Raw genomic sequence first — 144179 nt, forward strand, 5'->3', positions numbered from 1 at the left:
AAAACTAGTTCCACCAACCCTGCTTGCTGTGCTGTTACTGTTCCCCGGGTCACATCAGGTCCCACATGGACACACTGTTGCAGAGAAGACATGTCCGGTCAGTGCCCATGCTGTGCAGGATGTTGCATTTCCTGCCAGCCAGCCGGGTCCCAGGGCACACAGGAATTCCCCTCCTGCATGGAGTTAAAGGAGGAAGCCGGTGTTCTAGAATCAATCATGTGCTCACCTCTTCCTAACCTCGACATGATGCGCTATTGCTGTGTCCAGCCCAGCAGAGCCCAACTTCTGCCCCAGACACACCACGCCATTGTGAGTCTCATAGTGAGAGCAGATGGCACAGGCTGAGACACTGCAGCAGAGCTCACTGTCTGACTCTCTGAAGAACAGACAGGCTAGAGATCCACGCGGTGCCAGGCCAGCAGCTCTTCTTTGTGCATTGTTCTGACAGCTGTAAAGAGATTCAGGTTAGTCAGATATTAATGTAATAATCTCCTGCTGCTGACATTTAGAATGTTTGTTAGGGAAATTATTAGGGGGCTCCAGCAGGGCATAGGGCTTTGCAAATGGGCACACTAGAGTTGTCTGTCTGTGCTGAAAATGCGCTACGTTTTGTCGAAAAAAGCAATTTTGCTGATTTATTAGTAGTGCAAAGTGTTTAACATCCTTGCTTGACAGTGACACTAGTCGAAGCATCACCCTTTTTTTTTTCTCAGCACAGTTAGACTTGCTAAGTCAGATAAATCATGTGATTATTGTTCCTTCCCGCTGGAGAGAGGTCAGCGTTTTCTCTACTGGCAGTTTTCAACCCCACCATTAAGTAGCGTAGAAGGTTATTATGCCACCTTCAAAAAAGCATATCGTATTGTACTGTATTGTATGTGGATAGCTCAGTGAGTTGCAGTTTTTGTCACAGAGATCCCTTTGTTACTGTAGCATCCTGCTACAAAGAACCACAGCCACAGGTTCTTATCTTTCAGAGCTTTATTTCTATACCACTTGTCTCAACCCTGTCCCTACTCTAACTGCCCTCATCCTGTCCTGACTCCTCCTCTTCACCTCAGCCCACCTAGCTCCGCCCACCCCAGCTACTAGACTGTCAACTATATTACATCTCCCCCTTTCTTAACAAAATGAGATTAATGTCTTCAGTGTTCGCAATTCTTCAATCCACCACACGGGTCGGTGGACAGCCTGTTCTTCAAGCCTCAGTAGTGTCGAATCAGTGGTGGGCTTGGTTTTGATCAATCTTTCCGTTGTCTTAATCAGGGCATTATTGACCACTTTGCGTGTGAACTGTTTACTCTTACACTCCGCAGTCATCATGTTTCCTTCCTGTGGTGTAACTGCTGTTGGTTCAGATGCTCGGTCTCTTTCATGAGTGGATAATGTTCTGGTCCTCTTCTGAGCACCCGCATCTACTTTAACTTCCTTTTGTCTTGTCCGGTCAAGGGCAACACTGTCCTCCAATTCAGGGTCATGTATACCAGACAGTACGGTACTATCTGACGAGACTGTCTTGGTTTGGTTTGATAACTCATTCGCGGCCTCGGGTTGTCTGGCGAACTCGTGGGCTATCTGTGCATAGGCATGTCTCTCTCTCATCCGATGATGATCTCTCTCTACTGACACGTCCAGCTTTCCTTGCGGAGTGACTGGCTGGTCCCTTCCCATCCGGTGACTAAGGTCCACTGTCTCTGTTTTCCTTTTGTAGGTCCTTTGAGTCAGCCTCGCGGATCCCTTCAGGGGTGACGGTGTCTGATCTATGTCCGGATATACTTGTGACTGACACGACAGGTTGAAAATTGCAAAAACCACAGTTGATGGACAGAATGTAGAACACTGTCATACATTCACCCCAGTACAAGGATCTGGGCCTAAATCCATTGTTTTATTGCACTTCACACCACCCTGGGTTAGACACTGGCTATATGCAAATCAGCTCTGACCCTGTGCCTCATGGGAACAGTCCAGTCCGAACTACCAAGCCATGTCTTTCCCAGACCGGAATCAAGCATCCAAGGACCGGTTTCTGGCTATCAGCCTTCATCAGCCTGGATAGCTTGACTCCAGTGGTGTGGAGAGCCTGGGACTCACGTCTGAGTATACCCAGCACACTCGGGGTGAAAATTGCAAAAACCACAGTTGATGGACAGAATGTAGAACAATGTCATACATTCACCCCAGTACAAGGATCTGGGCCTAAATCCATCGTTTTTTTGCACTTCACACCACCCTGGGTTAGACACTGGCTATATGCAAATCAGCTCAGACCCTGTGCCTCTTGGGAACAGTCCAGTCCGAACTACCAAGCCATGTCTTTCCCAGACCGGAATCAAGCATCCAAGGACCGGTTTCTGGCTATCAGCCTTCATCAGCCTGGATAGCTTGACTCCAGTGGTGTGGAGAGCCTGGGACTCACGTCTGAGTATACCCAGCACACTCGGGGTGAAAATTGCAAAAACCACAGTTGATGGACAGAATGTAGAACAATGTCATACATTCACCCCAGTACAAGGATCTGGGCCTAAATCCATCGTTTTTTTGCACTTCACACCACCCTGGGTTAGACACTGGCTATATGCAAATCAGCTCTGACCCTGTGCCTCATGGGAACAGTCCAGTCCGAACTACCAAGCCATGTCTTTCCCAGACCGGAATCAAGCATCCAAGGACCGGTTTCTGGCTATCAGCCTTCATCAGCCTGGATAGCTTGACTCCAGTGGTGTGGAGAGCCTGGGACTCACGTCTGAGTATACCCAGCACACTTGGGGTGAAAATTGCAAAAACCACAGTTGATGGACAGAATGTAGAACAATGTCATACATTCACCCCAGTACAAGGATCTGGGCCTAAATCCATCGTTTTTTTGCACTTCACATCACCCTGGGTTAGACACTGGCTATATGCAAATCAGCTCAGACCCTGTGCCTCTTGGGAACAGTCCAGTCCGAACTACCAAGCCATGTCTTTCCCAGACCGGAATCAAGCATCCAAGGACCGGTTTCTGGCTATCAGCCTTCATCAGCCTGGATAGCTTGACTCCAGTGGTGTGGAGAGCCTGGGACTCACGTCTGAGTATACCCAGCACACTCGGGGTGAAAATTGCAAAAACCACAGTTGATGGACAGAATGTAGAACAATGTCATACATTCACCCCAGTACAAGGATCTGGGCCTAAATCCATCGTTTTTTTGCACTTCACACCACCCTGGGTTAGACACTGGCTATATGCAAATCAGCTCTGACCCTGTGCCTCATGGGAACAGTCCAGTCCGAACTACCAAGCCATGTCTTTCCCAGACCGAAATCAAGCATCCAAGGACCGGTTTCTGGCTATTAGCCTTCATCAGCCTGGATAGCTTGACTCCAGTGGTGTGGAGAGCCTGGGACTCACGTCTGAGTTTACCCAGCACACTCGGGGTGAAAATTGCAAAAACCACAGTTGATGGACAGAATGTAGAACAATGTCATACATTCACCCCAGTACAAGGATCTGGGCCTAAATCTATCGTTTTTTTGCACTTCACACCACCCTGGGTTAGACACTGGCTATATGCAAATCAGCTCTGACCCTGTGCCTCATGGGAACAGTCCAGTCCGAACTACCAAGCCATGTCTTTCCCAGACCGGAATCAAGCATCCAAGGACCGGTTTCTGGCTATCAGCCTTCATCAGCCTGGATAGCTTGACTCCAGTGGTGTGGAGAGCCTGGGACTCACGTCTGAGTATACCCAGCACACTCGGGTGAAAATTGCAAAAACCACAGTTGATGGACAGAATGTAGAACAATGTCATACATTCACCCCAGTACAAGGATCTGGGCCTAAATCCATCGTGATTTTGCATTTCACACCACCCTGGGTTAGACACTGGCTATATGCAAATCAGCTCTGACCCCGTGCCTCATGGTAACAGTCCAGTCCGAACTACCAAGCCATGTCTTTCCCAGACCGGAATCAAGCATCCAAGGACCGGTTTCTGGCTATCAGCCTTCATCAGCCTGGATAGCTTGACTCCAGTGGTGTGGAGAGCCTGGGACTCACGTCTGAGTATACCCAGCACACTCGGGGTGAAAATTGCAAAAACCACAGTTGATGGACAGAATGTAGAACAATGTCATACATTCACCCCAGTACAAGGATCTGGGCCTAAATCCATCGTTTTTTTGCACTTCACACCACCCTGGGTTAGACACTGGCTATATGCAAATCAGCTCTGACCCTGTGCCTCATGGGAACAGTCCAGTCCGAACTACCAAGCCATGTCTTTCCCAGACCGGAATCAAGCATCCAAGGACCGGTTTCTGGCTATCAGCCTGGATAGCTTGACTCCAGTAGTGTGGAGAGCCTGGGACTCACGTCTGAGTATACCCAGCACACTCGGGGTGAAAATTGCAAAAACCACAGTTGATGGACAGAATGTAGAACAATGTCAAACATTCACCCCAGTACAAGGATCTGGGCCTAAATCCATCGTTTTTTTGCACTTCACACCACCCTGGGTTAGACACTGGCTATATGCAAATCAGCTCTGACCCTGTGCCTCATGGGAACAGTCCAGTCCGCACTACCAAGCCATGTCTGTCCCAGACCGGAATCAAGCATCCAAGGACCGGTTTCTGGCTATCAGCCTTCATCAGCCTGGATAGCTTGACTCCAGTGGTGTGGAGAGCCTGGGACTCACGTCTGAGTATACCCAGCACACTCAGGGTGAAAATTGCAAAAACCACAGTTGATGGACAGAATGTAGAACAATGTCATACATTCACCCCAGTACAAGGATCTGGGCCTAAATCCATCGTGTTTTTGCACTTCACACCACCCTGGGTTAGACACTGGCTATATGCAAATCAGCTCTGACCCTGTGCCTCATGGGAACAGTCCAGTCCGAACTACCAAGCCATGTCTTTCCCAGACCGGAATCAAGCATCCAAGGACCGGTTTCTGGCTATCAGCCTTCATCAGCCTGGATAGCTTGACTCCAGTGGTGGGGAGAGCCTGGGACTCACGTTTGAGTATACCCAGCACACTCGGGGTGAAAATTGCAAAAACCACAGTTGATGGACAGAATGTAGAACAATGTCATACATTCACCCCAGTACAAGGATCTGGGCCTAAATCCATCGTTTTTTGCACTTCACATCACCCTGGGTTAGACACTGGCTATATGCAAATCAGCTCTGACCCTGTGCATCATGGGAACAGTCCAGTCCGAACTACCAAGCCATGTCTTTCCCAGACCGGAATCAAGCATCCAAGGACCGGTTTCTGGCTATCAGCCTGGATAGCTTGACTCCAGTAGTGTGGAGAGCCTGGGACTCACGTCTGAGTATACCCAGCACACTCGGGGTGAAAATTGCAAAAACCACAGTTGATGGACAGAATGTAGAACAATGTCATACATTCACCCCAGTACAAGGATCTGGGCCTAAATCCATTGTGTTTTTGCACTTCACACCACCCTGGGTTAGACACTGGCTATATGCAAATCAGCTCTGACCCTGTGCCTCATGGGAATAGTCCAGTCCGAACTACCAAGCCATGTCTTTCCCAGACCGGAATCAAGCATCCAAGGACCGGTTTCTGGCTATCAGCCTTCATCAGCCTGCATAGCTTGACTCCAGTGGTGTGGAGAGCCTGGGACTCACGTCTGAGTATACCCAGCACACTCAGGGTGAAAATTGCAAAAACCACAGTTGATGGACAGAATGTAGAACAATGTCATACATTCACCCCAGTACAAGGATCTGGGCCTAAATCCATCGTGTTTTTGCACTTCACACCACCCTGGGTTAGACACTGGCTATATGCAAATCAGCTCTGACCCTGTGCCTCATGGGAACAGTCCAGTCCGAACTACCAAGCCATGTCTTTCCCAGACCGGAATCAAGCATCCAAGGACCGGTTTCTGGCTATCAGCCTTCATCAGCCTGGATAGCTTGACTCCAGTGGTGTGGAGATCCTGGGACTCACGTCTGAGTATACCCAGCACATTCGGGGTGAAAATTGCAAAAACCACAGTTGATTGACAGAATGTAGAACAATGTCGTACATTCACCCCAGTACAAGGATCTGGGCCTAAATCCATCGTTTTTTTGCACTTCACACCACCCTGGGTTAGACACTGGCTATATGCAAATCAGCTCTGACCCTGTGCCTCATGGGAACAGTCCAGTCCGAACTACCAAGCCATGTCTTTCCCAGACCGTAATCAAGCATTCAAGGACCGGTTTCTGGCTATTAGCCTTCATCAGCCTGGATAGCTTGATTCCAGTGGTGTGGAGAGCCTGGGACTCACGTCTGAGTATACCCAGCACACTCGGGGTGAAAATTGCAAAAACCACAGTTGATGGACAGAATGTAGAACAATGTCATACACTCACCCCAGTACAAGGATCTGGGCCTAAATCCAACGTTTTTTTGCACTTCACACCACCCTGGGTTAGACACTGGCTATATGCAAATCAGCTCTGACCCTGTGCCTCATGGGAACAGTCCAGTCTGAACTACCAAGCCATGTCTTTCCCAGACCGGATCAAGCATCCAAGGACTGGTTTCTTGCTATCAGCCTTCATCAGCCTGGATAGCTTGACTCCAGTGGTGGGGAGAGCCTAGGACTCACGTCTGAGTATACCCAACACTCTCGGGGTAAAAATTGCAAAAACCACAGTTGATGGACAGAATGTAGAACAATGTCATACATTCACCCCAGTACAAGTATCTGGGCCTAAATCCATCGTTTTTTTGCACTTCACACCACCCTGGGTTAGATACTGGCTATATGCAAATCAGCTCTGACCCTGTGCCTCATGGGAACAGTCCAGTCCGAACTACCAAGCCATGTCTTTCCCAGACCGGAATCAAGCATCCAAGGACCGGTTTCTGGCTATCAGCCTTCATCAGCCTGGATAGCTTGACTCCAGTGGTGTGGAGAGCCTGGGACTCACGTCTGAGTATACCCAGCACACTCGGGGTGAAAATTGCAAAAACCACAGTTGATGGACAGAATGTAGAACAATGTCATTGTGCCGCTTTTGGCCGCCATAAGTGTGGCAGGGTATGCTCAGACGTGAGTCCCTTGCTCACTTTGCCACTGGATTCAAGCAAGCCGGGCTGAAGACGGCTGGAGTGCCAGAAACCAGTCCTCGGAAGCTTGTTTCCGGTCCAGGGAAGATATGGCTAGGCAGTTCGGGCTGGACTGTTCCCATGAGGCACAGGGTCAGACTGATTTGCATATGGCCATGTCTGTACTGGGGTGGCAGAGTGGGCTAAAGAACGGTGATGGATTAAATCCAGATCTTTTGACTGGGTGTGAGTGTTTGATTGATTCAGATGCTCTGTCCATCACCACCCCCTTTTGTACTGACATGACAGGTTGTCTTGTGGCGTGACTGAGTATTCAGAGACCTTAGTGTGTGACATGTTGCTCTTGACGGGAAGGATGTCCTTTGGTTTCATGGTGCGTTCGGGTGGTTGACGCCATGGCTGTGTTCGGGACCATGACTCAGTCGACTCACGGGATTGAACAGATGTGCTCTCTGGGTCAGAGAAGTCTCTTGTCGACTTCCAGGATCGGACAGACGCGCTCTCTGAACCAGAGGAGTTCCTGGCCATAGACGTGCTTTCTGGGTCAAAGAAGTCTTTTGTCGACTTCCAGGATCGGACGGACGCGCTCTCTGAATCAGAGGAGTTCCTGGCCATACTCCTTTTAAAGCGTTCCTTTGAGAGTGTATCGAGTAATGGATGTCTGAAATGAGTAGGCCGTGACACGTTGTTCTTTGACTCAGGGTTGTCTTTAAGACGCTTCTCCGGGCGCCTTCGTCGACTTGTCTTTGGCGTTGTTTCATTTGAGAAGTTGTTCAACAACCACGTGCTTGTTCTTTGTGTTTGATCTTGAGGTTTTCCATCTTTGCCTTTCTCACATGTCAACGACTTCTTCTCAGTTTCTTCGTTGTCCCAGGTGCCATTGATGCGTTGGTCTTTTCCTGTTCGTTGTTGGGGAGGGTCAGTTCGTCTTATGCGACCTATTTCTTCTTCCCACTTATTTGGTGCTCGGACACCCATGATATGGGTGTGATGTGTTTTCCTGCTGGATGTTCCTTCAGACTCATCTTCACAACTTGGCGAAGAATGTTCCTGCGCCAACTTCCAGTTTTGACCATTTTGATTTCTTCTTCTATAGTTTGTCTTCCTTACTCTCTTGTTGTGCAGGTTGCCTTCTTGTCCAGGAGTGCGATCTGTCCCACTTGACGCTCCCTCCTCGTCAGACTTTGAATGACACCTTGAGGGTGACGAACTCCTTGAGGTTGTCCTTTGACTGATTGACTCGGAGTGCTCCTTTTCACTTTGTCTCTCTCGTTGTCTTTTCACTGGTCTGCCTTCCCTCTCTTTCCTTTTTGTTTTGTGCATTTTCCGAGTTTCATCCGTCCAGGCATCTTGATCTGTTGCCTTCAGGGGCAGGTCCTTTGATCTGTCTCTTGCCTTGACGTGTATTCCAATTTCAGCCTTCCTAATGATTTCTTCTAATGACCAATTTCCTCGCAGGATCTTGAGCTTTGTGTCGGGGTTTGCGCAGCCTTCAATTATCCGGAGTCGAACTGCGTCCTCATTCGTAAAGGTGTTAAAGTGGCAGCCTTGTACCAGGTTTTGCAACCGAATGATGAAAGTTGGCAATGGTTCGCCTGGTTCCTGCCGAGCTGTGTTGAAAGCGATGCGCTCATGATCCACTTCCGCTTGTGCGGAGAGACGGGCACATAGCTTCTCTTGGAGTCTTTCATAGATTTCTGTGTCTTCTTTGGAAAATGTTTTGATTGGGCATCGGCCCTCAGGACCCACCAAATGGAGGAGCAGCATTAAACGTTTCCTCTCTCTTTGTTCACCATGGGCGTCCAGGAAGTCACCCAATGTTGCCAGCCATTGGTTCCGTTTGAGACACAGACTCCAGGTGACCGTCTGCACCCCTGGGCGTGTTACTTCAATGCAGGGATTGAACCGTTGTGCTATTTCTTCCCCCGCCATGAGAGGAGGATTCTGATGGATTATATTTGCAGGGCACGGGCTGTTCACTCGTCTTCTCGTCTTCTTAGCTGATCCTCTTTAGTCAAAACCTTCGGTCTGGTCATGTGCTGGGACGTTGATAGTCTTTGCAATCATCACAGTATGTGCCAGTGAATCACTTAGATTTTGTGCGTTCCGAAGTGTCCACCACCCAGCAGCACTGTGCTAGACACAAGGTTCCTTTTCTTTCGAGTCGCATGCTAGTGGCAGGTGGTTACCACCTTTTCCGCGGTGATGCTGGGCACGTTTGACATCTTTGTTCGTTCGGGCGTTCCCTGTGCACTGGCGCAGGTCCTCCACTCACTTCAGTGAGTGTTGTGCTTATTTCTGGGACTGTCTTTCGCAGTCTTGCCCTCTTCTGAACTTCGTGCGGTTCTGTCCAGCAGCTCCTCTCTTTTACGCTCTTCAGTGTGTGTTCACCATCACCTTTACCCGTTGTTTGCGTCTGCTTGTGCTTGTTTTCTTATTATACCCCTTGCATTTGCTCGTGATTATTGATGTCCACTTGTCGTTTTTTACCTGGCTCTTGCATGCATCTGTGCTCGTTTCTTTTCCTCACTTGCATTGGCCAATGTTTGTTGCATCACCTTTGTAGGTGCTCGTGCTGGTTTGCGGTTTCTCGCCAATGTTTGTTTATTGGCTCTTGACAGTGCTTGTTTCTTTCTATTAGCCAATGCTTGTTTATTTGCTCTTATCAATGCTTGTTCGGTTTTCGCCAATGCTTGTTTGGTCTTCGCCAATGCTTGTTTGGTCCTCGCCAGTGCTTGTTTCTATTGCCAATGCTTGTTTATTTGCCAATGCTTGTTTACTTGCCAATGCTTGTTTATTTGCCAATGCTTGTTTATTTTCTGGTGCCAATGCTTGTTTCTTTGCCCAGTGCCTGACTTCAAAATGGCTGCCTTCACACTACACAGGGATGTCCTTCCCAAATGCCTGACTTCAAAATGGCCGCCACCAGTCATCCACGAGGCTTGCTCTCCTCAATCACAACTCTTCACCAGGCACTTTCCAGGGACAGCACTCACCAGGATTCGCTTTCCTCTGCTTGCCACGGCCACCAGGTGAGGTTGGGGTGGGCTCCCACCTTACGCTGCACTCTTCGCGCGCTTCGGCACCGACACCATGCCAAATCTCACGCATCGGGTGTGAGGTTTTCTCGATCGCGGGCATTCGAGCCCCGGTTCTCAGGCGCTCAGTCGCGCTCTTCAGCCGGTCCTTCAGGGACGGATTCTCCCACCGCTGGGCACTTCTTCCTGTTCTCTGGGGGCACAGCAGGGTCGGAGTGGGCTCCCGACTCCTGTCTTTATGAGGGTCACTCACCCCACACGCTTCCGGCGTGATTCGCGTTTTGAGCACGAAGGACTCTTCTTTGGCTCCGAGCGTTTCAGCGCTCTTCTCGGCCCCTCTTCTCGGCTCCCTCACAGTCTGCAGAGGGGCAGGGTCGCCTGCTGTTAGCCTCTTCAGTTTAGGCGGCAGCTCAGTCGTATTCGACAGCTCGATCTCGACAGCTGCCCGGGACAGGGTGCTTTCACGAGGTGCTGTGGGTTGTGGGTTTTGCTCATCCCACTCTTGTCGCCAGTTGTAGCATCCTGCTACAAAGAACCACAGACACAGGTTCTTATCTTTCAGAGCTTTATTTCTATACCACTTGTCTCAACCCTGTCCCTACTCTAACTGCCCTCATCCTGTCCTGACTCCTCCTCTTCCCCTCAGCCCACCTAGCTCCGCCCACCCCAGCTACTAGACTGTCAACTATATTACAGTTACATATGGTTTGGCCGCACCTAAAGCTGAGGTTGCGGTGGAGGGTGCTGATTTTTCTAGAAATTAAATAATAGCCTCAAAATTACCTGCTGCAGAGTTTGACTTACTTGTTGCTCAAATGAGTGTGATTTCTGATATTTGTTTATTTCCATTGACCTAATTAGTGTTACACATCTAGTTCTTGCCAGACTCTTGTAAATCCACTGAGTCTATGAAAAGGTCACACATAAGCATTCTAAAACATTAGCAGCTATACTCAAATGGGTGTAATTTCTGATATTTATATGATTCCCTCTTCTTCATTGCATATTTTTGCTAGCAAGAAAGTGTCACTCAGGTTTTGAATTTGCAGCAGTGCGCGCTCCCTGTGTTTTATTGTAGCAGTACTCAAGGTGAGTTTTGCAGACAAAAGGGAGAATTTACTTGACTTTTCATCTGCATTGAGGCTCGGGGTTGAACGCCACTGTGCTCTAATGCAGTCACGTGTTCCAGGAAAGGCGGAAACGTTACAACAGCTGGCTCCGCCCACAAACAAGGAATTGAAACTGAAGGCATTCCAACGGCTGACGTGTTTGATCTATCAATAGCAACCAACCGGTCAAGATGTCGATGACATGCTGAACCAATAAACTGCGGTGCAGTTAAACGTCATAGTTGCTGAAACACATCCACAGTATGCTGGCGCGGTTTTCAAAGAGCAGCTGTGCTTGTCAGCCTCTCTCCTCTCACAGTCTGAGGAAGGTTCGCGCCCTGCTCATCTCCGCCTCAACACAGCTCTGATATCAGAACGTATCAAGGTAACGATTACTGATTTATCTGGCAGAGTCAAAGCTGCTACAAAATTACAAATTCCCTTCTTAAAACAAAATATTAAATCCGACGGTGGACAGATCTCGGAAAGCCGCCTAAACTGTACTCCAGTCGGTCCTATTCTAAGACGTGCTGGGGCAGAAAGGGAATGTATGAGGCCCCGCTAATATAACTTAAAATGACGCCAGATTCCATTAATTGACGATTGTTGAGCGACTTTACAGGAGGCAACCATAGCGAGATGTCCGTGTCTCTTTGAGTAAGATTTGGATGGTCAATGTGTGCTTCGGTGTGACTTTCCATTGCCTTATGTATGATACTTTGAGTGACACTTTATCACCAGTAAAAACAAAGCTGTGAAATCTATGAAAACGAGATAACAGACATTGGTAAATGCATTACCTTTGTTATAATAATACGCTGCTTTTTTGATGTTTGTTGTAAGTTAGGTTTGTGCCTCTTGGGGGAGCAGGCGGAGGAGTCACTGGGAGGTAGTCGACAAGGAGCTGATACCTATTCTAAGGGGTTAACAACACGAGCGGGGTGCATGTCTGAACCTCCGGCGCTGCCAGGAGGGTATGCGTTATTTTTTTTATAACCAAATTTATTGATTTTATAAGAAACCAACAAAGAATAAAAATGCCAGCTGTTCGTACATTTGGCCGTGCAAGGCAAATAGAAGGGGACATAACACCCGCATAAAGGAACTGATAGACAAGGCAGAAATAAAAACAGTGTTGCACCCAATCCAAACCTCGAGTATCCATTGAAGTGTATTAGTCTTCCACCTAGGGTGACCAGATTCTCAAAACAAAAAACGGGGACAGGTCATAGACATAGAAGTAGGATGACGGTTTGCAGTAAACATCGACATAAAAGTAGGATTATTTGACAGCTCTCATAGACATAGAAAAGGGACAACAATGACAGCTCCCTCCACAAACCGAGATGAAGCATTACAGACAACAAATCTGAGGTCTTTTATTGGCACCCCTCTTCTTTACACAGCAGCATTAGTACTTCTTACTATATTTACACGTTTAAGGACTACAGCATATATCTGCCAAAAATCAATAAAACATCAGAGGCTAGCAAATGCCAGAGCAAAGAGAGCATGCGTGCACATGCTCAACTGGAACAATGAAAAACAGGGACATTTCTGTGTTTACCTGGGACACTGGTTGAAAACGGGGACATTTGAGTCACTTGGAGAAAAGTGTCGGGACACGGGGACACTTCTCCAAAAACAGGGACCGTCCTGGGAAAACTGGGACGTCTGGTCACCCTACTTCCACCACCCCAATCCATTTGCCTCACATTCTACGGAAATTTTTCGGGCAGCCTCTTGCCTCATACAGGGGTCGCTCCTGGGCGGCGCACCAGTCCACCCCTCTACGCCAGCGCGTCATGGTGGGGGCAGCTGAGGTTAGCCGCAGTAACTCTTTTGGCCACCATCAGTGCCGTGTTGAGAGAGTTTTTCAGCTCTGGAACCATCCAGCCCCTCAGTGATACCTATCAAAACATTCATTAGGTTAAGAGGAACCTCCCAGCCTAGAACCTCAGTGAGTTCCCCAGTTACTGACTCCCAGTATCATGTAATAGCGGAGCAACGCCACACCATGTGATAAAAGTCAGATTTTAGATGGCTGCAGCAGGGGTATGATGCATCAGGTCGGAGCCCAGCGCGATGGAGACGCAGCGGCGCAAGATAGGCATTGTGAAGCCTTGCTGAGGCTGTGACTGTTTTGGGAGCCATCAATGCGTCCCTCCAATTGGCGTCCTCCAAAGACCCAAGCCAACCCTCCGATCTGTCCCTGGGGTGTGATTGTGTGTTAGGGGTGTTATTGAAAAGAGAACAATAGATACAGGAGATTCCCCCTTCCCAGGGCTCGAGTCGGGGTACCACGCGGGTGGACGGCGTTTCCCCACTTACTTTACTGGGAGCTCGATAACTATAAATTGCAACTGAGTGCAAGCCACCTTTCGTGGCGTCACTTCCTGTCGTGACGTCTGCGTCCTCCCACTTCTTTTTTTAGGACTTGTGCCCTGCCCCTTCCCTAGATTACCGGTCATGGTCTTAGTTTCGGGCGGGCTACACTCAGGTAGGGAGGTGCCATCTGAAATGTGAGAGTGGAGGGCATGTCGTATTTGCAAGTATCGGTAGAACTGGGAGGCGCAAAGGGAGAAACGGAGAAACGAGTTTGCACGAGTTTCCAGTGAGTGTGATGTAAAGCTCCCCAGGCCAAAAGCACACCACGGGTGACCTTGGGTAGAGTTTGGGTGATGAACCCCCCAGAGTGGGCATCACTGGTGCAGACCACGTATGCCCGGACCCTTTAGAAGTAACACTATTTTACTTCAGAGAAAGTGTGGGTGCATAAAGCCCTTACTGCAGCAGGCTCCATGTAGAGAGGTAGTCCCCAGACTGTAAAAATATGCTTGTCTGCCATACCCAGGACAAAGGGCGGAAATTCCACGGAGTGGGCATTGCAGTATCAGCGACCATAGGCACTGCACCCGCTGAGAGCATAAAGCTGCTAAAAATACTGCTATCTGTCACTGCAAATTAGTACATTTTAGTTTCTGTCCTCTAGCCTTTACCCATGTTCTGATTTAGACAATAATAATCCCCCCACACTGTGAAAAGCCGTTACTAGCTGAGGCACTTCATTACAACAGTTTCCACCTACTCCACAAACATTTCTGAAGCGCACACAATTAACAGAGAAGAGTCGGCCACATGTATTTGTTCACACAAATGCTGTATGAAAGCAGCTACTTGATGAAAAACTGCCACAAAAAATGTACTCAGAAGTTTCAAAAATATTAATACACTTGAACATGTCGAAATTTTTTTTTTTTTTTGCAAGCTGTAAATGGTCCCTTATTTTCCCACATGCAGCCATAAATTATGCTGATTTAGTGCTGGAGCTATTCTGAACACATTTTGAATTGTGCAGGCAAAGCACTGGCGGAGACTACAGGTCTACAATCTGCTGTGAGAATTCTGAGCGCAGGACATAACAAGTGGGGCGGCCATTGTGAGAATGGCATTTATTAGGGATGGTTTGTGACGTGAGCTGGTTAAAATAAAGACAAACTAAATGAACAGCACTGGTTTAGAGCTTGTCTAGGATTAAACAGAAATGCCTGATATGAGAAGCACACAAGGAACAGGAAATATTATGCTACAGCCAATAGAAAAGGAGCAAAAGTAAGTGGTAAGCACAGAATTAATGGAAAGCAAGGGGGCGGGATTTAAACCCCTTTTAAGATTTATTTTAAATACTATAAATTTCACAAATGCTGTGCAGGCAAAACCTAAAAAAGCGCCCTTTTTTGTTGCACAAAGATGTTCTACTGTCTGCATTGAAATAGCTGCACCACCCCTAAAGTGCATTCATGCAGCTTTTGAAGTAAAACAGTCAGGGGAGTAGAATTTAATAAAGTATCTACTTGTCCATGGGGCACGTTGTCCTGTAACAAAATCCTCTTATCTCTTTGGTGCCATTTTGGGCTGCAACAAATCATGGCAGCAATCTCTTTATATAAGAGCTCTGATCTGTCCGCTCTGATTGTGCTAGGGCTTATACAATAGCAGTGTTTGAATACTTGCAATCCCCTTATGTTGTCACGTTTCCGCAGATCTACATAATGGGGCTGAAGGTAGTGGTAAGCAATAGTTCCAGGGTTAGAATGCCCATTTTCTTCTGTGCAAACCTACTATCTTGCATGTTTTAAGGGGTTTCAACAAATCTTCTCTAATCCTTTCCCATACTGAGAAATGTTTGAAATTTACTCCTGACAATGGCAGACCTAAACCTTCTTCCAGAGTTGGAAAAAAGTGGTTGGAGGGAAAGTGAACTTGCAAACACTCAGATATTCGTATGAGCAAATCTAAAAACAAAGATTTGCTCATGCTATAATGCAGTACACTAATATTTTCCAGGAATACAATTTCTTATCTTGCTTCTGTAAATTCTTGGGAATTCACCAAAGTCGTATAGCTGCACTTAATGCAAGGACATATACCATGGGTGCACTTTTGAGACTTTCTTTAATAACTGAGCCCCTACTTTGGTCTGGTGTTGACCATGACCTTTTACGTTTATTAAAATTTTCTCTCTCTCTCTGTATCGGCTGGCTTCACTGTGAGTGAACGCATTCTGCTTTTTCACAAGGAGCATATCGGCACACAAAGTAGTTTTGTTCAGTGCCTGTAGCTACTGTGGCAGTGTGTGCTTTTTGAGACCAAACCTTTTTTTTTGCTTTTGTCAAAGTTTGTTATAATGGCGAGGGCCGTGCAGCACCCACACCAATAAGGTTTTACAAAAACCATGCCAAAACAAGTCACACATTTACAAAACTGAAAAGCTGACCACCAATTTCAGACCTAATGGCTTTACCAATGCTGGTTTATTTTTGTTTCCCATAATTCTATTGAAACTGGTTACACTGATCTTCAATTATGAATATTTTTGGGAAATGCTAGCATGCATCAACACATGTTACTAAATGACGCTGCAAAGAAATGGTGCCTGAAATTTTACAGTAATTTAGTGAAATGTTTTTTTCCTGCTTTAATTTTTTTATAAACATTTTATTTTGAAAGCAAAGAATTATCAATCTTGCTTTCAAGCTCCTTCAAATATTTGCATCAACTCAGAGAGAATTCTGGGAGCATTATACATAGGCTCATATTGCTAACCTTTGAAAACGTGTGTAGACCTTTTTAAACTGGAACCACTTTCAGTAGTGCAGCCAGAACTTACAATATTTACTTCGAGCGCTCACCCTAACAATAAAGGCTTTCAATTAATGAACCTTAAATACAAATTTGAACAGCATTAACATATGGACAAAAAGATTACCTTAACTGCAGACAGTGCCCTTCTGTGATCCATAATGTGCTACTGCAAACTGGCAGCCAGAGGGTTTGTGCTGCAGGGGGTTTGGTCTACTTGTCCCAAGGACAAAATACACATTAAAACTTGTTGCACTTAACCCCAAACAATATGTACTGGGCGTCAGGCTATAGGAATCCCTGAAAACATGATTGTACCGTACGTTAAGTATGTGGTGCTGACACAAGAGGGAGGCTGGAGGTGTGGGGTCTGCCTCATGGTAGCTGCAGGCTGCCGTGCACTGCAAGCCTGCATCTGTGACTGCCACACAGTGGCGTAGCTTGGCCAGTAAGGCTGGGTTGATGGGGGGGATTCCGATTCACAACATTCGTGCTGAGACATTTCGTTAAAACTAGTGGTTGAAGTGGCACTGCCCATACCTTTTTAAATTTAAGGAAAACAGTTCCCCTACTTTCTGTTAAAAGATACCTGTCCCGGGACAGTTATTTTCGAGAGCTGCGATGCCTCGGGTGCAGTGCAAGGCAGGGAGTCTCCTGTGCTGTGAAACTGAAGCTGGCAGACAGCTTGACAAGCCCTCTTGCCAGGGAGTTTGCTTACATGAAAGACATGTAAATGTGCACAAAGGATGAATCTGCAAATATAAAGGGAGCGCTGTTTTGCTCAGGCAACACCATTGATCCCTTCTGGAGATTTGCCATTCCAGGGTTAGGTGGAAGGGGACTATGGGCTTGCTTGTTGGGACAGGGAGGATCTCCAGTCCTGTGTCCGTTCTTGTTACATTGGAAACATCAGGCTTTAGCATGTCAAAGTTTTTTTCCATATACCCACCAATGGGCTGAGAAGAGTTCTTGGGCCCACCCCCTCAACAGGATTTTAGGGGCATTTAGAAGACTCTTAGTTTCTCTCTTTGGGCTTTTCCCCCTCTTTGCCTTGGGGAGGCTTTGTAACCCCTTTCTTTTGGTCACACCCAGTGGTTGTCTTGGTCATCCTTATCTTGACCCAGTAGTCCGCCGCAGTCCGAATTCTTGGGGGAAAATTGGACCTAGGTCTACCAGATACTGATGCAAATTTTTGTTGATTAAGTTACTCAAATGTGTTCCTTCATAAACAAAATATGAAGTCCCATATAATCCTTCACTTTAGACCTATAAAAGTTCTAAGTACGCCCCTCCCCTAACTCCAGTGAGTTTTTATTGTTTAAAAAAAAAATAGTACATGAACTTAATTCAATGCCCTAACGAATTTTAGAAATTTGGAAAATAGTCAATTCAAAAAATGAGTTGTACTAAAGTAAATTTTTCGATTCTTGTTGTGTGATCAGGTGTTGACTAAGTTAGTCCAAAAATGTCAACGTCTTAGATCTCACTGCTGAGCCACCAATGTAGGAAACTGGCACTGTATATGCTACATCAATGTAAGATCTAGTGTGCATAGAGTCCAGGGGATTGTCAGAGATGTAGCAGAGGCTAAATTAGATAATCACTAACCGCTCTTTGTGGTAGTGTGGTCAAGCAGTTTGGCTTATCAGGAGGATGTGTTAATCATCTATTGTATTCACTCAATCAAGGCTGATGGCAAACACTCGGAGACAGAATCCAGACCAATTAGGTAAATATAAACAAATGCATACTTAAATGTTATGTCTAGAACCAAGCAAGACTTGCCACATGTATGTTAGATATGCTTTCAAATGGAAAACTTTACTACTCGGGGTGATGAGCCTAGATATCACACCTTGGGTCTTACAAAACAGGTAAGTATGACTGTTTTTAGATCAAAGAAAGTCAGTTCAATATTTTTGGACAACAAGCGTAACATTTGTTTCTATGGCGAAAACGAGTGTTAATGGTTTACAGGTAAGTAAATGACCAGCAAGTATGGCTTTTGGGTTGTAGGACCAAGGTTCCTCCAGGTTCAGTTAGGTACTCGATTCTCACCACCAGCGGCACTAAGGCAGCCAGGTGCAGAGTGCAGGGAACCAATGTTAGCCAGGGGGGCTGTCAGTTAGGGGCTGCTTATGAGCCGGCACTCTGATCTGGGAGCTAAGCTCCTGGTCTAGGATCAGCATTGCAGGGGCTAAAAATCAGCACAGGAGCTGCACCATGGCCAGATGCAGAGGGCCAAGGCTACGCCTGGAGCCCCGTGATTTGTAATGGAGATCTCCTGTTCAAAGAAAATGCTGCAGACCTGGGCAAAGAGGATTCCTGAAGGCGTAGGAGAGATAAGTTAGGTTCCTGGGTGATGCCTGGACACCAGTAGGTATGTGAAAGAAGAACAAGGGAACCCTGTAAGTTAGAAGGGACCAGGTGTAGCAATATATTATTAGAGACCCCGGTCCCTATCATGGAAAATATAAACTATAACCACAAAGCTGCAATCAGTATTGGTGTGTTATTGTCCAAATGGAACGTATTGTATTTATTTATATATTCAATAAATGTTAGAATTGGGGGGTCTCTAGTTGACAGAGGTAGGTACCTTTGTCCAAATAGGGACCCTTGCTTCTTGTCAGGGTAAGGGGCTACACTTCTAAAATAACCCCTGCTTACCCCCTTGGTACTTTGTCATGAGCAGACGGGCTTATCGCAGAGGCAGTGTGTAAAGCATTTGTGAACACATACAGTAATGCAGTAAAAACACTACAAATGGACACCACACCAGTTTAGAAAAATAAGCAATCTTTACTAGACTTAACACAAGACCAAACAACAAAAACCCACAATACTGTAATGAAAAATAAGACTTTAAAATGGTAGAAATAGCTTAGTTTAATGTAAATGGTAAATGCAACACTTTACTCTCAAAGTACCTTAGATGCGTCACGTAAAACAAGCAAAAGGGTCGCAGGGAAGTTGATGCACCGTTCCTTACACTCAGAGGTGTGGATGTGTTGGTTCCTTACTGCTGCGCAGGGGAGTGGCGGCTCGCTTCCTTACTGTGTGCGGAGTTGATGCGTAGTTTCTTACTGCGGCCCGGTGATGATGCAACAAGATGGCGCCGCAATGCGACGATCCGGTGCGATGCGGCAAACTTGCGTCCTTGATGTGATCCAACAACATTGGGTGTGATGCATGCACGCCCGATGGCCATGCAGCGAACTCCGTGACAGGCCCTGCGACACGTTTCTCAAGTGATGCGATGGTGACCTCTGCGGCGACACGATTCTCTGGTGATGCAACACACTTCGTCCGTGATGCGACGGAGAACAGCTGCGGCGGCGGCGGCACGCTTCTTCGGCGATGTGATGGCAACTGTGGCGCCAGCGACACGCTTCTCCTCGTTGCGTCACTCTTCCAGTTTCCAGCGACACGCAGTCTTCTCAGAGGGCCCAAACGGTAGGCCACTCCCTGCAGGTAGAATTCCCAGCAAGGGAATTCAGGGGAGCTGGTGGTGAAGTCTTGTATCTCTGAGACTTCAGGCAGGAGGCAAGCATACTTCAAGCCCTTGTAAATTCTTCTTCAAGATTATGAAAAGTTCACAAGTCCTTTTCTCCTTTCCTTGGCAATGAATTAACCAACAGCAGGCCAACCCCAGAAATAGCAAAACAGCACAGGGACAGTCTCCTCCTTCAGCTTCCTTGGTTCTTCTCCTTGGTAAAGGTGTGTCTTGATTTCCAGAAGTGATCTAATGTTCTGGGGTCTGGGCCCTAATATTTATGCCAGTAAATCCTTTGTCCTCTGAAGGCAAAGGGTGCCTGTGCCCAGCCAAAACCAATGCTGTGGAGCTTTCTGGCAGGAGGTGGAGACAGCATTGTTGAAAGCAGACTGGCCCAGGTAGCTGAAAGGAAATCTCCTCCCCCCTACTCTCTATTCTATGAGGGCTCAGGTCAGTGAAAGGAAATCTCATCCCCCCACTCTCTATTCAATGCAGGCCCTATTCAGCCCAGCCCTAACCCATCAGACTGCTGGAGCCAAGGCCCTCTCCAGGCCCCTGTCACTCACAAACCAGACATACACAAACCTAGCAGAGGCATGCTGGATGGTTAGGCAAGAAAATACCTACTTTCTAAAAGTGGCATTTTCAAACACAGAATGTAAAAATCACCCTCTCTTAAAGATGTATTTTAAGTTCAGGCATAGTAAACTTTAATCTCTACCTTGTTCCCTGGGTCAGTTAGAATTATTAGAGGTTCTAATCAAACTGCCAATTCTGGCCTATGGGAACAGGTAGCCTTGCAATAGTGAAAAACTAAATTGGCTGTAATTCACTATCGGGACATGCCACACACACCAGGGCATGTCCTACCTTTCTTATACAATGCACCCTGCCCTTGGGGGTACCTTGGGCCTACCTTAAGGGTGACTAACATGTAGAAAACAGAAGGGTTAGGGACTGGCAAGTGTGTGCACTTGCCAAGTCGACATGGCAACCCCAGGCTGCATACAGGCTCTGCAATGGCAGGCCTGAGCCACATTTTGCAAGCTGATTCTGTGGGTGACACAACCCGTGCTGCAAGCCCACCAGCAGCATTTGATGTACAGGCCCGGGACACACATGGTGCACTGTACTAGGGTCTAACAAGTAAATCAAATAAGCCAATCATGATGTCACTAATTTATTACAACAATTTACAATAGGGAGCCCTTGCACTTTGGCACTGAATAGCTTTGGCAAAGTGCCCAAAGCATCTAGAATAGCAGAAACATAGCAACACAGGAGGCAACAGCAAAACAAGCATTTACAATGCAATGGTCTCGGCATTATTAAAGGTAAAGCTATTGGCATTGCTCATGATTTTTAGTTTTTTTAAAATCCTAAATAAATAGCATTGTCATTTACATTGCCAATAGCTTAATCGTTAAATAAATGGCATTGTCATTTACAATGCCAATAGCTTAATCGCTCGCATATGCATGACCTATTGCATTTACACCCACACAGAGCCACACATACACGCACATACAGAGCCACCCACACAGAGTCATTCACATAGAGCCACCCACACACACAGAGCCACCTACACAGAGCCACCCTCACACAGACAGAGCTACCCACACATAGAGCCACCTACAAAAAAAGCTATCCACACAGAGCCCCACACATACAGACTGGCTTGTTAGTAGAAAGTAGGGATGCCCTTTCATCAAACGAAAAAAGGGCGTGAGAGGAGTCTCATTTGTGATTAACCGATATGAGCGGGCCCATGCTACCTTTTGTCCCAACTTGGGGCCGCTCACCACCAACCAGATGTCTCACACACACCACTGAATTCCAACAGTGCTCTTCGTGATTTACAATGCACCTTATAAACTTGCTGGGTAAAATATTCCTGTAAGTAACACCCTCAAAATTAAACACAGGTCAGAAGTGCAGACCGGGCTACTGAAGTATGCAGGAATTGGTGCTAGTATAACAAAAAAAGAAATAGACACCCACAAATAAAAATGCACTTGGTGCCAGACCGTCTGACGACATGTTTGGAAGTTCGATTTAAAAATAAATAAATACAAAAATGGTTTGTGCAGGCAGGAGTGCATACAAAATGTTCCATCTCGCCAAACACAAAGAAAACAGAGCAGACATTTGTCAGAAATCTGAAACACACTTGAGCATGGGTGAAGTGCTCAGAAATGGTAAAGGAGCTAGGAGTGACATCGGTCACAGAAAAATGTAATGATAAAACAGGAAGGGAGCATACTGAAAATCCTGGTGCAACCCTCAGCTCAGTGTCCAAGGGGAATACTACTTGTCCTAGCAACCACCTTTTAATTGACACAATGTACCACACACAGAAACACAAGCGCATGGGTTATGCAAGTTTGATTTGATTGGTTTGATTTTATCTTTAAACGTAGAGGCAAGAAGCTGCGATCTCAGAGCGGAAGTGGCGAGCAAGATGGTGATGGGTGATATCAAGATTACAGTCACGATAGAAAGAACATCTTGTACTCCACAACAGTTGTAAGCACAAGTTGTTAAGAGTTAATATATATTGGTCGAGGACGTTTCGATCCCCAACACCGGTTATGGGATCATCATCAGGACAAGTAAATCTGAATGCCTGAGAGGATGCCTAAATAAGGCAGGGAATTGGGGTAGGAGAAGGAAGAGAATGCCAGTGGGGGTAAGGAAGGGAATGGGGAGAAGAGGAGAAAAAAAGAACAGTTAGGGAAGGACGAAAGAGTATGCCAATAATTAAATAATTGCTAAATGAGTTAAGGGTAAAGAAAGAATGAGGTATTACATCTCGCACTCTAAAACCAGACCAGTGCACCCCTGGTGACAAGAAGATGAGGCAGCGGTCATGTGTGGGTGGGATCATGCCGGCTATGGGAAGTAAGAGAATGTAAAGGGGATCAATGCCTCTGGCTGTGTTCCACAAAGCTCCAGATAGAGCAAGATTAAGTGGAAACCTGCAGGGAGAGGAAGGGAACGGTCAAACACGAGGGCGTCGGTCCCTCAGAACGTACATTCACAAAGTCCAACGTGTCTGCTTACCTTGTGGTAATACGTGCAGCTTCTCCGGGATTGTAGGCGATCGTTGTTCCTTTACCCAGGGGTCCAGAAACCTGTCTGGTGGTGACAAATGGCAGGCAGCAATTCCAGAACCAAACCAGGGCAGGTCGTTTTTCAGGGGGCATCTCTAAGATGGCCTCTGAGTGCATTTTACATTAAATCCCATCCTGACATCAGGGTGGGTTTAATTTGCTGAGACGTTTGCTACCAAACTTCCCAGGTTTCAAGTAAAGCTATTCTGGAGCTGGAGAGCTCATAATGACCAACTCCCAGACCTTGTACTCTTTATGGCTTTACTGCACTTACAATGTCTAATAATACAGAGCTCCTGCGACTGTGCCCTCACCTGTGGGGTAGTGCACCCTGCTAGAGGGGTGACTACCTAGGCCCTAGGCAGTGTGTTGCAGGCATGGCACACAGGGATGTGTGCCAAGTTGACTTTTTCATTTTTCTCAGCAACAAAACACAAAGCCTGCAATGGCAGTGTGTGGGTGAGAATGTGCAGGGTCTCTAATGGTGGTGCAATAGGTTCTGCAGCCCCTGGAGGCCTTCCCTGGTCACAGTGCCCAAGGTACCTATGGTACCTTTTACAAGGGGCTTACCTGTGGCCAGAGATGTGCCAATTGTGGGTTCACAGGTAGAGTTTTGGGAAACAACACAAGCTCTGGGAACCTGAATGTCAGGCAAAAAGTGTTTGGGGGGGGCCCATGAAATAAGGGGCACTTTCCTACCCTGAACAATTGAAACGGGTGATGGAGGCCATGTAGTGTCTGAAAGTATGCAGAGAAATGAGTGGAGTAGGTGAGCTGGCCAGGTCTCATCTATAGTAAAGTTCTATGACTGACCCATGAAAAGAAAGCTTGCAAATTGTATGAAGGGGGCTTTGAGTTCAGTTACATAGCAGTCCTCTCCTAATGTGTCACAATAGTGGTAATTACATCCTATATGACCATATATAATACATTTTAATCTTCCTCTCCTTGTTGCAGCTACAGCAGGACACGGTCCTGAACAAACATGAAACGAGAAGCACCAAGCAAAAACCGAAGTATGAAAGAATTTGTAATAGTAAGTGCATTGTATATGTCTCATAATGGAATCCCCACTGTTAATTTGAGCACTCACCTCATGTGTTTTTAGAATTCTTCAACAGCCCAGGGGCAGTCTGGAATCACGAGTTCACTAGCCTATCAGTTATCTGGAGTAAAAAGTGGATTACAGGTTTGAAAGATATGACCCTCACACAAGTAATAAGTCAGTCAGTCAAGAAAAACTTTATTTCGGCCATAGGCCATAAAAGCATAAAAAACAGTACAAAGCATTTTAGCAAAATACAGTACAGTATGATATATCATCATAAAAAACTATACATTGTTTCTGTATTTTATGGTTGCAACATTTCAAGTAAGCAAGCATTGACTGCCTCGTCAAGTTTAGCTCCCCCGTGCCTATACGTGGTGCATTAGCTGGATAAAATATATAATTTCTACATCAGGCGTCAAGAGATATTATGACAGGATAATGTGCAAAAAGGAAAAATATATATATAACTTCAGCATTGGGTAAGGTAAGAGGGAGCAGTGGCAGATATTATAACAAATGGCTGACTATTATTCTCCACACCCCCTCCCAATGCTCTGGAGGAGCAGCAGAGCAGAGCAGAGCAGAGAGCTACGGCTATAGCAGAGGAGCCACGGTGCCGAGGAGCAGCAGTCACAGCTGCTAGGAGAGTAAGGGGAGAAGCCAGCATGTTTTTTGGCGTTCTACAAGTTTCCTCCGTCTCTCCCATTTTTACAGTGGCTTCTCCGGTTCAGGGGTCCGGAGCTCACCAAGAGGCAAGAAGAAAGGAGCCAGTCAGCTCCAGCTCCCAGGCTCCCGCACCTTGGCGTTAGGAGCAGCCCAGCTCTACCCCACTCGGGAGGTAAGTGGTGGAGGCGAGCGCGGCGCCGATAGAGGCGGCTGCAAAGTAAGAGCCCGGGGAGCGGACTGAGGGCTGCCTGACCAGGTCTTCCAGCTTGCGGTTCCCCTGAGTGCTCCGCTTGCCCCCCTTCCCCTCCTCCAAGACGAGCAGACTCTGTAAAGACTGGATCAAATCTTAAATCTCTTGCATAGATCAGCACAGATATTCCCTGACATTCCCAAGGCTTACCGTCAGTGCCTCGTCTATCACCCCCCTTCATTTCCATAGACGCGGCCAAGTGCCGCGGTTGGCTAACCATCTTACCGGGTCGATTTCTGTACCGCTTGTCGAGTGAACTAGTAGGCGTTCAATCCAAATCTCAAAACCCAAGTCCACACAACCATACCAAGATACCCGCCCCTAGATTCTGGTGGACTTGGGAAACTACGTGCTGACATAAAGGATTCTGGGTGCTGTAGTCTACTTTGGCGCCGGCGCGCTCGCGGAGCCTGTAGTACAAGTCAAACATAGGTGACTTAGTTCAACAAGGAGGCTCTCAAGCACTGAAGCACATCGTACAGAGCCCTAGCTATTGGCGACTAAGAATGACGCTCAAAAAGACCCAACCAAGCACGGAGGTGGAGGTGGAGCCCGAAAGTACAGTACAAAGAAGGATAACCAGGAGCACAAACTCCCAAAAATCCCAGGATTCAGTCAATGGCAATATCCTCCCCCAAGGTCTCATTACTCATTTCTTCCAGGAGTCTAGTGGTCCAACAACTTTGGACGAGGCGCAAGCAGGGTTAGAGACCGTCTCCAAACAGGGAACCCCAGAGACTATAAAGGATCTGAGGGGGCTCCATTCTTGTGAGTTTGTTACCACTCAGAGAATCAGGAGTCCTGAGGTACGTCTCCAGCCCGTCGCCAGGGCAAAAAGCCCGTTAAGGATCACAGCTGACATTCATGAGAGACCTACAGTGGGGGAGAATGAGGAGAAAGGGAAGGAGGAGCATAAGGAGGCAGTCGCAGCTTTTTCTCCAAAGAGCACAAGTAAGCGTATGATTCCATCTGAGACACCTCGGGTGAATCAGAAGATAATCTCCCCGGGAATGGATGCACTAACGACTTCATTCCTGCAAAAATTAGAACAGTCCATCGAACGAACTCTGGAAGCCACACCAATAAACCCAGGAAGAACTACTGTCCTGAGAACGGCACAAACAGAGGGTTGGAGCCCGCTGGGTCTAGCACAACAGCAGGATGTAACGGAATAAGTCACTTTCAAAGAGTTAAACCTGTCAGCAATAAGAGAAGTACAGGATACAATGGCCAGGGCGTTGCTATGGCAGTCCACAAAGATGGAAGTACAAAATGATCTGCTGTACTCAATTGCCCAGCGTTTGGCGCGCCAAGATGAGAAGTTGGCAAAACTAGAGGTCTTATTCGAAGCTTAAAATGCCAACACGGCCAATACCGACTCCTGTGCCGCCATTATAGAAAAATGGGCAAGTCTACCAGATATACTAAAGGATATGTTGGCGTTAGCCGAGGGACAAAGAGAGACGTTCCCTTTTGAACAAGCCATCCAAAAGTCATCAGCTTTGAAGACGGTGCACCCTGAAATGACTAATTTTTGCAGTGCGGTAAGCAGCCCTCCAAAGGAGAAACTGGCTGGGCCAAGCAATAATACTATTTTGGAAGCACAAGGGAACCGGGACCCCGAGGTCATGATACTTGACACCACAAGTGACGACTCATTTGACGCTGCCCCTTCGGCGGCGATGGCTAAAGGTGCATTGGCAGGAGCAAAAGCACCGCTGTCTAGGAGGGCAAACAAAAAGACTGAAGAAACAACTTAAGAAATTTAAAGCCAAAAGCAGACAAATATTAGCAGTAACACAAATCACTGGTGCCACAGACAACAAAAACAGCCCAAAGCCACTTTTTCTCATTTTCAACTTTAAACAGGAAACCAAGGCCACGAAGTTAAGAGATGCACCCCCCGTCCCAGGAGATGCCCAAAGACACCAGAACACCCATCGGGAGGGCCCACATGATGAGGAGGCTCACACGAGTGTGTGGGTGCGCCCTAAGCCCTTCAGGCCGGGCGCACCCACACAGGATGGAAGCAAACCCCAAATCAAACCAGGCCGAGCTGCATGGAGTGCAAAGCGAGGAAGGTTTACCAAACAAGGCGCCAGGCAGACAGCCGCCAGGAGACACCTACATAAATCCTCTAAACTCGAATTGTCAGAGGCATATCATCGTGGGAGAACGGTAGACATTGTGCCACCTTCAACATAAAATTCAAACAGCAACTTACGAGGTACTGCTTACCCCCAGATATACAGCCAAAGGCTCCTATGATATTTTAAATAGGTCTAACATTGTCCGCCTCTTTGGTCGTATTGATTCCTTGGCACAAATCACCTCAGATAAGATCGAGTGGGTAAAGTTCAAAAGTCTGGAGATGGACACCCAAGGCGACTCCACTTTAGTTGGATTCGCTCTGCAGTAGGTCCAACATGCTGTCCTTAAGGAAGCAACTTGCAAAAAACTCAGTTGATGGACAGAATGTAGAACAATGTCATACATTCACCCCAGTACAAGGATCTGGGCCTAAATCCATCGTTTTTTTGCACTCCACACCACCTTGGGTTAGAGACTGGCTATATGCAAATCAGCTCTGACCCTGTGCCTCATGGGAACAGTCCAGTCCGAACTACCAAGCCATGTCTTTCCCAGACCGGAATCAAGCATCCAAGGACCGGTTTCTGGCTATCAGCCTTCATCAGCCTGGATAGCTTGACTCCAGTGGTGTGGAGAGCCTGGGACTCGCGTCTGAGTATACCCAGCACACTCGGGGTGAAAATTGCAAAAAACACAGTTGATGGACAGAATGTAGAACAATGTCATACATTCACCCCAGTACAAGGATCTGGGCCTAAATCCATCGTTTTTTTGCACTCCACACCACCCTGGGTTAGACCCTGGCTATGTGGAGTGCAAAAAAACGATGGATTTAGGCCCAGATCTTTGTACTGGGGTGAATGTAAGACATTGTTCTGCATTCTGTCCATCAACTGTGTTTTTTGCAATTTTCACCCCGAGTGTGCTGGGTATGCTCAGACGTGAGTCCCAGGCTCTCCACACCACTGGAGTCAAGCTATCCAGGCTGAAGAAGGCTGATAGCCAGAAACCGGTCCTTGGATGCTTGATTCCGGTCTAGGAAAGACATGGCTTGGTAGTTCGGGCTGGACTGTTCCCATGAGGCACAAAGTCAAGGCTGGTTTGCATATAGCCATTGTCTGACCTAGGGTGGTGTGGAGTGCAAAAAAAAACGATGGATTTAGGCCCAGATCTTTGTACTGGGGTGAATGTAAGACATTGTTCTGCATTCTGTCCATCAACTGTGTTTTTTGCAATTGTCCTTAAGGAAGCAACACAACTTGCAGAATGGGACATTGAAGTCACTATCCTCAGCGTACCAAAATACCCATACGTCCTTACGCCCAATCATGGTCAGCAAGAATCCACTTCAGTCCTCAAAGGGATAAGGCCAACAAGCCTAGACTGGGGGACGAAAACAGGGAGGACAAGAACCCCGCTAAAAATTAACATCTTGCTTAAAGACACGCAGCGGAGAGTGGAGTCGCATCAGCAAGGACTGGTCCATATGGAGGACACCAATCAATCAATCAATCAGTGACACTTATAGAGCGCGCTACATACCCGTAGGGTCTCAAGGCGCTGGGGGGGGGGGGCGCTACTGCTCGAACAGCCAGGTCTTCAGCTTCTTCCTGAAGGAGAGGTGGTCTTGGGTCAGGCGCAGGTCGGGAGGGAGGGAGGGAGTTCCAGGTCTTGGCGGCCAGGTAGGAGAAGGACCTTCCTCCTGTAGTCGCTCTTCGGATGCGGGGGACGGCGGCGAGGGCGTGGTTGGCTGATCGGAGGTGGCGTTTGGGAGCGTAGAAGTTGATCCGGCTGTTGAGGTAGCTCGGGCCTTGGTCGCGTAGGGCTTTGTGTGCGTGGGTGAGGAGGCGGAAGGTGATTCTTTTGTTGACGGGGAGCCAGTGAAGGTCTCTCAGATGTCCGGTGATGTGGCTGGTTCGTGGGATGTCGAGGATGAGTCTGGCTGAGGCGTTCTGGATCCGCTGGAGTCTCTTCTGGAGCTTGGCGGTGGTACCGGCGTAGAGGGCGTTGCCGTAGTCCAGTCGGCTGGTGACGAGGGCCTGGGTGACGGTCTTCCTGGTCTCGGTGGGGATCCACCGGAAGATCTTCCGTAGCATGCGTAGGATGTTGAAGCACGCCGAGGAGACGTTGTTGACTTGCCTGGTCATGGAGAGGGAGGAGTCCAGGATGAAGCCCAGGTTGCGTGCATGGTCTGTCGGTTTGGGTGCGGTGCCCAGGGCGGGTGGCCACCAGGAGTCGTCCCAGGCGGAGGGGGAAGAGCCCAGGATGAGGACCTCCGTCTTGTCAGAGTTCAGTTTCAGGCGGCTGGTCGTCATCCACTCGGCTACCTCTTTCATCCCTTCGTGCAGGTTGGCTCTGGCGGAGGCGGGGTCGTTGGTCAGGGAGAGGATCAGCTGGGTGTCGTCGGCGTAGGAGATTATGCTGAGGTTGTGTTTGCGTACGATGGCCGCGAGGGGGCTCATGTAGACGTTGAAGAGGGTGGGGCTCAGAGATGATCCTTGAGGGACGCCGCAGATGACTTTGGAGGCCTCTGACTTGTACGGTGGTAGGCGGACTCTCTGTGTTCTTCCGTCGAGGAAGGAGATGATCCATTCCAGCGCCTTGTCCTGGATTCCGATGTTGCTGAGGGGCTGTACTAGGGTGCGGTGGCAGACCGTGTCGAATGCCGCCGAGAGGTCTAGGAGGATGAGGGCCGCTGTTTCTCCATTGTCCATCAGGGCTCGGATGTCATCGGTGGCGGCGATGAGGGCGGTCTCGGTGCTGTGATTGGCTCGGAAGCCGGACTGTGAGGGGTCGAGGGATCCGTTCGTCTTGAGGAAGGCGGCCATCTGCTTGTTGACGGTCTTCTCGATGACTTTGGCTGGAAACGGGAGGAGCGATATGGGGCGGTAGTTCTTGAGTTCGGTGGGGTCCGCTGTTGGTTTCTTGAGTAGGGCGCTGAGTTCGGCGTGTTTCCAGCTCTCAGGGAAGGTGGCGGTGTCGAATGATGTGTTGATGATGTCTCGCAGGTGGGGTGCGATGACAGCGTCGGCCTTGTTGAAGACGTGGTGAGGGCAGGGGTCGGTCGGTGATCCGGAGTGGATGGAGTTCATCGTGCGGATGGTGTCTTCGGTGCTGATCGGGGTCCAGGCGTGGAGGGTGGTGGTGGGGGGTGCTTGTTCGGTCATGGTGTGCGTTGGTTGGTTGTTGAAGCTGTTGTGTATGTCCGCGATCTTGTTGTGGAAGTATGAGGCGAGGGAGTTGCAGAGGTCTTGCGATGGGGTGATGTCGTTGTTTCCTGCGCTGGGGTTGGAAAGCTCTTTCACGATGTTGAAGAGTTCCTTGCAGTTGTGTGCGTTGTTGTCCAACCGTTCCTTGAATGCTGTTTTCTTGGCGGCGCGGATCAGCTGGTGGTGCTTCCGGGTGGCAAGCTTGAAGGAGGTCCTGTTGTCCGGTGTAGGCTCCCTTGTCCAGACTTTCTCGAGGGCTCGGCAGTTCTTCTTGGAGCTCTTGAGTTCGTCGGTGAACCACGGGGCTTTCTTGCTTCCGGGTCTGCTGGGCGGGGTCCTCAGCGGGGCGAGCTCGTCCGCGCAGATGCTGATCCACTTCGTGAGGTTGTCGGCGGCCTGGCTGGGGTTCGCTGAGCTGGCAGGAGGGTGCTGGCTCAGGGAGGTGGCGAGCTGGTCTGCTGTGATCTTGTTCCAGCTTCTTCGGGCGGCCTGTTGCTGGTGGTGGTGGGTCGTTGTTCTCTTGAAGGTGAAGTGGACGCAGCTGTGGTCCGTCCATTGGAGCTCTGTGGCGTGGCTGAAGTTGATGTCTGTGCTGGAAGAGAAGACTGCGTCGAGTGTGTGTCCGGCGAGGTGGGTGGGGGTGGACACCAGTTGCTTGAGTCCCAGGTTGGCGAGGTTGTCCAGCAGGGTGGTGGTGTTGCGGTCGTTGTTGTTCTCCAGGTGGAAGTTGAGGTCCCCCAGGAGGATGTAGTCAGCGGAGGGGAGGGCATGCGGGCTGACGAAGTCGGCGATGTCCTCGCTGAATTGTGTGCGTGGTCCAGGGGGTCGGTAGATCAGGGTGCCTCTGAGGGTGGTGTTCGGGTTGGTGTGGATCTGGAAATGCAGGTGTTCGGCGGTGGTCAGGGTGTTGTCGGTGCTGGTCGTGAGACGGATGGTGTTCTTGTGGATGATGGCGATGCCTCCTCCCATCTGGTTGGCGTTGCGGTCCCTCCGGACGATCTTGTAGCCCTCTGGGATAGCGATGGCGATGTCGGGAGCTGAAGAGGCGTTCATCCAGGTCTCCGTGAGGAAGGCAACATCAGGGGCTGTGGCGTCTAGGAGGTTCCAGAGTTCGATGGCGTGTCTGTGGACGGAGCGGGTGTTGAGCAGGATGCACTTGAGGTGGGTGCTGCTGGTGTTCGACTTGGGGGGTGCTGGTGTGAGGCAGGTCCGGATGCAGGGGAATTTGCAGGCGTGGCAGCTGAAAGGTCCATGGGTGCGTCGTGGTGTGGCTTGATGGCATTCTGGGAGTCGGCCGGAGTTGAGAGCGATGAGGGTGGCGGCGGAGTACGTCAGGCGGGTCGGTCGGGGTCTTCGGGGGCCAGGGGTCCTGGCGCTGGTCGCGATCCGGTCGCGGAAGGGTGCAGACGGGCTTACCTTTGGCGCGCCTTCGGCGCACAATCGGCGCGCCCGCTGCGCGGGACCGCTGCGCATTCGCACGGTCGCCATATAAAGGCCAAGTGCGCGGGTGGGCGGAGCAGCTGGGAGGCGGGAGCGGGGAGGGAACAAAAGGAAAAAAGGGGCGGGGTCTGCGGTGGTGGTGGGAAGCGGGGAGCGGGGAGGGAAGACGGAGGGCGGCGAGGTAGGCGGGCAAACAGGAAGGACACAAGCTGAAAAAAACAGGCACTATTGAAAAACAAAAACGCTAACACGGGCAAGAGATACAATATTAGCAAGCACAAATGGCGAACAAAACAAATACAAAACAAATGACAACAGAGTCAGCCGGCGGCGAGGCAGGCAGCGCGGCAGGGACAAGGCTAAGGGGCACACGCAGCAGCTGGTGGCCGTGCGGCGCGGGGGTGTCCCACAAGTGGGTCACACTTACCTGTGTCGCACGGTCGCCATATAAAGGCCAAGTGCGCGGGTGGGCGGAGCAGCTGGGAGGCGGGAGCGGGGAGGGAACAGAAGGAAAAAAGGGGCGGGGTCTGCGGTGGTGGCGGGGAGCGGGGAGGGAAGACGGAGGGCGGCGAGGTAGGCGGGCAAACAGGAAGGACACAAGCTGAAAAAAACAGGCACTATTGAAAAACAAAAACGCTAACACGGGCAAGAGATACAATATTAGCAAGCACAAATGGCGAACAAAACAAATACAAAACAAATGACAACAGAGTCAGCCGGCGGCGAGGCAGGCAGCGCGGCAGGGACAAGGCTAAGGGGCACACGCAGCAGCTGGTGGCCGTGCGGCGCGGGGGTGTCCCACAAGTGGGTCACACTTACCTGTGTCGCACGGTCGCCATATAAAGGCCAAGTGCGCGGGTGGGCGGAGCAGCTGGGAGGCGGGAGCGGGGAGGGAACAGAAGAAAAAAGGGGCGGGGTCTGCGGTGGTGGCGGGAAGCGGGGAGCGGGGAGGGAAGACGGAGGGCGGCGAGGTAGGCGGGCAAACAGGAAGGACACAAGCTGAAAAAAACAGGCACTATTGAAAAACAAAAACGCTAACACGGGCAAGAGATACAATATTAGCAAGCACAAATGGCGAACAAAACAAATACAAAACAAATGACAACAGAGTCAGCCGGCGGCGAGGCAGGCAGCGCGGCAGGGACAAGGCTAAGGGGCACACGCAGCAGCTGGTGGCCGTGCGGCGCGGGGGTGTCCCACAAGTGGGTCACACTTACCTGTGTCGCACGGTCGCCATATAAAGGCCAAGTGCGTGGGTGGGCGGAGCAGCTGGGAGGCGGGAGCGGGGAGGGAACAGAAGGAAAAAAGGGGACAGGGTCTCTAACCAAATATATACCCATGGAAACAGCATGCTCAAATTCTTTCAGAGGCAAAGATCGTAAGCTAACCATCATCTCATGGAATATAGCAGGGCTAAAAATAATTTTCAGAGACACGGCCACACTTGATTACCTCGCACAGGTGGACATACTGTGCATTCAGGAGACCTGGGCGAGGTCAACTACTCCAATTGGCGGCTTCTACGAATATTTTAAATCAGCAACCAAAAGGACGATCTTCGGACGCCCGTCAGGGGGCCTTTCCATCTTTGTAAGTTACGCTTGCAAACTCAAGATCACAGAACTAAAAGTGGTGTCACCTGACCTCCAAGAGAGGGGTTGAAAACGGGGCAAGTGTCCCACCCTCTTTTATTAATTAATTGTTACATCAATCCAACCAAATATCAAACGCATCAGGATATGGAATCACTTACTAGCACGTTGGAAGATCTACTCATAAGTCTGGAGCACCATGACGTGATAATTGCGGGTGACTTTAACAAAAGAGGTCTGGACCTGATCCCTGTTGCACCCCCAAGCAAGAAGTCAGCCCCACTGATTTCATTCCTCACAAATATTAACCTGCAATCCACCCATGTGACACAAAAAACTAGTTACCCCGCATGGACTGCCAAACCAACCTTCAGGAATGTCTTTACCATAGACTATATTTTCACTAATGAAGGGCTGGCCCATAAACTTTGCGATTTCATTGTGGACGATAGGGATGAAAGCGACCACAGGCCCCTCCGCACCACATTTAATTTGGCGCGGGAACAGGTTGAAGCACAGGGAAAAAAAAGGAGCAACCACAGGCAATGAACATCACCTGGTCCTCAAAAGAATAAAATGGACGACCCACCTCAACCACAGCCTGTCAGAGTTTGTAGCCAGCAGGGAGGCAGCACTAAAGTCACAAGACATAAAGAACATCACGCACTTCTGGGAATCACTGACCATGGATTTATTGAAGAGCATGGGCAATACTAACCAATCAAGAAGCTGTCAAAGTTACAACAGGCCAAAAGGCAAAAAAAGCGGAGTCTGATACAAAGCAAACAAGCGCTTAACAAGGCAGTCAAGGCAAAAAAGAAAGGCATTTATTTGCCACAGAAGTCCTCTATCCCTGCCCTGCGAGCCACTCACAAAAAGAAAGTCTGGGAGCTGAAAAGGCAGTGGTCAGAAAAAAATTTGCTCAGTGTTCACCCTAATTAAAGAAAAAGACAACAGTAAGCTAGGCGATACATTAATAGCCTGACACCCAGAGCTGAGCGCAAGGAAAACAGTGTTGCAGGGAATGTGTGGGAACAGTACGCAAAGGGGCTGTACACCTGCGGGGTAAATGCGACTAACGCTGGCAGTTTAGCGTGGTCCAAGGCAGCAGCGGAAAATATTAAAACTCAAATCGCGCCGAATGTCGCTTCAGGGCCCAGTCAACCCGCTAAGTCACAGAGGAGGAGACTTTGAAATACATTAGAGCTATAAGAACCGACGGGGCTCCGGGTCCTAATGGAGTACCCGCCCAGGTCTTTAAAACTGCCCCAGCCTTTTTTGCAACCAAACTCACCCCGCTATTCAATTATTCATTCGCCACAGCAATCCTGCCAACATCTTGGAAAGGCTCCGTCCTATTTCTTATACATAAGAAGGGTGACCACTCGAACCCGGCTAATTACAGGCTCATAGCCCTTCTTGATATAGCAGCCAAGGTTTACGCCCGCCTACTACTAAGGGACTTGGAAGCCTGGGTGGATAAGAACGGCATTCTCCCGCCCACACAGACTGGCTTCAGGGCCAATAGTTCCACCTTGGATAATATTACAGCGCTCTCCTATCTTGCGAAGCAAGCCAACAAGAGGAACAAGTTGCCCCTGTTTTGTTGTTTTATAGACTATTCCACCGCTTTCTACCGAGTAAATAGAAGTCGGTTATGGGAAAAACTTGAAACTTGGGGGCTCCCTCAAGCCTTGCTTAAAGCCATAAAAGCACTCTACGAGGGGACATGGGCCCAGGTGAAACTAAGTCCTCCAATCACAACAGCAAGAATTGATACCAACTCTGGACTAAAGCAGGGGTGTGTACTGGCCCCCCTACTGTTCAACTTGTATACAGCGGACATGGAGCAAGCCTTGAAAGATGCTAATTTAGTACCCCCAATACTGGGGAAGCAGGTCCTGGGAACCCTGCAGTATGCAGACGACACGGTGGTAATGGACCACACCAGGGTGGGGCTCCAAAGAGCTTTGAACAGTCTTGCAACATACAACAAGGAAAATAGCCTTCAGATCAACGAGAGCAAGACAAAGATTGTAATCTTTGGTAAATACCACCATAAAAAAGGTGCAATATGGTCCTTAGGGGAGCACCGAATTAGAACAGCCTCATCATATAATTACCTGGGGGTTTGGGTGTCAGAGAGAGCCACCACAGTCAAACATTTAAAGGAGCTAAAACCAAGAATTGACAAAATAATTCTGTCCCTTAGACGTCTAAGCCATCGCCTAGCTAGTCCCTCAGTAGAACACATGTTGACTGTACTTAGGGCAAAACTGATTCCCTCCATAACAAATGGTCACTTAGCCTACCCAGGTGCATTTGAGAAAGTGATCAAAGCGGCCCAGGTGAAAGCGTATAAGCTTGTGCTACAGGCCCCAAGACAGGCAAGGAACAACAGGCTAAGGCGAGAAATAAGCTTGAAGCGCCTGCAGCTGGTACTACAGGGGGACCTGTTAAAATATTACATCAGAGTACTGAAAGCACCTGAAAACAATCTTAAACATTTTCTAAAAATTATTTTTGATGAAGTGGGCACCCCATGGCACACCAAGGTGGCACAAGGCATTGACCTATTGAAAATCGAGGGAAACAGCTTGCCCCTTCAAGAAATTTCACATCCTGCTTGGGCCTTAGCAATCAAGCGCCAAGTCCAGACCATCTTGTACGAGCTGGATTGCTCATCACTCCGATATAATCCACTAACTCTGGCCCTGGACAAGTCTTATATTCCTGGCAAACCCCAACCGTATCTGCAAGACTCACTATCAACCCAAGCGAGAAAGAAAATTCTGTATCTGCGCCTCTTGGCCCTTGGGATCGTAGATTTTAACCCAAAATGTGCACGAACGGATTGCGCCACCGCCTGCCGGCTATGCAACTTCCGCAGAGAATCTTGGCTACACCTTTTGTGCTGCTGTACAAAGTTGGTCAACGATCGCCATCGTCTGCTGTGCCCGGCCCTATGGAACCTAGGCTATAGAACCTGCAGAGAGGCCTCGGACTGGTGCTTTTCGGAAACAACGACCTGTCTATTAGCTAGGATCGGCAAGTTCATCCATCAAGTCAGAACTGCACTTGACACCTACCAAAAGGCCACCGACCCGAAGGTTCCTGTCATTGAGCCACGAGCTCCATATGATGCCCTAACCATGCAAGCAGTCAGTCAATTTAGGAGCTATTGCTAAGTAATTGGGATTACTAGACCCAGAAACCAAACCAGGGGCGGATAAGGGGCTAGTGAAGAACTTTCTCATAGACGTATGGCATCGAGTTGAGATTAACCTTGCTGAACTTTGATTTAACTTTCTAGACTCCCGAAGGCGTAAAGACAAGGAACAAACAAAAGAAGCTTTAACGGACATAATGTAGTAAAAACAGTCATTATGTAATCTTAATGTTGTATATAGGGTTTTACTGTGGGAAGGGTATTCTGGGGGGGGGGTGTTCATGTGTTTTATACTGTAAAGATTTTAAGTAATCGCACAGGGCCAGATTCACAGAACTAACTTAAGACATAATCCTAAACTTACTACTTTTGGTATTCACAGAAGTTAGGATTTTGTCTTATGACAGACTTATGACAGACTTATGACAGACTTATGACAGACTTATGACAGACTTATGACAGACTTATGACAGACTTATGACAGACTTATGACAGACTTATGACAGACTTATGACAGACTTAAGACAGGCTTAAGACAGGCTTAAGACAGGCTTAAGACAGGCTTAAGACAGACTTAAGACAGGCTTAAGACAGGCTTAAGACAGGCTTAAGACAGGCTTATGACAAAATTCTAACTTAAGTCTGTCTTAAGTCTGTCTTAAGACAAACTTAAGACAAAATCCTAACTTCTGTGAATACCAAAAGTAGTAAGTTTAGGATTTTGTCTTAAATTAGTTCTGTGAATCGGACCCACAGTCAATAAAATTTCTTGGCTGACTATTATATTAAAAGATTAAGACACATGTTTGTTACTAAAAAACTTTAACTTTGTCTAAAAAGTAAAAAGGAATATTATAAAATCTAGATAAAAACAGCAAAATTGTAGAATTAAAAACATCGGTGGAGAACTAATTACGGAGAGGGTAAACATACGATGCAATATTGAAATGTAGTTTATAACTACTGCTAAACTACGAATTTCCTACTATAGTGTTATTAATAACCGCTCTACAAGTGCACCACATGAAGTATAAAAACCTCGGGATGGAGAACACAATAGGTGAGTCAGTTTCATATTTAAGGAGCCTAAACGCCTCAGTACAATGTCTACTCCCCATGTTCCTGCACAATTGTAGTACCCACCGCGATCTTGTCTTTCCATAGGCAGGGCAGTAAAAGAGAATGTGGATTTCAGTTTCCTCAGCTCAGTCACACCCTGGACACTCTAATGTGTGGGAGCCCCGCCACTTGTTAGTGAATGATTGAAGCGGGAGCACCCAGTGTCTGAATTGAAGAAAAAGTTTCTTCGCTAAAAGTGGTTGTATATAATCGATGGCCGGTTCAAGTCTATATTGCTGCTTTATTTCCAAGAAACTGGAGGTTAGGCAGCCCTGCTTGGTTCCCCGCCATAGTTGAGCCGATTTAAATTCTCTGTAGGACTTGAGCAGTGCCTTCCTAGAGGCCATAGGACAGATCTCTTCTGGGGATATCCACATGTTTACCCTCCCTAGAGCCTGACAGGTGTTCCTGATATAAGCTAACCAGGGGAGTCTTCCTGCACCATGGAACCTCATAACGTCCTTCAATTCCTCTTTGTATTCGGCTAATTCTGGTGTGCTCCAAAGGCGTCGCCAATAAAGCAGGGGTCTAGAAGAGATTACATCTACAATAGGACTAATCCCTAGGTCCATCCTAAGCGTTGTTAGTGGAGAGCTGGTAGGAAGACCCAGCAATTGCCTAAGAAATTGGTTCTCTGTCATTGAGAGGGAGGCATCTGGGTGGTGGCCCCATAGTTCTGCCCCATACAGTGCTGATCCTCTAGCCTGAGTCTTGTAAATGTCTGCTACGGGATCTATTATTTTGTGTGAGCAGTTCTTATAGGCTTTTATAATGCCTCCGGTGGACTGGGTTAGTTTTAGGCTTTCTAAATTTTCATCTCCCATTCAATTTTTTCAGTTAGAGTGATTCCTAAGTAGGCACAAAGGGACACCCTTCCTATGGCCCTTTCATCTAGTTGGGGATTTGGGCAATTCGTAGTGTTGGAGTTAAAGACCATATACTTGGTCTTTTGAAGATTAATCTCCAATCCCCGATTGTTGCAGAAAGTGCTGAATACATCAAGCGCCCTCTGCATGCCCATGGGAGATTTGGAAAGTAAAAGCGTGTCATCCACAAACATAAGAGCTGGGATTTTGTGGTTTGCTAGCCTAGGTGCGTCAATATTTTTCCCCTCCAACTGAGATTCAATAGGACCATTTATAAAAAAGGGAGAAGAGTGTTGGTACCAGAATACATCCCTTTCGCACCCCTTTCTCCACAGGGAAGGGGCAGAGAGTTCACCATTTTTGCCATATCAAATTTGTGTGTAGTTATCTTGGTGGAGGCGTTTAAACTGGTAGCAGAGATACTCTGGAACTCCCGGGTCAAGAAGTATACTCCACAGTTGATCCCGCCAAACTAAGTCCAAAGTGGATTTAAGATCCACAAATGTGAGGTAGAGGCTGCCACCTTCTATGACCACAGTTTTCCAGTGGATGAGTTGCAATCTAAAGATTTGATCAATGGTGGAGGTCTTAGCCCTGAATCCTGCTTGTAGGGGTGTTAGTACGTTGTTCTCCTCAATGCAAGATTACAGGCGCCTGAGGAGTACGTGTGCAAAGATTTTTTGACAGACATCTAGGAGGCTTATTGGGCGGTAATTCGCTGGGTTAAGTGGTGAACCCTTTTTGTAAATAGGAATAATTCCTGCCCCAGCCCATGTGGAGGGCTACGCCATACCTTGCATGACGGCGTTAAATAGTGACCACAGGTAAGGTGCCCAGATTGAGGGCTCGGAACCAAAATAAATCACCTCTGTTGACCTTGTGTATTAGGATTTAAAATGAGCTCTCCAGACTTCTTCCCCTAGGTGTTGTGCTGTGGCCAATTTGCCTCTGGATTTCCCTTTCTTAACTAAGTTCCAAAATTCTCTCATATCGTGATTGCCCAGTGCTATTTTTATTTCTTCAGATTCTTCACTTTCCCAGATGCTTTTGACTTTGTTTATAGTATTTTTATAATGTGCCCTAGTTTCGTTCTAAGAGAGGTCAAAAGGGCTGCTTGGCTACCTAACAGTGTTTATTATTTTTTTTTTTTGAAAACCTTTATTGTGCTTCAAAGTCAAACAAATACGGGCCTACAACCTCTCGGCCGGCCACGAACACAGTTGAGCACCAAAGCAACGTTACGGCGACATAGCATTAGTCACTTTCAGGCGAGCATTCAATTACACTGTGTACTTCGGAACACCACGTCTCAGAATCAATGAAGGTTAATTTTAAGGTTTTTAAAGTAAGCAGTGTAGCATGTCGTACTTCACCAAGTCTGTTGAGAAGAAAGAAAGAAGGATCCATGCAGGAGGAGGAACACCATAGTTTCAACACACGTACAGGATAGGACCGCCAATCAGTGAGTTCCCCCCGGGCAGGAAGGCAACCATCCACAGAGTCAGATAAGAGACCCCTCACATACGCCACCCGAACCCTGCCGCCCCCTAACCCCTAGTAGAACTAGACATGGACCCCGACCAAAAGTAAAACCAAAAAATAGGAAAAAAAGAAGAAGGCACCATAGAAATAAGACTATATTCTAACTACTAACCCCCCACCCTACACGCATGCGGAGGCTACGGCCTGCCCCCCCCCCCCCAGCAGTGTGTCTGTCGCCCCATAAACCCGAAATATAGCGAGAATAAGGAAGAGAAAGAAAGGAGAAGAGAAAAAGCACAAAGGAGACAAAACATACCCTATGGCATAGAGAGGGAGAGAAGGACACCCTAATCTTCAACTCTCAAAGGGAAGAAAGAAGGGAGGGAGGAGGTTCAATTCCAGGCAACCCGGTCTCCGCCAGTCGTACGGCATTCGCCCCCCCGTAGTCAGAATAGACTGCAAAAATTGAAGCAATGTAGGAGCGAAGCATTATTCAACGGCGAACACGCAGACTGGACACAAAATACAGTCCGAAATCCCGACCCGCCCGCCCAGCAGCCAATATCAGGAAGTGCAACCTAACCCTGTCCTGAACGCGGACAGTCCCACCGTCGCGCTGCCCAAGAGAGGCCCGCCCACCACAAAACAAAAAAGCAAAATGGCGAGAGGGCAGGGATCAACAAAGCGGAGGCACAAAATGGCCACGATGAGTCAACAGGAAGTCCGTCCATTGCAGCAGAATGTTCTTTAAGCACACCAGGCATACTCAGCGTTTCAGTCAGGAGAGGCAAAAAGCGCAGCGCAGGAAGAAAAGGCAGCCAGGACGATGCAAACAGTTCTCGGGGTTTCCACAGTAGAGGGTCTGGCCACAATGTTGCACTCCTCTCCTGGAGGAGAAACAAAGTATTTCGAGGGTAGCCGTCAGGCTGGTAGTCCTGGGCGTCCGCAGGATAATCAGGGAGTTCAGATGTGCCGCTTACCGGGGAGATCACCGGCGCTTCACACGCTGCAGGCAATGGTAGGCGGTCGCTGTGCAGTTCAGAGCCATCGATGCCCCAGCTCAACATTGGTGTCATTCGGTCCAGCTCGTCGCCCAGTTCCCGGGTGCAATGTCGCACCGCTAAGCGGAGATCGCGCAGAGCTGAAAAGACTGCGCCGAGAGAAATCCCGGACTGTAGACCTCCGTGCTTGTGCCCCCGGGGGATCTCCAGAGGCACGGGTTCTCCTGTAGCCAGGGCGACACTGGACCTCGGCGCGGAAGGGCTTAGGTCCCCACAAGACATGGCGGCACACCCAGCCAACTCAATCAGGGTCCACCCCGGGAACCAGGTGTAGAATAGCGCCAGCGCACCCCCTCGTTTCACTGACCGTGGAGGACACTCCGTGCCCCAAAGCAATGCAGGTCAGCTACACTCCGTTTGGCAGTCTCTGGTGGCGAGGCATGGGGTCCGCAAACAAAGTGCAATTCAAAATGTCCGTCGTACTCTCGCATCAGCCACCTCAAACAAAGGCTCCGCTGTATTGGAGGTCCGCAGCTCCGTGAACACTGTCCCCTTTCCGCCCGCGTCTCAGCGTCCCTGGTGACTAGGCTCAAGTCGCGCCTCACGGGGCCAGCGCCAGTTATACTGCCGTGTGCGCCAGCGGAGCACTCCGGCCGGCAGCAGGGTCAGGAGACACGGGAGGGGGAGCCCGCTGATACGAGGTCCAGAGCCGGGAGTCAGGAGCCGATTTCTCCGGCTGCCGGGCAGGTCCGGGGCCCGGGAGAGCACCGTCGTGATCAGCGTCGTCTCACACACACGCTGCCGTCGAATTCATCAGGATTTAGGAGCAGGATGTAGGCACGGCAGAAACGGACTGGCGGAGCCGGGAGCCTACAGGTCCGCTCCGGTCGCCATCTTGGCTCCTCCCCCTAACAGTGTTTATTAAACCATGGGTGACTTAATTTGGAATTTGGCCTGGGCCTTTTGTTGTTATGAAAAAAGGTGCTAGGGCAAGGAGCAAATCCTGGTGATTTTTGGTAATACTCGCTTGTGAGGGTAAAGTGCCGCTGGTCACAGAAAGTTGGAATGCCGCTTCAAGAAGGGGGGGAATTTGTTGGTATAGGGCAGCCACTTTTTCCTGTGATTGTGCTTGTTCCCCCCCAGCGTACTCTCCTCCCTCCTTCAGCCAATACTACGCTGGAGTCAGATTTTGTGGATGCACTATGATGACTTTCATCAAGTGGAAGTGATAATTCTAAAACCAAAGGATTGTGGTCACTTTCATGGCGATCGGTGACCTTAAAATTGAGGGCCTTATGCCAAAGTCTGACCTCCACTAAAATGTAGTATTGATGCCTGCCCAAGTCTGTGGAAGGTAGAGTTCCCGGGACTGTCAGATGTCAATCAACCATTACACCTCAATGAGTGGTTTAATGTAAGTGGATTCATTTGTAGGACCAGAGGAGTCCATGCCCGTGTTGGTGTAATGTTGGGCTCTGGGTTTGCCCAAAGTGAGTCCTCTTCAGCAGCGGTGCGTAGCCCCACCAGCCCCATGGACCCGTCGCTGCACGTTTAATTACATTTATGACTGTGTGTATAAATTAAATTTAAATGTCAGGATTTATGCCGGGAATCCCGACAGTAACGGGAGTGCAGGGGGCTGGCTGGGCCGGGCGGCAAGGCTGGGCTGGGGGCTGGTCTAAGTGTGACAGACAGTACTGACTGACAGCAGGGTCCACATTCCACAATAGTCCACCGAGACAGTCACTGCATACTGCGCAACTACTGCTCAGGGCGGAAACGTGCCCGAGCATGCGCATGTATGTTCTCCCCATGCTGGCAATAATGACACTGGGAGGGTGCGCTGGTTAACAGGAGTCCCGGAGTTATCAAAGGCGACAGGGCGAGCAGTTAGTGTGCCCCCAAACCAATGGCTTGGGGGGCACACTAACTGAAGCCAATCCTGGCGCTGCCTGCAGCGCCAGGATTGGCCGGTCACCGCGCAACCCGGCAGGGCAATCCATCATTGGATGCCGCGTGTAGGTGGCTCACAGTTACTGCACAATGTCCAATCACTGTGCCTGACTTCTTGTAGTCTGGCAGTGATTGGCCATTTGCGGCGCTGCTGGTGACGACGTGGTTGGTTCCGCCCCTGCGACTCGCCTCGTGGTGTTCTGCTGTGTGGAGACAGAGAGTGGTCGCATTCTATCTTTAGCTCAGCTTTGCTCCGACTCCGAGTCTCATCGTCACTGCCACTACCGTAGTACACTACACTGACTGTACACACTGTACAAAGAGTACTCTCATCTCGACCAGGGCTGGTCTTGACAACTTCTCTTCGAATCTGACTTCTTTTTTTTAGTGAGTAATATTTGAGTTATTATATATCGATTGAATCGATACTTGTGCAATCAGAGCCCCGTGGCTTTGTTACAAGCCCACTGAGTCTGTTTTACCCCTTGTCTGTGTCTGTTCCTGCAAGCATTTGGGAGCACAATTTAAATTTCGCTCTGTGTGCCATCAATGTTTAAACTGGACAGGTTTTGTTCTGTTCAAATACGAGGCAATATGGTAGATGAAAACAAGTATGAACGATGTTAGCAGCACGATTTGTATGCAAAACAGTTTTAACTTTTGCAGTTCTTTTTTATATTTTTTTGTGTTCAAATCGTTTTTATTAGACAGGAAAGAAAAGAAAAAGAAGGCAAATGTAAACAATAATACAGACAATCATGTCATTACATAGCTGTGGTTAAATAAATAAATAATAATTAAATAAAAAATAAAGCAACATAGAGCTTAATCCAGAGCCACACCTTCTTGACGGCTAGACAATCAAACGTGAGGATGGTATTGATATTTGAGATGACATTATACTCCAGTAGAAGCGTTATAGTTGGTTATGATAACAAAATTACAGTTCTGCAGTACAATGACAAGGTACAGTATCGTAGTGTCTACAGTGTGGGCATGATTAACAATTGGTTTCCAAAGTATACAATTTGCAAACAACCAACATGCTCACGCATCTTATCGCCGGGATATAGCTTATGAAACCGCAGAGTAGCTCAACCAATAAAGTACAAGATCATAGTGATAGTATGCGGAATGTGTTTCACTATTATAGAATGGCAGCGAGCTATTTGTGACTTGTCCCCGGGTGGCTACTTGTCAGGCGTACTAGGCGCCTAGCGAGTAATGAGTAAACTATGGCGGGTCAAAGTGGAAGGAAGACGCATCCAGAGAAGTCCAGAGTCTCTTGCTAGTAACTTGCCAAGGGGAAGAGTGTAGAGCAGGATTATCCACTCCTCTTATGCAAGATAGCCACTCCTTCCAAGCAGTGAAAGAGACCTCTGAGGCTGTCTTCCAGTGGCAGAGGACAACTTTACAGGCAAGGGTGAGGAGTAGGTCAAGGAGTTGGCGATCATGGTCTCTTAGTAACGTTGGATCAATGGCCCCCAGAATTATGTAAATGAATTCCCTTTTGGGTTTGATGTTGAATATGTGTTCAATAAAGTCAAAGACGTTGGACCAGTATTTGTGTAACATAGGACATTGGAATAGCATTTGTGGCATGTCTCCATCAGCTAAGGAGCAGTTCCAACAGGTGGGGGTATCTCTTAGTTTAAGTTTAAATATTTTTTGTGGGGTCCAGAACACCCTGTTGAGTATTATGTATTTGGTTTGCGAGAGGATAGGTGATACCTTGTGTGTGAGGGCTGATGCATGGATCCTATCCCAATCAATATCTATTCCGGTATTGTTAGGTTCCGCTCCCCATTTAAGTTCGTTTCGTCTTAGTGATTTGTTTGGAGACGGCGCAAGCAATTTATAAACTTTTGATACAAAGTGACCTGAGGATTGGAGGTGAGGGAGCGTCGACTGTAGCCAAGGTGTTGAAAGTGTGAACGAGCGCGTGGACACGGCTGATTTTAGCTTTAGGAATGCATAGAAGTCAATTGGCTGAAGGGAATGTTTGGACTGGATCGTTGAGAAGGGCAATGGCATTTGCTGGTCGTAGAGATCCAAGATCACGTTGATTCCTTTGTCTGCCCAGTGTTCCCAAAAAGGGGATGAGCCATTGATCTTTATAAGTGGGTTACGCCATAGGGAGGAGGAAGCAGACTTCTTAATCTGTAGGCCAGATTTGTGTATGTGATCTAGTCTGAGAAGAGCTCTTTTGGTGTTGAGCATGATGTACTTGGAGTGTGTGAGGTACAACTGGTACATAGTGAGTATCGCTGCGAGAGGGGTTTTGCCTATGACAGCCTTCTCAATGTTGATCCACAATGGCGTATAGTCCGATTCTTCAGTGAACCAGGAAGCCCCTTGCTTGCACAAGAAAGCGGTTTGATAGTTTCTGAAGTTGGGTAAGCCTAGACCACCTTTAACTTTTGGGAGTTGCAGCTTTTTCATCGAGATTCTGGGCTTCTTCCCCCTCCATAGGAAGTTACTAAATAATTTGTCTGTTTTTGTAGGAAGTCCTCTGTGAAGGTCATGGGAATCATGCTCGCCATATAATTAATTAAAGGGGTGACCATCATCTTTAGTGTCTCCGCTCTACCCTACCATGACAAGAATTTCGGAGACCATCCTTCCAGTAATTTGTGTACTTTCTTGAAGAGTATTTCTTCATTGATTTTTAGTGTCATAATCAGGTCTCTCTCAAACTCCAGGCCCAGGTATTTGAAACTCTTTGGTTGCCAGGTAAGCCCAGAATCGCCTAGAATATTTTTATTGCTCATATTGTGTAGCATATTCACCTCAGTTTTGTCCTTATTCAGGGAGTATCCGGACACACAAGAGAACTCCTCAATCGTGGAGAGCAAGGCGGGTATAGCTTTAGCAGCCTGCTCACTTAGGACCAGAACATCGTCAGCGTACGATGTGAGTTTGATAATGCAGTCATTAAATGGAATTCCTGGGATGTCAGCATTCTCCCGAATTTGATGTAGAAAGGGTTCAATTGCCAGGAGGAATAGGGATGGGGACAAGGGGCATCCCTGTCTAGTCCCTTGTTCCAGTTTAAACGGTGAGGAGAAAGCTCCACCAGCCCTCACTCTAGCGGTGGGACATTACCAGCTTAGTAAAGAGAGGACCCAATTCGAAATTATGTAGTACTGCTTCCAAATACGTCCAATCCACCTTGTCAAACGCTTTTTCTGCGTCGAGTGTTATCGCAGCAGTGGGTGTGGAGAGGAGCTTAGCCTTTTCGATTACATGAGCTAGGATTCTGGTATTGTCACTTGACCATCTGTTTTACAAAAAGCCGGCTTGTGAAGGGTGGAGTGGATGGCAGCACTCTCTGGATGCGTCTCGCTAGGATTGTGGCCAACCGCTTACAATCCAAGTTTATTAACGAGATGGGCCTGTAGTTTTTTGGGAGTTTAGAGTCTTTCCCTTCTTTGGGCATCACGGCAATCACTGCCTCAGCCATCGTACCCTTTACTTCCCCCGTCTAACTAATCTCATGAAATACGTTCAAAATTGGTGTCGTAAGCGTTTGTGCGAAACATTTATAAAATTTCGCCGTAAATCCGTCTGGGCCAGGGGCTTTCCCACTCTTAAGAGACTTGATCGCGCCTGTAACTTCTGCCTCAGATATTGGTTCGTTTAAGGACTCTTGTTCTGAAGGGGTAAGTGCTGGTAGCGCGCATCTGGAGAGGTAATCCTCCACTTTTTCTTTTTTCACAGTTTCATTCTTGGCGTATAACTTCTCGTAGAAGTCTTTGAATAAGTCGGCAATTTTATTGGGGTCCGAATTGGGGGTGCCTTTATCATCCAGTAGTGAATTGATCGTGGTTATTTTTTATTTTAAATTTAAGGTAGGCCGCTAATCCTTTTCCCGCTTTATCAGAGTCCTACATTTTAAAACGTTTCCTTCTGTCCAACCAGACTCCTGCCTTTTCACTTACTAGTTTATTATAAGCATATTTTTGGTTGGTCAAGTCAATCAGAGATTTTGCACTTCTACTGTTTAGGTATTCGTGCTGGAGTATTGAGATGTCTTTTTCTAGTTTTAAAAAAGCGGCATTATGATTTTTGTTTATTGCAGATGATATTTTTATGCTGAGTCCCCTTATGGTGGTCTTTAGAGCTTCCCATCAGATTAAGTCAGAGGTGTCCCCCTTTTTATTAATTGATAAAAATTCTTTAAGGGCGCAGTCTATAGCTTCTCTGTTTCTCATCATTCAGGATGGTGTCATTTAGGCGCCACATCGACTGGCGGATTGTCTGTTTAACATTTGATAAAGTAAGTGAAATGCAAGAGTGGTCAGAAACGAGTCTTGGTGCAATGTTTGTATCCTCTATTCTGGCTATAGCGTTCCTAGTTAGGAATATGTAATCAATTCTGGAAAACGAGTCATGAGGTGGGGAGTAGAAAGAGTAGTCTCTACCATCTGGATTTTGTATGCGCCACGTGTCTATCATGTGAAATCTGGTACATAGCTTAGTGAATTCCTTATGGGCTTTGCCTGGTCGGAAGGTGCACTTAGAGTCTCTATCTAGGGCAAAGTCAAAGGGAAGGTTGAAATCACCTGCTAGTATATGAACCGATGAGTCCGGAATAGTGTCAATCTGTTTTGCGAGTTCTGACCAGAAGGAAGGTTCATGTGTGTTGGGGGCGTATACCGCTGTAATGTAAAATTCAGTGTCATCTTTGATTAATTTCACAGAGATCCACCTGCCTTTTGTGTCTACGGAGGAGGAAACCACTTCCACATTGGCCTTTCTAGCTAATAATATCACTACCCCGTTTTTCTTGGACACAGCTCCAGAGCCCACCACTTCAGTAAAGAATTTGTTACGTAGAGTATGGAAGTGTTTTGCCTCTAGTTTTGTTTCTTGCAGTAGGGCTATGTCTCCCTGTTGTCTATGGAGATAGTCAAGTACTTTTTGTCGTTTAATCGGTTGGTTCAAGTCCTTCACATTCAGTGAGAGTAATTTGAGGTTATTTATGGTTGTCGTCCCTATGGGAGTGCCTATAGTAGGAGCCATCATCTATCGTGTATGCAACATTCTGACATACTGTTTCGGGCTATATTAGTATTTGAGGTTGCACTTGGGCTTAGACACATCTGGTAGCACACTACGCAGGGCATAATGCTAGTATAAGGATGAGCTGCATTGGTTTCAAAAAGCACATTCGGTTGCCAAATAAAAAGCACATAGGAGAAAACAAAGTAAAGCAATACACAATTTGCAAAAACAATCCCCCCTTTACCCCTTCCATCCCCCCTTCACCCACCTCCCTTCCCCACATCCCTCCCCTCCCACCCCAATAGTAGAAAAAGAACATGGCGACTCGGGAACGACCGCGAGGCCGCCTCCAAGCAGCTTACTCAAAACTATTAATGGTAAAAGCTGCAAAACACACTTCAGATCAAGATTATAACGAATACATAGGCAAGTAGGTATAACAGTATTGCTGTAACAGTAAGGTCAGCAAAGGCCACTAGAGTGACTATAGCAATGGGAGTGAGGTACGTCAATAATAACCGATGAAATGCTTAGAAGGTACATAAAACCGAGGAAGTGCACTATATAACAGAGCGCAACATATTACGCAAGCATTGGAATTTAGGAATGCTAGCATAGTTATCTCAACAGTAGATCTTGTAATAGGCTACAAAGAGACTATACTTCGAATTCGAATCATGAGAAGAACCGCTGACATTGCATCCAAATGGATCATAGAACAAGGAACAAAGTGGGTGAACCATACATGACCTAGTAGGGCCACATAGCTAAACAACCATTTCCGGCCAATATATCAACAAGTTAAGGCCACACCATGGATCAGACCCATTAACTAGTGACAAAAGGCATAATTCCGAGCATACGGAACATAGTCAATCAATCAATCAAAGCATTTATATAGCGCACTACTCACCCGGAGGGTCTCAAGGCGCTATAGTGTAAAGCAGAGCAAAACCACCCAAGCCTAGGTAGGTGGACTAAGAGGAGTCAGAGATCATGGGACCATTATCATAGGATAGTCAAAAGCTCATCCTAGTCCGGATGCAGAAGCGCTCATCTGGTCCGAAGGGGAGACTTCCATATTGCCGTCCCCTTGATTGAATAATAGTTGACGTAGTTTTTGCGGTTCAGTGAACACATGAGTTACACCCTGTATCGTTACCTTGAACTTGGTCGGTCCAATAAAACCATACATGTATCCAAGTGACTTTAACTGTGGTCTCATTGCAAGGAAAGCTTTCCTGATGTCCATAGTTTCTTTGCTGAACTCCTGTGAGATGAAGATCTTGTGACCCTTCCATAGCACATGGTTATGTTTACGGACGAAGGTAAGTATCTGCTCCGTGTGCTGATATCTGAGCGGCTTGCACACTATCGCTCCCGGGCCTTTCTGATCCTTAGTAATCCGCCCTGGAACTCTATGTGCCCTGTCGAACTCTAGTGGCTGAGTGAAAGTTAGATTTGTGGCCTGTGAAAACCACTGTTCAAGGAAGGGTATGCATGATCCTAGGGATTCCTCCACTTTTCCTGGCATTCCAAAAATTCTCAGATTCCCCCTCCTATTTCTGTCTTCCAATTCAGCAACTTTCCTCACAAGATGATCCAAGCATAGGGTGAGTTTCTTGAGGGCTCCACAGGTTTTATTTTCGGAATCTTCTAGTTTACTGATCCTGCTCTCAGATTCCGTCAGTCTCGAGTTGAGGTCCTTGATATCTTGTCGAACTGCAACAACCTCCTCTTTGGTGGATTTGGCTAGATCTCTAACTTTTTCCAGTCTGCTCAGGATAGTCTCCATTGCTTCTGCTATTTCTTTTTTCCCTTTGACTGGCGTCGGTGGATCAGATTTCAAACGCTTGGAAGTTTTCCCATTATCTTTGTCCCCCATTTTTAACTTATTTGCTGAGAGATTGCCAACGCCTTTGTATCCTATTGGTTGGTCTGATCCGGGAACACTGTTGTAGCACCTTCCGTCAACGTGCGACACAGAGTAGAGTCTATAGATAACAGCTTGTTTCCTTGGGGTTCACAAACTTCACTGCGTATCAGCTTGGCAGTCACTCGATTTTGTCAGATCACTGAGTACAGCATTTCATTCAGTGAGTGCGCACGAACGGGAGCGTTAATTGCGTTCAGAAAGTCCTTCAAACCCACTCCTAGGAGCATGGACCTTAGTACCGACCATAGCAGTGACCATAGCAGCGGGGGCGCAGGGTGTCCTGAGCGCGAAATCAAGTGCGCCGGCAAACCGCCATTTTAAACGGTCGTTTCTCGCGCCGCTTTTCCTTTACGTTTGCACATTTGCCAGGAAAACTCACTGCGATCACTGCGAGCACCCTTTACTCACGACCCAGCCGCTGAAGATGGACATCCTGGAGCCGTGTACTGCGTTGAGCGAGCATTCCCTCGCACCGTGATGAGGCGAGTCCGGAGCTCCGGGAGGCCTCGTGAGTGTAGCCGGGTTCAGGCTCCGTCACGTTCCGCAGTCTCCGGCGGTCAGGGCAGAAGGTTGTTTTTCTCTGCTTTCCATGTATGGATTCGGCTCAAATTTTCTGCATCGCCATATATGCTGTTCCGACACTTGAATCTCTTCTTTAATCAGGAATGGAGTCGGATTGCAGCCCTCTATAATCCAAAGATCGTAGCTGCCTGGAGGAGGACAGAATTACGCCGCCATTTCTCCGGCGTCCCCCTCCAGTTCTTTTATATATTGTCGGATTTATCATCAGGATGGCAGCCTGTTATGAGAGTTTTTGCGCCATAATGTAGACAAATATTTATGCACCTCGGCTGGTCATTACGATATTCATACATTGAGCAGATGGCTTACAAATATTATTTTTACTGTGTATATGTTATGAAAGTGATTTGTTTTGCATTGTGTCAGTCAGTCATGTTTTTTATGGCTCTTCGCCACGCGACGCTTTTATCGTTTTCCGGAAGGAGAGGTGTCACGGAGCAAGGACATCTGAGCACTGCGCAATCTCCCCCCCGCTCCCCCCCGCTCCCCCCCGCTCCCCCCCCCCCCCCTGTTCTTGTTTTGAATATGGTGGGTTCAAGGGTGGTCTCTCCATGGGAACGTCGGTACTTGGGACGCTTGTTGTTGTGAAGAAAGTCTGGCCTCTGTGCAGTATAGTTTGTGTGTGATGCATAAGGTTTTGACGAAGTACATTTTCAAATAAATAAATTAAGCACAAAAGCACTACCATGCTCTCACTACAGTGCTGAAAGAAGACATATCTGCGTCTCCAAATGAAAACACAATATTTGTTTTTCTGTTACACACACAGCACAAGTTGGCCGAAAGACAAGCTGTAAAAGTATATTAGGCGCTACAAACGAAGGGGCATAAATGTCATACTGTATGCAGTTTGTGCTGGGGTCCTTGGGGTTTGGTGAGTGTCAGGGGGCTAGTGGATTTGCAATTTCTCATGGGAGGTGGATGGTGCATTGTGTTTTGGGTCAGTGGGGTTTGCAGAATGCTGTGTGGGTTGGTGTTTGCTGAGTATGTGAGGGGGTTAGTTGGTTTGCAGTTTGTCAGAGTTATGGGGCTTTACTGGATATGTTGGGTTTGCCGTGTATGTGTGTAAGGTGTCAGAGGCGTCCGCAGAGTGAGCCGTGGTCAGCAAGGTTTACAAAGTGTGCCAGGCAGTGCTTAATTTGTAAAATAATAGGTGCCGGGGCCCAACGCTTTGCTGAGAAGCTCACTACTGGTATTATTTAATTTCGGGGGATGCCAAATACCAAGGCAGCTTCCTCTTGATCTCACCTCATGCCTCTTTCATCCACTGCCAGGCACACTCTGCACTTTTTATCTTACTATTTAAGGTTCTTTTTCATCCCTGCTTTCTTTCTTTGTCATTGTTTTCCACCTTTTCCTTCCTTTTTCTCTCTTTTCAGCCGAGGATTCCTCACATCCTCCGCAGACAGTCTGTATTTTCATTCAGTTTATGTTAGGAGCTTACAAAGAACACACACACATCATGATCAGTCTGTCTGGGGTTTACAAATGATTGTCAGAGAAATCCTTTTGTTACTTGCAGTTTGTAAGTTCTAATCCTAACATACAACAGCGAGCTATTAAGTCATCTAGAGCTGAGATTTCCATGAAAGTCTTAGTCTGAATTCAGCACCTGTGCATAATAGGACGGAATGTATGAAGCTCTGTGGTTATACTAAATAAGCAGCTACCTATTTTATGCCATCTATTAATGTAATAACTGCACTTCCACAATTGCTTTATTAACCTGCTTTCTCAAATTTGCTTGAAAATGCACGATTTTTCTTCTTTTTTTTCAAAATTTTCCCCCAAACCCCCCTTTGGGTTTTGGGCTCGCTCGCTACGGTGCTGTATGCAAATCACTTTGCGCCCCACCGCTTTCAAATCTCACCCACCACCCCTGGTCCTCCTCATATTGTAATGCTTGTAGGCAAGCCATTCAGAGGCTCAAATTGGCAGTTGAAATCCCCACCTAGGATGACCCAGAAATTCTCCAGTATAGTTGGGAGAAATTAAGTCGGGCAGTCAAGGGTATGGGAAGATTGCCCATAACATATAACATACTGGCTGGGAGTAAACGTTAATCAAAGCAATCCTGATAGAATTTGAAAAGGAAAGAAAGACACACAGAATATCAGGAGAAGTCATTATCTGTTTGACCTCACAGACCAAGTGGACTCCAAGCCAGGTACATAGGCCCCCAGAATGGCTCCACCTAGCCCCCTGGACTGCTGGGATACAATACGACGCGTAGCCCACTCTGTGTGTGTCTGCCCTTGTCCATGTTTCCTGGAACAAGCATTGTTTGTGTAGATCTATAAATGCCCTCCAGTATGGGAGAGCCGATTTCGAGTTGAGTCCTGCTATATTCCAAGACAATGTTTGGTAGACCTGATGTAGGCGCTAAAGGAGCCTGGGTGGTGCTGTTGCCCTTGGTTGAGCCTGAGGTGTCTCTATTAGCCCCACCCCTCGACTGAGGCAGCATTCCCTAGCCAGATTTTGCATTACTAGGTGGGGTAGGGGTGGGGTCTAACAGGCTAGCCTCAGATACCTGCTCCCTGTCACTGTTCTGCCTTCCTTACCCCTTCTTCTGCACTGGCCCACCCCTACGTGTAAGTATGATTTTTTTTAGATCTTTGTAGGGGAAATGCCTATATTTGGTTTGCCAATGTATACATTTATTTTTGAGTTCAGAGTGAGATTCTCCTTTCCAACTCGGGACTCTGGCTAGCAAAACGACGTAGGGGGTAGAGGCTGGTGGCAGGTTAATACATGGTTGTTTAGGTTGGGTTTCTCTAAATTTTTTGTGTGCAGGAGTCTTCTCAGCGACCATATAGGTTTTGCTGGCTGGTTGCAGGTCCTCATGTGGTTTTTGGTAACCTATTTACAGGTTCAGTGGGAGAACAGCTTGGAGGCCTCTGCTAGATATAAGCTGCGTCCGAGCTCTGTGGGGGAGATGTTCTAGATGACGGAGCTGCATTCCCATGAGTATTAGTGTTAGATCTAGCGGGGATAGGCAATGCATCTAGAGCAGTTGTAGCTACCTTATTTGGGTGCATGGCCAGCTCTGTAACAAGAGATTTAGTGGTGTCAGTAGCATTAAGGATGGAATCTGCTTTACCCACCCATTGGTCCACCAATGACCATCATTTATCAATACGAGCCGTTAGAGCATCAAGTTCGACTTTTACTACTGATCTAAAATGTACTTTAAGGTCCAACACCAATTTAGATATCCACAGGGGTTGCTCTGAGGTCGCCTGTGTCCAGTCGCATGATCCTGGTTCTCCCAGAGTTTTGTCTGCTAGCATGTCAGGAGCTTGTTTGATACGCTTGGCTCCCTTGTGCGTGGTTTTGGGTTTCTGTTTCTATGGCCCCCCTTTCTTCTTTTCACCACTCCCCACAAGAGTCTTGGGAGCATAACCTGCTCCTGTCTAGGCTCGTGTCCTTGGGGGATCTAGGGTGCTCTGGCTCTGAAGTCACAAAGTCAGAGGGAGTGGAGCTTGGGGCTAAAATTAGTGTTCGTGAGAGACGCCTCTCTGATCGCTCAATTCCAGAGGAGACCTCTCCAATTGCCTGTTGGAGCATTTTGTCGATTGCAGTGGGTTGTGCCTCGTAGTTCCTTTTGTTGGGGGGAGGAGGGGTGCGTTTACCCATAACTGCATGCAAAGGGGGCCTTAGCAGTACATGAAATCTTTAATAACTTTTTCGGGGAAGAACAGGCACTGTTCACTTATGCGTACACTGACCTCGGTTTCTCGATGTCTCAGCAAGTCGTCATCCGAGTGCAATCAGAGAAGGGGTGGCCCAGCCCAGTCTCTGACGGGCACAGACGGGCCCACCCTTGTCCCGATTTCACCCAGGCGCGAGGCGGGCACACCCGCACACGTCTTGCGCTGCGGGAGCCCTGAAGTGATTTTAAAGCGCCTCCAGGTGCTCCAATGTCCGCGTCAAGGAGCCTGGGACCTTGAGTCCTGTCCCGCTCCCAACGAGGTGATGGCAGCAGCAGCAGTGTTCCTGGGCTTCCCCAAGTAATAAGTCCACAAACCTGTCAGGTCAACATACCGTTTCAATAAATAAACCTCACTGCTCAACCCCTGATGGCTATGGCAAAGAGCAGACAGGCGTAACTTATAGAAAAATAGTTTAGCAGAACTAAGATAACTGAAATGTGAAAACACAACCTGAAAGGTTTCTTTATGTCTACCTCTTGCTGAATTTTTGCACTTTAATTGCATTTGCACCCTGTTATGTTTTAATGCTGAAATCTTAACATTGTTTTAAAATTGAATTTAATCGAACAAAGCCTTACCTGCACATTGCCTGTTTTTGATTTTTAACATGCACTGAAATCGAATTAGCCCGTTTTTCAACTTTGTTTGTACTGCGTGTGTTAAACTCAGTTGTTGGGTCCCGAATCGCCGGGGAACGTTTGCGGCAGCCATTTTGAGTGTGCCACGCGCTCCTCTCTTGTTGAGCGCTCTAGTTGACGCACGCCGCCCTGCCTCATTTCCTATTTAAATGGGCAGTCAGCGGACACGCGCAGTGGGCGCGCCGAAGGCGTACCAAAGTCAAGCCCGTCTGTGCCCTTCCGGGACCAAGGGCCACGAACCCTGTTCAAATATTTGATTATTCTTACACCTCAATACATTATTCTGCTGAACTGATGAAAAACCGTCCAAATATTGATCCTGACTGCAACGTTTGTCTGCCGTTAGACAATGCGTCTTGCTGCCCTTGTTGTAATTTTATGTTTTGCACAGCATCTTTCAAAGCCAATACAAGTAAGATTTCAAATAACTCGCCTCTTTTAAAAAAACAACCTATCACTGGGCATCAATAGAGACTCAAGAGGAGGCGGCATTGCTGCCATCTACAGAACCCCCTTTACCTGCTCCTTCCAAAAGGAAAGTATTGCAGATTGCGAATGTGCCCGCTTTAAAATCTCCACGAGCCCCCACTGCACTTTCTCGGGCCTTTTTATCTATAGACCCCCGGGGCCTTCTGCTAAGTTCACGGAAGAGGTCATCGATGTTACACATGCCTGGATCACTGGCTCGGCTAATTTCACGATTTTAGGAGATCTCAATCTCCACTTAGACAATGGAACAGACGCTAGAATTAGCAACTTTGTCGCGGACTTAGCCGCCTTGCAACTAACCCAGCTGGTCAAATCTCCCACACATGTAGCAGGACACTTACTTGATCCAGTATTTACTAATATTCCCGAGGCCAAAACGGATGACCCTAAACCTATGGCATGGACGGATCACTCATTAGTAACCCTCTCCATTCCGAACAACTCCCCTCCTAAGAAAAAACTACCCACTTCCTGTTTAAAAAGACCCTGGCATAAACTCCGACAAGGTGACCTTGCGGCCAGCCTGGGGCAACCTACCCTGGAGATTACAGACGACATAGAAAAAGCTTACGCGTCTTTCCAGGATTGGATCACCAAGGGGCTGGACACTATCATACCAGCCAAGTGGACTAAAGGACGTAGGACTCCTTCCAACCCTTGGTTTGACGATAGCCTGAAAAGAATGAGGAAAGCCTGCAAGAAAATGGAACGGCAATGGAGGAAGGAATATAAGCAGGATGATAAAATCCTATACTTGGCTTCGCTGAAATCATACCACAAGGCAATTCGGATAGCCCGTGCTGCCTTCTACGCCTCTGAAATAGAATCCAGCTCTAACCCCACGAAAACTATCTTTCAAATTGTGCAAAAAATACAAAACGGAGCCAAACCAGCCACTCATATCACCTCCACGCAACAATGTGAAGACCTAGCTACCTTCTTCACAGATAAGGTGAAGAAAATTTACAACACCTTCACCCAGGACATCCCAGGAGACGTCGACTCTCCTAACGCCACCTTCGGAGATGCAAGGCTCACTTGCCTACCCGCCATCTCCAGTGAAGAACTCACCAAACTCTGTAGGAAGGTGAAGTCGGGTGCACCCACAGACCCAATGAGACCCAATCACTTTCTAGGAGCCTTGGAATTCTTCCTCCCACCCCTAACCGCGATTCTGAATCTATCATTTGCTACAGCCACGGTACCCATCTGCTGGAAACAGGCCTGGGTAACCCCGATTATAAAAAATCCCTCCCTAGACCCCGCCAAACCAGAGAATTACCGGCCTGTCTCACTGCTACCTTGGGTCGCTAAATTAGCTGAAGCCCACGCGAATAAAATACTCAGTGAGTATATGGCGGAAAATAATATCCTGGACCCCTCCCAACATGGCTTCAGGCCGGGCCATAGTACGGAATCCGCGCTCCTCACCTCCACTGAGAGCCTGCGGGAAATCATGGACACCGGTAAAAGTGCCGCGCTGATACTGCTTGATCTTAGCGCGGCCTTTGACACGGTGTCCCATGCCATTCTCCTAAAACGCCTGGAAGATATAGGAATCGTGGACTCAGCGCTCCAATGGTTTCGGTCATTCCTAACCAGCAGATCATTCAGGGTATCTGCCCCCCCCGTTTATCTCCAAACCCCAAGACATAGGACAAGGTGTCCCACAGGGCTCAGCTCTCAGTCCCTCCCTGTTTAATCTATATATGCAACCTTTTGGCGGAGGTTGCTAAGAGATGGGGCCTCACAATGGTGTCGTATGCTGACGACACTCAGCTAGTCATCAGCCTTAGTGAGGCCCCCTCCCCGGAGGCCACCAACTTCAGGGATGGACTGTCTGCCGTCGCCAAGTGGATGACAGCAAATTGCCTCCAACTGAACGGTGGCAAAACCGAGGTACTGATAACGGGGAAAAACAGCAACAACTGGAACGATTCATGGTGGCCTCAGTCCCTGGGCCCAGCACCCCCTCCAAAAAACTTAGTAAAAAATCTAGGGGTATGGCTGGACTCGACCCTGAGCTTCCAATCGCACACTAAAAAAGTTGCCGCAACCTGCATTGGACTACTGAGAAGCCTATACCCCATCCTAGGCTATTTCGACTCTAAGACACGACAACTCATAGTGCAGTCTACTATCTTGTCAAGACTGGACTATGCAAGCGTCCTGTTGCTGGGAGCTAATAAAGCCGAGATAAAAAGATTCCAACGAATCCAGAACTCGGCAGCTAGAGCGATAGTAGGCCTTCCAAGAAGGTGCTCAGTAAGAGCGACTATGTACAGACTTCACTGGCTGCCCATAGAAGCTCGTATCCAGTTCAAGGCCCTCTTATTTGCCTTTAAGATCTTGAAGAATGAAGGCCCAGAGCTTCTCCGTCCTCTGATGACCCCCTATAAGCCCAAACGGAACCTCCGGTCTTTGGGGCAACATCTAGCTCTGATACCCCAGACGAAATTTTGTCGCATCGGAGGTCGCTCCTTCAAGCTCCTGGGGGCCAAGCTGTGGAACTCCCTCCCTCTCCACATCCGCTGCATGGATGATTTGCTAGCCTTCCGAAGAGCGATCAAAACCCATCTATTTCCCGCCCCGTAGGTCCCTCTTTCGCATCCAGTAGATTGTGTTATGGTTCTAGCGCCGGGACGCCCCGTCGCTGGGGCAGCTGTTGCGCTCTACAAAACAGGTAACATAACATAACATAAAGCTTTTACTTTTTGGAATATCAATTGCTGTTCCCTTCCTAAACATAAGATGGACATATTTGACTTCATGAATAGTGAACATCCTGACGCCATCTTTTTTACTGAAACGTGGCTTCACAATAGCTCTGGCCCTGATGTGGCCTCAGCCTTACCATCTTACTATGCTACAGTTAGAAGGGATAGAGTTGACAGAAAAGGCGGAGGAATTGCTATAATCTATGATAAATCTTATCAATGCAAACTGGAAGATTTATCTTTTCCAAGCTGTGGAGCAGCTCTATTTAAAATTACAACGACCCCGCAAATTACCTTTTCTGGTATTCTTATCTATCGGCCTCCTGGATCATCAAGCTCCTGAGTTTCTTCACTTCCAGACTTGGTCACCCCCCCATCTTATTAAAGCGGCAAAAATCCCCTATTTTGGGTGAATTTAATTTACATCTCGATAAACCAGACTGCATGGTCAGCAATACATTGATCGCTGACTTTGCTGCATTAAATTTTTTTTTTTTTTGATTTATAGAGCGCCTGGTGACCCGTAGGCATCCCCGCGCTATAGATTTGTGAGAACCAGGAGGAGATCTCCTACTTTGTAATACTGGTCCGACACATATTGCCGGCCACCTGCTAGATCCCATTTTTTCAAACTTATCTGATGTGCAGTGTGACCCTGCTCTTCCTATATGCTGGTCAGACCATTTTGCAGTCAAATTTTATTGTATTTTTTGGGTGACTCCAAATGTTGATAATACTAGTAGTCCACAGAAATCCCGGAATTGGAGTAAGCTGGACATGGTAGTTTTTTAATAAACACCTTGCTAATAGTACACCTTCTATTGATCATATGTCACCTCTTCATTGAGTTCAATACATGATTGGATCGTTAATGCAGTTGAGTACTGTCTTCCTTTATTTATAAAAAAAACTACAATCATAGTCTTCCAGCTCCTTGGTTCACGGAGCAACTGAAAATTGAAAAAACCAAATGTAAAGCTCTGGAAAGAAGTTGGAGAAGAAATTATGCACAGGATGCCAAATTGAAATAGAAGCAAGCGTTAGAGTACTATCAAGCACTTGTAAGTCAGCTAGGAAGGAATATGTGTCTTCCACTATTTCTAAAGCCCAGAACTGTTTGCATACTTTGTATTCTATGGTGAAAAAACTCGCTGGCTCTGATACACACTCTTTGCATCCGACTTTAACTGAACAACGTGATAGCCTCGCTAACTACTTCATGGACAAAGTGAAGCAAATACATTCCTCATTGAAAAATACTCAGTCAGCGACATCTGCTATGCCACTTTTTACGTCTGAGTCCACCCATACGGCAGAGGAATCTACCAGCTTAGATACTTGGGCACTCTTTGACATAGATTCTTTTAAGAAGACTTTTAACAGTGTCAAATCTGTCTCCCCATGCGATTGTATTCCTGTATCTGTGTTGCAGCAGATGAAATTACCTTTTCTTATGGTAATTATGCAGCTACTCAACGCCTCTATTCAAGAAGCTATTGTCCCATCGAAATGGAAACATGTCATGGTTCTCCCCCTTTTAAAGAAAGCCAATGCTGACCCAACTCAGCCATCTAACTTTAGACCGATTTCTTTGCTGCCAACCTATTCTAAAATTTTGGAAAACCATGTTAACTTACAATTAACCCAATTTGTCGAATCTGCTGACTTTCTGCACTCCTCTCAATCCGGCTTTAGGGCCGGTTATTCGACTGAAACTACTCTTCTTGGAGTAACAGAAATGCTAAGACAGCGACTGGATTTGGGGGACACCGTGGCTCTTATACAGTTGACTGTAACCTACGGGCAAGATGAAACTGACCACAATGGACTAGAAACCAGCTAAGCCTCTAGCCAGTCAAAGATTTTGCCTTCAAACTAAGAGCCTGTTTCCAAGTTTAATCGATGGTAATCTGTCCGTCAGAGTGGCATAGGACATTACCTTTGTCAAATGTAAAAATGACCATTAGCCCAGTTGTCATCTCTGTACATTGAAAGGAACCGCCATAAAGTCAGTTCCTTTCAATGTACAAGAGATTTGGTTGATGGCCGCCGTTAACTTTGATGGCCCTTCACCAAACATTTTCAAAGTTTTTGTTTTTCAGAAGAAAAACTAAAAACCTAATGACCCACACACTGCGGAAAGTTTCTCCTAGGGCGTAGGGAATTATTATTCTTTGTTCCTCACCACCAGATTTTTCCAGGGGATGTAATGTACTTCCACTGACTGCACCTACTCTGTAAGGCAGAGGTATTCTGTCGAAAGAGCCAAATGATGCTCTGTTGACTGAACCTAAGGTTCGCTCATCTCTGAAAGTGTCAGGTGGACCTAGGGTTTGGCAGAGAATGTACTCGGTTTCCTGTCGGTCAAACTTCAAATCAGGCCCTTAAACATTTTCTGGAAGTAGAAATACTCCAACAGGGCAAAATTGTAATCTGAATATAGCGAAGTCCTCCCAAAGTCAGATACCTGTTGGATGAGGTCCTGCTGAAGCTTTGGTTTTGGTAGGAAAATCTCATAATGTTACAGTTGATGTCTTCTTTCGGGCAGCAAAAAGTTAATCTCGGGACTAACCTGATTGTCTTGCCTGCAGATGATAGCGTTTCTGATTAGTCCTAGTCCTAACTTTTTCTTATTGAAGCAGCATTTCCAGGTGACTCCTAGGGTCCCTGGACCTCAGGAATACCATTTACAGACCACAACTGTTAGATCTGGGGGTCTCTAGTTGGTAATGCTATTCCAAATAGGGACCCTTACTTCTAAGTCAGGATAAGGGGAGTACACTCCTTAATAACCCCTGCTCACCCCCTTGGTAGCTTGGCACAAGCAGACAGGCTTATGTCAGAGGCAGTGTGTTAAGCAGTTGTGAATATACACAGTAATACAGTGAAAACACTACAGATGGACACAACACAGGTTTTATAAAAGTAAGTATTCTTTATATAGGCTTAAACACAAGACCACAAACGACAAAAATCCAAAATACTACACTTAAGATTACTTAAAAGATGATTAAAGTTGCTTAGTTCAAGTTGTTGGTAAATGCGTCAAAGTTCTCAACAAAGTAAGAGGATGCGTAACGCAAAGTAAACAGAAGGCTCGCAAAAGGGGAGATGCGTCGGTTCCGTGATCCAGGGGAGATGATGCGTTGTATCTCAATGCTTGCGCAGAGTAGGGGATGCGTCGTGTTTCTTACCGGTGCGGAGGTGATGCGTAGATTCTCGGCCTGCCGGCCCGTTGCGGTGTGCAAAATGGCTCCTTGATGCAATGCGATGATCCGGTTGCGATGCGAGAAGATGGAGCCCTTGATACGGTGATGCGAGGACGCCCTGGCAGCCTTGCAACGACCCTGTACTTTGGAGCCGTGACAGGCCCTGCGACACGCTTTTCCGGTGATGCAAAGGCGATTCTCACGATGGCGTCACGCTGCTCCAGTGATGCGACAGCAGGCAGCTTCGACGAACACACGCGTCCACGGAGATGCGGCGAAGGCTCGCTTCTCCGGCGATGCGACGATTTCAGCTGCGGCAGCAACACTCTTCTTCTCGATGCGTCGTGCTTCCAGCTCCCAGCGGCACGCAAGTGTCTGGAGTCAGAATTCAAAGCAATGAAATTCAGTAGGGAGCTGGAGGTGAAGTATTTTGTCCCTGAGACTTCAGCAGGGGGCAAGCACAGTTCAAGCCCTTGGAGAATATTCTGTAGATGAAAGTTCTTTACAAAGTTCCTTCTCCTTTCCCTTGGCAATGAAGCAACCACTGCAGGCCAACCCAGCAAACAGCACACTGGCAGAGGGGCAGTCCAAACTCCTGCAGCTTCCTTGGTTCTTCTCCTTGGCAGAAAGGTTTCTTGTTCCAGAAGTGATCTAATTTCTTGGGATCAGGGTCCCAATATTTATACTCCAAAATCCTTTGTTCTCTGAAGGCAGAGAGGCCTCTGCGTAGTCCAAACCAGTTCCTGAGCACTTTGTTTACATGACTCTCATCTTCCTTTCACTGTGCAGGGCAGAGACATCAGCCGCCCCGCAGGAGGTGGAGCCAGCACAGGGGAGAGAAGATACAGCTCTGGAGCACTCTGTTGACATGATTCCTCCTCCCCTTTCAAGGTGCAGGGCAGAGACATCAGACAAGCCACAGGGGGTGGAGCCAGCATTGTAGAGTGAAGGCCCAGCCTTATTCAGGTCCCAGGTGCAACTCCTCCCTCCCATCTAGATGCAGACCTCTCTATTCACCACTGGGCTGCCCCAGCCTGTCTCCTGGAATCCCCCAGCTCTGTCACTCACAAACCCTGACAAGGAATACACAACCAGCAGAGGTAGGCCTGGAGAGTTGGGCAAGAAAATGCCTACTTTCTAAAAGTGGTATTTTCAAACACAGAATATTAAAACCAATTTTACTAAAAGATGTATTTTATTATTCTGAGTTCAGGCATACTAAATTCGAATTTCTACCATGTTCCCTGAGTCAGTTAGGATTACAAGAATGTAATAATCTTAACTGCCCATTCTGTCCTATGAGAACAGGTAGCCTTCAATAGTGAAAAACGAAAATGGCTGTAATTCACAATTAGAACATGCTACACACATCAGAGCATGTCCTCCCTTATACTTACAATGCACCCTGCCCGTGGGCCTACCATAGGGGTGTCTAATATGAAGCAAAGGTAACGTTTAGAGACTGGCAAGTCGGTGCACTCGGCCAAGTCGACAGGGCAGTGCTAGAATGCAAACAGACCTTGCAATGGCAGGCCTGAGACACACTTTACAAGCTGCTTCTGTGGGTGGCACAACCAGTGCTGCAAGCCCACCAGCAGCATTTGATTTACAAGCCCTGGGCACACATAGTGCACTGTACTAGGGGCTGACAGATAAATCAAATAACCCAATCTAGGAATAACCGATTAGTACATGAATTTAACATAGGGAGCACTTGCACTGTGGCACTGATTAGCAGTGGCACAGAGCCCAAAGCATAAACCCAACAAAAACAGATCGAAACAGAGGAGGCAATCCGTCAAAATGGAAGGGAGACTCACCCCAATGATGTTAGGTCTAACAACAACTAACCCCAGTAGATGCCACCATCCGGTCTAGCCAGGGCCCCCTTAAAACAGGTCAACTGGTTACTTCCAAGAAAGTCCCCATGCGCCATGTTGTGCCTCTGTAGCTACGCAGGCAGTGAAACAACTGAGGAGAAAACACGATTCCCGTAACCTATAAATAGTAATACATATGCAGTAGTTGATTTAAAACACTCATAATCACAAATTGCTATATTCATCCATATTTATTAAAAAAAATTAAAAAAGTGAAAAATACACGTCTTTCTACATAAAACAAGAAAACAAATCATTAAAAATACATAAAAACAATTCAGATCAATGAAACAAAAAATAACAGTTAATAGTTCATCACACACCAAAATCTATCTAACTAGTCATCCTAGTTCTTCTTATGGCCCGCATAAAAAGAGACAATGTGGAAGTTCGACCTAACCCATTGTCAAATCCTTAAACACATCCCGGAACAAGATATAAGAATATAAAGAACCCAACAAGCAATATTGCTCAAATTTCAAAATATTTGATTGCTCTGGGTAGTTCCTTGAATTGTGTGACCCTCAGCGTCGATGCGTTTCGATGGCTTATGAATTATTTTCCCATCTTTATCAAGACTTTATGTAAATTATTGTCTCTTAATCTTCTATTCTTGTCGGTTATTCTGTAGCACCTATACAGAACATATAAATAATCACAATCAGTTTACAGATTCAGACCATCTAAACCCTCTTATATCTCATACTAGTTTCATTCTCTTTAGACATTGGTGATATTCTCCATAAAATGCAAATACACTCTTGCCGGTCTAAATCCAAGTGTTATACATAAATATAGCATATACATAGAGAATGCAATACCTAGATAGTGCAATGTCTGAATTTCATTAACAGGCTAGTCATGTTCTTCCTCTTTTCAGGCTCCCTTCACTTTTAATTTTGTACTTTTCGTTGCATTTCCTAATTTATCTGATATAGCCAATGACTTCATAATTCTTACTGTGGTGGTAAACTACCCCAGTTGTTTCCTACTTCGTACATACAACATACGGCATTTATTAAGGAAACCCCACCCTCATCGTGTCTAGGAATCCTGTTTCTAGTATTCATATGGTCTCTAATGTGGAAGAACCCAACTGTCAAAATGTGCCCTTACCTCATAGGGTTGTCTTTTATTTAGGATACAGTGCTTTCTGGAGTATGTGCTTTCTTAAGTTGCACCTTGTTCCTGTACCTGCTTCTCTTATGGCCCCAACCTGTAGCGTTAAATATATTCCAGGAAAGGAAGGGAAATCTAACATCAGCTCATGTCCCTATGTCATCTAAGGAGTCAAGCCTCCAAAGGAGTTCTACTGTTGGTTTTACGTGGTTTGCGGTGATATTTTTCCTGTTTAATGTTTCCCAACTTCTGTTGTAATTAAGAAAGGGGCGTCTCTATTCCAATTCGGTAATACGATATCCTATGAGGGGCCAAAAGGTGGAGATAAGCGATCATTACTATCATTATCTCTGTTGCCATTGCCCCTACCCACTGTCCATAGTGTTACCAACCATAATATCAATCGTGTCTTTACCTGTTTCACTTTCGAGATTTGCAGAGCGTGAAGCGGTAATTCCAATAAGCTCACTGCTTGGACCCGCGGCGTTAACTCATTCTGCCGCCGTGGTTCCCAAGACCCTATTGATAGACATAGGCGGGAGGTTTCTAATTAATGTGCTGTACGTCCTAGGTATTAAAGACGTGCACCATTCTTTGAATATGGAGTGGAGGTTGCCACTTCCAAGAATACAGGTTCTCTCCCCGGTATCCCTTCTTACCTCTAAATTGGGGGTGAAGTTCTTTCCGCCACGCCTAACCTCTGGAAAAAAACGCTGTAGGTTGTTTTGCTGAATGGTGCCGTTTATATTTCGCAGTATTCAAGCAGTCCATCTGGCTCTGAAGTCCTTCCTTCCTGCACTCGAATCACACTCCGTTCTGATCCAAACCGACAACACGACGTCCATCTTCTACCTGAACAAGAAGGGAGGAACTCGGTTGCTTCCTCTCTCTCTGGAGGCACAAGCCATATGGCACTTGCTGCTCGCCCGGAACCTCACAGTAGTAGCGGTGCATCTCCCAGGAGACCTAAATATCAAGGTCGACGCACTCAGCAGGCACTTCAAAGATCAGCCAGACTGGGTGCTTCACGACGAGGTGGTGGCAGACCTCTTCCATCGCTGGGGTAGTCCAGAAATAGATCTGTTCGCAGACGACAAACTCAAAATGCCACGCCTTCGCGTCCAGATTCCACCGTCCAGGGACAAGGGGGAATGCCCTTTTGATGGACTAGTCAGGGACATTTGCTTACGCATTTCCTCCTCTGCCCCTGATTCCGAAGGTGGTGTCCAAACTCATCAGATCCAGCATGACCATGGTCCTGGTAGCCCCAGACTGGCCTCGGCAGTGGTGGTACCCGGACCTTCTACAGCTGTCGGTGCTTCCACCCAGGAGACTGCCCTGCAGGCCGGACCTGCTGACCAAGATTGGGGGGGGGGAATTCTTCATCCCAACCTTCCCTCACTGCACCAAACAGCATGGCTCCTGAGGTCCTACAATACGGACATTTAAATTTGCCACCTGTTTGTATGCACATTTTAAAAGAAGCGATCCGACCCTCCACTAGAACGTCTTATGCGTTTAAGTGGAAGAGGTTTTTTCTTTGGTGCAGAGAACGTCACTTTGATCCCTCATCAGCACAGGAGAATGTGATTCTGCCTTACATGATGTACCTAGCAAGATCTGGTCTTAAATCTGCTTCGATCAGGGTGCACCTCTTGGCCATTACGGTTTATAGGAAGTCTCCTACTCAGCCCTCCTTCTTCCAGATGGAGGTGGTCAAGGACTTCTTACAGGAGTTGAAGAAAGTGTACCCCCCTTTTAGAAACCCTTCTCCTCCGTGGGAATTAAACCTAGTGTTGTCTAAGTTGATGGGCCCCCCTTTGAACTCATCCACAGAGCTTCCTTGCAACACCTATCGTGGAAGGCCGCTTTTCTACTTGCAATTACATCAGCGCGCAGAGTAAGTGAAATACAAGCGCTGTGTACAAAAGAACCCTACACTGTTTTCCATCAGAACAGAGTAGTCTTAAGGGCACCTCCATCATTTTTACCTAAGGTTGTCTCTGATTGTCATATAAATCAGTCTATTTCTCTTCCTTCTTTTTTTCCAAACCCTACGACCCCGGCTGAGCGGTCACTGCACTCTTTAGATCTCAAAGGAGTCCTTAAATTTTATTTGGAAAAGACCAAAGAGAGTAGGAAGACGGACCAATTGTTTATCAACTATGGTCCAATGAGAACGGGCTTTCCAGCTGCCAAGAGATCCCTCTCCAGATGGATCGTCTCCTGTATTAAATTGGCTTATCAGCTTGCAGGCAAGCCCTTACTTTTGTCACCTAAAGCACACTCTACTAGGGGGAAAGCGGCCACAGTAGCTTTCCTGCATGATGTCCCTATGTCAGAGTTTTGCAAGGCTGCAACCTGGAGATCTGTTCATACCTTTACAAGGCATTACTGTCTAGAAACTGATTCCAGGGCTGATACTCCAGTAGGACAAGCCTCTTTGAGGCATCTATTTGGGTAGCCTGCGGCCTGTACAAGCTTAGTTGTTTCTAGGCTTAGTAATGTTATTACTGTATTGTTACTCCTTTGCCCGCAGGGAGATGAGGTGAGGCTCGCTATTCTATTCTAATGCTTATGACTATTGATCAGGGCCGGACTGGGAAAGTGCTGGGCCGCTCCCCTCCCCACTTGGGGGGCGGTTAGAGGTGCCGCCGAGCTTTTTGCCGGGGCCGGTTTTGAGCCAATTTTGGTACAGGGACGATTTTGCAGCTATGCTGCAAAAACGGCCCTGTAACAAAAATGGCCCCCAGGGGCGCAAACCGGCCCCCACCCGTGCGGCCCACCGGGGGATTTCCCGATGCCCGCTATGGCCAGTCCGGCCCTGCTATTGATGAGGATCCCCTAGAAGAGAAGGATTAGTTACTTACCTGTAATCCTAGTTCTCTTCCAGGGTTATCCTCATCAAAGTCCTAAGCAACCCTCCCGCCTCCCCGGGCAAAGGACCTTTATTAACTTGGAGATATTGTTAACCTATTTTGTTTCCATGGTTTTTCAGTCTCCAAAAAGAACAACTGACCCAACTGTCACCCCTGAGGCATGATGGGATACTGGCGGTCATGAGTACCTTAAAGGCACGGTGTCAGTTTTTTGTAGCATGCAGCTACAGGTTAGCTTTTCAGTCTTTTTAGACTGTGTGTTTGCAATGCAGCCTGGGAGCTTTCTATGCTTTCAGGATATAATAAGAATTTCTACTGCTTTTTCAGCATTAAAACAGTTTCAAAACAATATTTGGTGTTGTTTTTCATGTTTCTAATGCATATGTTTCATGTATGGTGGAAATTCTTTACAGCATAATCCAGCACTATTGTGTATTTGGCTGCTATTGCTTGCTAGTTATCCATACTAATATAATAAAGAGAGAGCCCAAACCTTTGAGGCAGGTAATCTCAGGAACCACAGCACCAATCACAACACCCAATACAGCGTTGGAAAGGGCCGTTGCAGCAGAAGGACATAGGCTATGCAGACGCCCACCATATACATTTAAAAGGTAAAAGAACCGTGCCAGCAAAGTAGTCCCTTGTGGGCGTGTCTGCGTTGTGCTATGGGCGTGTGCTGGGGGCGTGACAAACGCTGGAGGTGTGTGGTACGTTCCGCCCTTCATGCCATGTCTCATATCGTGTGCTTATCCCACCCTGCTCCCTTTAAATACCCCTGCACCCCATAATCATACCCCCACCCTTATTCCTTAAAATACCCCAACACCCTTAAACACTAACCCATCTTAACCCTATAAATATACCCTGTACCCCAAAACCCAAACCTATCCCTAAAAATACCCCTGCACCCCAAAACCCTAACCTAGCCCTGAACCCCATAAATGCCCCTGTACCTCAAAACCCAAACCTACCCCTGAACCCTAAAAATACCCCTGTACCCCAAAACTCAAACCTAGCCCTGAACCCTAAAAATACCCTTGTACCCTAAAACCCAAACCTAGTCCTGAACCTCAAAAATAACCTTGTACCCCAAAACCCAAACCTACCCCTGAAACCTAAAATACCCCTGTACCTCAAAACCCAAACCTAGCCCTGAACCCTAAAAATAACCATGTACCCCAAAAGCCAAACCTAGCCCTGAACCCTTAACATACCCCTGTACCCCAAAACCCAAACTTACCCCTGAACCCTAAAAAAACCCTGTACCCCCAAAACCCATACCTATCCCTAAACCATAAAAATACCCCTGTACCCAATAACTCAAAACTATATCTGAACCCTTAAAATACCCAAACACCCCAAAACATATACCTCAGTACCCCAAAACATATACCCCTATACCCATACTTACCTTATCCAAACATTAAAAAAATATGCTTTTACCATTCATGCATTTACAACAAATTTCATTGTAAATGTATGCGTGATAAAAGCATATAAAATGCCATGCGTTATAATGGCATTGCGGAGTCATGGTACTTTCGTAATGAAAGTATGCGGAGTGATGGTATGCGGAAAGAAAGTTGCGGAATAATGGGTGTTTACCCTCCCCCGGTAAGTACATTAGTGGCACGGCGGCCCCCATCTCCAGCAACATACTCATATTTTTTCACCACCCATTTGAAAAATGCACAGGTCTCTCTCATTGATGGCCAGCACTGACATACACTTTTAGACACACCTCCCATCACAAGTTCTAGAATTGCGAACTTTAGAGCTGGGGAACTACGTTCAAATCTCGGCATCAGCTCAACATCCTGTGATTCCAGGCAAATTGCTTTGTCTCCCCTTGCCTACCACAAATGAATGTGTTCTTCTGTAATGTAAATTGTGCTCATGCCTTGTTGTCGAGTTTGCGCTATATAATATTGCAAGGAAAAATAAAGTAGGGAAACCCGAGTTCACACACTACTGAACGCGCACTCTTAAGTGCATCAGCAGTGCACTGTGAATCGGAGAGTTTCACAGGCCTGTCACAGATCAGAAATGCTATCAAAACAAAATCCTACAAAACAATATACTACTGGCCGGATGCAATTCATACCCGGACAACGTCTGGACGGGCTGCTATATATATGGGGGCACATATAATATAGTGTTTCCGGGGTCCCGCGCATGGGCGTGAATATTCTAATGCTTATGACTTTGATGAGGATACCCCTGGAAGAGAATTAGGATTACAGGTAAGTAACTACTCCATCAGGTCTATCATAAGCCATTTGTTATCGAATAATAAAAATGGTGTCAACAGAAGCCAGGAAGCCTTGACAGTGCACTTGGCTTCACAACGAATTCCAGAAGGAGGAGAGAATCTAGGGGAGCAGTGCAGCAGAATATGCTGTAATGGGGAACCGAATATCTGATTAGTGCTATCCTCATAGAGCACTCAATATCCTTAATGGTTTCATACAAACAGGTAGAAACCCCAGCCTTGGAACCCTACCTCCTATGTACCCAAACACTAAATTGAGCATACAACATACTCTTGAGAAATAAGGCAAATGCAGCTAGGAAGCTACTACACTAATTCATCAGAAGCAGTAGGCGTTCTTCCTAAAAAGGCCAGTACTCCTCTGCTAAAACCAACTACCAAAACTCTAGTATTGGAGCCTGCTTATGAGGATGGTAGTCTTCCTCGCTAAAAACATATACCTCTTTAGGTAGATCCTAGAACCCCAACGCTTATCTGTCATGTATACACTACACTGCCATATATACCTTCAATCTTCAAAACTAAAGAACCCAATATTGAGGGAGAGGAGTAAACCTTCCCAAGACATATACCTGCAACTACAACATCGTACCCAAATACCTCAACAAGAGACTATCCTTCCACGTACCCAAGAAGAACCTTCCCTCCGCTGACCTCACCCTGGCAGAGGTCCCCCGGATCCGCAAAAACAGAACAGGCGGGTGAGCTTTCTCCCACATCGCAGCCAAGACCTGGAACGTGCTCCAAGTGAACATCAGACGCTCTCCAACCCTACAAAATTTCATGAAGGACCTCAAGACCTGGCTCTTCAACTGATCCGGAGCTCCCCCCACAGCGCCGTGAGACCCTCATGGGTGAGTAGTGCTCTTTATAAACCCCTGATTGATTGATTGATTGATTGAATTATTGCAATATTTGTCAAATTGATGCCATTGTAATGACTATATATTGTTTTTTTATGCTATGTATTCTTTTATGGTTTTATGAGCCAAATAAAGACTGTTTGAAAATGAGCAAGCTGCCTGCCTAACAACATTGTATGTGAGAGTCCAAACGGATGGAGGTTTTTATGAAAAAAGATGTTCTACTGTGCCAACCTCTCCTTAAGATAAGTCATGGCAGCTGTCTCCTGTGACATTACTTGGATGCATTGTGGGACGTGGTTAGTGAGATCGTGTTGACTGTCCCAGAGGAATGCAAATTATCCAGGATCTGCACAATGCGGCAGGGTATGTCATCTAATCATGACTTGACACTATGAGTAGTGGGTAGGGCAGCTTATATGAGCATGGTGCCATGCCTGGATGAGATCCACAGGTTTTTCAGGTGACATTTTAGGCATTCTGATGGTTCTGATGATTCTATGTCATTCAATAGGCAGTGTCCTGTAGGTAGGTGTTGGTTTTCTGTATGATGGGCCGTAAGCATGCGTCTGCAAACTTAGTCAGTAACCAACGACTGGTTGAGCAAGAAAGAAGCTGACTTTCTTGAAAACACCAACCCCACCACTCCCTATTTCTACACCATCCCTAAAATCCATAGACATCTGGAAAAGTCACCAGGGAGACCCATAGTCGAGGATAGCTTCCATTCTAGAACCACCGTCTAAGTTTGCAGACGCATTCTTACGGCCCATCATACAGAAAACCGACACCTATCTACAGGACACTAAGGCAGTCCTCTGCCTATTGAAAGACCTAGAATTTGACCCCATATCCAGCATACTCATTGGCTTTGATGTGGAGAGTCTCTATACAAGTCTTCCTCACAAACAAAACACTAGAGATACTTGAAGAGGTCTTTTTTTGAGGATGACTGGACCACACACCCAGACACGTTGTGCTTGAATGCTGCAGACTAGCGCTGACTGAAAATTTCTTTAGATTTGAGGATAACCTGTACCGCCAACAACATGGCACCAGCATGGCGAGCACTTTTGCGCCAAGGTGGCCGGCCTCTACGTGCACCATCTGGAAAAGCACAAAATACTAAACAACAACAACCCCCCACTTACACCATGTCCAAATGTGGAAGAGATATATAGACAATGTTCTATTGATCTGACATGGCACTGAGGAAGAAGCCAATGGATTCCTACAATGGCTAAACACACAAGACCACTAACTAAAAGTTACGCACACCATGAGCAGGTCACACTTAGTATTCCTAGACCTTAACATTTGGGCAAGATAGGGCTCTTTAGCTACCACCATGCATTTCAAGCCAACTGCTAGGAACTGCCTCCTGATTTATGACAGTTTCCACCACCGGCACATAAAATAAAACCTTCCTTTCGGACAATTCCTCCACCTGAGAAGGAATTGTACCGACAAACAGGGTTACAACAGTCAGGCCAAGTATCTCAGTGAGAAATTCTTGAAACGCAACTACCCAAAACATCTTGTATCCAAGGCAAAAAAGAGGGCCGCCAACAATAACAGGGAAGCCCTACTTGAGCCCAAGATAACCAACAACTCAGAAACCAAAAGACCAATCTGCATAACCACCTTTAGCATGGCCTCAGACAAACGCACTAAAATAGTGAAGAAACACTGGCACACACTGAATAGTGGGGGACTTGACATACCAACACCCATTTTCAGCCACAGACGTGGCATGAACCTGAAGAACCACCTAGTGCACACACGACCCAGATTAACCAATACTAATGAAAGCAGCAGCCGCAGGCTACATCCTTTACCAACAGGGCACTAACCCTGCAGCAACTGCAGCGTTTGCCACCTAACCACAGCGAAAAAAAGTCAGTCGCTCTGAACACCACCACCACTTGGGAACTACGCCCGTTTCCAAACTGTAACACAGCAGGGGTAGTATACCTCATTGCATGTACATTCAACCTCCACTATGTGGGTATGACCACGAGAAAAGTGAGCACTCGCATAGAGGAGCACAGGAGCAACATACGATGCAAACGTGCCACTACAAGGATGACAGCCCACTTCATTTAAAAACAACACACACCCAACAATTTGAGATGGGTTGTGTTAGAACACATTAGCAACAAGGATAACCTAGAAAAGAAACTACACGAGAGGGAACAGCGCTGGGTGTTTAAACTCCACACTGACACCCATGGTCTCAATAACGATATACCCTGGGGTGTATTCTGTTGATGATCTGTGTGGCCATCATCTGTGTGGTCTTGAATCAAGCTGCAGTATGCAACACTCACCGAGGGCCCCAAAGTAAACCTCACTATCTGTCTTTCTGACTTTTCACTGAGAATGCTAGTTATAGAAACTGTAATCAGCCAGATACAAATTAAAACTTATAGCACCCAGACACTGTAGAGGTGACTCAAGCTGATTGATAGTAATACCCTCTTTTCCTGTCTTCTGAGGGCTTTAAAACATCAGGGAAATCAAAATGAGGGAAGGAAGAGGTGGTGCTGGGTGGCACCGAGGTGGGCACGTCCTCCTCTTGCAAAAGTACTGTTAATCAAAAAGGTCCAACTCAGAAAAGGTCAGTGTATAACTTGTTGTTGTTGGAATACACAAGACGTGTTAAAATACCCCTCACACACCAAAAGGGCCCTTGGTGTCATGCTTCATCATCGGGGTCTTCCCACCCGGCTGCCAGACGGGGCAGTGCTGCGACAAGCGACTACGCTGGAGCACCTTTTAAATGTGGGTGCTATGTGATTGAATTGGAGGGAGTGTCAGTAGGATCAGGGGTGATATAAAAGTGATGTTAAAAAATACCTGGCCTAGTGATAGAAAAAACTATTTAATAAATACTGGCTGGTATTATTAAAAAAAAGTGGTATCGGAAAGGGTAAGCTGGTTAATGGGCTTAATTTCCTGTGTGGGCTTTAAAACATCACCAGAAACAGAAGACTGTAAGCATCCAAATAATGGAAGTAAGCCCCACACTGAGTGTCTAAATATTTGAGACCGATAAGTTATATACCTCGTGGGGCGCCTTTATAAAGAAACTAAGGAGCGGTTAAGAGTAACCAATGAAATACTCTGCGCGCACTTCACAACCTTTCACAACCCTCCCACTTCGCTAACGCCTCCCAGCTACCCCTCCCACGCTCCGCCCCCTCCACCATCCATTTATGGCCAATGCCCCCACGCGCAGCGTCCACGCGCTACGTACACGCCGAAGGTGCGCCTAAGGTAAGCCCGTCCGCGCCTGGACCGCGCCCAGCGCCAGACCCCCTGCCCCTCGCGCTGCCCAGCCCTCCCGCATTACCTACGATGCCGCCACCCTCCTAGCCCTCAACCCCGGTCGCGCCCCCAACTGCGTCCAAGCCGCTCCTGGACAAACCCATGGACCTTTCTCCTGCTACTCCTGCAAATTCAGCGGCACCAACAACATCTCCGCTACGACCACACCACAGACTCCCGACCCCAACCACCTACAATGCATCCTTCTCAACACCCGCTCGGTCCACAGACACGCCATTGACCTATGGAATCTACTAGACACCATCTCTCCAGACGTCGCCTTCCTAACAGAAACATGGATGAACGCTTCCTCCGCCCCAGACATCACTATTGCCATCCCTGAAGATTATAAGATCACACGCAAGGACCGTACCGGCCACACAGGAGGAGGAATCGCTATCGTCCATAAAAAATCAATCCGCATCTCAACCAGCTCTGATGCCAACCTCGCCAACTCCGAACACCTTCACTTCCAGATCCACATCGACCCCAAAACCACACTCAGAGGCACCCTCCTCTACAGACCACCAGGACCCCGCGCAAAATTCAGTGAAGACATCACGGACTTCATCACTCCACACGCGCTCCCCTCCAAAGAATACATCCTTCTGGGAGACCTCAACTTTCACCTTGAAAAGATCAACGACCGCAACACCACCACCCTCCTGGACAACCTCGCCAACCTAGGACTTAAACAACTGGTCACTTCCCCCACCCACATTGCAGGTCACACACTCGACCCCATCTTCACCTCCAGCAATCATGTCTCCGTCAGCCACACTACGGATCTCCTCTGGACTGACCACAGCTGCGTTCACTTCACCTACAACAAGCCCAAACCCACCAACCACCTCTGCAAATAAACTGGAACAAAATCACCACCGACCAGATCTCCTCATCGCTCCTTCTAAACACCCCAGCCCACTCCTCGGACCCAAACCTAGCCGCCGCCAACTTCACCATATGGTTATCCAACACCGCCGACACCTTAGCACCACTGAAAAAACGTCAAAGCAAACCTGGCAACAAGAAGGCCTCATGGTTCAACGATGATCTTAAGAAGTCCAAGAAACTCTGCCGCACCCTTGAAAAAGCTTGGAAAAAAGATCCAGCACCAAGGACGCCTTCAAAAACGCCACCCACACTCACCACCAACTAATCCGAAAGGCCAAGAAAACAGCATTCAAGGATCGACTTGACAACAACGCCCACAACAGCAAGGAACTTTTCAACATCGTCAAGGAGTTCTCCAATCCCTCGGCCAACTCCAACACATCGCCCCCTCTCAAGCCCTCTGCGACTCCCTAGCCTCATTCTTCCACAACAAGATTGCAGACATCCACAACAGCTTCGACAACCAACCCGGAGTCCAACCCACCCAACCACATGCTGAACACTCTCCCCCCGCGAACACCCTTAACGACTGGAACCCAATCTCCACTGAGGACACCATCCGCCTGATGAACTCCATCCACTCAGGATCCCCCACAGACCCATGCCCTCACCACATCTTCAACAAAGCAGACTCCGTCATAGCACCGCACCTCCGAGACGTCATCAACTGCTCCTTCAACTCCGCCACCTTCCCGGAAAATTGGAAACACGCTGAACTCACCGCCCTTCTGAAATAACCCACAGCGGACCCCACCGAACTCAAAAATTACCGCCCCATTTCGCTCCTTCCATTCCCGGCCAAAGTAATCGAGAAAGCTGTCAACAACCAGCTCGCCGCTTTCCTCGAAGCCAACAAATCCCTCGACTCCTCACAATCTGGCTTCAGAGCAAAACACAGCACTGAGACCGCCCTCATCGCAGCAACAGACGACATTCAAACTCTACTGGACAATGGAGACACAGTCGCCCTCATCCTCCTCGACCTCTCTGCAGCATTCGACACAGTCTGCCACAGCACCCTTTTACAACGCCTCAGCAACATCGGAATACAAGGAAAAGCACTTGAATGGATCACCTCGTTCCTCACCGGAAGAACCCAGAGAGTCCGCCTTCCACCATTCAAGTCCGAGGCCACCGAAGTCATCTGTGGCGTACCACAAGGATCCTCACTCAGCCCCACCCTCTTCAACGTATACATGAGCCCCCTCGCGGCCATCGCCCGCCAACACAACCTCAACATCATCTCTTACGCGGATGACACTCAACTAATCCTTTCTCTCACCAAGGACCCCAGCACCGCCAAAACTAACCTACACGAAGGAATGAAAGAAGTTGCTGAATGGATGAAACACAGCCGTCTGAAACTGAACTCAGATAAAACAGAAGTCCTCATCTTAGGTACTTCCCCCTCTGCATGGGACGACTCCTGGTGGCCGGAAGCCCTTGGAAAAGCACCCATCCCGACAGACCACGCACGGAACCTAGGCGTTATCCTGGATTCTTCACTTTCAATGAACAGACAAGTCAGCGCCGTATCCTCATCCTGCTTCAACATTCTTCGCATGCTCAAAAAAACATTTCGCTGGATCCCCACCGAAACCAGGAAAACAGTCACCCATGCTCTGGTCACGAGCCGACTGGACTACGGAAACACCCTCTACGCAGGTACTACCGCTAAACTCCAGAAGAAACTCCAACGAATCCAAAACGCATCAGCCAGAATCATATTAGACATCCCACGCAACGAACACATCTCTGGTCACCTGAAAGACCTCCACTGGCTACCCGTCAACAAGAGAATCACTTTCCGACTGCTAACCCACGCACACAAATCACTCTACGACATCGGACCAGAATGCCTCAACTCACGACTGTCCTTCTACACCCCCTCCCGCCAACTACGTTCTTCCAGCCAAGCCCTCGCCACTGTACCCCGCATCAACAAGACCACCATGGGAGGCAGATCCTTCTCATACCTGGCTGCTAAAACATGGAACTCACTCCCCACTTACCTTCGCCTTACCCAGAACAACCTAGCATTCAGAAAGCAACTTAAAACGTGGATGTTTGACAAGTAATCCTCCTCCCCTTCCTTAGCGCCTTGAGACACTCTGGGTATGTAGTGCGCTATATAAATTCTCTGACTTGACTTGACTTGACCTACTAGAGGCAACCCTACCTGGGCCTCTACACAAAGGTATTAGAAGTTTAAATTTCTAAAACTAAGCCCTGACAAGAACATATTTTGGCCATCTCATATTGATTTCTTTTTTAACACTCTATCGTCAAGAACTCTGTCATTATTACTCTTGACCCAAGTAATATTCTAGATAAGGATATCGCGGAGCCGACCCGTGTATCCTTCCAACATGGCCACCGCTCTGTCCCAACATTGGCGGCCATTTTTATGTTCCGCACAGTCTAGTCATTTTAGACCATTACGCGGCAGAAAACCCGGAAACCTTATAACCAACCCCTCGCCGGAGACACGCTAAGATGCGGTCCGGCGAGGAGAGGTCTAGGTACCCAGATGCGGCGTCCCCTATCTTGAAGTAAGTGTTTTTTCCTTACAGGTCCCGATGTAAAGGTTGTGATCCCAACGCACCTTTTGTAACGCTACAAGAGCCTAGAAGAGACGCAAATTTGCGACCTCTAACTATGGACGCCCTTTTCTTTTATCCTCTCAATTTGGCAGGATTGTTTCACAGGGAGACCCCGTACCCCCCCCCCCCCCCCCCCCCCTCCAACCCCTTGAGATCATGAAGCACAACCTCGCACATAACTAAGTAAAGAATTGGAAATACGCAAACCACTTTTTTTTTTGTCCTCATTTGCCTTACCCTCAATATAGGAGATACCAGCCACCTAGCGAGTCCATCACTTTGGAACCAGGCCAAAGTGCTTTTCGTGCCCTCTCTCCTGTGCCAGGACTCAAGTTGTTTTGAGGGTGGCAGAGAAATCCCAAAAGCTTGAGGGGTATTAAGCTGACTCCATCTAGGTATATTTCAACCTGTAGGACCAATATCAGGTCGAGGCTAGACCCAGTCCAAGGAGTGTTTACGGCATAATCATCGTACCCGGGGGGGAAAAAAAACACAAAAAAAAAACCCGGAGTCTATCTCCACTCGGACAACAAATCCCAAAATGCCAGGTTGCGTTTGCTGCATGATCTGTTGAGGTCTGCTTTAGATGTTTCATATAGAGACGTGAGCCATCCAGAGTGTAAAGGGGCTGTTTTCTCTATCTAATGCAAACAGATTTGCCTTCTGGCCAACAAAATGACGTAGAAGAGAAATGACCTTGCTTTGCCAGTAATGCTGTCTTCCAACCCAAAGATAATAAGTGGTAGTGTTATTGAGAGTGATGAATTCAGAATGGAGTTTAGAGTGGCCTTCACTTCTTCCCAAAATCGACTTATTTCTGGACATTCCATAAACATGTGGACGTCAGATGCTCCCATAAGATTAAATTTTTTGTCAGGGAGAAATTTGGAAAGTTTTAGTGGGGTAATGTATGCACGGTGCACTGAGAAGAGATGATTTCTTCTTAGCCATGATGGTTTTTCAATCTTGTGTAGAAGAGCAAAATAATTTAGCCACATCTCCTCACAGTGAAGGCCAGTTGCCGTCCCCCATAACTGATCTGGGAGGGTAAAGTCCCCATCGATTTCTTCAAGGATCTGCCAATACCATGAGGCTACCTCCTTTCCTCCCCCTGGTTTTTCCACTAACTGTTGTTCCAAAAAACTTGCTTTCCCAACATATTCGTCTTTACTGCGCTGGGATCTCGTCCAACTATCCAGTTGAATGTACTTAAATCTGGACAGTCCGGGACCTGTGTGATCATATAACTCATCCCAAGTTATTAATGATCCCTCCTTCAGTAGTTGACCCCCATCTTGAAATCCCAGCTTGTTCTAGTATGGATGACAAACTATCTCTCATACATGGTGGAAGCCCAGGGGATTCCCAAATTGTGGCAAAATTTGAGTAGTAAGACAGCCCCAGTCTTTTTCTAATGATAAGCCAAGTCTTAGTCCATGATTGTAGTATTTTAAGTTTGATTTTTTTGAAAACTTTCTGGCTTGCGAATTTAAACATAAACCCGTCCACTGGTAGGTTTGCCCCAATTAACATGGCTCTATACATCGACCCATTCGAAAGGTTGGTGGGTGTTTTTAAAAGCATCCTAGAGTGTGTCATCTGGAAGGCCCAAGGATAATATAATAGGTCAGGCAAAGCAAGACCTCCCTTCTCTCTTCTCCTCCTCAGCTTTTTCCATGCGAGTCTGGTGGATTTATAGTTCCAAATAAAGGAGTTAATTTCTCGTTGGCTTTTTTCAATCATTTTAAGATTAAAAGCCAAGGGAATAGCATTGAAGGCGAAGATAAATTTGGGGAGGATACACATTTTGACTACATTTACTCGACCTGTTATGGAGAGTGGCAAGTGTGACCAAGATCTCAACAACTTTTTGCTCTCGGTGTGTATTCTGTCCAGGTTGGTTTGACCAATATTGCCCACTTCTTGGGTGACTCTTATTCCAAGGTACTGCATGGAGGTTGGGACGTTTATCCCCAAGTGTAGATCTGGTATATTCCATGTCATAATTTCGGTTTTACTCGAGTTAATGTCATAACACGAGATATGCCCAAATTCCGCCGCTCGCTGGATGACTACCGGAAATGTTGTTGTTGGATCAGATGTAAGATCAAAATGTCATCAGCGTATAGTGCTACCTGCCTCTCCCACTCCCCGAAACCAAATGATGGAATTTTGGCCTCTTCCCGTAGAACCTGGGCGAATGGCTCAATATATAGATTGAAGAGGAGTGGGGAGAGCGGGCAGCCCTGCCTTGTACCTCTAGTGATATTAAAGGCTTCCGTCAGGACACCATTGACTAGTAGCCTGGCAGAGGGAGCACCATAAAGTTGGAATATCGCTCTACAGAATCTCCTTCCAAAATTGGATTTTTTAAGGACATCCTTGAGGTAGGACCAATTGACCCTATCAAACTCCTTGGTTGCGTCTAAAGTAAGGGTGGCCAAGGGTAGGGAAAAGGCTGAGGCAATATCTATAGCTCCTATCAGATCGTGAGTTAGTTCTGATAGTTGTCGACCTTTGATGAAACCTTTCTGGTCTTGATGTATTATGTTGCCTATTACGCCGCTCAGTCTTGTTGATATTATCGTTGTAAAGATTTTATAATCGTTGTTAAGCAACGATATTGGTCGATATGACCCACATTCCCGGGGAGATTTTCCTGGTTTTGGGATAAGCACGAATGTGGCCTCCCCCCATGTTTTTGGCGGTGGATTTCATTCTATTAAAATATCATTAAATAGAGCCATCAGCACGGGGCGATAACATCCTCCAGTGATCTGTATATCTCCCCTGGGAGGCCATCTGGGCCAGCCGCTTTCCCTTTTTTAGTTTGACGTATTGCTTTCCTCACCTCTTCCTCCGTTATCTCGCTCTCCAGGGATTTACTCTGTACCGTTGAGAGGGCTGGGAGCGTGATTTTTTCCAGCCATCTGTCCCTTGCAAGTTGGTCATTGGGAAGGTCTTCTCTATAAATTGCCTCAAAGTAATCATAAAAGGCTTTACCTATTTCTGAATTAGAGGGTCTTACTGTAGCCTCCCCCCGCTACCTGATTTTCTCTGATATATTTTAGGGCTTGATCAGATTTTATTTTCCAGGCCAGAACTTTCCCGGCGGCTTCTCCAAATTCAAATTGGGAGATCTTACTTGCTTCCCACCTTTTGTTTAGCCTTTCTTGTAAAATATTTTCCAGTTGTACCTTCTTTTCAGCTAGTTTTATCTGTTCCTGTGGAGTTGCCGGGAGTGTGTCAATTTTTTGTTCTAGTAGTCTCATTTCCTGCTCCAGGTTGGCTATTTTGTCTCTGTATATTTTACGCCTATAGGAGGCTCTGTTGGTAATCTGACCTCTTAGAAAGGCGTTAAAGGCCTCCCAAACTACAGCCAAGACTGAAGAGCCCAAATTTAGATAAAAAAATATTGATGACTCTGCTGCCAGGAACTTGACCTCTTCATCCTCGAGCAAGAGTGTCCGGTCAAACGACCAAGATGTTAATTTAGTCTTGCTGTCAGATCTCATTGTGAATGTTAAGGCGGAGTGATCCGACAGATGTAGAGGGAGGTAATCTATTGTTGTCAGAGTGTCTTTCAAAGAATAGCTGAAGAAAGCATAGTCGATTCTAGACTTGTGCTTAAAACGGCCGTTCCGAAAAGACACCCCCATTTTGTTGCCAACTTTTTCTCTCCATTAAATCTGCCAGGCCTAGTATTTAGAGATAAGACTTTTGAATCGAGCAGCAACGTGCCAAATTTAAGTGGAATAGTTGGAAGTGCAGACCCCTTCACAAGAATAGCAATGAGTAAGACCAGGGGCTGTCAATAGGGGGACGTATTGGGGAAAAAAAACTACAGGTCCCAGAGTGCACCTTGGGGGTAGATGCAACGAAGGAGCTGGATTATAAGGCAAATTCAACGGAATTGAAGAGAGCAGCCACAATTAAGGGGGCCAAAAACATCAAACAGAAAAGGCCTAAAAACAAAAACCTAAAGATCTCCAAGGGCATTACTCCGTCGTTGCGGTCCTTTTTTAAATCCCTACCCCAGGTGCTGGAAATTCCACAAGATATGGCAACATCAAAAACTCTGGGTCTGCAACAGGACAAACAGGAGTGTCAGCAGGATATGTTAAAAGCCGCTTCAGGGGAGGGTCATCTTCCCACTCAGAGTTTGGATGGGACAGGATCAGCGGCTCCTTCAGGGGGTCCCACGCTCAAACCCAAATCACCCTTAAATGCCACCCCACTGAGTTGTTCAATAATCTCAGAGGCTTGCAATGCTAGTGAGGCACCTAACCCGCAGGAGCGGCGGGAAGATGAAGGGGGGGATACTATGCTAACATCAGGAAAAGAGGTGAGACAGGAGGAAGCAGACCCGGGACGGGAGGAACTTGGAGTGGATAGCACCCTCGAGGCTCTTGTTAGCTCTATAACTGCGATGAGAGAAGAAATAAGACACGATTTTGCAGTTTCCAAAGCTAATCAGAACGAGATAAGAGCGTCCTGCGAGATATTGGATCAGAAAGTCGATGGCCTCTGTGAGAGAACTGAAATATTAGAGAGTTCAGTGGGAGCCCTGACTTTAAACCTAGAGTCTGCAAGATCTAAAATACAAACCCTCCAAAGAGATGGAGAGAGCATGCGGGAGCGAATTGAAGTGTTGGAGAACTACACCAGACGCAATAATATTCGACTTTTGAAGATCCCTGAGGGAAAAGAAGGGGCTAATCTCAAGAGCTTTATAGTAAAGGTATTAAAGGACTCTCTCAATCTGGACGAGACAGTAGAAGATCTTAAAAGAGATATACAATGAATACATCGTGACCCCTTCCGTCTGAACCCGGCAAGAAATAAACCTAGAAAGGTGTTAATTAACTTTCTGACATATACACTCAAGGAAAAGGTATTGAATCTTGCCCTGAAGGCAAAAACAATGCAGGGCCCAGATTTTTCTTTTGAGAATCTGTCAGATCTTTCTAAAACCACTCTTGATAGACAGTGGGAGCTGGGACAGCGCATGGAAAAGTTTAGATCACTAGGAGCTACAGTTAAGATGAGATTTCCTGCATTCTTACGGATCATGTACAATAACAAGATGCCCAACATCCGCTCTACACAAGATGCAGATGAACTATTAGAGAGCATACGAGACCACGCTCAGGCCCAGAAAGCAAAATAACTTAAGCTCAGGTAGAGAGATATAGAGGTACTTATAGGTCCCATATGCCTGCCCCTATTGTCTTTCTAGCTCAGACTGTTAAGAGATGGGCAGAGAGAGAGGGAAAGAGGTAAAAAAAAAAAGGGGGGGGGGGGGAAACCCTAACAATTAAAATTAAACAATTAAAAAAAAAGCAAGATTAAATAGGAGTTAAAAAAAACCATAAATAAATAGAAGGGAAAAAAAGGGGAAGCAAACAACAACAAATATACTTGAAATCAAGAAAGGGTGCAATATAAAAAAAAAATATATATATATCTTTCTTTAGGACAATAGATAGTGGCCCTCCTTACATCTTTACGGGCCGATAATATCAGTTCCAAACCGGTAATTACCTGCAGTAGAGGTCGAAGAGCAAGGCTGTGGCGGGCGTGAACTTGGCCAGACACCAGGCCATAGCAAGTAAGGGGTTCTTCCCAGGGGGGGGTGCAGGGGTATGGGGGGGGGAGAAGGGTAGAAATAGTAAAAAGTCCTCAAGAGCCTAACCTAATTAGTATTCTAGCGTGGACTATTTTTCTAAATCAGACTTATAACAAATCAATACTGAGACATCGCCAGCGGAAAAGAAATATTATGAAGGAGGTAGGGATAGACATAATAAAATGACATTTGTCCACTATATATCCTGGAATGTCAATGGTCTGCGAGTGAGGGGTAGAAGAGAGCGTATTCTACAATACTTGAGAGACTCTCAGGCACAGATCATGGTCCTCCAGGAGTCACACCTACTTAAATCAGAGGCCGAATCCATACTCAAAAAATATAGGTGGATTGATAAATTTTGCTCCACAGATCACAACGCTAACATCAGGGGGATAATATTCATCTTTAAGAAATCTGTAAAGGCGCAAATCCTAGACTACAAAGAAGACCATACAGGGAGATGGTTAATAGTGAGAGTATCACTGGATGGCCAAATTCGTACCCTGGTCGGCTATTATGGCCCCAACTCGGATGATCCATCACATTTAGACGCAGTCAGGAACTATCTTACATTAGTTCAGGATCCAGTGATCTGGATGGAAGATTTTAATATTGTGCTCAACCCCAGGCTAGACAAATCCATAAGCTCTAAAGCCTGCAGTTCTATCAAATCGAGGCAAACTCTTAACGCAAACCACTTTTTTACCTGTTTGAGAGTAATGTGTGTCTTGTGGATGTCACAACTTTAGTTCTGTGTTACTATAATTTATATTTATATAATTCACGCTGCACATTCTACCGGCATGTTTTAAAACCTTCTAGGCACAACCACTCGCGCCTTGGAAGCTTGAACGCACCAGTATGGAGCATACTCCCCATATATGAGCGCAGTACTGAAGAACATAAGTGCACCCCCACTCAATGGAGGGGAGTTGTTGTTTCTAACGCATTCTCTCAATTTTTTCTATTGCACATATACAACGAGAATTAGCGATCGTATGTATTAACGCATGCTTTATTAGCAGCAGTGTTCACTTTATTTTTTCACCATCTTTATTTTCCTATTAAGGTTTATCTAGGAGTGGCAAACACAGGGCTGGTCCTGAGGAAGAGCTAGGGGAAGCTCGAAACATGTTGATCATACACTTCTCAATTAAGTCAGGTTTCTCAGTCTTAACCCCATTTTTAGACATACCAACCTTGGTTAGGAGCCACATTCTTAAGCTAGGTCTCAAAACCCAATACATTGGGTTTTCTTTGATTCCTTGCCAGAGACTTCAGTTCATGTTAGCTGTTCTGGATATCTGGTGGTTACTAGCCTTTTCACCAGCATAGTGAGTCCAGGGCATTCAGGCTACAATCCTGATGTTTCTGCCTCTGTCCTGGGTCTCTGTGACCGCAGCTCTGAGGCTTCTATGACCTTCTCGTTTCTTGTTTCCTGTTTGTTGAACGCCCCAGAGGACACAAGCTACTTCTGCTGTGGTATCCAAAGCCTCAGTGGGCTCAGCATCAAGGGAACATGCCATATTTCAGAAGAGGCTGCAAACTGCCTGCAGGGATGGCTGCTGAATCCTATTTGGGCTAATGGCAGACCCCTCTCCATATGCCATTCGGAGCAGATGGACATGTCACTATTGGGTTGGGGAGGTCATATGGGGAGATTGAGATCACAAGCCTTGTCTCCATTGGAGACCTGCCTTTCAGTTAGTGTTAAAGGCTTACCTATCAACCATCAAAAGGACGCTGGGTCAGGTCATCACCGACTACATCAGTGTCATGTGGTTAGGGGAGGTAGTTTCAAGCACTGTCACTCCAGCAACCATTTACCACCTTCTTTCCGAAAGAACAGGAGAAACGGACTAAGGTGGCATTATTACCCCAGGTTGTGATACCTTTCCATGTCAGACAATCCATCAGTCTTCCAGCGTTCTTTGAAAGTAGGGCGTGGAAGTGCATAAACAAACCATTTCAAGGTGGCTATACCTCTGCATTAAAATCTGTTAAACCCTAAGAAGCAACCCCCAAAGGGTTTGAGGGTTCATTTCACCAGAGCCATGACTGCTATCAATGAATTGGCTTATGGTGTGCCTGTCTTGGGTATCTGTCAGGCCACATCATGGGTGTCAGTTCAAATCTTCATGAAACACTACTGCCCCAATAGCCATGACTATCAAGAGGGACACTTTCCCTTCTCAGTCCTGCAGGATTTTTTGGTCCAATCCTACAGACCCACCACCCTGGGAGGTACTGGTTTGGTATATATTCACAAAGTGAAGAATCTGTGGTTAGAAATTGCCATCAGAAGAACAACTTCCTTGCTTGTTTTTCTCAATTTCTGTCTCTCATTTCTTCTATCAAATGAAAGAGAGGAGCATGCATTGTCCACAGCACGCAAAATATCAGCCCAGCCAAATGCACCCAGCTGCCCTTTCTTGTTGAATGAGGCTCATCAACCATTACAACTTGTGTCTTGTTGTCTCTTCGAGTTGAGTTAAACGGAAGCTTTAAGGATGAAAAGGGCAGCAGCAGCCATGGATGAGCACCTGAGGCTATGGATGACTTTAGAGCTGAGACAAAGCGGCACAGAAAAAAGAGAAATTAATTCTGATATTGCTGCAGTGCCCAACATCTTTATCAGTGAGAGATAGAAAGAGGGCGAGAGAGAAAGAGCGGGACAGACCGCCTGGAATGACACAATGTACACAGGAGAGAGCACAATGCACACTCTTTATGGGAGGGTGAGCTGTGTGACTGACTAACATACAGCTTACGTTGTATTGTCTTTCAGTGATAAAAAGATCCGACAAATGTGGAACTGGAAAAAGGTGGCCCCAAACAGAAACCTGTGGTGATAGCAGATTAACCACACAAACGTGTTTCAGATTTTTGTAATGTAGAAAACTTGTTCAAAGAGATGTGAAACTCAAAAAGAGACCTCAGTTCAGAAATAACTATTTCCCTCTGTGTAGGCACTTTTATCTTCTTCCAGCACAATCTTGCCTGGTGAAGTCTTGCTGCTTTTGTGAGCACTGTTATCGTGCGCAGTGCTTTTAACTATGCCAACGAGCGTGGTCGTACTTTGGAAATTTCACCTCAGTGAAGAAGGTGAATTCTCAAGTACCACCCTGCCTTACCGAAGACCTTGTTGAAGCTGCACGTTACTGGAACACCTGGTCATGGGGACTCGGCAGACTCTGGCTTCTCAGATTGTGAGGGTCGCACATTAAGTAAACACACTGGGAAGAGTGCAGGAAGTGTGGAAGGGCCCTACTCGCAGATGGGACCTGGAACAGGGGCTAGGGACTCCCTGCTAGAGACAACAGCATCTGCTGCCTCTCCTTGCACTGCAGCAGTTCGGTTTCTCCATACTGCACAGTTCAAGACCAATTTCTCTCCTTTTCACCAACGCTTTAGCTTATAATGTTTAGAGCTAAAGCCCGAGTGCGACGATTGTAACAAAAGTAAGCAAATAAAAAAAATTATGGCCATACCTTTTTTTCTGTTTGTTGACTTTTGTTACACTCGCGCTTTAGCTGTAAACATCATAAGCTAAAGCGCGGGTGCTGCGATTGCCTAAAATTAAAGAAATACAAAAAAAGGTTTTTTCCATTTCTTTGCTTTTGAAGTAATCTCAGCACCTGCGTTTTAGCTTGACCTGTTTAAAGCAAAAGCGCGGTGAATGCATAGTAAAAAATAAAAAGGAAATTAATTTTAAACAAGGAGCTCAAAACAAACAACAGTGCAGCACTCATGACGAGCGCCTTGCTGAATATGTATGATAAACAGGGCGGCGCTCGTGACGAGCTCCGTGGTCACTATCTATTGAAGTAAGTATGTAAAAGGAAGTTCCCCTTAAACACAAATAATAATGGTAAAGCGGGCGAAAACAGTAGTTAGGCGCTGTTGCTTCCGGACTAAACGGAAGTCAGTATTGGATTAACAGCCACAAAAAAGCAAGATAACAAGAGTTATGCCAACCTCCAACAAATGGCAAACAGCAAGAGAAATTACAAGGCACTAGGCGGAGTTTCACATAACATAGAGATTACGTGATGTCTCGGAGACACAGTGCATGCGCGCTGCCTAGGCGAGACCTAAAAAAAGGATTGTCTGACCCAGTACTTGTTTTCCATGAACCAACGTATGTTTATTACACACTAGGACTGAGCTAAAATCCTTGAGTCACCAACCTCTTTAGTCTGGGCAAGCAATTGGCTCCCCCGACAGGTCCTCAAGAGTTTATATTGGCAAGTAAGTAAATCTTAGTGCTTCTGTTTCCTGCTTTCTCGGCGTGCCCCAGCAACATGCAGTAAAACATTTATCAAGTGGTTGTAGGGGAGTCCTAGTTCCATGTTTCTCTAGTATATTGTGGGTAACATGCAGTCACTGGCCCTGGTGTAAGTCGCAGGGCAGTCCATAGGGCCAATACTTTTAAAGAACTTTAAATAAGTTGTGGAGCTTCAGACGTAACTGTGAGGCTCAAAGCTTGCAATGTAGTCACTTTTCAATAAGTATCGGGCAAAGCATCATAGCATATGTACATCTTGGAGATCTGAGGACCATCATAGTAAGACTTCTCTCAAAGCATCTTATTCAAGCCCTGGATCTAAGGGTCACAATAGAAATTAATGGGACCTCTTCCCCCTCTAAGTGCTACAGATCAAGCCATGGTGTCAAATGTATTTCTTTAGTCTAAGAAAAATGGCACATGCCCCATACCCCATACCCGCCCCTTTGCACACATCAAGACAAGTAGATAAAATTTTCAAAGTAATTATGGAGTTATAGATGACTTTACATGCCACTGGTGTTATCTTTCATTATATTTCACTTCAATTAATATATATTGTTTCTCTTCCAGAAATTGACAGACCAGGAAGGGACTTCAGTCACCACAAAGGCCATGGGATCACATGCACAATCCAATGAGGGAAACATCAAGGGAGGCAGATGTACATCTCGATTCCTAAAGGATGTCACCAACACAGTAGTGGAAGGCAAGCTGAACGATCAAGGAAAATCTGAATGTTCCAAGGTAGATGCTGGAGAAGACAAAGAAATTGAATTTAAATTAAGTCTTAATGGGAATAATGGCACACATATAGTGAGAGGCAAAGCAAATTGCAGCATCTACTCTGCCCTCAATACACTGGATATTGTTCAAAAACAGAAGGCAAAGAATAAAAATAAAGAGCTCCATTTAGTGGACAAGCATGGTCCAATTGGGTATGTAAATTTAGGGATGCCACTAAAGTGCCTTGAAGAAGGGACACAGTTTGACATGTGCTTTTATCCGTTAAGTAAGAAAGGGGCTTCTGATGTCGTAGAAGACAACTTTTCAAGGGAGCATTACCGTGTATATGATGGTGGGATAAATGAGTTTGTCACATTTTATGTCCGTGCCAAAGGCACCCAAAAAAGGAGGATTCTTTTGTCAAATTTCCTCCATAAATCGAAATATTCACTTTGCATATTTGCTGCCAAAGGGGAATCCTTCCGTGATGCTCTGTGCAAAGATGGTCGCTTTCTTCCATGCCTTGCACAAAGCACAACGTGGAAGATGGTGGACGGAAAAGATTCTTATGATCCTGTATTTGTAGTGGATGCCTATGCCAAAAAAACATTTGAGTTGGAAATGTCCAATCTAAAACAAAAGAAAGTTGAGCATGCCACCACCGACCAAACTCCTGAGCGATTAAGCTCAACAACTGAGAACAGGCTGCAACCTTTCCCAGAGTCTCTCCTGCAATATTACCCTTCATTGACAGATCAAGGGAAACTGATTGAAGAGGCCATAGAGGAAGAGGCAAGAAAGCAGAATAAAAGTCGTAGAGCCATATTGGAACTGGAGAAGGAAGAATTTAGTAAAAGGACTGCTAACTCAACCCTAGTGAGAGTTCATAAAATGTTAGTTGACCGCAGCCGTTCGGTGGGTTATATCACATGGAACAACAACGGAAACCAAGGTACTGCTACTTGCTTTGTTCTGGGAGGTGGCTTTATTATTACCAATCACCACGTCATCCGTGGCATCATTGGTGTAGGAGTTACAGAAGAGGCGTGGCCTAAAATTATAAGTGATTCCACTGAGGTTTCTTTTACTTATGAAGAACAACACTTTGAAACTCGTAACTTTTACTCCATTGAACCCTGGTTAGGACCCTCCGATGAGGGTCTTGATTATGCTCTTCTAAAAATGAAAGAAAGCGAGAAGTCATTCCCCCCTGGCTTGATGCACCATGTTTCCAGTCCACCCTACAACGGCTTGGTTTACATAATCGGCCACCCAGATGGGAAGGAGAAGGCCACTGATGCCTGCACTATTATACCTTTCATTCAGCGCCACCCAGAAACAAGGAGGCGTCTGGAAGAGGAAAGGGAGCAAGGTGACCATCACCCTGACTGTGACACAGAAGAAGGAAGGATCTCTTGCATCCACATGTTTACAAACGAAAGTTTCAAAGAAATAAGAAGTCCCCGAGCAGTGACCTATGATACTAGTTTTTTTCAAGGTTCATCGGGCTCTCCAGTGTTTGATAACTCTGGCCGCCTTGTAGCGTTGCATTCTGCTGGTTATAGATTTAATTCAAGAGGACAGAAGCTCAGTGTGATTGAGTTAGGGTGGGTGGTGGAAGAAATCTGCTCAGATATTAAAAATAAAAATGAAGAGCTTTATAAATGCCTGATAAATGGGTGTTTCAGGAATGAGGATAACAGAAATGTTACTTGTATTGATGTGGACTCTATGGACACTGGCAGTCCAGGTAATCTGAGTGCTGAGGAGACCATGGAGTGCTCCAGCAGCTCATTCAATCATGAAATAGGCCATTATCGCAAGCCCAAACGTATGCGGATTCAATAGAGATTGTCTTCCAAGCTGATTTATGAATATACTCTTGCTTATTAGTAGCATCTGCCTTGTAATAGTAAAAAAAAATGTTCAGCCCCCTTTAAGAGATACTGAAGTTGCGTATGATGTAGAGGAACTTCCAATTATGCAAACCCTGGGTACTGCTTAAGCTGTGTATCCTCAATCGGAGAACGTTTTGTTTGGGTTGATTAAGAATGTTCACTATCCAGGTAAATTGAATCGCCTATCGTAATCTCAATCTTTTAGGAATAAATCAGCCCCACAATATTTTTCATGCACAGTGGGGTCGAGCAAAAAATTAAATGTGGAACATTTAATAGATTCAAAAAAACATGTTTTGATTCATCAAACTGATGAGGGAGGTTCTTTGGTGGCATAGTCTGTCAAATCTAGAGAAAGTCTATTGAAAGCACTACTAATGTTTGATAATCCTGGTCAGCAATTGCAGTCCAAAGCTGTAGTCTATTTGGTTGTATAGCCCAGCAAGCAGACCACTCCTAAATGTGACCATATCCTTTCTTTAGACTGTTCCTTCTTGTTCTCACAGATCCTTAAATTCTGAATTATTAGACATGTCCATGCCATCATAAGAAAGAAGGTTTTGTTGCATGAGTAGTTCATGAGAAAAACTAAAGAGTAGGAGCAACTACCAGCATTAATCAGATGAGACCAGTTACCCTGGCTGGGACATCCCAGACCACAGGCATCCATAGCCTATTTGGAGTCCATACCTGTTGCTGCGGAGCCCATATTCTGGAAGCGTGTGGTTTGTATAATTTTTGACTGTGTAGATTAGGTAAAAAAATAGCTAAATTAATAGCTTTGTCATTTACAATGCCAATAGTTATAACTTTCGCAAATGTGACGCCTATAGCATTTGTAATGCAACATATTTTGTATTTACGTGACTTAGATGTATTGATATTATAAATAACAATGGCTTTTAATTTTTTTAAATAATACTTAAATAAAAATGATTGTAATTTATAATGGCAATAGTTTAAACTTTTGTAAATAACTTTTGTGACGATTATGTTAAGTGTATCTTATTGGGACGGAAATCCAAGAACAGAAGTGAAATATTAACATCTTTTTGTGACATTTGTAATAAAGCTTGAAACATTGAGAGAACATATTTTAACCAGTTGTTGTTGAATGGTTGCACAGATTGATGCTGTGATGGCGCAGAGTGATGCTGTGGTGGCGCTGAGTGATGCTGTGGTGGTGCTGAGTGATGCTGTGGTGGCGCTGAGTGATGCTGTGGTGGCGCTGAGTGATGCTGGGGTGGCGCTGAGTGATGCTGGGGTGGCGCTGAGTGATGCTGGGGTGGTGCTGGGGTGGCGCTGAGTGGTGCTGTGGTGGCGCTGAGTGGTGCTGTGGTGGCGCTCAATGATGCTGTGGTGCTGCTGAGTGGTGCTGTGGTGGTGCTGAGTGGTGCTGTGGTGGTGCTGAGTGGTGCCGAGTGATGCTGTGGTGGTGCTGAGTGCAGCTGTGGTGGTGCTGAGTGCTGCTGTGGTGGTGCTAAGTGCTGCTGTGGTGGTGCTGAGTGATGGTGCTGAGTGGTGCTGTGGTGGTGCTGTGGTGGTGCTGAGTGGTGCTGTGGTGGTGCTGAGTGGTGCTGTGGTGGTGCTGAGTGGTGCTGTGGTGGTGCTGAGTGATGTTGTGGTGGTGCTGAGTGATACTGTGGTGGTTCTGAGTGACGCTGTGGTGGTTCTGAGGGACTCTGTGGTGGTTCTGAGGGACTCTGTGGTGGTGCTGAGGGATGCTGTGGTGGTGCTGAGGGACGCTGTGGTGGTGCTGAGGGACGCTGTGGTGGTGCTGAGTGATGCTGTGGTGGTGCTGAGTGGTGCTGTGCGCTAATAAATAAAATTAAACACATGCTGGACCTTATTCAGCACACTTTGGAGCGCGCTCTAAGAACTGAGCTTTTTAAGCCTTGTACAAGACACCATACTTAGATTCACCCCTTTAGTCTTGGGAACCAGACTGTTTGGTTATCCATATCAAATCCCTTGACTTTGATTTTATGACTCACTGCATTCTGGGAAGTAAAGTCTTGTTTTATTTCAATTGCACTAACACCCGACAGCCGAGCGTTTTAAAAGGAAAGCCCTGGGCTAGACATATCATCCCTGTCTGGAGGGAGAGTCAACAAATTAAGTGTAAAAGTTGAGGCGACGCTGTAAAGAGTCCGTCCACGTGCGGACCCATTTAAATCATTGCAGCAAAGGTGTTTTTGAAAATGTAACTATCTGTTTATTTCTGTAACACACGCACGTGTTTCACCTTAGTGCATCACATTATTAGTATTATAGTTGGAGCAACGTGTTATAAAATCAAATATGAGAGAGGTTTTGGTTCAGCGCATATCCAGAATGCACGTATTTGAAGGTCCTCCTGTGATAATAAACTGTTTCGCTGCAGGTGGCTTTAATTGGTAGCTGCAAAACAGCCTCTGTGTTGCTAGCTCTCAGCTGTGCCTTTCCAGTGTTGTCATCTATGTAACGGGCCCCCAGTGGCTCTTGCAGCCTGCCATGCCAAACCGGTTTACACACATTTTTTAATCCGCCCTAATGACTATTGAGAGGAAACAAACAGGCTGAGGCGGAGTGAGTGGCTTGCTGGTATGTTGTGAATGGATAGCTAGGAAGTCTATAAAAATAAATTAAGGAAAGAGAGCGAGAGAGTAGGTGACGAGCAGAGGTGAGGTGGGGGGAGCAAGCGAGAGGTGGCGATCAGGGAGTGAGACAGTCCAAACACGTGGGTGTTTTGGTGAGCAATAGAGGCGCCCGAGAAGGGAATAGAAACAAGCAAATGCGATGTGAATAAGACAAATTACAAGTAAACTGAACAAGTGCAGTCAATATAGTCATGTTACATTAAGTACAGTGGTGAATTAAAGCTATTCGGGCTCCATTATAAAAAGTCACCAGGAACACTAGAATTTGAAAAGCCAGTGCTTAATTTGTGCCAGTGATTACGTGTGCTAGGTGAGGGTTAACAACTCAAGAGACCTTACAAGCGTAAGGTGTGGCTCTTGAGCACGCCAAAGTTAAACTTAAAGAAAGTGTCAACAAATCTTTACTCCATAAAGTAATGAAAGTTTATGTTGCCATTCATTTATTCCAAATTTTCATTTATCCAAACAGAAGAAATGGGTAGCTCCAATTTAATTCTTGGTTGCATTAATGTGCCGTAAATCATAACATATCAATTGAAGACATCCTCCTTCAATACAGTGCATATTGACCCCAATGCATTTCGAGCCTAGCTTGGCTCTTCTTCAGGGGGTTAAATGTCCAAGGAAACAAACAAACAGGAAAAAGCTATATGTAAATTTAGGGCCCGAAGCTAACGTCACTTAGTCAAGAAAAAGGTTAGAAGAGGGTGCATGAATCAAGTGATGGGTTAAAAGGAGGAGAACACAGTGGAAATCACAATGCTACACGGATGCGGAATATAAAGGAAGGTGGTGATGTTAATATCAGGGATGGACAAGCGGTGTGACTTATGAAGGTGTGAACTGTGATAACAAACACAAACATGTGAACCGGAATCTTGAGTGCGGGGTGAAAAGTGTTCTGCCCATAGAAGAATAATAGTCTTATCGGGTGGATAAATAATGATATACTAAAAATTAACAAGCCGTTCAGAGGTGGTAACTGTGATAATAAACACGAACGTGTGGACCGGAATCTTAAGTGCGGTGTAAAACGTGTGCTACCCATAAAAAAAATAACCGTCTAATCGGGTGAATGGTATATGAAAAGAAATTAGTGAAAAAAGATTTGCAAGCCGTTCAAAGGTGGTAAAAGAAAACATACGAATAGGGAGAACAAGGTGCTTCAAACTTAAATCTCACTGATGCACCGCATACAAAACTAACAGGACACCATGGGACAAGCCCGGATCCAGGAAGCGTGAGGAAACAGTGCGTGCGTATAGAAATAGGACTCGAAACCGGAAGAAAACATCCTTGTGGAGAACAACGCGGATAACTGGCACAAATGAAAAGCCGTCCCGTAAACAAACCAAAATGGTGACATAAGAAATGTACAAGAATACACTATGAATAAACAAGAATACATTGTATACAATGTAATGTGGTAAGCACTGGAACATATGTGAACAATACGCTGCATGGTTAAAACAGGTAAAGAAAAAGCGTATGGAGCGAGACCAAAAAAGTATAGGAGTGTAGCATAGTAAATGGGGCTATGTACCCATAGAAAAAGGGAGAAAAAGGGCAAGAGAAGAAGGGAATTAGAGGGAATCTGGAGCCCGGGGAAACTAGACATATCGAAAGTCATAAGAAGAATTTAAAGGAAAACATGTGAAACAGAAGGAACAAGGGAAACATGTGAACGAAGAAAAGAATATTGAGAAAAAATGAGTAAAAACGTGGATAGAGGAAGAAAAAAGAAAAAGGAGAACAAAAGATGAAAGGAAGATGGAAAAGAGATAGAAAAAGGCTGCCAGAAGATGGAAACAAATCAGAAAGTGACCAATAAGTTAAGGAAAACTACTGTATTTCAGTCTTTCATTAAGTCCTTTTGGATGCATGGAATGCATTTTGTGAATCCAAAATAGTTCTCTTTGTAAGAGGAATTTCTTTGGCTCAATACCTGTGGGTTTTCTAACCACTTCAAGAATTTGAAAACGAATTTGGCTGAGGTTATGTCCTTGTTGAATGTAGTGAGCTGCTAAACTGGATTTCAAGTTTTTGGTACGAATATTGCTGCGGTACTCAGTATTTACTTATACAACTTATTAAGCGCTCGAATACCCAAGGGTGTCTTGGCGCTAGGCAGAAAATCGAGAGGCTAGGTTTATATGTGATTAGCAGGGTCTATTGGTTGAATAACCACGTTTTTAATTGTTTCCTGAACAGAATGAGTGTGGGAATGCTCTTGAATTGAATGGGGAGTGTGTTCCATAGTTTGGCCATAGCTATTACAAAGGATCTATCTCCCCATCTCGCTTTTCTTGTTTTAGCTATCTCAAGAAGGTTTGCTTTCGAAGATCTAAGAGTGCGAAGTGGTCTGTAAGGACAAAGGGAGTGTTTTAGAAAGAGTGGGCCTTTTTCATGGATGGTTTTAAAGGCTATCTACAGAGCCTTGAATTTAATTATTTGCCTCACAGGTAGCCAGTGAAGTTTACAAATAATGTTTGAAATGGGTTTAAACTTGGGTGTTCCAGTGACAAGTCTGGCGGCTGCATTCTGAACCAGCAGGAGTTTGTGTAACACCTGTTCTTGAGCATTAAGCAGGAGAGCATTGCAATATTCAACTCTGGACATTAAAAGAGTGGAAATCAAGGTGTTGATGGTGTTCGCGGGGAGATAAGGCTGCAATTTTTTGATCATTTTTAACGTGAAAAAAGAAGCAGAGACTATGAAGTTGGCTTGATGTATGTAGGAGAGTTTGTTATCGAAAATCACTCCCAGATTCCTGACCTTAGTGACAGGGATAGGTGGAGGTCTTAGGTCTTGGGGCCACCAGGTAGGGGACCAACTAGGAGTGAGCTTTCCGAAGATCATGACTTCGGTTTTGTCCGAATTAAGCTTTAAGCAGTTTTTGCTCATCCAGTTGCTGATGGCGTGCATTCCCCATTGGAAGTTAGTGGCTACTTCCAGTCAGTTGTTATTGATCGCCAGGACAAGCTGCGTATCGTCCGCATAAGATGTAATTGCTAGGTGATGAGCTTTGATGATCCTCGCTAAGTCCGCTACATAGATGGTAAAAAGTGTTGGACTCAGCGAGGATCTCTGGCGGACACCACAAGGCAGGGAGAAGGAGCAGGAGGAAAAAAAACCCATGGAGACCGATTGTTCCCGGTCTGCTAGAAAAGAAGAGAGAAGGGAAATGGCATTCGTGGAGATTCCGGATTTTTTGACACGGTCGATAAGGATGGAATGATCGAGCGTGTCGAATGCTGTGGAAAGCTCGAGCATTATAAGCACTGCTGCACCTCCTCTGTCCAGGATCATTCTGATCTCATCAGAAGCTTTTATTAGTGCAGTCTCCGTGCCATGACCCTTTCTGAATCCAAACTGCGAGTCATCAAGACAGTTGTTATTGTCTATGAATTCAGAGATCTGGCTAGTCATGATTTTTTCTATAATCTTAGATGGAAAAGGGAGACATGCTATTGGTCTATAACTCGTGACCTTGGATGGATCTAAGGTGGTTTTCTTGAGAAGAGGTTTGATTACTGTTCTTTTCCATATCGAGGGGTAAATGCCTGAAGTAAGCATGACGTTAAAGATGTCAGCAAGAATTTGAGAGATTATAGCGGGAGCCATTTTTAAGTATAGAGGGAGGACAAGGATCATTAGGTGAGCCAGAGTTGATGGTAATCATGAGTTTATAGACTAAATCTGGTGAGACTTGAACAAAAGAAAAGTGGGTAGATTAGCAGGAGAGGGGTCCAGTGTGGTGTGGGAAATAGTCGTGTCGTCGGTAAGCTTGTTAAATTTGGAGTAAATGTCACAAACTTTTTCTTGAAAGCACGTTGACAAGGCATCGCACATAGATTGAGAGGTTGATTTGTCCTGACCTGTAAGGTGAGCGGCAACCTGGTAGAGTTGCTTAACTGAATCTTGAGCTGATTCAATTTGGTTGTTGAAGAAAATACTTTTCTGAGTGATGACCATATGTTTGTATTTCATCAGTTAATCTGACTTTGATTTTAGGCTGAGTTTTTCCCACATATGGGAGGCCACAAGGGCATTTCAACAGATAAACCATATTTGTGGTGTCCCAAGTCTCATTTACTTTCAGTTTAGACAGTTGAGACAAGGACTTATTTTATTTTTCATACTTAGCCTGTAACCCAGAGCAAGATAGAGACAGGCAGAAAAGGGAGAAAGAGCAGAAAAAAAGTGTGTTGAAGACAGTAGAGATTAAATGAACATGGAGGGTGAGAGCACAAGTTGACCCAAGAAAGAGGCATAATGTGGAAGCAGTCCGGGTATTTGTCAACCCCTGCACTCAATAGTGCCCGTGTCAGGTTCCTAAGGAAAATGCTTTGCTCCTGCAATTGTTAATAAGAAATTAGAGCAAGGATAAATCAACAAATTAAAATAGCACCAAGTGAAGCTAATTTGATTCCATTGTTGAAATGTCACCACAACATTTTAGCCCCAACACATCCGACAAATCAACGAATTAAACGCAAGAGAACATTTATCAAAACGCAGAGCCACCAATTTGCTTTAACCCAGAGGCACCACTTATTTGAACAATACCATGCAAACCCTAGTTAAGAAAGTAAAAGAGGCATGCCCATGAAAGTTGACGAAATATTTAACACAGCACAATCTTAAAATAACAGGTCCCATTAGCATGTTGTTGTTGTTACAGCATGGAAGTTTACCTCCTTTAATCATGGTTAAACATGTAATATTTAAAATGTATAAACCTCGGTGTAGCATACATTTGAAGAATCTATGTCTAGGGGCTATCCTGACGAAGATAGATCCAGGCCTGTATTCCGATTGCAGCCTCTCCATCGCACATTCTGTGAACCTGGGCAAGTCAATGTATTAAAGACTCTCGGTTCTCTGATCTGCCAAACAGAAATCCATGTGGAACGACCAAACCAATCGCATGAAACAATACAAAATCACCCGCACACAGACAAATTAAACTACTGCTAAATGCAGGCATAGTCAAGAAACTGACGAGGGTCATTCTGGGCATGATTGTGCTTCAAATTGCGAATTCGCAATTGGGGGGGTGAAAATTACCACGAGAGTGAACCTCCTGGTAATTTGCAAAAATGTTTTAAAATGCTCAAAATTGCATTTTAATACACTGTCATGTTACAGACTACATGTCCTTAGGACATGTGTGTGTGAAACATGCACTTCAAAATACATTTCAGGGGTGCAGGGCCCCCCCCCCTGCACCAATGGAATGCATTAACATTTCGCGAATCGCTGATTGAAATTTGCAAAATGTCAATGCCTTCCCATTGATTCCCATGGGCCTTTTGGCCCATAGGAATCAATGGAAATTGCAAAATCGCAAATTAGAATTCGCATAATATTTGCGTTTTGGTAAAAATTGAGATTTTTACCGAATCGCAAATATGCGATTTAAATCATGCATCCCATTTTGCAATTCCCTAAAAATCGCAAATAAGGAATCGCAAAAGCTTACTTTGATGCATGTGGCCGTAGCGGCCACATGCATCAAAGTAAGGTTTATAATGATGTAATGTATATTTCAGTGTCATGGAAACATCTACAGGGATGCAAGGCTCTGGGTAATATAATGGTGCCCCCTTAAACGGCAAAATAAAACAGGCTTTGACGGACAGCGCTAGAATTTACAACAACAGTGAACAGTGATGTTTTCCCAACATTGCCATGGCAGGATAATACGATACTTCTAGAGGAAATCCTGGCTAAACTAATCCAGATGCTGGTAATATATTTTAGAAGTTGGAAATGCTTTGATCTGAACAGGGATACTTAGAAAATGCCATTCTTTCTGCATCAATTTCCAAGACACATTTATAGCAATGCCCATTATCAAGGAAAGACAACTCACACGTAATTACTAAGAATCTATGGAGTTACTGCCACGTAACAAACATAAGTCTCTTTCAGGTGGAACAACAATTTCACACAAAAGTGAAGAAAATGCACACACAAAACGGGTATCACGCGTGTTTACACCCTCTCGGCACCATCGTGAACTAGTCCATGTTATGTAACCTTTTACTCCCGCCTTTCATACATCAAACAAGATGAACGTATTCGCGGAAATTATTACATAATAGAAACAAATGGTAAAGCTGTGGATCCACATTTACTGGAACAAAACCACAAGAGACGTGAAAAATTCTCTCTCTATAATATCGGAATCCCAGAGACCGCGCAAATCACTGCAGATGCGCATGTTACTGTTCCTAAAAACAGCAATCGGTTATATTTCATGTACAGTATCGTAAGTTATGTTGAACGTGGGGGTAAGACAACAAAGCAGTTGCGACTCGAGCAATACAAAATGTTCGATGTGCAACATGTAATTAACTTTCTAATTATTTATTGTGACTCACTTTTTCGACGGCTTCTCCAAAATGTAACCTGGAGTGACCTCTAATGTACTGCCACCACCTGGCTCACAATTTGATAAGTTTCCATTCTCCAGGTTAACGAAGCGTGGCAGAGACGTAAGCAGTGAGCCGCGCAACCAAAGCATCTCATAACCTGCACGTCAAACGAGGAACACAGGACTAAGATTTAAGGATACAAACCTCCCATTAAAATGTAGTGGCGCCTCGAAGTATTTCCTGTAACCAATCTGTAAAGACACCAAAACTATCATGGAATGATACTTCAAAAAAACAGGAATTCATTCAAATAACAACAGAACGCCAACACAAGCTAACAGCAAAGGTGTGTGCAGAACAAATAGCGGATTTTACCAAGAAATGATCGATTTCTTGTAACTTAGGGCCATATGTATGAAGCCAAAAATGAGTCGCAAACACTGCGAATCGGTAAAAAGTAGCGTTTGCGACTCAAAAATCGCTAATCACAATGTATGAAGCCAAAAACGGACGCAAAATAATGAATCGTAAATTAGTGATTCCCAAGCGTTGCAACAATGCAAAATAGCGATTACAATAGCGATTTCCAAATTAGCGATGAAACCTGTTTGGAAAATCGCTAAAAGTGGAAATCGCAATTCAGAAATCGCAATGGAATGTATCATGCAATCGCAAATAGCGAAATACTCAAAATCGCAAAATAAGGGATCGCAATTACCATCAAGTGGGAGCAGGAGGTAACCAGGTGCAAACTATAAATTGCAGCCCAGAATGCAACACACTCCCTACCACAATGTCTGGCCTGTACATGATAGTGAGGAGGCGAAGATTGAGAGCTCTGGCGCAGAGGAGGAGACGGCAGGAGAGGATATTCCGGTTTCGCACCACCATCTTTCAACGCACTGAGGAGGATATCTACACTCATTACAGACTGGAGGAAGACAGCATACTTGATTTGATAGAGGAACTCAGGCCCCACCTAGAACACCCCACCCGCAGGACACAAGCCATACCCACTCACATCCAGGTCCTCTGTTCACTACACCTGCTGGCCTTAGGTAGTTTCCAGGGGGTCATAGCCTCTGCAGGAGGGGTGTTACAGAGTGCCCTGTCGCGCTTTTTCCATGCGTTCCTTGATGCCATGACACATAGGATAATGCTACCACTCACTGAACATTCAGATGGTGTGTGATGCCAAAAACATTATCACAGATATAGTGGCAAAGTACCCTGGAAGCACACATGACGCCTTCATATTCCGACACAGTGGGCTATACCGTAGACTCTCAAGAGGGGAATTTGGAGAGGGATACCTACTAGGTAACAGCACACACTGTCAGCCCACATTTGACATGGCCAGCATGTGCATCACAGTGACTGACCTTTACACATTTCCATCGACAGGGGACAGTGCCTATGCAGTCCGGGATTTCATCCTTACACCCTACCTGAATCCTGCCACTGCTGGGCAGCGGCGCTACAACCGGACACACATTTCCACAAGAGGCACCATCGAGAGAACATTTGGGATTTTGAAGAGCAGATTCAGATGCATACATAAGAGTGGAGGAGCCCTCCAATACAGCCCTGAGACGTGCTGCAAAATTGTTGTAGCTTGTGCCATGCTCCACAACATTGCAACCAGGAAAGGGTCACCTATGGAGTTGAGTGACTCCGAAGCCTCTGACGTGGAGGGACCTGGACCCATACACATGGAAGCTGGTGTAGCTGCTGCAGCAGCTGGCCGACAGAGGCGTGATGAGATCATGCAAAACTACTTCTAGGTGAGTGAAAATGATACACTGACAACTTGTTGCTTTGCAAACGTGTTTACTACCCAATTGCAACAATGTAACACATCCAAAACAAACATGGATGAAGTCTCCAAAACAAAAGCACATGTTTCCATCACAGTGCTACCAATCAGTCTTTAGTGCAGCAAGTGCTACACTGTTGCTGGCACCATCACTCCCCTGTGTGGTATTTGCTTTTCAAAACAGTCACTATTGTAGTGTGGCAGGCCTGTTGCTCCGGCCACTACGGCGCCTCTCAACAGTGGGTGGGGGTGTGTTAGAGCTCCAGACCGACTGGGAGTCCCTCTCACTGGGGGTAAGCACCCCGGGTCCAGCAGTGCGCAGCGCACGCAACTCGTCAAGGGTGGCAGTAGACTGCACCACTACAGTGGCTATGTCCTGGATACCATGGGAGAATTCACGCTGTGTCTCTATGGAACGCCTTGCCAGCATATTGGTGGAGGAAGCCAGGCGATTAATAGCACGCGTGTAGTGGTCCATGCGGGCCATTTCTTTGCGCCTGGCTGCGCGTTCCGCTCTCAACTCTGCAGTTAGCTCCTGCACAGCCCCCCTGATTTCCTCCCGTATGCCTCTGTTCCCTGCCCTGATCTCCCTCTGAATGGCCTTCATGTGCTTCGCTTGCAGCCGGTGAACCTGCAGCATGTCCATCTCCAGGCCAGCGAACACAGATTCCTCCTGTTGGACATTGGAGCTGATGGCCGTGCGGGGTCTACACCTGCCTCTGGACATTGCTCTGGACTCCTGCTGCTGGGGTACTGGTGCATCAGACTGCACATTATCATTTTCATCTTCATTGTCATCCATAATCCTCAATGGCCTGAAGTTCCTCCTACTTTGTCCCAGTGGCCGGATGAAAGGACTGTCCTCCCCATCAGAATCATTGCCATGGCTGCCTCCTCCAGAGGCTTGGGGTCCTGTCTCAGGTTTCACAGTCTTCCCTGACTTTACTTGTGTCATTCACCTATCCTGACTTGTGTCATTCACCTATCCTGACCTGTAAATTTTGTACTAAGTTAAAATCTGTAGCTACTTTCTACATTACAGTCTATGGTGACTACAACTCCCATAATGCATTGCTGTGTTTGCCTGTGTAATTGCTCTAGCCTGCCATGTGGTTCCCCTAATCCCTAGGTTGCTGCAGGGGGTTGGTGGGGGTGGTTTAGGGTGGGGAGGCATGCTTCTTACCTGGTCCTGCAGCAGGTTGTGCTGAGCTGTCGAGCACTGACACGCCCGCAACACTCTGTGTAGGCAGTGTGGCTTCTACCAGCTCCTCCAGTGGTGTAGAGTCAGGGATGTGGGAGGTTCCCCCACCGGTGATCTGGGACTGTACCAGTCTGGCAGCCAACTTCTCCTTGGAGCGCTGTCTCAGGTCATACCAGCGCTTCCTCAACACTTCAACTGTCCTGTGGGTGACTCCTAGAGCATTCACTTTGGCTTGGATGCCCTCCCAAATCCTCCTTTTGTTGGCTTCTGGAACCTTATGGGAACTCCTCCCAAATAGTGCCTCATGGTGTGGCACCATTTCGGTGATGAGGGTCTCCAGTTCAGCCTCTGAAAACTTTAGTTTCCTCTTCCTGCCTGCTTCCCCTTCTTGCTGGTCCTGCTGGCTTGCTGGGACATCCTGGTTTCCACCTTCTGCCATTGCTCCTGACTTCCAAACAACACTCTCACACTCTCTGTCTCTGTCCTGAAGCACCTTGGGTAATCTTTCACTTCCTGGATGGTGATGTCATCATTATGCATCAGGATTGCGATTGGATGTTTCCAGAAAATCGCTAAATTGCGATTTTTCGCGTGGGAACATCACAATTTAGAGATTTTCGGGCTGCGATCGCGCTATTTTGCGAAATACTGGTTGCGAACTAGCTAAATAGCGATTTTTTTACCTTTACGGAATCGCTGTTTTGCATCGCGCAAACTTTTAGCGATTTTCTTCGAATCGCTAAAAATGTGCGATTGCGTTGATACATCCCGATTTGCGATTCTGAATTAGCGATTTAGTAAAAATCGCTAATTCAGAATCGCAAATCGTTTTCTTGATACATATGGCCCTTAGTGGAGGATAAAAGTTGTTAACATGCACGCGTGAACCTCGAGGAGCAAAGACAAGTTATGTCTTTCTCGGTTACATCATGCAACGTGCTGGTACAGCCAAAAATGTGAGCAAAACTTGATTTAACGTTAACGCCGGGGGATCTCGCTCTTCCCCTCAAAAAACAAGCTCTTGGCATTGCTGAAGCAGGAAACTGAGCATGCTGGGAGAGGCATCGGATGGATAACAAGCTCTTGGCATTGCTGTGGGGGGGGAGCATTCCTTTGAAGTGTGAAGCAGGGGGCGGGGGAGCGGATCCCTTTGAAGCACGGCCATGCGGACGTGAAAGTGAAACAGCCTGAGGCCGAGCGCACGCTGAGGGAAGCTTCAGATGCCTGTGGGAGGGAGGCTGACGGCTTTGATGTGGACGCGGATTCTGCTTCAGTAAGCCACACGAACTGTCCGAAATCCGCTGGTTTCAGAGCTTGGTTTGCCCACAATACTCTTGTCTATTTATTCCTTGCGGAATATAATCGACCTAAAAACATTAAGTGCAGATGTTGTTTGGTGTTCACTTGCTAATGTTGCTGGTGAGACTTACCCAAAAGCATTTGCATATTGCATCAATCAAGCACATACAACTTTATCCTTATCCTTTCCACATATAGGGTTAAAGTTCAATATCTGTTGTAACCGGAGCAGCATTATTGTGGCTCCATTCGTTCACTTTTGACTAGGTCACAAACCTTTATGCATTTGGCCATAAGTACTTGTGTGACACAGTAATACTAATGAAATGAAGGTATCAAGTCTGCATTTATTGTGTGTTTTGCTATGTGTGTGTGCATGCATATTAAAGTTGTTCCTTTTCAGGAATGCTGACTTTAATCTTCTACAGGTTTAGATTGTAAGGTGGTGCGCTAATATGCATTTGATGCAGTGCATTTGCCAGGGATTAGTGGGGCTGAATTGTATGTGTATTCATTGCTTCTTTATAAAATGTGATCAGTTATCATTTTAGTTAAAAGTACATGTGTTTGTCTAAGTACACCGCATATGAGAGCACAGTATCATTTATTGAATTATTTTCAGATTGAATAATTAATATGAGTTTAGGAACTGTTAACTTAGCATAATTGATGGCCTTAAATTTATAGTCAGGACATTTATTTCAAATGGGAAAGTTGTTCTTCTAAATATTTCTTTCGTCTACAGGTGCAGATTAAAGGCTTTGTTAGTTAGTAGAAGGCCCATTGTATTTCAGAGCTAGAGAGGCGCAGAAGACTTGGCAAGGTCAAACAATTTTAGGAAGAACAAATGGGGTAAATCAGTTGGTACTATCGGATAAAGAAGGGACCCAAGGACACTTGGAAGTGGAGACTGGAATATGGAAGTAAAGTGCAAGGTGCAAAGTCAGTCCTGAGGAAAAGACAATTATTATACATTGTGTGAGGTCATGTTTCTCAAATGTTCTTTATGCATTTTAGTTAGGGAAGCTAACTTAGGGCAATTCAAATGCCATCTAGACTTGACAACTCTTATTGTGTGGCTTTATGCTACACATGACTCTTTACCTGTAGAACGTCTAGAGAGGGCCAGATACCTTTTTTCTTGCTTCCTTGAAATAATAGAGTTATCTTTATCCATAGTTTAGAGTAGGGTTTAGTAGATGCATCAGTCTTCTCAATGTATGGGGAGAAGCATAAAGTAATTCGTCCAGTCACCAGATTTTATTTATTTTCTGCATAGCAGTGACTGAGATCTTGATATGTTCTTTGCTGTTGAGAACCAATATTGTAGACCGTTTGGTCTTACTTTGATTCATATATTTTTAAAGAATGTTTCTGAGATTGATTTATATTTGTTTGACTTTGAGCTTGTAATACATATTTCAATTTCAAAGATTTCGACTCTGATTTTTAATGTGTGCTCTTAATGGTCACACTGTATAAGATGATTTAAAATTGTAGTTAACCTCTTTTTCTCTCGGGCTACTACAAACTTACATTGACCAGAGTGAATTGGAAGAATTGACCCAGAGCGTTCTCAGAATAATACCCTTTTTTATTTTTATAATTTAGTTTTGTAAAAGAACCACAATGTTACTTTACAATGTTTGTTCGATGGATTATTTCATTTTGTGTTCCATTCACAAAATTTCCAAAGGAAGATATGAAAATCGTAGATTTCATATTACATTTGTCCACGTTTCTGAGGTTCACAAAAGTTCCCTGACACACATGGAAATGTTTATGTTGCAGTCTCAATTCTCTCTCTACATTCTCATGAAAATACAATAATGTTTAGACATTGTTCTCCTCACATTTCCTCCAACCTTCCATAATGAGGTGTGTACATTGGGTGTGAAAGCACTTTTGAAAGCCAATACAATTTTGACTTTGTGGATATTTACTGCATTCCCAATGGTTCGGGAACACCCTGCCTCTCTGATAACCATACAAATGTTCTTGCCCTAACCATATCATTGTAAAATGTGATATATTTTGGATTTTCCAATGAAGGCACATGAATGTCTGCAGTGTCGGAGTCTGCTAATCAGCATGACTGTTTGTGAAAGTTGATGGATTTATTTTGGTGTGTGCAAAACAAATTTAAAGAAAGATCGTTGCGCTATTTACTCACAGAAGTACCACTAAAGTGAAACCACGAACCACATAGACATTTAAACACACATTTAACCCACAGATCAACACTTAGGACAGAAACAAAGGACAGCTCACTGACTGTACTTAAACCAAACAATTTGTAAATACTAGTTGTAAGTCATGTTCACAAGAAGAGCTTCTCAATAGTATTCCAAAAGACTGCAAAAAAACAGCCCAACAGACTTTTCAAGAAGCCAAAATACACTCAATTCACTAGCTTTGGCTGGCAGAACACCAAAAAATCGCTCTGCATATCTCCATTTTTAAAGGTGCGCAGATTAGGATCCTTGTTTGTTTTATGTCCATATTTGAATTCCATGGGGTACAGAATCACCAAGGAAGAAATATGTTTTTATACCTAAACCTTTTTAGGTATTCCCTCTTGGGGAGCCGGCTAATTCACTTCACATCTCACTATGGTACCTTCAGAAAGCAACACATTCTTCGATGTGTGCTTGAAACAGGCATGCCAAAAATAGTGCAGAATATGCAGTATTATAGCCAAAGTAGCACTTAACGTACTCTTGTAATGTGTGCCATTTAAATCAATTCAAAACAGAGAAAATTCTCCTCATTACCTGCCTATATAAATTGCAATTCATATATCAATCACATACAAATCCAAGTTGGCTAACACAAATTCCAAAATTCCAAAGCGTTACTAAACTACCTTACCAATCCCAGGCATCAAAACCAACAGCAAGTGTTGCATCAAAACAACGCTTACCAATCACTTGGGGCCAGATCTCGGAAGGCAAATACCGGTCGGTAACGGCCGATTTCGGCCGTTACCGACCGTTTTTTTGAGTTTGGGATGTAGGGGCATGTTAAAATACAGATTCGGTAATTTTACCAAATCGGTAATTTTACCGATTTGGTAAAATACCGACTCAGTAAAATTACCGAATCTGTATTTTGACATGTAGGTAGCACTGTAATCAGTGCTACAGGGGTTTAAGAATTTGTTATTTACCACCAACTAGAAGTTGGTGGTATATAATGAAAACCCTTTAAAAAGCATTTTTTATGCTTTTAAAACAGTGCCATGTTGCAGACATACATGCCATAAGGGCATGTATGTCTGCAACATGTGCACCCATGCACAATTGAGGGGTGCAACAGGGTGTCAAAGTGACACCCTGCCACCCTTCTATGTTTTCCCCAATTACCAAATCGGTATTTACCGATTCAGTAATTGACATTCATTCCAATAGGCCTCCAGGCAAATACTGATTTGGTAATTACCGAATCATAAATCGGTAAAATTACCTACATGCCGATTGCCAGTTCTTAAATACCGAATCGGTTTGATTCGGTATTTAAGAACCGGTAATCTGGGATTACCTACATTGGGCCCTTGGTGTCCAGATTCTAAGTGCCAAGGGCCCGATTCACAGAATGAACTTAAGACTCAATCCTAAACTTACTACTATTTTGGTATTCACAGAATGCACTTACTACTTTTGGCATTCACAGAATGAACTTACTACTTTTGGTATTCACAGAAGTTAGGATTTTGTCTTAAGTCTGTCTTAAGTCTGTCTTAAGTCTGTCTTAAGTCTGTCTTAAGTCTGTCTTAAGTCTGTCTTAAGTTAGTCTTAAGACAAACTTAAGACAAAATCCTAACTTCTGTGAATACCAAAAGTAGTAAGTTCATTCTGTGAATGCCAAAAGTAGTAGTCAAGTCAAGTCAAGTCATAGAATTTATATAGCGCACTACATACCCAGAGGGTTTCACGGCGCTTAGGAAGGGGAGGAGGATTACTTGTCAAATATCCACGTTTTAAGTTGCTTTCTGAATGCTAGGTGGTTCTGGGTAAGGCGAAGGTAAGCGGGGAGTGAGTTCCATGTTTTAGCAGCCAGGTATGAAAAGGATCTGCCTCCCATGGTGGTCTTGTTGATGCGAGGTACAGTGGCGAGGGCTTGGCTGGAAGAACGTAGTTGGCGGGAGGGGGTGTAGAAGGACAGTCGTGAGTTGAGGCATTCTGGACCGATGTCGTAGAGTGATTTGTGTGCGTGGGTAAGCAGTCGGAAAGTGATCCTCTTATTGACGGGTAGCCAGTGGAGGTCTTTAAGGTGACCAGAGATGTGTTCGTTGCGTGGGATGTCTAATATGAGTCTGGCTGAGGCGTTTTGGATTCGTTGGAGTTTCTTCTGGAGTTTTGCGGTAGTACCTGCGTAGAGGGTGTTTCCGTAGTCCAGTCGGCTCGTGACCAGAGCGTGGGTGACTGTTTTCCTTGTTTCGAAGGGGATCCAGCGAAATGTTTTTCTGAGCATGCGAAGAATGTTGAAGCAGGAAGAGGATACGGCGCTGACTTGTCTGTTCATTGAGAGTAAAGAATCTAGGATGACGCCTAGGTTCCGTGCGTGGTCTGTCGGGATGGGTGCTTTTCCGAGGGCTTCCGGCCACCAGGAGTCGTCCCATGCAGAGGGGGATGTACCTAAGATGAGGACTTCTGTTTTGTCTGAGTTCAGTTTCAGACGGCTTTGTTTCATCCATTCGGCAACTTCTTTCATTCCTTCGTGTAGGTTAGTTTTGGCGGTGCTGGGGTCATTGGTGAGAGAAAGGATCAGTTGAGTGTCATCCGCGTAAGAGATGATGTTGAGGTTGTGTTGGCGTGCGATGGCCGCGAGGGGGCTCATGTATACGTTGAAGAGGGTGGGACTGAGTGAGGATCCTTGTGGTACGCCGCAGATGACTTCAGAGGCCTCGGACTTGAATGGTGGAAGGCGGACTCTCTGGGTTCTTCCGGTGAGGAACGAGGTGATCCATTCAAGTGCTTTTCCTTGGATTCCGATGTTATTGAGGCGTTGTAAAAGGGTGCTGTGGCAGACTGTGTCGAATGCTGCAGAGAGGTCAAGGAGGATGAGGGCGACTGTGTCTCCATTGTCCAGTAGAGTTCGAATGTCGTCTGTTGCTGCGATGAGGGCGGTCTCGGTGCTGTGTTTTGCTCGGAAGCCAGATTGTGAGGGGTCGAGGGATTTGTTGGCTTCGAGGAAGGCGGCGAGCTGGTTGTTGACGGCTTTCTCGATGACTTTGGCCGGGAATGGAAGGAGCGAGATGGGGCGGTAATTTTTGAGTTCGGTGGGGTCCGCTGTGGGTTTTTTCAGAAGGGCGGTGAGTTCAGCTTGTTTCCAGTCTTCCGGGAAGGTGGCGGAGTTAAAGGAGCAGTTGATGACGTCTCGTAGGTGCGGTGCTATGATGGAGTCTGCTTTGTTGAAGATGTGGTGAGGACATGGGTCTGTGGGGGATCCTGAGTGGATGGAATTCATCAGGCGGATGGTGTCCTCAGTGGAGATTGGGTTCCAGTCGTTAAGGGTGTTCACGGGGGGAAGATGATCAGCAAATGGTAGGGTGGGTTGGTTTCCGGGTTGGTTGTCAAAGCTGTTGTGGATGTCTGCAACCTTGTTGTGGAAAAATGAGGCTAGGGAGTCGCAGAGGGTTTGAGAGGGGGTGATGTCGTTGGAGTTGGCCGAGGGATTGGAAAATTCCTTGACGATGTTGAAAAGTTCCTTGTTGTTGTGAGCGTTGTTGTCAAGTCGCTCCTTGAATGCTGTTTTCTTGGCTTTTCGGATTAGTTGGTGGTGAGTGCGGGTGGCGTTTTTGAAGGCGTCCTTGGTGCTAGTGGTTGGGTCTTTTTTCCAGGTCTTTTCAAGGGAGCGGCAGAGTTTCTTGGACTTCTTGAGATCATCGTTGAACCATGAGGCCTTCTTGCTGCCAGGTTTGTTTTGACGTTTTTTCAGTGGTGCTAAGGTGTCAGCGGTGTTGGATAACCATAGGGTGAGGTTGGCGGCGGCTTCGTTAGCGTTAGAAGAGAGGGCTGGGGTGTTTTGAAGGAGCGATGCGGAGATTTGGTCCGTGGTGATTTTGTTCCAGTTTCTTTGCAGGGTAGGTTGGAGGTGGATGCTGGGTTTTGGTTTGTTGTAGGTGAAGTGAACGCAGCTGTGGTCAGTCCAGAGGAGGTCCGTGGTGTGGCTGAAGGAGACATGGTTGCTGGATGTGAAGATGGGGTCGAGTGTGTGACCTGCGATGTGGGTGGGGGAAGTGACTAGTTGTTTAAGTCCGAGGTTGGCGAGGTTGTCCACGAGGGTGGCGGTGTTGCGGTCGTTGATCTTTTCGAGGTGAAAGTTGAGGTCTCCCAGAAGGATGTAGTCTTTGGAGGGGAGCGCGTGTGGGGTGATGAAGTCCGTGATGTCTTCACTGAATTTTGCGCGGGGTCCTGGTGGTCTGTAGAGGAGGGTGCCTCTGAGTGTGGTCTTGGGGTCGATGTGGATCTGGAAGTGAAGGTGTTCGGAGTTGGCGAGGTTGGCGTCAGAGCTGGTAGATATGCGGATTGATTTCTTATGGATGATAGCGATTCCTCCTCCTGTGTGGCTGGTACGGTCTTTGCGAGTGATCTTATAGTCTTCAGGGATGGCAATGGTGATGTCTGGTGCGGAGGAAGCATTCATCCATGTTTCCGTAAGGAAGGCGATGTCCGGAGAAATGGTGTCTAGTAGATTCCATAGGTCAATGGCGTGCCTGTGGACTGATCGGGTGTTGAGAAGGATGCACTGTAGGTGGTTGGGGTCGGGAATCTGTGGTGTGGTCGTAGCGGAGATGTTGTCGGTGCCGCTGAATTTGCAGGAGAAGCAGGAGAAAGGTCCATGGGTTTGTCCAGGGGCGGCTTGGACGCAGGTGGGGGCGCGACCGGGGTTAAGGGCTAGGAGGGCGGCGGCATCGTAGGTAATGCGGGGGGGCTGGGAGGGACGGGGGCCAGGGGGTCTGGCGCTGGGCGCGGTCCAGGCGCGGACGGGCGTAGACGGGCTTACCTTTGGCGCACCTTCGGCGTGGCCGTAGCGCGTGGGGGCATTTGGCCATAAATGGATAGTGGAGGGGGAGGGGCGAGGGCGCTTCAGCTGGGAGGCGGGGCGGGCTCAGTAAGCACAACAACAACAACAGGGACAAAATGGAGGGGGGAGCAGGGCAGGGCGCCGGGGGTATATCGCGCTAAAATGCACTTACAAAGCTGAAATAATGCAGGCAGGCGAGGCAAGCAAAAACTCAATAGCAGGCGACAAAATAAACAGTGGCAGAGTAACAGCGCTAGAAAGCTGAAATAATACAGGCAGGCGAGGCAAGCACAAACTTAATAGCAGGCGACAAAATAAACAGTGGCAGAGTAACAGCGCTAGTCAGCACAGCTTCTACGATACCGTGTCTCGGCAGCCTCGGCAGTGAGACAGGGGAGCGAACCACTCAGGGCAGAAGCGATGAGGGGTCACAGCGCTGCGAGGATCGAGGGCGCCGTAAATAGGTAGTGGGAGGGCGCTTCAGCTGGGAGGCGGGGCGGGCTCAGTAAGCACAACAACAACAACAGGGACAAAATGGAGGGGAGAGCAGGGCAGGGCGCCGGGGGTATATCGCGCTAAAATGCACTTACAAAGCTGAAATAATGCAGGCAGGCGAGGCAAGCACAAACTCAATAGCAGGCGACAAAATAAACAGTGGCAGAGTAACAGCGCTAGAAAGCTGAAATAATACAGGCAGGCGAGGCAAGCACAAACTTAATAGCAGGCGACAAAATAAACAGTGGCAGAGTAACAGCGCTAGTCAGCACAGCTTCTACGATACCGTGTCTCGGCAGCCTCGGCAGTGAGACAGGGGAGCGAACCACTCAGGGCAGAGGCGAATTCTGTGAATACCAACATAGTAGTAAGTTTAGGATTGAGTCTTAAGTTCATTCTGTGAATCGGGCCCCAAGTTCTGAATGACCTAACGGTCATTTTTTTAGAATACACCAAAAAGGTTCTCAGTCAGGAGCGGTAAACATGTGGACGATCAAAATCAGGAAGACCAGAAATATACCGGGTTGCACAGACAGAGAATCCCCAGAATCTCCATGCACAGAGTACCTCCTTAGTAGTATCCTGTCCTGTCCTCCTCAGTAGATTTCTGTCTCCTGTCAAGATCACTCCCTTGGATAGCCACTTCTATGATGAGATCCACGTTGGAGCGCCATTTGAAGAAAATAGAAACCTTCTCAGTGGTCTCACTGATACCTGTTCCTTTTAAGCCAACAAAGAAGAAATTGGCACAGAAGCTGAAATATAAAATACATATTTGTTTACCTCAGATGAGGGAGACTACGTCACACAGTGCCCTCAGAAACTATGGGAGGCAGTTTAAGGAGTACCGAAAACAGGGGCCTTACATATGCTTAGGGTTACATAATCAGCATAAGACCCAGGGGAGGTCCTGGCTCATATAAGCATGCAAAATGCCTAATATGGGCATGCAAGATCAGCTTGCTCAACAAAGTGGGAGGAGAGTTACTTCTCCAGACATCAGCAAAAATAGCCTGACAGATATATAAGAGGAGCAGGTGCATTCTACTAGCTAGGCCCTTCTGAGCGTGTGCAAGGCTCTGAAGAGGGAAACAGCACATGGCGAGCACATGATTAACTAAAATGGCTGCCAAGTACAAAAATGGCTTTCAGCTCATGCTAACAAATCCATGTAATCTTTAACACAGGTGTGCAATACTTTTAATTGGATGGGCAGTTCAGCATGGGTTTAGCTCCTGGTAGTAGCATGCAGTAAATTGCTTGGGCAGATGTTGGTCTCTCGCTTGTGTGGGTCTCTCCTATCGTGCGGCCTGCTGTCCATCGCAATATCCATTGTAGTTGGGCCACTAGGAAATATGCCTGGAAGGAGGGGGCTCCCAGTCTACCCTGATCCATTGGCAGCTGCAGCTTGGCCAGGGCTATCCATCTATGACCCGCCCCACCAAACAAGAGTACCGAGGAGGGTGTCTAACTCCTGGAAAAAAGAACAGGGGGAACCACTGGGAGGTTGGTGAAGTAGTATAGCAATTGCGGGACCAAAATCATTTTAGCCACCGCAATTTTTCCGATGGGGGGCTAATGGGAGAGTTTTCCAGAAATTGACAGAGGATCAAATACCTGCCAATGCCCTGCAGTGGTTTCCCTCGTACATGTCTTGCGGCATGTGGTACAGGCGCACTCCCAAGTATTGTGTTGCCTGGGCACTCCATGTTATGTCTATTCCTCCCACTTGCACTTGTCGGGGGAGATTGTCTGACAACTGGTATATTGTGGACTTAGTCCAATTGACCTTTAGGCCCGCTTTGGTCGTAAATTAAATGCAGGTAGTGAGGATCGGGGCGAGGTCGGATGCAATGTCTGGAACGTAAATGAGCAGGTCGTCCACGTATAGCGATACACCATGTATAGTCCCTGCTATTGGGATTCCCCACTGCTCACCTTCTTTGCAAAGTCGGACTGCAAGCAGCTCCATCGCTATGGTGAATAGCAATGGGGAGAGCGGGCAGCCCTGTCTTGTGCCTTTTATTATCAGGAATGAGGACGATATGTGGTGCCCAAGCTTCACTCTGTAGGTCGGCTTGGTGTATCTGAGCTTAGTATAGGCCAGTAGGCGGGGTCCTATTCCCATCCGCTGCATAACCTGATGGCGGTATGGCCATAATTAAGTATCAAAGGCCTTCTCAAGATCCAGGACTAGGCAGCCCGCACAAAGGAAATGGTTCTGGACCTCGTCCTGGATATGAAACAGAATCTGGATATTATAGGAAGTGTTCTACCCCAGTACAAAACCACATTGGTCCAGGTGTATTATCATTGGGAGGATTGTGGAATACCTATCTGCTAATATTTTCTCATAGATTGTATAATCTGTCGGTAGCAGGGCTATGGGCCGGTATGATCCTAAGTGGTAGGGAGCACTATCTGGCTTGAGGAATGAGACTATTACTGATTCCCGCATGGATTGTGGTAGCTCATCCTCTTCCAGTGCCTCCTTGTATAGTTTTACTAGTCGGGGAACCTGCTGTGTTGAAAAGGTGCAAAATAATTTTAGTGGAAGGCCATCCAGACCTGGCGCCCTACATGTAGCCAAGGCCTGTAGTGCCTACATGACTTCTGTCGTGGTTATACGCTTCTCTAGGGTGTGACAAACATTTTGCGCTATTCAGGATAAAGGGTGCATGCCCAGGAATCTGTTTAGTGGCTCTGGGGCGACGTATAGCTGCGTGAAGGGTTGCTGGAATGCTTCCATTATGGAGGCTTGTGAGTGGAATAGGGTTCCTGCCGAAGTACGTATCGCAGTGATCGGTTACATGGTGGTGTCTTGCTTCACGATCCATGCTAGCAGCACCTTCTTTGTATACCTTAGACGCATGCGCTTTGAAGTTATATCTGTGAAGACCTGCAAGCACCTCCGCATATGCGGTTTTAGCTTTTGCCACTTGGTCCAGTGTGGCCTCATCTCTATCTGCTGCCTGAGTCAGTGTGGCTAATGTACATTCTCTTTCTACTATGCGTCTCTCCAAGGTTTTACACACTCCTGAGATGTATTGGATGCCTGTGCCCCTTATTACTACTTTAAATGCGTTCCATTACATTGTTCAGGTGGTTGCTGTGTGGGCATTTTCTCGGAAGTAATTTTATATATGTGTTGCTTGGGTTTGCTAAACACTGGGTGCTCTAGGCATGCGCCATGTGGGGAGCAGTGGCGTTGGTGGTCACCAAGTTAGGGTGATCGTGTGAGCATCATGATCTGACAGGACCCGACCCAGATATTCAGATTCCTGTACTTTAGGAAGTATGGGGAGGGAGCATAAGAAGCAATCGAGGTGAACCCTGAGATCATGCGTTATCGAGTAGAACAAATATATTTGCGCATCAGGGTATTTGAAACGCCATGCATCGGCTAGCGCCCATAACGCTATCCATGCAGTAGAGCATTTTGTTTGTGCTATTGCCGGGGAGGCGGCATGTGGCAGGTAAGACCTATCCAGGAGCGTGTGTTACACCTAGTATCCATGGTGCCTGGGTGTGTGAGCTCAGTCGGAGGGAGAGGGTGTCCCAGAATTTTCCCTGGTCTGTTTTCGGCGCATAAAGAATTCCCAGTACCATTGGTTGGCCATCAAGATGCCCCTCTAGTACAGCATAGTGACCCTCTGTGTCTATTGTTCTGGACAATTCTTGGACTGGAACCCCTGGTCCTAGCCAAATAAGTGTTCTCTGCGCATATGCTGAATATGTCGTGACACATAATGTCCCGTGGCAGCGCTTGCACAATTTTTTTGAGTTCCCCTGCTACCAGGTAACTTTCTTGCAGAAATGCAATCTGCATGTTCTACCGCTTTATGCATGCATATACCGCGTATCTCTTTTGTGCCGCGTGCATACCTTGCATGGTCAGTATCAGGATGGTAATGTTTCCCTCATGAGACATGGGGTATTCTGGGGGTTTGGAGTGAGGTGTTACAACAGGATATGGAACCGTGTTGTAGTTCACGTCTCTCCTTATGCACGGTCCTGTTATCTTGGTTTAGCTGTAGCACCTCATCTGCTTGCAAGTGGGTATACAGTGTAGTGATGGGTTACTTGGTAGGAATAACAAATGAGGTGGGATGCAATCCCAATACTGGGGACCTATCGCAACTGATGATCCGTCCAAATGTAGCCTGGTGTAAGAAAAGAACTATAATGTATTGTGGGGGTGACGGCGCTTGTCTGTGAGGTGGTCTACACAACGACACTTGTATGATTATCGCGTGCCTAGAAGCCTAGTGAAGATCTAACGCTGGCTGCGCTTTTCTTTCTGTCACGTACCTCAAATGGTAATACAGTGCGGCACCCTGAACTACATAGTTCATGGAACCTACTGTCACCTGGATATATCAAGTATTGGCAGTCTGTGGTGTGACCAGTGGTGGGGTCACAAAGTCTATCTGTGGCAGTGTTCCATCACTTCCTTCGTCTTCTTATGATGAGAAGATGTGTGGACCTTTGTGTGTGTCTTTTGCAGGTGAGGGTGGTCGTAGCTCTGCTGCGGCCTGTAGGGCTTTCCGTCTTTCAGTTATGATTTGCTTAAGCAGCCTGCTTTGTCGTTTTGGGCAGCGCCTGTTACTTCACTGGGTGGGGTGAAGCCTGACATACTTGGCACTCGCACTTGGGTGTTTGTGAAAGGTTTGGTCTGCCCAGTTGTGGGATTCCTCTGGATCCGTGAAGAAGACAGTGGTTCCTCCGTGTATTATTTTGAGACGGGCTGGAAACAATAAGAAGTACTGAATTCCATCTTGCCGAAGTCGACGCTTTACTTCGTTGCCGCTGCACCACACAGGAGTAGTCCAGGAAGAGCATTATTTGTTTATTTTCGACTTGGATGGGGCCATGCTGCCTGGCTGCCCTGCTCACAGCATTCCGATATCTATAGTGTAAGAACTTTGCAAGCATCAGATGGGGTGGGGAACACGGTGGAGGTTTTCGGCCAGCCGTCTGTGGGCCCTCTCTATGGAGAAGAATGCAGTACAGTCTGCAGCTGGTGTGAATGACTTAATGCATGTCTCCCTGTATGCAACAGGATCTGTGCCTATGACACCTTCTGGAAGCCCCAAAATCTGAATATTGCAGCATCTCAAACGACCTTTGAGGTCATCTATGCGTTCCTCCATAGTTATCATCTGGCCCAGTAGCATCTCTATGGTCTCTTGGTGCGTCTTGACTGAGGATTGCATAGTGGCAATTGTTTTCTCTCCATCTGCTACCCTGTCTGCAAGATTGCTGTGATCGTCCCTGAGAAGGTTAGATCTGTAGTCACAGTAACAAATCGTTCCTCCATTGATACTCTAGAGTTTTCTAGAGCGTCCAGTATCTTATCCATCTTTTCGGAAAGGGTCTAGAGCTGCTGCATTATAGTGCCTGTGGGATAGGCTTGTGTTGGCACTGGTGTCATCAAGCTTGCATTGGCACTCTGTTTACCCATGTTGTTGGTTTAGTTGCGATTGGCCACTGAAAAAGTCTGTATTTCGGCTCTGGATGGAAGGTTGATTGTAAGATGGAGCTCTGATCTGGACTCTGTGGACGGGCGTTATGTTAGGAAGGGAGCGTGTTTATTTAGCCACTGCTCTTCGCCCCAGGGCCGGCTTCATCCAAGAATGCTGGTGGGTGTAGGGATCATGTGGCACAGGTCTGCTCGCTACGCTTTACCGTGTTCTGCTTCAAAGGTATGCGTGCAGCATTTTCGGTCTCCTGTACTTAGTCTTCGTGCAGGATCGGAGGAGAGTAGATTTAATGAGTACTTGGAGCCCTTGTCTCTTATCCAAGGGTGGCAGGAACGGAGGACCACTTTGCGGGCGGGGGGACTTGCTCTGTTCTGTTGCTTGCTGCCATGAGAAGGGTCTAAAAGCACGTTATTGGGCCCTGGTTCCACAAATTTGCATACACAATGGAAGCAACAGGGGGATTTCAGAAGTCAGACCGCCCCCCACTCCATCAATTATAGACACTACTAGGTCTGACCTCTAACGAGCAAAGCAGTTCATATTCTTTTAAACTATTGGGAGTTTTTTCTGGAACTTTCAGCTTCCCAGACCAGTCCAGCCTAATGTCTGTGAACTTTTACTCCTTGCTGCTCAATTTAAAATGAAATGTCAATACCACATCACATACACACAACACCGTGGTTTAAAACCATCACATAAATGTGTATATCAGAACTCAAAAGATGAACAAAATGTGAGAAAATCCCAGAAAGCATCCCACGTTCGCAAACCCACAGAGCTGCTGGATGGTACTACCCACGTTATCATCAACGGTTGCTTTTGTGGACTCAAAAAAGAAAAGAAGGGTTGTGCTTAAAATTCCTCAGAGGTGAGAAATTAAAAAATAATTCACAAAAAAAGTGTGTAACTGATAACACTGAGACTGTGTGACACACTCAGTGCTCACTTATCCCCAACCGTGCAAAGAGAACTTAGTTCTCACATTAAGAATGGGGTACCACTCACATACAAGGCATCCTATATTGAATGCTGTGTGTGTCCTCAAGTTAAAAGACAGTCATGTGTATGGCCACTTTCCCTCACAGAAGGCCAACATGTTTTGTTGCCAAACTATCTAGGCACCATCGTCAGGGCTGTCGGGAAACCAGTCTTCACCTCGGTCCTTAATCACACCAAATCTGTGGTAATTGACAAAAATAAAAAGAAGAATGTGGCAATCATAAACAACCCTATATTCATTAAAAAATATTAGACATTGTTAGATTTTGGGGTCTCTAGTTGGCACAGGTAGGTACTTATGACAAATAGGGACCCTCTCCTCTAGTCAGGACAAGGGGGATTACACTCCTAAAATAACCCCTGTTCACCCTCTAGGCTGCGTGGCGCGAGCAGTCAAGGCTTATTTCTGAGGCGTTGTAACTTAAGCAGTTGTGACCACATACAGTAACCCATTGACAACACTACAAATGGGCACCACACAGGTTTTATATAAAAAACTAGCAGCCCGCCCCAGCATTGCCTGGGGCAGAAAGGGGGTGGGGGCAGTACACCCGCTCCCGCCCTGACCCACTCCCGCACCGCCCCCCTCCCGCCCGACTCACTCGCGCCCCCCTCCCACCCCGACTCACTTCCGCCCTCCTCCCGCCTCGACTCACTCGCGCTCCGACATTTTTATTTACTGCTGCCTCCTTCTTGCCTCCCCCTGCATCACACAGTCTCACTTTCCCTTTCCTTACCTGTGCCACCGCTCCTCACTGCACAGCCGCTCGTGACTGCACCGCCCTCCTCCTTTGTCGTCATCACGCACGTTGCGTCGCGGCCAGTGCTAGGTCCCGGCCGGCGCTACTTTCAGGGGACTACTTTGTTTACAAACTTATTTTTTTTTATTTACTTTTTTTTTTAATTTATATAGCCTATGTCCATCTACACACCCTGACATTTTCATAGATGTATCGGGTGTGTAGATTGGCGCTGTGGTTCCCGAGTTTACCTGGCCAAAAGGTGCAAGTTCTCTCTTTATAATAGTAGTATAGATGGATAGAGCTCTCGAATGTTACATGTTCTTGTTTGAGTAACTCATCCTGTTAAGTTTTCTTTGTATTGTACTCAGGGACCTTTAGGTCCAATTAGATAAACTGGACTACAAATCCCAGAATGGGCCGCAAAAACGTGTACTGGGTGTGCAACTGACTTGAGAACTTGAGAATGTTGTCAGTTTTAATACTGCATATATGCAGATGCACAAGGTACAATACACAGGGTATAATATGTTAATTATTGTCATCGGTGAGTTTGGGAAGGTGCAATGACTCCAAAGAAATGAGGCAATGTGTGAGCCACACTTCTAAAACCAGTCAACCTCTAGAATCAAAAATTCAATTGTAGTCTGGCCTTTAAGATGGTGATCCCAGTATGGCAAATGGTGAAGGAACACTTTTTTGGTGGGTGATATGTTAGAAAAGGGTGTTACCCTTTTAAAATATATAACTGCATTTTGTTTCTCAGGCAGTCGAATAGAAGTGAAAAGAGGGTGACACCAGCCAAATAAGGGAGAGTTGACTGGTATGCCCTTCCCTCCATTAGCAACGGTAATAAATGCCTGACAGTGTGTTTATTATTATAGTTACTATGAATAAGTCGTTATATTACTGTGTCAGCCCTGAAATGTTTTAACACGTTCCATAACAAGGCTTGGATTGCACACACTCAAGACTTGTTCATAGAGGTTCGCCCCGTGTGCCTGTCTAGTTAGTTACTTAACCTGCAGGGGCGGCCTTATGCATGTGCAAGCTGTGCACCTGCACAGGGCCTCCAAACCCCACGGGCCACCACGCCAACATATATCCTTCATATAATAATCCTCTGAGGATGGATACATATTTGTGTGGCGGCCCCTTGCAGGGATTTGGTGGCCTCCAGCTCTGTTCCACTTCCAAACACCCTACCCCCACCCCCCTCTTCACTGGCCTCTGCGCTCCACCCCGCCCGGACCCCCTCTTCCGGGGGCCCCCACCTACCCTCCCTGCCCAGGGCCGCCATGAGCCTAGAGCCACCCCTGTAACCTGTGACTGAGCTGCTCCAAATAACAGTGATCTACAAGGATTTGGCTGTTTCTCAATATGTCGAAAACCAAAGAATAATTACATACATCTGGTCACCAAGTGGCTGTAGCAGGGCTTTCAGAATGCTGATGTGGATTATCACATAAGTGAGAATGGTGTCAGAACTCACATATTTGCTCACTCTTCCACCAATACATTCTTCTTAGTGAGTTAAACACCCGCTTCAGAAAGCTGTTTTTCACCTACATTTCACTCAGGCCTTATTTGCACATGTTCTGTGAGAGAGGGAAGCTTGTGCTAGTCTACTGTGTTTGATCTTTTTCCTTGCTAATTGGAAGATTAAAGTTGCTGCCTTCTGAGAGACAGGAAGGCATGCTTTGCTACTGCCTTGCTGTAGGTGTTCTGTGACGAAGCAAGCCTTGCACTGCTGCTGCCTCATTTGTATGTGTCCTGTAATGGGAAAAAAGATTGTGCTGATGCAGCCCTAGTCCGAAGTACATCTTTTCCCTTCCACTGACATGCAGTGACACAGCCTTCCGAGAACGCTTTCTGGCAGGTTTTGCAGCAGCCGTTGCTAAGGGCGTTGTGTTTGGTTGCCAAGGGCTGGAGGTTGCTGCAGTAACCAGGCGCCAGTGACTTATCAGGTGAGACATGTTTCCGTTTGTTTTTAATCAAGTTTGTTTCTTGTAGCGCCTAATGATGTGCTGATCGAAAGGAAGAAAGTCATGAAGAGATCTACCTGATTCTGAAAAATAAAATAAAAAGTTATCCTTATTATTCATTTTTAAAGCCCATATCTTCACTTGGGAGGCCTGCACGGATTAGACATTAAAAGCGAGTTTTAACCTGAGAAGGGTTTCTTGGCTCTAGGTGTTGTACTTCGTCATATCTGTAACGCCAACAGTCATGCAATATTTGGAAAACCGTTCAGTCAGACCAAAGATAAGCAAGACTAATTATAAAGTTTCAATGCGTGAGTATTTCCTACTGTTCGGCTTTTTTACTTTGCATTCTGGGAATTATAATACCAACTGCGCTCCGTGCGCAGTGTCTCCTAACTGCATCCCAGCCTACAATCGCCTGAGTTCCGGGATGACTGTCCGGTGCAGTGTGCTTAGCCATGAGGCAGGTTGTTCCCAGCTGATCCTGATCCTGATGACGACCTGGGGGTCCCCCCATTCATGTCTGCTGTGCCACAGCATGGGGCGGGGCTCTGAATCTGGGAGCGCCTGTGCTCGCCTGTAGATCGTGGCTCTTCCCTACCCCGTACACTCACTGTCACACAACTGGGGACGGCTGCTACAGATATTGTCGCATCCATTTCCTGCTGACGGCTGGGAGGTGTGGTGTGGCCTGGATCTCACCAAACAACGCACTGCCCTCGCATATTCTAGACATAGGCTCTGAAGCGTCTCTCCCTGTATTTTAATACGGAGCTGCTCCTCGGCTTTGACCGCTCCCAGACCGGAGTGTTGGCGATCTGACCCTGCATGATTGACATAATTTGCAGTGGTGGCTGGCTGCTATGGGCAACGCTAAACAAAATGCAGGGCACTTTGGGTTCCGCTGACAACGCATTGGGCTACGTCTGTACGTGCTTCCCTATTTTCCAAGTTTTGCCCTCTCTCCTGCTCTTAGGTCCTAGCTTAAGGAAATCTTGATGCAGGGACACAGGCGTTATCTGGACTCTGATAACTCCCCCACCTACCTGAATCTTGGTCTAGTAATGTCCTGATGGGGAAATCTGAGCGCGGCCAGCCTGGGACGCTGCTCCTCCCCTGCTCCTGACGTGACGACGCACGTCGCGGCCGGCGCTACTTTGGGGAAACTACTTTTTATTAAAAATTTTACTTTTTATATAACGTTTATGTTTTACATTTTTAAAGCCTATGACCATCTACACACCCTGCCGATTTCAACGGTGTATCGGGTGTGTAGATTGGCGCTGTGGTTCCCGAGTTTACCTTGCCAAAAGGTGCAAGTTCTCTCTTTATAATAGTAGTATAGATAAGTAGACTTTATATAGAGTTACCACAAGACCGCAAACGACAAAAATTCACTCTATAATTACTTTAAGATGGTAGATTTAAGCTTAGTTCAGTTCAGTTCATAGGTGCAACACTGCGTCAATGTACCTTAGGTTGCGTTGCGCTTCCACGACAAGCAATGTTGCAGCGATGGGAAATGCGGCAAAGTTCAGATACAAAGAAATAAAAACTTGAAGATCTTCCAGATGCAGCACGCTTCTCGAGGATGCGAGAAGTCCTATGTTCGATACGTGGCCTGCGGTGGCAACACCCTTACGATGCGACGGCAACAGCTCAAGCGGGGACACTCTTCTCCACGATGCGTGAAGCTTCCGCTCAATGCGACAACTACAGCAGCGACATCCAAGATGCAGTGGCAGCAGCTCTGAAAGTGGCGCGCTTCTCGGGGATGGGAGGTGCTCTTGGTCGATGTGGTGCAATGAGACAGTTCCAGCGGCGACACCCTCCTGCTTCAGAGTTGCGACAGCAGGCATAGCGATGGCGAAACGCTCCGACCTCGTTGTGAGATTCTTCTCCTGGTGCGGTGCAGTGTGACAACTGCAGCGGCGACACCCTCCTTCTTCGGAGTTGCAATGGCAGCATCAGCGATGGCGATGCGCTTCCTCTTCGTTGCGGCATGCTTGCGGTACAGTGCGACAGTTCCAGCGGTGACACCCTCCTTTGGAAATGCGACGGCAGGCCCAGCGACAGCGACAGGCTTCTTCTCATCGAGTCGCGCTTCCAGCTCCTTGCGACACGCAATTCCTCAGAAGGCCCAAAACAGCAGTAGGCACTTCCAAAAGATCTCTTGGGAGCTGAGGGGTAAAGTCTGTTGTCCCTGAGACTTCAGCAGGAGGCAAGCTCTTTTCCAAGCCCTTGGAGATCCTTCACAAGTTGAAAGCAAAGTACACAGAGTTCCTTTCTCCTTCCTTTGGCAGTAAGGTAACCACTGCAGGCCATGCCCCCAAGCAGCACTTCAGCTTGGGAATAGTCTCTCCTCAGTTTCTTCAGGTTTCTCTCCTCAGTAAAGGTTTCTTCTTGTAGTCCAAAGTGATCTAATTTCATGGGATCAAGGTGCAAATATTTATACCCCAAAATCCTATGTTCTCTGATGGGAGAGGGGTCTTTGCCCAGTCCAAACCAGTTCTGAAGCACTCTGTTTACCAGACTTCTCCTTTCCTTTCACAGTGCAGGGCAAGCACATCAGACGCCACACAGGAGGTCGAGCCAGCATTGTGGAAGACAAGTACAGTCCTGGAGCATTTTGGTTACAGGACTCCTTCCCTTCTTTCGGCGTGTACAAGCCGCTCCCCATGTTGTAAATTGGTAGCGATTTGGTTAGCATTAGCAGAAGCCATCCTGTATTTAGAAGTTATCTTATCCGTTATGTGGAATCCATTTTGTATTTCTGGCAGCCATCTTGTTTGACATGTGCTACCACGGGCATGCCATGTGCTCTGTCCTACCTTGCTGTTGTCTGCTCTTGGAATCTGCCTAGAGACAGGTTATATTTGGCCTCTTCTGCTTCGCACATGCTCAGTTGAGCTTGCAGCTGTCCATGCAGCTGCTGTTAGTCTGTAACTGTCATGATGTGTTCACCAGAATTAGCAACTTTTAGCTCCTCCCACTTGTTGACTGTGCATTTTCTATATGACCTTATATGTACCTAAATCCTTCTTGTTGTACTTGTACCGCCTTCTTTTGAGCCCCTCTGTGGATATAAAAGGACCAACCTCCTTCCATTCAGTGTGCTACTTCATACACTAAGGAAGGGTGTTGTGTGAATGTAGTTCCAACTCATGAGGTTAATAAATACTTTGTTTTCTATTCCAGTTTCTGTGCCAACTTCTATCCTATTGGTCCGAGGACTTGTGCAGAGAAGGGAGAACCCCTAGCACTGGTTGGCCTTGCTGAGACAACCAGTGGGGCTGAACGGCGACTCGGATGCCCGTAGGAGTGGTCGAAATGAAAGATTGGAATCTCGCTTTGGACAATTTCTGCCCGAGGAGACCTGCATCTTGGCAACCACAGCGTTTTTCCTTTCTTTCTGATCTGACCATCCAGGTGGTGCCGGTCCTTGACTGAGATTACTTCTGTCGTTTCGCCGTGCAGTGACCATTTGGTCGATTTGAGAACTTGGCAATTGCAATCTGGATACCAAGTGATAGGTAACAGTCATTATGCAGCACTTTCTGTTGGTTTTGATGCCTGGGATTGGTAAGGTAGTTTAGTAACGCTTACTGTGGCTTTGGATTTGTGTGATTGGACAATATTTGTATTTGGAAATGTGTAATATATAAATTGCAATTTATATAGGCAGGTAATGAGGAGATTTTTCTCTGTTTTGAATTGATTTGAACAGCGCAACGTACAAAGAGTACCTTAAGCGCTACTTTGGTTATAATACTGCGTATTCGGCACTATTTTTGGCATGCCTGATTCTAGCACACTTCGTAGGATGTGTTGCTTTTGTAGTGGTACCAGTTTGAGACTTGATGAAGCACAACCTGCCCCCCCCCGGAGGGGACGCCTAACAGGGACATGTATATTAAGTATGGTATTTCTTCTATAATGTACAGCACGTTATGGAATAAATATACTCGTAAGGATCCTGAGTTGCGTTGGCCTATGCATGGGTCATTTGATTTACAAAAGATTCATTATGTGGAACAATGTTTGTTTAAGTGAAAGACTAGGCAAGATATGTTTGACTGTGTACGAATGTGGGAGAAAGAAGTGCGTGAACGAATGAAGCGTGAGCAAGACTTGATTGAAAAAGAACAGCGAAAGAACATTTATGCGAAAGCATTAGAGTTGAAAAATAAAGAAATAAATAAAGAGAGAGAGGATAGGGAGCGCCATTTACAGGTAACTGGCCAATAGGCTGTTAGGTAACACCTTTATCCTATCCTTAATAAACCGCAAGATGATTTCTTGCTATTAGATCGTTCTCCACCTCAGTATATTTTCCCTTCTGGTCCTCATGAGTCCGGTGAGGAATCTTCTACAGATCAGGAGAAAGCACGGGAAACTCGTTCTATGCTGCCCGTTCAGCATTCATCTGAGCTTAGATCTGCTGCCCGAAAAGCCGTTTGCCGTACTGTCTCCTGCTTCTGAGCTTTTAGATGACATAAAAAGTTGGCAGGAAAGGGAGCAAATATATTTTACTGAGGTATTTGCCGCAGAAGTCGTTGAGCGTTTTAGGAAACATTCTGATGAATTAGAGCCTGATGATGTAGCACAGGATTGTAGACAAACGCATGATGGTATTTTTGTCTTTTCTAAGGTGGCTGATACAATTAGCCATTTGGTTAAACTGCGTGCTGATGCAGTCCATTTGCGAGAGGAGAAAAAGGCAGCAGAAGCATCTGCACAAACATTTCAGACCAGCGTGGCACAAGCTTCTATCTTCGGAACAGATAAGGCTATGATAGTTCATGCGAAACCCATGTGGGAAGGTGCGCCTTTGTATGTTCTTCCTAGAGGTGAGGGAAGAGCTGATAATAAGAGTTCTGCCAATGCTAAGGGTTATTTTATTTATAATTGGGTCTCTACTCCATGGAACAGAGCGGATGTTATGGCTCTTAAAAATGCATTGCCTGATCCGCGTAAGAATCCAGCCACTTTTTATGAGGAAGTTGAGGGAGCCATTAGCTCTTGTACTATGACTTTGCCCGACATCTACATGTTTTTTGGGTTGATATTACCGCCTGACCTGTAGATAACTGTGCATAAAGATGATGATTGTGCGACTTTTGGGTCGTTATGGAAAGAGTTAGAACAAATGGATGTAGAGAGGGAACCAGCACAGAAACTGTGTAAATTAATTTTAGATCTTCCAGCAGCTATATTAGTTAAGTTAAAAACGATTATTCCCCCTAAAAAGATGGATTGGACTGTCTTAGCGTCGTGTAAGCAGAAGGCAGATGAATCAGTTTTGGATTTCTTTACACGATTTGAGGAAGCATTCCACTATTTTAGTGACCAGTCATTGACCGATGATATGGGAAGGCATCTGTTTGTCAATAAATATGTTGCAAACCTGTTGCCAGGAATAGCTAGTTGCCTAAAGGCCAGTGAGAGTTCATGGACTACCTCTTCTCCGGTTTCTCTTTTGACTATGGCTCAGTATTATGAACGTCAGGAATTGGAAGCAAAGGGCAATGAGGATTAAAAGACTAAAGAGTTAAAAATGAAGGTTATGTTGGCTCAGGCTTATGGTCCGCCTTCTAAAGGTAATGATAGAGGTGGACGTGGATCTCATGGTTCGTCTTTTCCTTCCTATACTCGTTTGAATTTGTCTGTTGACCAGTGTGCATATTGCAAGAAATTTGGACTTTGGGTTTCTGATTGTCCAGTACTGCGTGCTCAGCAGTGTCCACATGGACGGGGACAAATGAGAAGTTGTTCAGGATATTCAGGGCCTGGAGGAAGCACGAATGATCGTGCTAGGTTTGATGCTAGTAATGTGGACAGGATGGGTTTAACACTTTTGATAGATGGAACTGATATCAAATGCCCGATTATGTGCCATCTGATTTTCAAGACTCTCCTTATGCATAGGATTGCCTAGGATGGGGTAAGGAATCAGTTGAAGTCCCAGTAGATAAGAGGGGTCACTATGTTACAGCACATGTTTTGGGTTCTACTGATCAATTGGTTCCAAGGGCTCCCCTGTCTGGCTCAACCATTACATCGATAGGTTTTGATGGAACCCCTTCCCTTTGTCCATTGTCCTAACCACTCGCATTCCATGTTGATAAGTTTACTGCTCCATGTCCATTTTTGCTTTCTACAAATACACCAGACAATATTGTGGGTCTTGATATGCTCCCTCAAGGATCCTCGCTGAGCCCCACCCTCTTCAACGTCTACATGAGCCCTCTCGCGGCCATCGCACGCCAACACAACCTCAACATCATCTCCTACGCTGACGACACCCAGCTGATCCTCTCCCTGACCAACGATCCCGCCAGAGCCAACCTTCACGAAGGGATAAAAGACGTAGCCGAGTGGATGACGACCAGCCGCCTGAAACTGAACTCAGACAAGATGGAAGTCCTTATCCTGGGCTCCTCGCCCTCTGCCTGGGATGACTCCTGGTGGCCCCCCGCCCTGGGCACCGCACCCAAACCGACAGACCACGCACGCAACCTGGGCTTCATCCTGGACTCCTCCCTCTCCATGACCAGACAAGTCAACGCCGTCTCCGCGTCCTGTTTTAACATCCTGCGCATGTTACGGAAGATCTTCCGGTGGATCCCCACCGAGACCAGGAAGACGGTCACCCAGGCCTCGTCACCAGCCGTCTGGACTACGGCAACGCCCTCTACGCCAGAACCACCGCCAAGCTCCAGAAGAGACTCCAGCGGATCCAGAACGCCTCAGCCAGACTCATCCTCGACATCCCCCGATGCAGCCACATCTCCGGACATCTGAGAGACCTGCACTGGCTCCCCGTCAACAAGAGAATCACCTTCCGTCTCCTCACCCACGCACACAAAGCCCTACACGACCAAGGCCCGAGCTACCTCAACAACCGCCTCAACTTCTACGCTCCCAAACGCCACCTCCGATTGACCAACCACGCCCTCGCCGCCGTCCCCCGCATCCGAAGAGCGACAACAGGAGGAAGGTCCTTCTCCTACCTGGCCGCCAAGACCTGAAACTCCCTCCCTCCCGACCTGCGCCTGACCCAAGACCACCTCTCCTTCAGGAAGAAGCTCAAGACCTGGCTGTTCGAGCAGTAGCAGCCCCCCCCCCCCCAAGCGCCTTGAGAACCTCCGGGTAAGTAGTGCGCTCTACAAATGTCTTTGATGGATTGATTGAATGAAGTATTTCAGGGCAACGATACGATATTCTCCTGAACGAGTACGTGTTATTTTGAATGACAATTATCCTGCGATTGAGAAATCTTGTCTTGTTAAAGAGGATACTGCATTAGCTTCACTCCCTAGTACTTTGTGGGCTGGGCTACTTCAGACACTGATGTAGGACAAATGTTATTCCACCAGTGCATATTAGTGTCAAGGAGGGCGCTTCATTACCGAGCTTGCCTCAATATAACATTTCTCAGGAAGGCGAAGAAGCACTTACACGCATTGTCCATGATTTGATTAAAATGGGGGTTGTGGAGGAAGTCCCTTACAATGTTTGTAACAGTCCTATTCTTCCCATTTTGAAAAAAGATACTGACAGAGGCTTTCTTTTTGATCTCTATTCATCCTGATAGCAGATATTTGTTTGGTTTCACTTTGAATAATCGATCGTACAGATTTTGCAGAGTTCCTCAAGGGTGTACTGAGAGTCCTAGCATTTACAGCCAAGCATTGAAAAGACAGCTTGATTCTTTTGATTTACCTGAAGGAATGGCTCTTATACAATATGTTGATGACATCTTGTTGGCAGCCGATACGCCTGAACAATGTGAAAATGTACTTTGTCTTTGCTTTCTTTTCTTGCATCGCAACCGCACAAAGTGTCACAGAAGAAATTACAATATTGTAGACCGAAGATTACCTATTCAGGTCACCTTCTGTCTAAGGAGGGCCGTGCACTTACCTCAGCATTCAAGCAATTTTAGATACACCAGTACCTTCAACTCAGAAAGATGTCTGTGCATTCATTGGTCTGACTTCGTTTTGTAGGCAATGGATATTAGGGTTTTCACACATTGTCAAACCCTTGTTAGCACTTTTGACCAAAGACACTCCAGTGCCCCTTCCATGGACAACTGAATGTCAGAATGCTTTTCATCAGTTACGTCAAGCTCTTTGTTCTGCACCAGTGTTAGGCACTCCAGATTACACGAAGGGTTTTACACTCTATGTACATGAGAAAGATGGATGCACATTGTCAGTTTTAGTACAGACACCCGGTGATAAGCAGCAACTCTGTGTGTATTATTCAGCTGTCCTTGATTCTGTTGCTCATGCGTTACCTGGGTGCTTTCGTTCAGTTGCAGCAACAGCTGTGTCCATACGTCAGAGTGAAGGGATAGTTTTGTCACACAAATTGTTGGTGCTAGTACCCCATGCGGTCGATGCCCTTTTGAATCAGTCCAAAACACAACACTTAACTAGTGCCCGCTTGACAGGATACGACATAGTACCTTGAAGAGATGTGCGACACTAAACCCAGCCACTTTGTTGCCATATCCTGCGACTCAGTCTCAGTCAAAGGAGCCTCACGATTGTATATTCCTTACTGAGGAACAGACAAAGGGTTGCCTCGATTTGCAAGATATGCCCCTTTTAGATGTAGATGGGGAACTGTGGGTTGATGGGTCCTGTTTGAAGTTACCAGATGGCATGACCTCAGCTGCATATGCAATAACGACACTTCAGACGATAGTGGAGACAGCTCGTATACCTCAGAAGTCAGCTCAAGCAGCTGAACTAATAGCTCTGACACGAGCGTGTGAACTTAGCACCGACTTGCGTGTGAACATCTATATAGACAGCCGCTATGCTTTTGGAGTGGCCCATGATTTTGGCCTGCTTTGGAAGGAAAGAGGCTTTCTTATGTCCCACGGGATGCAGATAATGCAGGGAGAACTAGTGCATAATCTTCTGACGACACTGACATATCTGAAGAAATAGCTATTGTGAAGTGCAGCGTACACAAGGAAGTGACTGACAAGACAAGGCAAGGCAATGCCTTTGCAGATCGCGTAGCTTGTGAAACTGCGATGCAACGAAGCACTACTTCTATGTACGTAGTGAAATCACAAACTAAGCATTGGCATGATGCTAGACAAAAAGTGTTAGACATACAGAGATCTACTGCAGTGGAAGAGCTTGAGCAACGGGCAAAAGAAGGAATATTGGACGAGGAGGGTTGTTGGCGCAACAAAGACATGCATAAATGGAAACTACCTGCAGTCAATTTACAACCTATGGTTCAAATGGCACTTGGGCTGGCACATGTTGGAGCTTTAGCAATAACTAAATTGCTTACGCGAGATTGGGAGCATCCTCAAATTGCCAGCACAGCTAAGTGAGTAGTACAGTCCTGTTTGATCTGTTGGCAGTATCCTCCTGGTAAAGGGACACTGACTCCTACAGGAGGGTTTGCTACACCGGCTGCACCTTTTGAAGTTTTGCAGATGGATTACATCCAACTTGAACGCTGCAATAACTTAAAGTATGTCCTAGTGGCGGTATGTGCCTTCAGTAAATGGATAGAGGCATACCCTTCAAAGGATAATACAGCTTTCACACAGCGAAGGTGCTTCTAAAGGAGTTTTTCCCTAGATATGGTGTTTGTAAACTTTTGTGGAGTAACAACGGACCTCATTTTATTGGGCAAGTTGATGAGCATGTCCTGAAAGGATAAGGGATCAAGCAGAAATGTCATGCAGTCTTTTACCCACAATCAGCAGGATTATTGGAGAGGTACAACACTACCTTGAAACTGAAATTAGCAAGAATACTGGCTTCTTTGAAGTGGCCAGATGCATTACCTTTGGCATAGTTGTCCATAAGATCGGTGCCATGATCTGGGCTTACACCTTTTGAAGTGATATTTGGGAGACCGATGAACATTTGGGGTTTCCAAAGCCACGCCCCTTATATGATGTAGCTTGTGTTCTGACGAGCGACTATTTGGCACAGTTAACTGACAGTTTGATCTCTATTCATCAACAGGTTTGAGAAGCTCTTCCTGACAGATCCAAGGGTGAGGCCCACAAACTCCGGCCCGGAGACCACTTAATGGTCAAGGTCTTCGAGAGGTCAAACAGCTTGGAGCCGAGGTGGTGAGGACCAGAGCAAGGGCTCCTAGCCCCCTTTTGTACCGCTTTGTTCGCCATAAGTTGGCAGGGTATGCTCAGACGTGAGCCCCTTGCTCACTTTGCCACTGGATTCAAGCAACCCTGGTTGAAGACGGCTGGAATGCCAGAAACCAGTCCTAGGAAGCTTGAATCTGGTCCAGGGAAGGCATGGCTTGGCAGTTCGGGCAGGACTGTTCCCATGAGGCACAGGGTCAGACTAATTTGCATATGGCCATGTCTGAACTGGGGTGGCAGAGTGGGCTAAAGAACGGTGATGGATTAAACCCAGATCTGTTGACTGGGTGTGAGTGTTTGATTGGTTCAGATGATCCGTCCATCACCACCCCCTTTTGTACCACCTAGCGACGAGGAGAGCAGTTCGAGTGACGAACAGGAAGAACTGGGCCCATAGCACTCACTACAAGAGAGTGTCGCCTGCCTTGGTGGAACCTGCTGTGTTGACCTACCATCAAGAGATTCTGGAAACGGAGAAAGGCCAAGCTTTCTCACCTGCTCACTTTGCCACTGGATTCAAGCAAGCCTGGCTGAAGATGACTGGAATACCAGAAACCAGTCCTAGGAAGCTTGAGACTAATTTGCATATGGCCATGTCTGAACTGGGGTGGCAGAGTGGGCTAAAGAACGGTGATGGATTAAACCCAGATCTGTTGACTGGGTGTGAGTGTTTGATTGGTTCAGATGCTCGTCCATCACCACTCCCTTTTGTACCGCTTTGTTCAGCCGTGAGTCCGCAGCAATTACCTGGTATGTTGAGAAGGTGGCTCCTGTTCGAGAGCTTTTGATCGCCACTACTGCACGCAGGCTCTGCAATGGCAGACCTTAGACACATTTTACAAGGCTGCTTCTGTGGGTGGCACAACCAGTACTGCAGGCCCACCAGCAGCATTTGGATGTACACGCCCTGGGCACACTCAGTGCACTAGACTTGCGTCTGACAAGTAAACCAAATAGCCAAACAAGGAACCACTGATTAATACATCAATTTACAATAGGGAGAACTTGCACTGTAGCATTGGAAAGCAGTGGCACAGTGTCCAAAGCATCTAACGCCACCAAAAATACATGAGGCAACAGCAAAAATGGAAGGGAGACCCACGCCAATGGTGCCAGGTCTAACACATGTCCCCTCCAGCTGAAAAGTGGGGAGAACTACCCTAACTTGTGGGAGTTCTCTTCACTAAGGCGGAAAAATCTAGACAGACCATCAGCGTTGGCGCGTTCTGTAGCAGGGTGGTGTTCCACTGTAAAGTCCATACCCTGTAGGGAAATGGACCACCTCAACAACTTTGGATTCTCACCCCTCATCTGCATCAACCATCTGAGGGGCCTGTGGTCTGTCTGAACCTAGAAGTGAGTCCCAAACAGGTATGGTCTCAGCTTCTTCAGTGCCTAGACCACAGCAAATGCCTCACGCTCAATAGCACTCCACCTCTGCTCCCGTGTAAGTAACCTTCTACTGATAAAGGCTACAGGTTGATCTAGGCCCTCCTCATTCATCTATGACAGAACAGCCCCAACACCATGCTCTGAAGTGTATGTTTGAACGATAAACTCTCTTGAGAAGTTGGGTGCCAGGAGCACAGGCGCCGTGCACATGGCAGCTTTCAGGGCCTCAAAAGCTTTCTGACAGGTGTCAGTCCAGATCACCTTCTTGGGCTGCTTCCTTGAAGTCAGCTCTGTCAAGGGTGCAACAATGTTGCCATACCCCTTGACAAACCTCCTGTAATACCCTATGAGACCTAAGAAGGCTCTCACCTCTGTCTGGGTTTTGTGTGGTTCCCAAGACAGGATGGTTTCAATCTTGGGTTGTAGGGGCGCCACCTGGCCGCTCCCAACTTGGTGCCCCAAGTACACCACGGAACGCTGACCGATCTAGCACTTACTCGCCTTGATCGTGAGGCCTGCTTTCCGCAGCGCCATCAACACTTCCCAGAGGTGGCACAGATGTTCCTCCCAACTGGCACTGAACACTGCGATGTCATCCAGGTAGGCGGCACTGAACTAATCCTGTCCAACCAACACCTGGTTGACCAACCTCTGAAAGGTGGCAGGGGCGTTCTTCATCCTAAAGGGCATAACACGGAACTGGAAATGCCCATCTGGTGTTGAGAATGCTGATTTCTCCTTTGCCCCATCAGTCAAGGTGATCTGCCAGTACCCTGACGTTAAGTCAAACGTGCTGAGGTACCGTGCAGCATATAGCCGATCTATGAGCTTATCAGCTCTGGGGATGGTGGTAGGGTGCGCGTCAGTCTTCGTGACTGAATTGAGCCCTCTGTAGTCCACACAGAACCGGAGTTCGGGTGTGGCACCCGGCGCTGCAGCCTTCAGGACCTAGACCACTGGGCTGGACCAAGGACTTCTAGATGACTCAATCACCCCAAGTGCAAGCATCTTTGAGACCTCCTCTTTAATGCAAGCCCTTACCCTGTCAGTTACCTTGTAATACTTGTGCTTCTCAGGTAAGCTGTCTCCTGTGTCCACATCTTGGACGCACCAATCTGTGACACCAGGAAAGAGGGAGAACAGATCAGAAAACTGTCCCAGCAACTGGCCACAGTCATTCTGTTGCTCATGGGTCAGGGTGGAAGAGAGGTTAACACCATCCACTGACCCATCTTGCTCTGAGGCTGACAGGAGGTCAGGAAGAGGCTCAGTCTCCTCCTCCATCTCAGCATCTGTTGCCAAGAGCATGCCCACTTCAGACCTCTCTAAGTGGGGCTTAAGGCGGTTGACATGTAGGACCCTCAAGAGGTTCCGAGGAGACCGCAAGTCCACCAAGTAGGTAACTGGACTCTTGCGCTCCACAACCTCAAATGGTTCGGTCCACTTATCTTGGAGCGCACAGGGCACCACTGGGGCCATGACCCACACTTTCTGGCCAGAGTGGCATTCTGGTCATACCAGCGCTTCATCTCCTCCTGGCTGGCTTCTAGATTCGCCTCAGCAAGTTGCCTGAAACACCTAGTCTGGTTCCTGAATGTAGCTATATACATCCTGGGGAGGTTTCCTGGGAGATTGCTCCCAGCCTTCTTTAACCAAACTCAGAGGTCCTCTGACTGGGTATCCATAGAGAAGCTCAAAGGGACTGAACCCTAGAGAGTTCTGTGGCACCTCCCGGTGTACCACTTAAGCCTCATGGGTTCCTCCAGACCCATTGTCATGCCCTTCAGGGTCCGATTGAACCTTTCAAGCAGCCCATTTTCTTGGGGGTGGTAAGGAGTGGTAAACTGGTAGGTTACACCACACTCCTGCAACAGGGACTTCATATACTTGGAAATGAAGTTGGGACCCTGGTCAGACACTACCTCGCGAGGGAATCCTACTCGTGAGAAATTTCCCATCAGTGCTCGCCCCACCACGGGGGCCGACACTGTCCTCAGAGGTATGGCTTCCGGGTACCGGGTGGCATGGTCCACCAAGACCAGGATGAACCTGTTGCCATGGCTGTCTTGGGGTCCAGTGGCCCCTCAATGTCAATCCCCACCCGCTCGAATGGGGTACTGGCCACAGGGAATGGCTGGAGAGGAGCCTTGTGCTTCCCCCCTCTCTTTCCACTTGCCTAGCAAGTCTGACAAGTCCTGCAATGAGTATCAGAACTCTTGCGCATTTGGGGCCGATGAAAGTGGGTGACAAGCCTCTCAAAGGTCTTGTCCTGCCCCAAATGTCCTACTAACAGCATATCATGAGCCAGTCCCAGTAGGAAAGCTCAGAACTTCTGGGGTACCACCAGCACACGGGCTGACCCAGTTTGTCAACCTTAGGCTCACTATATAGGAGACCATTCTCCCAGTAAATCAAGTGTGACCCTGAATGATCACCTGCTGCCTGGCTTGCAGCCTGTTGCCGTAAACCTACAAGAGAAGGGCACTCTCTCTGCTCCTTGCAAAATTCCTCCCTGGAGGGGCCTCCTTCTTGCTGCCAATGGGTCAGCTCAGGCGGTCCCCCAGTTCAGCTTCTTGCTCCCCGGTAGGCTCCAGAGCATCCCCCTCAGGGTCTGCCTACTCCTGGGCCGTGGGAACATCATGGGCCGGTTTCCCGCACCCCTCCACCACTTCTCTCTAAGGCGGGTTCCTGGGCCTCCCTCTCAGGCTCCAAGTCCTCTTGAGAACCCCTACTGGCTGACATTGACCGGGTGGTCACGCAGGCCCAGGCAGGCAGTCCAACCATCTTCAAGTGAGTTGTCTTCTCCACCTTTTCCCAAGGGGAGCTCTCCAAATCCTTTCCTAACAGACAGTCAACAGGCATGGTGGTCCTCACAGCTACCTGAAGAGTACCAGAGACCCCCCACTCAAAGGGAACCTGAGCCATTGGACAATGACTCTCTGTGTTGTCGGTGTGAACAACTCGGCAAAATGCATGAGGGACAATCTGCTCTTGAGACACCATTGTACAACTCTGTCTCCAGGGTTGTATCACTAAGTCAGCATCACCACTATTAAGTAGGATGGCTTTAATTTCTCCTCGATAGTCTGCACCAATTACACCTCCCAGCCCTTGAGAGCCAATTCAGAATGTGGAGCAATTAAGCCAAAGTGCTCTGGGGGGTATCTGAATTCCCACTCCTGTCTCAATGAGTGTAATGTCGCTGGGTCTCAGTGTATATAACTACAAAGCATGCAGGTCAAGACCTGCAGCATCCGGTGTTGCTCTGTATGGAGCCAAAGCTCCTGGAATTGTTTCCCAATAAATGACAGTATTGGTGGTTACATGAGGCTGAATCTGCAAAGCTGGAGTCAACATTCGCATTAAAGGCATTTCTGCATTTGCTAAAGGTCTGTTATTCAATATTTGTAAAGCATTGCTCAGATAGTCTTGCCAAACTTTCAAGGAATTATTAGACAGCTTTTTACAGTTGATCTTGAAACAATCCATACATGCACTCAATCAAACCCACAGCCTGTGGGTAATACGTGATGTGAAAAATCCACTCAATAATATGCTGTACACAATATTCTTGATCAAATCTACCTTTGAAGTGACTTCCATTGTCACTTTGAATCTGCAATGGAATTCCATAGTACAAAATCAGCAAGTCTAAGGATTTCAGTGTACTCAACTGGGTACCACGTTTACATGGAAAAGCTATCAAATATCCAGAGTATGTGTCCACAGCCTTGCACACATATTGACATCCTCTACTCAATGGCAGCGGCCCGATATAATCGATCTGCCAAATCTGCGCTGGTAACTTTCCTCTACCTAGCTGACCTCTCACTATCTGTGAGACTGATCTGTGTCGAGCATGCTGACAGACAGGACACTGAAAAATCTAAGGGAACGTGTATCCCTCTATTTTCTGCCCACCTGCTAGTAATCTGCTCTCCAAAGTGTCTGCACTTCTGATGTGCCCACTTCGCAATCCCAACCAAGTCAGAATCCTGCGTTCCCACTTCTGCCTCTTAAATCTTAGCTTTCTCATCTGTGAGGGAATTAAACCAGCGGTCAAGTGAGTCAATAGAACAATGAGCACCTACCTGGTATTCAGTAACTGTACTTTGTGTCAAGATGGTCCAAATCTCTTTCCACAACTCCTTGCGCCACACCTCTTTTGCATTCTTCATCCAACCATGAACATGCCATGTGGGAAGCCAAGTTGCTACCCATTGGCCGGAGACCACGAATCACCATAAATATGATACTTTCCTGGCAATTCTTCTTTCAATGCTTGATACACCGCATAATGTTCTGCAAATTGGCTACTCTTTCCTTCTCCTGTAGTAGTCAACAATTTCTGGGTCGCAGGATGGATTGTATGACACTGCCTTCCATTGCCTCTTCGCTCCTACATACTTGGCTGAACCATCCGTAAACCAGACATGCTTCTTGTCCTCCACGGACAAGTCGCCAAATGGCTTACCCCACTTTACAGGAGATTCCTGTATCTAAGGTACATCATGTAACACCTCTGTTTCTTCCATTAGCGCTTGCGCTACCTGCTCATGCAACACTGTGGTACCTTTGGGACCTACTCGGGCCCTATCCTGGATATATCACTTCCATTTCATTACACTGGCTTCCTGTGCATGTCCTATTCTATGAGTTTTAGGGGAACTCATCCCCCACTACATTATCAGAATCTCAGATCACAAAATCACATTGTGCCCTAGGGTCAATTGCTCAGTGCCCACCAGAGCACAATATCATGCGAGCAATTGTTTTTCAAAAGGAGTGTAACGCTCTCCAGCATCTGGCAGTTTCTTTGTCCAGAACCCTAAAGGTACTTTTGTTCTTCCCTGCTTCTGCCACAAACTCCAATTAGCATACGGTCCTTGCACCGTCACATTTAAATCAACATCTCCATCTTGTACTTGCCATAAATCTAGAGCATGTTGAATAGCCTCTTTTGCTAACTCAAATGTGGTCTGCAGCTGCTCTCCCCACTGTTTTTTGCCCCAGTTTAATCCGGATACATTCCTTCATATCTTTTGGGAATAAAGTCCTCCTCTCTCCTCTCCTCAGTGAGCCACTCACTTCCTGAGTCCTTCTCAACCTTCCTGCCTGAGCGGGCAGGTTTCTCCACCTCCTTCTCTGGCTCTTCGCTCTCGCCTGCCTGTCTTTACCCTTTATTTTGTTTATTGACTCTCCTGCTTCCTTCCTTTTTATCTAGACCTCATTTGCGGTACATCTGTCACATACTTGTGGTAGTTATTCCATTTATCTGTTCTCTCTCCACACCATCGTTCAACAGAGCCATAAACATGTCTCTCCTAGACAGCTTGTTATTATCTGTACGAGTCTCAGGTCTGGAAGTTCATCCATTCTCCCAATTCTCCTAACTCACAAACTGCCTCAACCACTTGCCTCAACCACTTGCTCCAAATTATTGCCAGTCTGATTGATTAGCAAAGTCATCATCACCTGTTTGTATGCAGGAGGAGCAGTACGAATTATCTGATTTCGCACAGATGCATTCAACACCCCATCCATCAACCTATTTGTGTGATCCAGAAAGATAAAAGTTTTCATCACTTCCTCCTTAAGCCTCTGTATAGCATCTCTCAAAATATACCAAGATTTATTATTCGCTGGCTAATCTGACTTTGTCGGGTATTTATGACTACACTCAATCACAGCCAACTGCAACAAGCTGATTTAATCATTGTCACTGTAGTTCCTAAACTGCCCCTGCACTGTAGAATCTAAACTAAGTGTACAGAATTTCACTGCATCTCCATGTTCTAACATCATACCAGTAGCACATCGATCAAAGAACCGAACCATCCACGTAAGTAGAGATTCTCCAGGTTTCTGCTGAAATCTGTCTGAAATGTCATTAATCTCCTGCTGAGTAAAATTCTCCATACTACCCATCGAAACCACATGTGGGAAATGTGGGGTACCCAGTATTTTCCGATGATAAATAGGTTGCATTTAAGCCAATTTGCGTCCCACTGACTCACCCTGCTTCTCAGGCTGGTTACACTCTTCAACTTTATCACATTCTCTGCCAGAGTCAATTTTCAATTTGTAATCTTTATTCGGTTCTTAAAAAGACACCATAAAAGCACAAATTCAAAGTACACACAAAATATTTAAAAACGTCAATAATTTTCCATAAAAAGGTATAAATGTTTAAAATTATCTGACACTCTAAAAAGACAAGGGGATCATAAATGTAAATGTTCAAGGGGACGAGTGATGTTAGGGGCCAATTTCTCTAGTATTCCTCAGTCTTATTGCCATTCGAATAAAGTTTATGGTACAAAAAAGGGTGTGAGCATCCTCCGCTTCCTGTAAGAACCTCAGGGCCAATCTTGCATGTTTAAACTTTAGGTCTTTGAGGATCCCCACCAGGAACTTGCGTCTTGGCATAGTATAAAATGGGCACAGTAAAACAAAGTGAAGGGTATCCTGCGGAGACCTGTGGTCGCAGCCGCAGGTACCCTTCTCCTCCAGTGTGTGAGTAAACCCAGCCGGGACCGCAAGGAGGTGGTGGAGCATGTTGAGTCTGAAGCGTGTCATGACGAAGCGATCCTGAGCGTTGAACATGACCCTCAAATAAGGTTCCATGCCATGCTTCACTGTAAGTTCATTATAAAAAAGGTTAGTGGGTTTATGGTTTTCTTTTTCTGCCCTTGACGACTTAAGCTGTGCTGAGAAGAGTTTTTTCACCAGGGTCTTGCTCTCATGTGTTATGGAGTCTGGGGATGTAAAGAGGTTAGTGCAATCAATTTCTACTAGAGATTTCTTGACGTATTTCAGCCAGAGTCTGAGAACTCAGAGGAATCTCAAATATTTCTATCCCACGTTTCGGGGTCCCAATTAATTCCAACCTTTGCAATAGCTAAGTGTACTTTCTTCTTATTAACCCTTCCTCTTCTATTCCTATACTTACACTTTGCAATACGAACTGCAGCTTTTTCACCTACCGTCTGATAGGTTTCCATCTTGTCTAGCAATAATTTATTCTGACAAGTTAACGTTGTAGAGGTATTCTTTACTTCAACACACTGTTTCTCTAATTTCTCACACTCACTTTGCAGCTGCACATTCTTCTCATGCATAATTCTATAAGCATTTAGGAGAATCCAACCCTTCCTTCCTGATGTAGAGAGTTCCTCTCCTTTTTTCACTGGCACTTTTTGCAAACACGCAACCACTTGGGCTGGTTCAGCATCAGCCAAACACACACTCCAATTCTTACTCAATCCAGCACAATTAGCCCACTGTGGGCAAGCACCCCATAAGGGGCCATTTCCCATCCGGGAATCTCAATTGGTATCTGAGAGTTCGCCTTTGATTTTCTAGAAAACATATTTATTCCCCTTAAATGCAACCCTTCGAATCCTGTGAGCACTGCCGCCAACATGTTTTGAATCAGCCTTTCACATAATTGACAGATCCTAACCCCAACCCTCCACTGGACCAAGGCAAAACACAGCACTTCCCCAAGGCGAGGTAATAATACCAATCCAAACGTATGGAATATAACACATACACATTTATGTAACACGGAACGACACCGTATGGAGGAACACGACCCCTATACTGAATTGTGGTTCACTGATCCCTCCCCTCCTTCCCTTCAGGACGAACAGGAATCATGGCAACTGTTGCCAGGATGCGATGAAGATGAAAACGGCACCTTTAATTGGGCGTACACCAAAGACGAAGAAACTCCCCTGTATTACGTCGGCTTCTCAGCATTGGTGAAAACACAGGAAGAACAGGAGAAGGCGTGTGACGACAACGTGGGGGAAGACGAGACAGGGAGATGAGCGGACGGAGAGAAGAGTTGAGAACGAAACAGCCGAGGAAGAGAAACAGACGAGCCCGGAGGCCAACGACCCCGCAAATTGCCGTGCCACACTCCCTAGGGAGGAGTGTGGCTCAAACAGGTACGGCAGAGGATTGCGAGTTGGGCGGGGAAGCGGGGTGTTGCACCACCTTAGATCAAAGGAATTCTCCCTCCCTACTGTACATACCTGTACATTGTTGTAAATACTCCCGACCCCCTCTATCCTCGTCTCCCTCCTGCGTCCTACACCTCCTTCCCTCACTACGTAACTCACGCTACCTAAAGTATATAGCATGAGTCACCGGTGACCCCCTCACTCCCCAAGTATCCCCCCGGGTGTATATAAACCGAGGCTGTGAGACTTAATGGTCCTTCTGTTTCTTTCCCCATCACGCTGCAAACCGACGGAAGGGTACCAGCCTCCCAAGACCGTATCCGGAAGAGGCCCAAGACACCGGGAGGACGAGACGGAGTCCAGAGTCACCCCGGATCCATCCGAGTTTGCACGAGAGAGACTGACATTCAGCCATAGAAACTCTTTGTAGAAAATAAAGCCCTCTTTACCTAAACGTCGCCTCAGGCCTCTCACTGCACCCACGTCACAATTTATTAATACATTATTTTAACAACAGCAGGCCAAATGCATTAGTCATGGCAGTGTCCCAAGTAACGAATGGATAATTGGAATAAAGGATCAAAAATAGGATGCAATATACATATGTAGCAATTAATTGAAAAGGAATAAGAAAAGATTTGGCTTAGGAACACCTCACTGACTGTTTCAGCACCATCCTGCTAGCCCAAGCTCAGGGGAGTCCGGTTCTGAAGCCTCGACAGGGGTTCAGTTAGGACACAAATTCCTTCACCGTCCACTGCAATACGTCTATTCTCTGGTGAACTTCCGTCTAGCCCTTGGAGGCCCCTCGCTTTAATACCATTTCTAATGTGATACGAAGCTTCTAGAAAGCCTCGCCCCCTTCTCATTGAAAACAGGTCTGGTTCATACCAGTCCGTTTCAAGGTCAAGACAGTGGCTGGCCAACAGGGTGGTGCGGTCGGTGCCACCACACCGGGCGCTGACTTGGAATGAGGACGCCAGGTTTATTGTTTTAAAAGCACCAGATGCCCTAGTCCCTAGTCTCAGAAATTTTCAAGCATCAAAGAAAATGTCATGATAACTCCGGTGACTCATCATAGCGCAGAGGGGTAATATGCCTGCTCTAAAGAACATGTCCCATTCAGATCACAAAGTGCATACACTATAAATATGTCAAAGGGTTATCATTTTGTCAGAGAGATCCTTTTGTTACTTGCAGTTTACAAGTAAAAATCCGAATATAGAGCAGTGAGCTATTAACTGTCGTCAAAGAGCTGTATGCAAACTGCAAGGAATATATTACAGCTACTTGTGTTTTTTAAAGAGTCTTTCCTTATCCTAATATTGCGAAAAGGGTTCATTTGAGTAGAAATCAATTCTTATTATTAAAGAGAACCCCTAACAATGGTGTTACATTTTAAATTCAGAATTTGTACTTTTTCAGACCAAGGACTCTTAAACTATACTGCCCACCAGTATGGATGACATGTGACTTTTACACCTTGTAGGCCTATGTCTTATGTAAGTATTTCTGTACACTGATTTACATACATATGATTGCCTCTGTGCAATGTATGTGCAAGTATTCTGACACCTTACACTGGTATGAGTGGCGCTATAAAACTAAATGAATCTAAGAGATAATGGGTATGGAGACTTGGGGGCACTGTCAAATGGTGGGAGTGAGGGAATCCATGGCGAGGTGGTCAGTGGGGGGGGACCAACAAACATTGTTGCACAGGGTGCCACCAGTATTAAAGCTGGCCCTGCTGGCCAAGCCTCTGTATTTTGGCTTCGAGGTAAAGTTGTACATTCCATAGATAATATCCAGTTTACTCTGGTCAGTGAGGTGCGAAAAACAAGTGAGGAGCAAAACAGGCCCTCCCCACCTTGTGAAGCACGGGAAATGGCGACGGTCGAGAAAATAGAGTCAGTTCTGCAAGCGCTGTCATGCACATAAAGAATCTGAAAGCAGAGCAAAATTAATAAGCAAGGTGATATAAGATTATGTCAAACCCAATACCAAGCAATGCCGTGAAACAAGATAAAGTTAAAGAACAAGATAGACATGAGGCCATGTCAAAGTCAATGGTAAGAGTTTATATCAAAACTAGCAGCCCGTCCCGACGTTGTCCGGGTATGAAATAGAATGTGTGTAATGTGATACGCTCATTCGCGTGTGCCCCCGCTTGAGGGCCATTGGCAACCGTTTAACAATTAGAATTGTGTTAGTCTTGAATGATTGTTTCCAGCCGTAAACACCCATTATTCCGCAACTTTCTTTCCGCATACCATCACTCCGCATACTTTCATTATGAAAGTACCATGACACCGCAATGCCATTATAGTGCATGGCATTACATTTTATATGCTTTTACCACGCATACATTTACAACGAAATTCGTTGTAAATGTATGACTGGTAAAAGCATGTTTTTTTAAAAATGTTTGGATGATGTAAGCATGGGTATAGGGGTATATGTTTTGGGGTACTGATGTATTTGTTTTGGGGTGTTTTAAGGGTTCAGATATAGTTTTGGTTTACGGGGGTACAGGTTTGTTTTAGGGTTTAGGGATAGGTATGGGTTTTGGGGTACAGGGGTATTTTAGGGTGCAGGGGTATGTTTGGGTTTTGGGGTACAGGGGTATTTTAGGGTTCAGGGATAGGTTTGGGGTTTGAGGTACAGGGGTATTTTTAGGGTTTAGGGCTAGGTTTGGGTTTTGGGGAACAGGGGGTTTTTAGGGTTCAGGGTAGGTTTGTTATATATATTTATGTATAAATATATTCTTTCCACAACACTTCCCAGTAAGGATAATACTCGAACACCCAGATTGCCTTGCAAGTGAAAATTTTATTCGGCAGATAGAAAAACGACGCGTTTCGCCATTACGGCTTGTTCAGGCTCGCCGAGTTACTTTAGACGCCATCTTAAATACGTGATAAACAAAACACCAATGTGTATAGTGAAAATGCTGGCGGACATATTTACATGGAGTACAAACAGTTGTTATATATGCCGAAAAATGGATTATGCTCACACCACTGCATTGCTGCATTAGATCGTAATTCATATTAGTATGCAATGTGAATTACTACAATATGCATTTGACATAATCATTCTGTACGAAAATTGTTCCAATTAGTAATTAATGCGACATAATGGCAACAATGTCGTACCAAACAACCGGGTGAAGTTTGTGGGCATGGGAATTTGATTAATAATATTAAAATCCCAAACCGTAATTTTGCACAAAATTGAGTGTCACATGATCGAAAACAATATATAAGCCTAGATTTCATTGGTTGTTAGCGCGCTCATTATGTATCAAGGTATTTCATTGGTTGATACCATGCTATCAGTTCCCATGGCTACAGATAATATATGTACACACACATATACATTGCCTCTAATCCCAAGTGGGCTATAATCATCATTAGAGTCATTTAATCTTAGTCCATGCCCATGTGGGCTTATAAACAAGACGTTAGTCCTTATGCGAATACTCATTTGTATATGACCCGTTATCTGTAACCATGGCGTCAGATGATAAATATCTATGATGCTTCTAAGCCCAAGTGGGCAATGATCCCAGATGTGATCTCAATTCCAATGTTAGTCCATGCCCATGTGGGCCTTATACAAATCTTTACGGTTTAATCCTAGTTGTTATCTGTAGATAGAATTATCATACATCCTCGCCCCAGTTGGCACCTGAGTAAATTTCTGGCATCACACTAATATGTCCGTCAACACAAGAAAGTGACCAAATTCTGAAAATGATTTTAACATGTATGTTAAAAACATGTATGTTAAAAACAAGCAGACTGATACAGTAATAATGAAAATTCAATAATCATCAATGGCAGTTACTCATACAGATGAATTGATAGCTCCTCGCTTACATTGTGGCCTTTAAGTGTTGAACAGTCAAAGTCAATTATATAGCGTGATTCCAGTTTGCGAAGTGATAATTCCCTGTTACCACCCCGCACGCCTAAATTGACACAGTCAATTACAACCATCCGCACCAGATTTTCATTTTGCATATGCATCTCTCGAAAATGACGTGCAATGGGATAATGTTTGTTGTTACTTCTTATAGCACGTAAATGTTCAAGCACCCGTTTCTTTGCCTCATGCTTGGTGCTGCCAACATACCATTTTTCACACGGACAGATCAAAACATATAAACTATATAGAGTAGTGCATGAAAGTCTCTTTCTAATTACAAACTCCCTCGATGTATTCGTAATCAATAATGTCTTGACATCTTTGCTGTTCTTACAAGCTTTACATTTGTGACAGCATTTGAAACCTTGGAATTTGCTATTTACATCAGAATCAGTACTGGTCATGCAATTGTGGCTTAATTCGTCACGTAGAGATCTGCTTTTTCTAAAAGTAATCTGGGGGTTATCATTAAGTTCTTTCTTTAAATGATCGTCGGTCATAAGTACATGCCAATGTTTGCGAAAAATCCTACGTATCTCATTGGCTTGACCTGAGAATGTTGTAATGAATCTTATGCTGTTAGAATCCTCTTGATCTTTATTGGGATAGAGCAGCTCATCTCTGGATTTCATTTCTGCTCTTGTTGCTGCATCAGTGATCATTTTTTGACTATACCCCCTCTCTAAGAATCTTTTATGCATCACTTTCTCTTCATCTTTATAGGCTGCCAAAGTGCTACAATTCCTTCTGGCGCGTAAAAGCTCTCCGTACGGAATGCTCTGCACTAAATGTTTGGGAGGGCAGCTCTTAGCACTGAGAATACTGTTGCCCGCTGTTTGCTTTCGGTACAGTTTAGTGGTAAGTACTGTATTCTGTACCTCCACCAGCACGTCAAGAAACTCTATTTTTTCTTTGCTGATGTTTTGAGAAAATTGCAGGTTCAGAGTATTGCTATTGAGCTTCTCAATGAATAAATTCACAGATGTTATGTCCCCATACCAAATAAATAAGATGTCATCAATGTACCGCAGCCACAGGACAACGTTGGTAAATTCTGCCATCTCACTGGCAACCTGCTCCTCCCACCAGCCCATGAAAAGATTCGCGTAGCT

The 144179-nt window shown here is 46.4% G+C and overlaps 1 protein-coding gene across 3 annotated transcripts; it reads left to right on the top strand.

Annotated features, from left to right (window-relative positions):
- The first annotated feature begins 289 nt into the window (after positions 1 to 289).
- Positions 290 to 90483, top strand: LOC147735027 (serine protease FAM111A-like). 3 transcript variants are annotated; one of them, XM_086953121.1, is made up of 3 exons: positions 290 to 464; positions 23941 to 24019; positions 87500 to 90483. In XM_086953121.1, the coding sequence occupies exons 2-3, from the start codon at positions 23969 to 23971 to the stop codon at positions 89498 to 89500; spliced, it is 2052 nt and encodes a 683-aa protein (XP_086809247.1). In that variant the 5' UTR covers positions 290 to 464; positions 23941 to 23968; the 3' UTR covers positions 89501 to 90483. The 3 variants fall into 3 exon arrangements, with proteins under 3 accessions (XP_086809247.1, XP_086809246.1, XP_086809248.1); XM_086953120.1 differs by lacking the exon at positions 290 to 464 and adding an exon at positions 11356 to 11617; XM_086953122.1 differs by lacking the exon at positions 290 to 464 and adding an exon at positions 11482 to 11617 and having other exon boundaries at positions 23941 to 23999.
- Positions 90484 to 144179: the final 53696 nt, after the last annotated feature.

The sequence above is a fragment of the Lissotriton vulgaris genome, chromosome 1_2 (assembly GCF_964263255.1).
Source record: "Lissotriton vulgaris chromosome 1_2, aLisVul1.2, whole genome shotgun sequence".
NCBI classification, from domain to species: domain Eukaryota; kingdom Metazoa; phylum Chordata; class Amphibia; order Caudata; family Salamandridae; genus Lissotriton; species Lissotriton vulgaris.

Coding starts and splice junctions, on each gene's coding strand:
- LOC147735027 (XM_086953121.1), top strand. CDS start 23,969: ATGAAACGAGAAGCACCAAGCAAAAACCGAAGTATGAAAGAATTTGTA. Junction 24,020..87,499: donor GTATGAAAGAATTTGTAATA/GTAAGTGCATTG, acceptor TTTCTCTTCCAG/AAATTGACAGACCAGGAAGG.